Consider the following 143,498-nt stretch of genomic DNA (forward strand, 5'->3'; position numbering starts at 1 on the left):
TATACTTGCAACTTAATTAAGAACTAATAAAACTTCTCTTGTCCCTTTGGGTTATTATTTCTTATACATACAGTATGTATTTAATTGATTACATTCAACGACACAATAAATTATAGAATATTTAAGGGCTCAAACAAGCTAAAATAACCTGTGGTTCCCATAGGGTTCTTTCTGCAAAGACATCATGACTTCCTGCTTCTGCGTGTGTTGCTCTTGGTGTCAGATGGCCCGTGAACTGAAACAACGCAAGAAGAACCCCACTGTCATCCAGACGGCCCCAACTAGGACAAAGTAACAGTGGTGCTTTATAGCGTTGGTTCTCAAAGTGCCGCACTATGAGCTTGTAGATCTGCTATTTTTTGAAAAATCTCGAAAATGTGTGCAAATCTTCTTTTTTTTAAAGGCAAACATTTTGAACTCATATCTTTGCTTGGTCCCTGGCACAACATGTTTTCAGGTGGGGGTCCACGGCCAAACACATATCAATTTGGGGGTCCTTGGCACGAAAAAGTTTGAGAACCACTGCTTTATGTACAGTACCTGACTAGACTGTATGGGCTATGGGCTACGTGTGGGCCACATGGCTCAGGAACCCTTGGTTCGCAAGGCTTCCTTTACTTACCAACTTACCTGACTGGCAATATTACACCAGTATGACATGCTTGCTTTTTGTGGGTGATGGTGGTAGTGAGGGGGTATGCATTTATAAATGTAATTGAATAATTGAAACCCGCCCGGGAGATGGTTTACATTTAAAGTTTAGGAAATGCATTATAATTATAAGATCTCACTACAAGTGAGACAAGTTTTTTTGAGAAGGGCACAGTAGGGAGGGTTGATTTAAGCAGTCGCACCTGCCCTTTGTGTCAAATGAATGACTCCTGAGCTGGGTGTGACTACTAAACACCAGGATAAATCTACTGTTCTTTGTACCATGTTATTTCTGTGTGATTTTAACTACTCTAAATATAACTGATGCATGGAAGGCAGCGTCACAGAAATAAAGTGAATGGGGAAAATCCTGCTCTTGTCTATTCCCTCTGTGCTACAGTTACCAATACATCTTAATTTCAGCTATTCCATGGGTAGGGCTTTCTGAGACACTACAGTAACATTTCCAAATTGGAAGCTAAATCAAGGTCTTGAACATGCCTCAACACTAATTTATTAAATTAATGGGGTAAATACGGAGGGACTTAAATCCAGGTTTATTTAATTCTCCTTTCGTGTAATAGGCCCCGGGTTCTTTATAACACCAAAAATTAAGAGTAAACAGTTAAGTAAACAAGTTCAATGGTGGAGAGAATGTGGAGAAGTAAATGTAGACCATTCACATGTTTCCTGGAAATGTAATAAAATTGAGTTTTTTGGGAAAGTGCTACACAAACAACTCCAGGAGATATTGGGTTGTGAGGTACCTATGGAAAGTAAGGTTCTATATTTATGTAACTTAGAGGCAGGGAAGATACAGATGGAAGACAGGTATTTGGTGAAGATTTTATTGGCAGCAGGGAAGCTATCACGAGGAAATGGGGACAGATTGATATTCCAACACAATGGGAAGAGCTGATGGAGGAAATTTATGTTATGGAAAAAAATTACACATCGCCTTAGACTCCAGGAAACACAAATGGAAAATAAATGGACAAAACGGATAAACCACAAGAACTCTAACGGAGACTGAGGGTGTGGGAGAGACATCTGATATAAAAAATAAATAATAATAATAATTATGAAGTGTCATTGTAGCAGGAGGATACATATCTGAACAGTTTAGGTTTCAAAATGTTAGTTTTTTTGTTGTTTTTGTGTTTTTCTTATTGGGTAGTATGAAGTCGTGTTTTTTCTTTCTTTCTTTCTTTTTTTGTTTTGTTTTGTATGTATGTGTGTTTAAAAAAAATCTGGTTGGTGGGGTTTCGTGGTGCTTGTGTGATTGGCATTGATGTGTCCTTGTCACCAGGCCAACTTGTTATTGATACCGTAAGATTGATCAAAATAACTGACACGGATGTTTAATAATAATGAACCGTGTTCCACACAATATAAGACATTTCTGCAATATTCAGCAACAGATTGGTCATGAAAAGAGAGGTCATATTAGCAGAAAGCGCAATTCTACTGCTAAGGTCTACTAAGCAATAGGGCCTATTTCAACCACCTTATGAGCCACAACTCTATTGAAGATCCTCAGGGAGGACTACAAAGTCTACTTAAAAGAACTGCCTTTGACGCCCAGCCATCCATGAATTAGGTACGTATGGACAAAAGTGTAATCTTTGTGTTCACTAACCGTGTTATCTATGTCAGTGTTATCTTTAAAACCCTTCTGGAAACACATTTTCCAGTCAAGTATGTATATAAGCTCTTGCTAACCACTTTATTATATGTATCCATTATTTTGTCTCCATGTTACTAATTCATATCTTGGGCTTCATTGCTAATTTTACTTTTACAACTATTTTTCAACGTGCAATACAAATAAAGGTGTTGCCTATATTCATTAGAATCATCATTGTGACATTACTTAACATGCATGATGAATATATTTGCAGTTATACATTTTTACTTAGTTCCTTTGGAAAGGTCATTGACAACACAATGAGTAATCCCACGATGATACCAAAACAGGTCTTCCCTCTTGGCTTTTTTTGATGTCTGAGGAATGAAGTTACAACCTCTTTACGGTCTGTCCTGTTAAAAACTGTTTGCAGAATGGTGAGCCTTTCACCAGTACAATGAAGCTGGGCGTGCCCACCTTGACAAAACACCTGTCAGAGAAACAGAAAGGAGAAGTCATAACTTTGTTGAGTTTAGTTTTGACAGCAGGACATCTGACTTGTATTTACACATCTTACACATCTTTACACAAGTTCAGTCTGGGTTTCCACATGACCAAGGCCAGGGGATTGTCCCCAGCATACCATGTAAGATGACTAAATGACAACATGAAATACCTTTTGTGCTGCAGTGCTCTCAAAAGTGACACCTCAGGGTCAACTTGGTACAACGTCTGCTTCTCAAAGTCTTCAAAGAAAACCTAAGGAGTGGCAAGAAATAAAGCACTTAACTAGGAACCAAAGCCTACTGTTGTTTTTCAAGATAACTTTTGTAAAAATCTACCCGGAAATGACGTCATCTAAAACATTTTCGCCCCGTCCGCTACAATGTTATCAGATTTATAAAAATACATTTATCTCTGATTTCTTTTCCCAGACTGCGTTTTTAGTGAAAACACGCTATATTCAACTGACGATAACTACAGAATGGACGATCGCGGTTACAATGTTTTTTTCCCGGTGGAAAGAAGAGACTCGTATTTTGTTCCCAAATTCTGGATTAAGCCCAAAAGACCTGAACCGCTGGAACCTACCATCTATCTGTTATGCCATGTACAGTAGTTGACCAATTACAGTTTTTATATATATCTCAGTTGAAAGATACAAACCTCTAGGCTTTGCGGGACGTATTTCTGGTCTGTGTCCCAAGGTGGAAGTTCCTCTCCAAACATAACTGCCAGGTGATCATAGAAACTAATAGAAGAGCAGATTATTAGATTAGGTACTTTTGCCTTGATTTCCATAGATCATTGCAATTCAATTTGCCTGGAAAAAAAATCATCACTTCATCCATTGAGCTATTTTGTCAACTCCGCAGTTGCAGTTGCGATTATCTCAAATAATTGCGATTAAGCGATTATGTAATATTTGTGACAGGCCTACATACCAAGAGTTTTCACAGAAGGCTGAGACAAAGTCAGTCTGCTGGTGTTCTGGGTAGAGGAAAAGAACAGGCCAGCGCAGGACGCCCTGCTCATCCAGGGACACCTGTGACCCTGTGGCCTCCTGGGAGCTGAGGCCATCCAGAGTCAGCTTTGCCATGGCCCCTGTGGGGGCCCTGTCCTCATCCTCACCGTCTGAGTCATGCTTTCGCTGCTTGGCAGCCTGGAGGAGCAGCTTGATACCTCGCTTCTACATAAATCAAATAAAGAAAAGTCCCATAATGACACAAAAAAAGTGCTGTGCAAGATTTCATTTCAAGATACATTATATAAAACAGATCTGAGAAAGTACCGGGGTCAAAGTCTGACTCAGCAGCCCTATTATTCGGACTTCGGAGGGGGTTACTTTTCTCAGTGAGGTGTGTAATGCAAAATGTGCTGGCTCCTCTGTCATTTCAACCAGACAGTTTTACATTCCGAGCCAAGAGTGTGTTTGAGATACACACGGAATGGAAGATAACAAAATATGACATGTAATACTGGTTAAAAATGTTAATAAATTCCAACTCATCTGAGCCAACACGTTTCACTATCATTCTGTAAAATCAGAGCACCTCAGAGTTCGTTTGTATACAGTCAATGCCTCAATGGTCAAAACACAGTGGGTGACACCATGTCCGATCAAGGTGGATTCATATCACAGAGTATCATCATAAAGAATAAAATTACCTCAGTGTACTCACACTGAAGAAATTAATCCTGTTCCAATTGGGGCAAAACATTTAATAATAAAATCTCTTAACTCTCTCAGTGCCAAGCCCCGAGTTATCCCGAGTGTTAGGGTTATACCCTCAGTGCCAGAACGAGAAATCCCGAGTTAAAAAAAGTGTTTAGAACCCAAGATATCATTATCTGAAGATTTGCAGCTCCATCCACTATTTGTTTAACCTAAAACTGAAAAAGGCTGTATCTCGCTTCCTAAGCACTTTTTTTTTACTTTGAAAAAAAAAAAGAAAAAAGTTGGCACAGTTCGCAATATTTTTTTTATTTCATTGGCACTGAAAGAGTTAAAGGAGTAGTTCACCCCAAAAATTACTTATTTTCTATCGATAACACACACCATGAAGCCTGCATTCATGGATTTATTTTTGTCCCATTCCTACGTCAATAATTTGATGACCGGCGGAGGCAGTCATCATGGAGGTCGGTAGGAGATACAAATGACCTGCATTTGTGTCTCTTACCAAAGAGACCACCGCTCATCAAATTATTGACTTAAGAATGTGACAAACAAAAAAAATCTGTGAATTCAAGGCTTCAGGGGGTGTGTAATTGCGAACGCGGAAGGAGGCGCGGCGAAGCCGCGCCTCCGACCAAGTGGAGCTTACTATGTAACTCTGCCTGGGTTGTGTCTCTGTATCTCTGTGTGCATGTCTCTGTCTGTGTCTCTGTGTGCAGTGTGGCTCAAATCCTCAGCCCTGTGTGCAGCCAAGTAAATGTCCAATATAGACGTACCATACATCAAATGAAAGGTCTTTGAAAACTGAACACACCTGTCAAGGTTGCGTTTAAGCCCGCCCCTTCCCCCGGAAGCCACGCCCCGGAGAAGGCTCCTAAAAACTCCCCATTGAAACCCCATGTTAAATGAAAAGTGCCCGATTCGCTCCGAAACTTTTTCTACCCCCCCTAAGTGGGGGTCTACGAACAAATACTTCGGGCTCGGATTTTGGCTCCGCCCCCCGGAAGTGGGTGAAACAGGCACTTCAAACACTTTGTTGAATTGTTCAAAAACATTCAAAGTTTTTTTTTGGTGAATTTCTATTTTTCGAAGATGCTCCTTTTAACGCAGAATTTTTTTCTATTTTTTATATATTTTTTTATTGGTTATTTTTTTTTAGATGATTTATTTTCATTATTATTTTTTTTTTTTTGCGTTCGCTTCCCGCGTTCGCGCGTCTTACTTGTTGATAGAAAAGGAGGACTTTTTTGGGGTGAACCACTCCTTTAAATTAGCAAAGCAGACTCCACCGATCAACAGAAGAAAATTAAAAGGATATTTATAATATGACTTGAATTTATTTTATTAACATTGGTTAATAACAAAGGTTCTCACCTTTATAACACTCAGCAGAGCCTCTGAGTAAATCTGATCCTTCTTTCCCATCGCTTTGGCCTTCCTGGCATCTCTCTCTTTAGTTCTCTGGAAAACAAAGTTGGCTTAATTGATTTAAATACCTCATTAGATTTACAAGCTGGATTCTCCGTTGTGGTCTTTATAGTACCACCGAAAAGAAGCACATAACTTGTGATAAGCTGCGACCAGCTCTTCGTTTGCACTTGAACGTTTTGGACGTTTCGGCCGACTGGCTCATACTAGCAAGTACGCAGCAAAAAAAACAAAAAAACTAGTGACCATCTTGTGATGGGATCACATGACACCAATTAGAGATCTACAGTGTCACAACATGTCGCGATGTAACGCGTTATGAGCTATTTTTGTGCAACACCGTTTCCGTTGTACGGCAAACTATAAAATAGTCCTTTGTATTCGATTATAAGAAATCTATAAAAAAAACATGTCAATTGAATGATTATATTTAAATCAGTCGATACAGAGTGCCGTGTAATAAAAAACTAATCTAGTTACTAGTCTGTAACTCTCTGAGTTATGGCAGTCCTTGAAATGTAAAATTGTGAGAACCACTGATCTGGGATAAACACAAATAAAAAAATATACATAAAACAGTGGTGCAACATCAACTGAAGCATTCAAAATACAAAAGAATTGATTACTGTAAATGACATATGATCATGTGATAAATGATGGTGGTATGGGAGAATGGCACAGACTGGCATACGCACCGATACCAGCATTTTAGGCAGCATCGGCAGCTTTTCGGATACTGGTATCGGTATCGGAACAATTCTACTGTATGATATTTATTTTTATTTCGTTTTTTCAATAAAAACACTCAGTAGAACATATTCATATATCGTATTTCTCATATCTCTTATCACGGTCAAGTAGGTTAACAATCACAGAATATTCAGACTTTAGCATTAACTCTTTCACTGCCACACTTATTGTCTCCGCCAGGCCGAAAGGCATGGCGAGAGAGTATGTTTTCGCCCCTGTCCGTCCGTCCGTGTGTCCGTGTGTGTGTCCGTCCGTCCGTGTGTCCTGTCTGTCCGTTAGCACCAAATCTCCGGCACCGTTGGCCCGGTCGCTGCGAAACTGTGCACACACACACTCCCTGGATGCCAATTCAGAACCTCTGCCTCAAATTTTTCACATGGGCCTGTTATAGCGCCACCAGGAGGCCGATTTGTGCAAAACCCATTTTTTCCCATTACTCCTACAGTTTTTAACCAAACCTCATGCAAATCGGTACACAGTATCTCTATAGTCATGTGATCAACCCTGATCTGTCCGATTTCCCATATTTCATCCTCATTGGCTAAGGTTACCATCCAAAGTTTGCAGGATTGGTCCGTTTTGAACAAACTGCCTCAAATCATGAACGCAGCTTGCCATTTGCATAAAATTGCACACACACATTCCCACTAGGCCGAGGAAGAAATGGCACTTAAAACTTTTCGCATCAGCCTCATGGTGGCGCTATAACAGGCCGATTTGCATTTTTAACTATAACTGCACCGATCTGCGTGAAACTTTGCACGCCTACTCCCTAGAGGCCAAGGAAAAACATCTGCGCTGCATTTTTCACATCTGCTTTTTACAGCGCCACCAGGAGGCCGACTTATGTCAAATACATTTTTGGATATTAATCCTTCAGATTTTATCCAAACATCACACAAATCGGTACACAGTATCTCTATAGTCATGTGATCAAGACGCATCTGTCCGATATTTCATATTCCATCCTGATTGACTAAGGTTGACTTCCAAAGTTTGCAGGATTGGTCCGTTTTGAACAAAATGTATGAAATCATGAACGCGGCGTGCAATTTCCGTGAAAATTTGCACGCACATTCCCACTAGGCCGAGGAAGAAATGCCACCCTTTTCACATTGGCCTATTATAGCGCCACCAGGAGGCCACAATAACTTACCTGACCTGGCGGAGACCTGTGCTCCGAGGAGCACTTTTTCTAGTTTCAGACTGTGTCGTCCCAGTGCCAAGAAAAAAGTGCATTTTTCCTCCGTTTGTTTTTTAACATTGAAGTGAATGGAGCAGCAATTTTTTGGATAGCGTTATCTCCTAGTTCCTTTGAGATAAACAAAACAAAAAAAAGACCCAAAAAATCTAAAAAATCTAAAAATAAATAAATATATATATATATATATATATTTTCGTCATTTCCGTCCGTGGCCAACACTGGCCATGATAGCCATAGGACGGGAATTCCCGTTTTTGGCAGTTAAAGAGTTAATAATGAGAAGGTTATACACAGCAATAGGGAATATACATATCATTCATGCGGTTTGTTCATTTCTCACGAAAAACTATGTTACAAGATTCCAACAACTCTACTGTAAACCTATGAGGTGACAACAAAGCTGATTCTGATGCATTGTTGGCGGCAATACCTTCTGTTTGTCCGCTGCCGTCCTTATCTCCCGCAGAGTCTTGTCAGTGGGATGGGCCTCCAGTCCAGCGTCACACCACTGGATGGCTTCTGAAAAGCTCTGTAGCGCCATGGAACACTGGGCACCTGTGGAACCAGAATACCGTTAGCCTCATAGCATAATTGCCTAACTCACTTGTTGGGTCTAATTGATATTTTTGCCTAGCACTACTCTCCTAACACTGCTGCATCATTGTGCCTTGTTGCCTATGTCCTAAGCCAATCAGAATGCTTGTTACATTCCAAAAGGACTTAGGCAGAAATGAATTTTGAATGTAATAAGCATTCTGATAGGCTGAGAACATTGGCAATAAGGCAGGATGACTCAGCAGTGTTAGAAGAGTAGAGAATAAATTAAAAAAAAATGTCTCTCCTGAAAACCTTAAAAATATGAGTTAGGCAATTATGCTATGAGGCCAACGATATGCTCAATACCTATAGGAGCGCTTCACCCATTTTCAACCTCATCTTCATATAATTGGTCCTCACTAATGCTCATTATAACATTTCTGTCTACTGGGTATGTATGTGTCTCAGAGGGGGGCTGTTACGTGGAGTTTGTGGACAGTTCAGAAACCTGCCTACCAATGAAGCAGCCTTTCTCTTCCTGGAAAGTTAGCGTGCTGAAATAGAAAGCCATTGTTCTTCCTTCAATTAAAAATCTTGAAATTACCCAAACTGCACACCGATTATGTCACTGGTCAGTAACGGCCTTAGCTATGTTCCACCCGTTTAAATTGAAACGGGGCCCCACCCTCAGGGGGGCCCCCCGACTGACCGTCAGCCCTCCTCTGAGACACAGAGCAGAAATAGTATCATCTTATAAAGAGCATTAGTCAGAACCAATAAAGATAGGCAGAAAATGGGTGAATTGGTCCTTTAATAATGAGACGTTTTACAATTAATAACCAAGAACTACGTTTTCTTGTGATACAGGTAAGAATGGATAACGAGCACTTCCTGATTAAATATTCCACTCTGTGAGCCGAGCTGGCCTTATACTTTCACAAACCTCTGATTAACGCTTTGAGGTGGTCTGGTTTGATCTTCTTTGCAGAGGTTGCATCATTCAGCGCAGAGCGCATATTACCTGTAGGACAAAATATGAACAGCAAATAGGGATGTTATAGGGGTAAGATAGATCATCCCAAATAATACATAAATGTATTAATCGCTGAGGGCAGCTGTGGGGGGTTAGTGCTAGTTAGTGCTAGGGGCTGTCACGTGTCACATGTGTTTGGCCATGGAACATTGGAACATATGAAGCCTTTTAGGCTTCGAATCAAAAAGTGCACATGGCAGATATGACAAATAACTTAATTATACAAAGAAATGATTGACATATTAAATAAGAAATAGCAGAAATAGCAGATCTACAAGCTTACAACGCGTCACCAAGTGACGCGTTGTAAGCTTGTAGATCTGCTATTCTGCTATATCTGCTTTTTTTCATATATTTGAAAAGGTGTGAACATTTTTCAACATGGAAACGATTATGACGATTATGCAAAAACAATTGCGATTATCTCAAATAATTGCGATAAGACGATTATGTAATAATTGTGACAGGCCTAGTTTAGTGCCCACTATGACACATATTTGTCCCGTTCACATTTTTATATCTCTGATGTAGAGTGATGATGCACATGATGCCTTGCAGCTTCATACGAACGGGTGCAAGTAGGATAAATGCCCTACCTATACGAAAGTGTGCTGCAGCCCTGTTGGTGAGAAGGACGGTGTTGATGTCTTGGTCGGCGCACTTCTTCTTCAAACCTGCTGTGTAGGACACTATTGCCTTTTTGTAGTTCTTCTCTTTGAAATAATCATTCCCTTCATCTTTGAGACACACTGCATGCTCTGAGGAAATGTAAAGCAAATGAACGTTGGAACAAATAATACAGTTTCACATCAGGGGTCATCACCATGCTGGCTTGTGGACATTTTTGTTAAAATTATATTTTTGTCACAGACATACAAATGAGCGGATAATAATATTACCAGAAACAAATGGACCTGTAGGGTCCATTACTGGCATTCATGTAAAAACAAAATCTAACATTTGCCACGGACAAGGACAAGTCTTTGGACACATTTGTCCTTGTACGGACATATTGATAACCACTGTTTCACATGTAAAATGTAGGACTTATAGTAACTCACTTACAAAAGCCTTCAAATGTGTTTCCAGTATGTCCTTGCATGCAGCTACGTAGGTTCACAGTACAAATGTTAAAAGTTTAAATGCTTTGGGAGAGCCATAGTACCTTCTGGGGATTTATTATCATCATCATGGATAAGAGACTGAATACAAGCCAAGTCGGGGTGTGTTGTAGCGTCAATCTCTTCAGGGGCATTTTTCATGAACATGGGCACTTTATCAAACTCCTGGAAAATAAAAAGTGCAGTTAAAGCGCCTTTAACATTCAACTTGACAAGCAATAGGCGGCAGTATTATGTTGAGTTGTTGATTCAGTGGTGTAAAGTAAATTTACTCAAATACTGTGCTTATTTTTTTTCAATTTCCTAAGTGATCCTGGGCGCTACACCTGCCCTACACCAGCGCTACACCAGTCCCCTTCAGCCTAGGGAGGCCAGGGCCGAGCTCATGCTTCCTTCAATGCATGAGAGCCAACTGACCTTCTTGTCACCTGACAGGGGGGAGTTTCCCTGGTAGGACGTAGCGCGTGGAAGGAACACGTTATTCCAACCAGTTCCCTTCCCCTCCATCAGGCGCCCCGGCTGTCATGGGGGAGGCGGTATAGCGACCAGGATTACTACATGTTTTTGTGAGGGTATTAACTACCCTAGGAGACACGGGGAGAACATGCAAACTCCACACAGAGTAGGCCCTTTCACCAACCCCACCTAGGGTATGGGCGCTGATGACGCTGAGGAGAAGACACGCCCCCAGCGCCCACAGCGTCCCCGGCGGGAATCGAACCCAGGACCTTCTAGCTGTGAGGCGACAGCGCTACCGACTGCGCCACCGTGCCCCCTCAAATACTGTGCTTAAGTACAATTTTGAGGTACTTTAAGTTAACTGAAGCATTTCCAATTTTCAGTAATTTTACTTTCACTCCAGTACATCTCAGAGGCAATTTTGTTTCGATTAATTGAGTACAAAGGACCCCAATGGAAACAAGCCATAGTGCTTTCTTGGGTTTAAAATCCTCTTAACAGACCTTGTATTGAACTGTACCTCCCTGTGCTTGTCTTTGCAAACTGTTAATAAAGTATTCAATCAATTCAATCAAAATATTGTACTTTTAGTTACTAGTTACTTTGTAGATTTTTATCATTTTTACAAAAACATACATTACCCACTTCAGCCCCTACAGTATATATATACATTTCGGCCATCTTGTAGATCTGCTATTTTCAAAATATTTTTTATACATTTACTTTATTAATGAGACATATCTGCATAATGAGTACTTTCTACTTTTGGTACTTTAAGTACATTACGATTACTTTCACTCTAATCACTCATTTTGAATTCCAGACTTTTACTGTAGTACGTCTACATTAATACTTACATTACATACATATCCATATCATACAAATACATCAGTAGGCCTACTCACATGTTTCCCTTGAGTAAAAGTATCAACACTGCATTTGCAGTGTTGATACTTTTATTCAAATAAAACATGTGAGTACTTCTTCCACCACTGTTTAAAACGTTACCTCTTCCCAATTGCTCTCGCTGAAGGCATTCTCGTATTTTTCCTTCTTGAATCTCTCCATGAATCCATCCATGTCATCGTCACTGTCCTGCTGCTGTGATGCCATTTTAGACCAAATCTACCTTGTCTGTATGATCAAACTATTGTCTTTCAGTTCTGTCAGATAGCCTAAGACTGTGTGAAGCCGCTCAGCAACAATAATATACCACTGTAATGTAGCTTAATGTGTTAATCCTGTGATCTGTCTTGTTTACATCAGAGTCATGGTTCAACATCAGGGCTGAGTTAATATTGCATGTGAAATGAATCAGACTGTGCTGCGTGTAAATGCAGCCGTGTGGAAACCGAGTGCGGATACAATAGTTCCCCCTCAGCCTGGCTGCCTGGGATCTATCTAGCAGAACCATTTGGGATCTAGTCGCTTTGCAGGTGTTCTGAGTGATCCGGTCTGGATCTAGCAGTGGTGGAAGAAGTATTCAGATATTTTTACTTAAGTAAAAGTATCAATACAACATTGTTAAAGTACTCTGTTTCAGGTAATAAAAAATAATAAAAAAAATCAAAATTCACTTGAGTAAAAGTGCAAAAGTATTGGTATCAAAATGTACTTAAAGTACCAAAAGTAAAAGTACTCATCGTGCAGAACGTCCCATTTCACAAGTTTTCAAATGTATAAAATGTATACAAATATTTTCACAATGCGCATTGTGACGCTTTGCGACGCGTTCTGAGTTTGTATAGCTGCTATTTGCAAAAGATTTGCACATTTTTAAGTACTTTTTCCACCACTGCAAACTATCATATACAATTTTAGCTATACTGTCACACCCAGCCCAGGGACGCCAGGGTTAATCATAGAGGTATAATATAACGGGGTTATTATTAATGTGTTAATGATGATCAGGTGTGACAACAGCGACTACCCTCATCAGTGGTACAACTGGTAGTTTGTTGAACTACCAGTAGAGGGAGCCAAAGTCTGAAGCTGCAAGCCTGAAGCTCCAATGAGAAAACTGAGATTCACTAAATCCAGGACAACAGCCAAATTATCCAAAATGTTAAAAGAATACAGTTTCACAAAGTAATGAAGAATTATGAAAGCACTGGCACCTCATTTTACTAATTGGGCTATGGAATTAATCATCATCTTAAGCTTTAACTGTGATAATTTTTTCATTGAGAAAAGGAAGGAGGAGAAAAAAAAGGTTCTGTCAAAAGGTTAAAGCACTCTGATATCATTGCTACAGTAACAGGGGTCTCGCCATCTCTTTAGTCAACAGAAACTACATTTTCAGGTCAGGATATCAATTTTATCTAGTTAGGAGATCACTGCACAATGATCATCACTTATCAGCTTCAGTTAGTTTTGTCAACTAATTTTGTTTTGTTTGTTCTAAGAGCTGGAGAGGTGGGGAGACCCGTTACTTAACAGTAAGTTAAGTAACCCGTTATTTATCTTTTCTATCACAAGTAGAATGAAATGTTTTAAAAGTTAATTCTCTGAATACAATACAACCACCAGGCTTGTCAAAATAGCACAAACACCAGCTTTTCTACCAGCACTTTGACTTGATGTTATTTGTACAATTATTCTTTCCACTTTCGTACTGACAAGATGTTTTGTGATGTCTCTAGCTCTTTAGTTGATCATAGGGCTGGGCAGTATGAAATAACATTTCTATCACGTATATATCATAGTATATACATTTTTCTTAAAATTTCAATATAAATGCCACTGAAGAGGTGAAACACTGGGGGAGCGTGTCTATGTTCCCCAGGTTCTATGTTCCCCGCTTACCTAAACCTAAACCTAACCCTAATAGTACATGAGCCAGAGCCCCAAAATTGAGCAATGATTATCGAAAGAGTGGGCAAAACCATACCTATATTAAATTGTTTATAGGGTCAATATAAGTAAATAAATATGATAACCTTTACACAGGAGCAGCTTTTTCATATTTATCACACATTTTGTTATTTTCCCCATACGTATGACAGGTGAAAAAAATGACAACATTTAAAAAATAGTTATCATAATGAAACTTCCCCAGTTGATTACCTACATGAAGACAATGATTTATCTTATTACAAGTTTTCTGAAATTGTATATTTAAATATGCAAATTAGGCATTTAGTCCATGAGCCAGAGCCCCAAAATTGAGCCAGATATTGAATATTCCCTCGTTAAAAACCTTTGACTCCAACATCTTAACAAAATGAAATAAGAATGTTGACTCTGGCTTTGTCCAATTCAGGCATATTTTCCTAATGCCTAATTTGCATATTTAAATATACATTTCAGAAAACTTGTAATACGATAAATCATTGTCTTCATGTAAGTAATCAACTGGGGAAGTTTCATTATGATAACTATTTTTTTAATTTTGAATTTTTCTCACCTGTCATGTACGTATGGGGAAAATAACAAAATGTGTGATACAAATGAAAAAGCTGCTCCTGTGGAAAGGTTATCATATATTTATTTACTTATATTGACCCTATAAACAATTTAATATAGGTATGGTTTTGCCCACTCTTTCGATAATGAAATCTTGTCTGGCTCATGGACTATAACCTTAGTGGGGGGACATAGAACCCGGGAACATAGGGATGACCCCAGCACGGGTATGGCAACTGCCCTTAAATGTATTACTAGAACACATTTCACATACTATGGCAGAGATATGTTAAGAACATTTATTGTGCAAAACTGCAACCACAGAAAATACAAAACCTTTTCTCAAGTAACTTCCATCGCTGAAAAACAGTTGAACATGAAATGAAATAAATTAATAAAGCTGCATAAAGTGAGAAACTGATTTAAAGGGATAGTTCACCCAAACAATTACTTATATTCTATCAATTACACACCTCATGAAGCCTTGAATTCACGGAGATTTTTTTGTTTTTGTCGCATTCCTAAGCCAATAATTTGATGACCGGCGGAAAGATGCTAATGTCTCAGGAGGGTTTGCTATGGACTGTTTAACCACATTAACCCTGGTGTCCCTATTTTTAGCTATATGATTCAAAATAGCCTATGTAAAAGCTCACAAAGTTTCTAGATCGACTATTTTCAAATAGCTTAAAGTGATGGTTCACCCAAAAGAAAAACATTTTTTCTATCTTTTAGTCACCCCATGGAGACTTGAATTCATGGATATTTTTTGTCGCATTCCTAAGTCAATAATTTAATGACCAGTGGACTGGTAGGCAGCGGTTCCGGTAGGAGACTCAGAGTTAACACTTTTTGAGTCTCCTACCGGAGCCGCCGCTGGTCATCAAATTATTGGCTTGCGACAAAAACAAAAACATATCCATGAATTCAAGTCTCCATGGGGTGTGTAATCGATAGAAAAAAAGGCATTTTGGGGGTGAACTATCCTTTTAAGTACAGCAGAAAAAGCACAGTACGGTCAAAACCCATACCATACGGCTAAGTCATACCGGCTAAGTCATACCATCTCCCTTCTATACTTTTTACCGCACACCCCAGTTGATCATGACCTCACGCAGGTACAACCAGTTGGACACCAGTGTGACCAGCAAATTCCTCTTTTATGGAACTCTAGTCCAATGTACATGTGGTCCAACCACTTCCAAAAATGATCAATGAGGGTTTTTTCCGGGACACAAGCCTGTTCAGACAGATCTTGAAACTTTGTGCAGTTCTTGTGCTTGAGCTTTACCAACGTGTAAAAAAACTGGTCAACGAGAGGGACAGGTGGGGTGCCCTGAGTGCCCTCAGTGTCGAGTGATGGAACCAAATAATTAAATGTGCTCATGAAAACATTGCAGTCTACCCCGGTGTAAAATTTACATCTTGCATCGTCGTTAGCCACGGTGTTTGAAGAAAGGCGCGTAGAGTTAAGTGCTGCCTCTGTCGAGTCGCTTTGCCGTAGTAGTGACTGGTCCCTCTCTTTTTGCGTAACGTAACATCCCCATTCATCTATCAGTACTGGTTGCCTAGTACTGGTTGAAGCATTGGTTGTGGTTTCCACTGGGGCAGACGCGCTCTCGTTGTCATCGACCTGTCGCTGGTTTGAGGTTTCTGGGGACAGACCAAGAATGATATTAGCAGCGGGCGCGGTTACTGTCTCTGGTGACAGGTATGAGGGATACATTTTGATATCCAGAGTTAGATCCTTGTAGTGGCACATAAGGCACATAGCAAACTGTCATTGAAATGTCAATACCTTTGAGGGATGTAGTAGAGGTTTTCACTTTCTTCTGTGGACGATTCATGTTGGGAAACATTTTATTACATTCCCGTTTTGCATAATTATTAAACCTAAAAAAAAACATCAAGAAAGAGAGTGAGTTACAATACTAGCGCTAGAGTGGCTTGATATTTCATACATTGCATGTATAGTATTCCATATATACAGCCATAGAACACACATTAATAATCGAGAAACATGTTTTTATATGTCTAATTAATTAACCTCATACCAATAAAAATAAAGCTTTGAATTGTGAAGTGCGGCCGCGCGTTTTATGCTATATTGATTAATTGAATACATAGGACCACAATGGAAACAAGTCCCCAGGAGTTTTTTGTGTTATCCTTTTAGCCTTAATGTTTGACTGTACCTTGTGCTGTTTACATTTCTGACAAATAAAGTATTCAATCAATAGCAGCACTGAACACATGTAAACTTCCTTCAACGAGTGCAGTATGCAACACACAAACTGAAAGGTGCTTTTACGGGTGGTGCAGAGTAATTCACACACCTGTCAATTTGTGTGCCCTGAGGTGTGTGCCCTTTTTCTCCTGGGGTGCAAACAACACAAAACAGTTCAGAAAAATGCATTGAGTGTTCTATGGCTGTAGATGGAATATCGGCCATTGTAGGACTAATACAATACCATGCTCTATCTATGCATTTTCTTTTTTTCTTGTTATAAAGAAAATTACGACAGCAAAAGAGCATACACACCTCCTCAGCCTTTGACTTGATTTGACACTGTATATGGTCGACATCACAGGGGTTTTTGTACAGTTGGTGGGCACGTAATCGGGATGGTTGCGATCCCTCGATGGGCGACCTAGGTTAAAATAAATGACCAGGGTGACTGATTGCTCACTCACTCACTCACTGTCTTCGTTTCACAATACACACACAAGCTAGCATTGTCAGTGTGTGAGTGGAGCCGGTGACAGGAAGAGTGGGCACCTCGTTGTAAAATTGGCTACTTGGTCCAAAATGTAAAAAAAATACAATATTTAGAAAACGGTTTTCAGTAATGTGAAGTGTGTCGCAGCAATGCCATTGTGAGCTTGTAGATCGGCTATTTTCAAAAGGCCGAAATGTAAATAGATGTATATACAAACTACAAAGTAACTAAAGTTTTCAAATAAGTGTATGGAGTAAAAAGAACAATATTTGTCTCTGAGATGTAGTGGAGTAGAAGTGAAAGTACTGAAAATTGGAAACACTCCGGACCAGTACTACAGTAAAAAAAAAGAGAGAGAAGAAAACCTCAAAATTGTACAGTACAGTACAGTACTTGAGTAAATGTACTTAGTTACTTCCCACCAATGGTGAAAGCTGTGTTGTTTAACCCGGCCACGCCCCCGTATGTCATGGACCTGTCCTGTCCTTTTTCCTCATCATAGCGAACATTTAAACATACTTTTATTTGTAGTTACCTGTTATGAAATGGGCACATACATACATTTTTTAAATAATATACAGTGGTGGAAAAAGTACTCAAATTCTTTACTTAAGTAAAAGTACCAATACTGCAATATAGAAATACTCTGTTACAAGTAAAAGTCCAGAATTAAAAATGTACTTGAGTAAGAGTACAAAAGTATTGGCATATGTACTTAAAGTACCAAAAGTAAAAGTACATTTTTTTTTTTAAATAGCCGATCTACAAGCTCACAACGCGTTGTAGGCTTGCAGATCTGCTATTTTCAAATAGCCTATGTATAAAACAGGGCTAAAGTGGTTAATGTATCTTTCGTAATATCATAATTTATATCTGAAAAGTAACTATAGTAACTAAAGTTTTCAAGTAATTGTAGTGGAGTAAAAGTACAATGTTTGCCTCCGAGATGTAGTGGAGTAGAAGTAAAAGTATTGGAAATTGGAAATACTCAAGTAAAGTACAAATACCTCAAAATTGTACATAAGTAAATATACTTAGTTACTTTCCACCACTGAGTAATATATATATTTTTTAATTATCATTATTTATTTATAGATGTACATGTACCCATTATGAAGTGAGCCGAACACATGTAGACGTGCTTTGTCTGTGGGTTGGGTTCCCATGGCTTCTTGGTGACTGGGTCTGTTCTAGAACAGGCACGCGCCCACAGCTTTCTCCTCTCGGGCTGCTTTTCGTGGAGCGGGAACTGATAGAAGTGATGTTTGATGGTCCCATCTTCATTCCTCATCAGATGGTGGTTCTTGCAGGTCCCTGCACTACAATACTTAACCATAGTTCTGCACTATAGGACAGAAATATGCATCTATTTTAGAGAAAGACGTCTGGCACTGGCGTTGTTGTTTGCACCCGTGAGAAAATGGCGTAGGCTTGCTTGCTTACTTGCCTACGCTGGTGTTGCCAGACTTTGTGAGAGAAATAAGCAAACGGGTCTATCAAAAGAAGCAACTACGGCACTAGGCCGTTATTATTCGAACACTTTAAACCTGTGTACTGTGTAGTGTCACTAGTGTGTACATTGAAAATTAGCCAATCTACAGGCTGCCAACGTGTAGCGATGCGACGCGTTGTGAGCATATAGATCCGCTATTTTCAAAAAATCTTGACATAAAATGTGGATTTAGAAGATTAAAAAAAAGAAAAAAGTCGATTCTAACGAATACATATATGCATGTGTGTGTCCATGAGATGAAAATATTTGAGAAGCACAGGTTAAAATACACTTACACTTTAAAAACGTAACTACCAATATTTACAAGCAACCTCACAGAAAAATAAGCCCAAAGTCGCTTATAATAAGCGGACATGGCAACACTAGGCTACGCCCCTAAATACCCGTACGTGCTGCATCTCAAAAGCCCGCGCCGGTGCGTCGGCGCAGCGAATAATCAATCTACAAGCTCACACAAGGCGTCTCAATGCGACGCGTTGTGAGCTTGTAGATCGACAACCAAATCAGGCAACGCTAGTCTGAAGGATTCAATGATTATTATGAAAGGATAGGAGAGAAACGTCACGTAACATGGCCTTGCGATTCCAACTGACAGTTTAGTCATTGGTTCATGCGTCAACAAAGGTTCATGGAAAAGTAAATCAATTAGACAGACATTTTGATAAGTTTAGTTGGTTAGTATAACTTACAGTACACCAGCACAGTATATTATACCTTGGCCTTTATCTCTTATGCACAAATACATTACCACGCTCAAATAATGTTAAATGACTTACATTTACTGTATGTGAGGATGTATCAATGTATTAACCACACTGGTCAAATTGAGCTTAAAAATGTATCAGAGATGCAGCCAAGAAGGAACAAGAAATAGAACGCTGGTTCTGAACGTTGAGTCTGGGGACCACCCACCAGGGGGTCCAAATGGTTAATTTGGTTCCATTTGTACACTCAGAGTGTACTAACATTCTCACCTAGTATAACACAATAACCATGATATTCCTACTCTGGTCCCATCAAAATATATAGTCATGTTAAAAAAAAAAAAGGGAAAAAAAAGTGAAATGTCAGTTGGAATACAACATATTGAGCATGGTGAAATGTCATTTTATGACATGATTTTTTTTTTCTTCTAACCTTCCAGTCTATCCTCAATGTCTCAATACAACTTTACCTACATCATGGCTTCGGTCATTTTTCAGTTCCCACCACCACTCACTAAATAATTAAACCCACATCATGGCACAAACACACAGCACAAAAAGAAGGCATTTATTCACTTATATCCCCAGTTTTATTTATATAGTTTCCACTCTACCTAGAAGGTCTAGCAGTCCATCTATGCTAAGAAACATTGTTTCACCAGTCTGCTGACATCTCACCTCAAACCTGGGCATTTCCTCCAGGGCGCTCTGCCCCACCACAATCACATACGGGTATCCCAGCCGGTTCGCATCATTCAGCCTCTTACCAATTGATATCTGGGTACGGTCGTCAAAAACCACCTCACCCCTCAAACTAGGCAGAGTTCCTCCCAAAGTGTGCACCAGATCTTCTGCTAAACTCGCTGCCTGATCCGCCTTACTGCCCTTCTTGGGGGGAATAACACAAACCTGGTAAGGGGCTAAAAGTCCTGGCCAGCGGAGTTCCTCTTCTGTTGACATCACCTCGATGGCTGCAGCGAGAATACGGGTAACTCCAAGACCAAAGCAGCCCATTTCAGTGATGGCAGGCTTGTTTTGGGAACTGTTAAAGTAGGCATTGAATACCTGAGAGTATTTTGTGCCCAAGTAAAAGGTGTGGCCCACCTCTATACCCTTGGACTCCACCAAGGTGCCAGTCTGGCACTGTGGGCAATCAGTCCTGCCTGGTGACAAGGTTTCTACATTGGCAGAAAAGGAGCAGGTCCCACAGACTAACAGTCTGTCCTCGCCGATGTCTGCGGGCAACTGGAACTCATGGGAAAGTTTACCCCCAATGTTCCCTGTATCTGCCTGCACCTGGACACAACGTAGCCCCAGACGTGAAAAGAGCCGGGTGTAGGCCTGGCACACTGACTCGTAGGTCTGGTAGGCAGCTTCTTCACTGACGTCAAATGAATACATGTCCTTCATGTAAAACTCTCTCCCTCGAAGCAGACCAAACCTCGGCTTTAGCTCATCTCTGAATTTGCGGGTGATCTGCATAAAAAACAAGTTCAATCATTAACCTAATACAATAGAATGCCAGAGTGATAATGTTGTCCAACGTATGTCTAATTTTAATTTACTGTTGTTTATCCTTATGGATGTTTTATATCTTGGCATTGTAAAGCACTTTGTAACATTGTATTCAAAAGGTTTTTGAGCAGCGAATCCTCAATACCCATTATGTTGCAAATTAAAATTATTTTCTTATACATTCAGTGATAGCTGAAGGTAAAACATCCTATCCAGCTGCAGCTCCCCAAAATAAAAAAAACAAATAATAGTGGTACCATAGAGTAATTTCATTTAAAAACTAGATATGTAGAATTCGTGGAGGTGCAAATAATCACAGATTTATCTGTGAGTAAATATTTAATCCTTTCTCTTAATTTCCCCCATCCCAGATGAAAACGCCTCAGGATACCTGGTAGAGAAGCAGTGGGAGCTGCCTGTAAGAAAGAGTGCTCTGGTGAGCTATCAGCGTGGTCACTGCCTCCTCATGTGTGGGGCCAAGGCAGTAGTCAGCCCCATGGCGATCTTTCAGACGGATCAGCTCCTTCCCCATCAGGTCCCAGCGTTCACTGGTCTTCCACAACGCGGCCGAACACAGGCTGGGCATGTCTAGCTTCTGGCCACCGATGCCTTGCATCTCCTGGTCGATAAGCCTCACCTGTTGTTTGAAGACATTGTTATAAAAGTATTTCAGAATCAAACTATGTTGATTTAGTGGCACACTCTCTTGGACACTGAAATTTTGCAGAGTCACTGAAATACTGCAATCTTTTAAGGGGGGGGGTGTCCAAGTACACAAATGTATACAGAGTTTAACCATTTAAACCCCAGCATCCGTATTGTGGGGAAAGCTTTCACTGAAAAAAGCAAATAGACAAGCTCACAACACGACGCCGCATTGTGAGCTTGTCGATCGGCTATTTTCAGAGACAGCTTTCCCCACAATAACAGAAAACTGAAAAGATACTAGTATTGATCCCTGAAGGACTCCGGCTACCCATATGGGGTGGTTAACAGCTTTACACATACAGCCACTTAGTGCTGCACGATTAATCGAAAAAAGATCGTGATCTCGATTCAGACACCTATGCGATCTCGATTTTAAATTATGACGATTTTTTTTTTGTCAAAAAAAAAAAAGAAAAAGTTTTTTTTTTGCTTAATATTTTTATATTTACAAGAGAATTGTGTGAGAATCGTGTGAGAATCGTGAGCTCAATTCTTATGGAGGAAAATCGTGATTCTCATTTGAGCAAGAATCGTGCAGCCCTAACAGCCATACATACCAATTTCTCCATGGAGCGGACAGTGGCCGGGAGGTAATAGTAGCACCCTGGGCTGGAGGGGTGGATGAGACCAGCCTGCTGCATCAGCCTCTGGCTCTTACAGGTCATTTCTGTTGAAGAACGGCTGTCCTGCACCATATCCTTCAGGTTTGAGGGCTGGTAGAGCCGGGACACCAGGAGTGTGGGAGTATTTGGTTTGGACTGAGCGAGGGTAGGACTTGTGGCATCATGTCCAGAACAGCTTGAATGAGTCCTACATGCAGTGGACAGGATTCTGGGCAGGCACCGTGGGATTTTTTGCCAAACATGATTTATTAGGACCTCCATGGTAGATTCAGATGATTCCTATAAAGACAGGAATAAGAGTCTGTTTCCATTTGCAAAATGCAGTGCACCGTCTGATCAACTTTGTGTATCCCTAAGGACCTGAGCTGAGGTTGTTGTGCCGAACGGGAATTAGATCGGACCAGGGCATGTCCAGACCGAAAATCAACAAATCTTTATATCTGTCTGTGTCCCTTTTATGCCAATATGGAGATCATCAATATGATGTCTTAGTACTGACGTCATAGACTGTCCTCCAAGTACTATGGATAATGCCTTTTATGCCATATGGTGATACGGTATGTCATCAATATATCATATGATGCCATAGAAGTATTGACGTCATGGACTGGCCTCCAGGTAGTAAGGATAATGCCTTTTATGCCATATGGTCATCAATATATCATATGATGTCATAGAAGTACTGACGTCATAGACTGGGAACTGCACAAAACATGGCCTATTTTCAAATGGCCGAAAATGTATATGGGCTCAAGTGGTTAATGTATGTTTTGCAATAATAATCTAAATCTACAAAGTAACTAGTAACTCAAGTTTTCAAATAATTATATAGTGGAGTAAAAGTACAATATTTGCCTTTGAGATTATGGAGTAGAAGTAAAAGTATATACTTTTTAAATAAAGTATATAAAAAAGAAATACTCCAGTAGAGTAAAGAAAATACCTCAAAATTGTACTTAAGAACAGTACTTGAGAGTAAATGTACTTACTTTACACCACTGGAAATGGTGCCCACTAAACTAAGCTTAATGCCGACCAGCCGAGGGGCATGTGTTCACAACGACATGGACCTAGTTAGCAAAACGAGTGTTGTTGTTGACTCCAAGGTCACCATCGTTCAGTCAAATCTATTAAAACAAAACAGTGCGACTTCATAATGAATGTTACTGACCCCGCTTGGAACCTCACCCTCAGCTAGCATGTCACACGACGGTCATCTGTCACGACCGTCATGGATGAACTTCAACCTGGTGTTTGTACTCTCCCTTTTTGGCCCGTAGTACGTACATCTACATAAACGTTCAGATTTCAAATATAAAGTGCTTACCCCATGGCCACGGATGTTACAATTATGTACGGATCCGCAGTAGTACCCTTATCTTCCGTATTGTTCAATAAAAAGCATTTTAATCCGATCGGTGGTCATTTTCTCAACTAAGCGACCATATCGGTTGTGAGGTGTATGGCACACTGATACATTATAACTCCTATGAGAAAATGGCCACCAGTCAGATTAAAATGCTTTTTCTTGAATAATACGGAAGATACAGGTACTTCTGAGGATCCGTACATAATTGTAACATCCATAGCCATAGGGTAAGCACTTTATATTTGAACTCTGAACATTTATGTAGATGTACGGGCCAAAAAGGGAGAAAGTACAAACACCAGGTTGAAGTTCATCCATGACGGTCGTGACAGACGACCGTCGTGTGATCAACTCGTCTCCTATGTCGATAATGCTCGATCCTCACCACGCGCCACGTTAGTTCGAGTCATAGAAAATAAGCAAAACTCACCTTTTTAGCCTACCCCAAAAAAAGATGTTCAATTCATTGTAGTAGTATAGATGAAAGTATCAATAAAGTGTATATTCATAGCCACTGTGTTGCTGTCTGCAGTAACACTGCTCTGCCATGTTGACATTCTCCTTCGTTACTCACATTCTCACAACACAGCTCTCTACTGAGTGCTACACTGCCATCTATAGGCCCGGAGTTTCCCTTTTCACTGGATTAATTTTGTTGCATGAAGGAATGCCAAAATATTTCCTTCTGCTGCTGAATGGGAAACGATACAGAACTGGCATTCGTATCTCAAAGCAGTAACATTTGCAGTAGTGCAAAGTAAGTAAGTCAAATTGAGGTCTTTTTTTTTTTTACTTGAGTATTTCCAATTTTCAGTACTTCTACTACTACTCCACTACATCTCAGAGGCAAATATTGTACTTTTACTCCACTACAATTATTTGAAAACTTTAGTTACTAGTTACTTTATAGAATTGTATTATTACAAAACATACATGAACCACTTCAGCCCTATATACATTTTGGCCATTTGAAAATAGCAGATCTAATACGAGCTCACAATGCGTTGCGATGCGAGGCATTGTGAGCTTATAGATCTGCTGTTTTCAAAAGATTTTTATACATTTGAAAACTTGTGAAATGGGACATTCTGCTTAATGAGTAGGCTACTTTCTACTTTTGGTACTTTAAGTATTTTGATAGCAATACTTTTGTACTTTTACTCAAGTACATTTTGAATTCAGGACCTTTACTTGTAACAGAGTATTTCTACATTACAGTATTGATACTTTTACTTGCGTAAATGGGATTTGTCCAACCTAGTGTCTATGACACTGTTCCTACCAACAGGGAGCGCTGTCGCTCCAACCATGTGGTGTGTTGCTATGGTGATCAACCATGACAATAATACTCTAATGTCACATAAACAACTACAACTACAGACAGTGTTTTCTGCACCACAGCAAGACCATAATAATGTCTCTCACTTCATCAAAACTGAAGAAACCCACCTTGAAGGTTATGCCGTAAGTTTACTTATAGCTCCTATTACCTTCAAAGAACACATACTAAACTGTGGGTTTGCTATAGTTCTTATGCACGTTTCTTGTATTATTCTCACACTCAGTGGTGGAAAAAGTGCTCAAAAGTATCAATATTGCAATGTAAAAATACTCTGTTTCAAGTAAAAGTCCAGAATTCAAAATTTACTTGAGTAAAAGTACAAACGTATTAGCATTAAAATGTGCTTAAAGTACCAAAAGTAGAAAGTACTCATTATGCAGAATGTCCCATTTCACAAGCTTTTAAATGTATACAATTATTTTGAAAGTAGCAGATCTACAAGCTCACAATGCATCGCATCGCGATGCGTTGTGAGCTTGTAGATCTGCTATTTTCAAATGGCCGAAATGTATATAGGGCTGAAGTGGGTAATGTATGTCTTGTAATAATAATCAAAATCTATATAGCAACAAGTAACTAAAGTTGTCAAATAATTGTAGTGGAGTAAAAAGTACAATATTTGCCTCTGAGATGTAGTGGTGGAGTAGAAGTAAAAGTATTGAAAATGAAAATACTCCAGTAAAGTAAAAGTACCTCAAAATTGTACTTAAGTTCAGTACATGAGTAAATGTACTTAGCTACTTTACACCACTGCTCACACTGTGCAGGTCTTCCCGGACAATGAATGGTTCAGTATCTGGGATGCGCCGAGGCAACCGCAGTACAACCCACAAGAGCTTCAGTTTGGCTGTGGACAGCAAAGTTATGGAAAAAACACAAACACCCAGACAAAAAATCCAGGTAATGTTTTTATTATAAAAAAAAGAGTATTAGTATTAGTAGTAGTAGTAGTAGTAGTAGTAGCAGCAGTAGTAGGCTAGTACTATATTAGCTCTGGTCCATAGTGTTAAGGAGAACTCCTTCTAATGCTATGGACCAGAGCTAGTACTATATGTGCTCCTAGTGGTGGTATATGTCCGACATTAACACACTATTGACACATCATATGGTATTATTGGCAGTTTAAAGCAGCTCAATGATCTTGCAGGTCTTTGATGAATATGGCAAAGACGTCACTCCTCAGTCCCTCTACCATCCAGAGCCGGGGGTCCCGCAGGCCAAACTCAGCAGGGTCTTTGTCAACGACACTTCTGCTGGCACTGCATCAGATTTTCTCTATCAGACCATAACCAATGCAAGCTTCTCTGGGCCTACCAGGTTAGCCACATAAACCCTCTATTCTCAATAAAACGTACTTAGACCATTTTGTGTGTGTGTGTGTGTGTGTGTGTGTGTGTGTGTGTGTGTGTGTGTGTGTGTGTGTGTGTGTGTGTGTGTGTGTGTGTGTTTTGACATAAACAAATCAATTAAGCTACTTATCCATAGGGATGATATTTGTGATGAATTATGTGGTTTTTCCTGTGTTTCTCTAAAGGTGCCAATATAAAAGTGAGGTGCTTGATATAATAGAAACATTATGTTTCATATAATCTTTATGTTAAATAGGCGGTATCGTGCCACATACACTCATCATCCATCATCCTTTCTCAGCCTTGAATTGAGCATCAAAACATTATTTTATGACATTCCTACTTTATTATTGTATTCAGTAGAGATGGCAACAGTCTTGTGGAGCCATATGACAATGGGACAATGGTCGTTACCGTACCCCACTGAGCTACCGTACCATTTTTTTTAAAGCAAAAATATGTATACATAATTTGACCAGCATCTTAATATTTCAGTTTAACCACATGAACCCTCGCATCCCAAAAATAGGCAAACAATTTTGGCAAAAATAGCCAATCTATAAGCTATTTTCTGCAAATAGATTAGGTATAAAAGTATATACGGTTAAGTGGTTTGCAATGTTTTACAGGTCCATTTTTGGTAGCAGTATAGTGTCCAGATCGAGCCTATCTACGATGGAGTCAATGACCGAGGAGATTGAAGACCCATCATATAAAAGAGACACATCCAGAAGCCTCACAGGTTCATGTACTTCCTGTTTTGTTTATGATGTTGCCTTCTGTTTCGCTTTCCCACCTGATCATGATCAAGTACTTAATTTTTAACAGACTCATACATTTATAACGCACGTATACTGTACCGTATTATAGCATATATCTGCAAGATTATAACAATACTCTATGAGCAACTGAAAGACTACAGAATCTTGCCAATAACATTCAGTAGGGTTTAACTACATGTATAACATTTTGTTGGATGAATGGTTGAATGGAAGCTGCTGGCTAGTTTACCAATGACAAATACAGTGTAGTTTCTACAAAGTAGAAATTAACTGACAGTCACTGTGGTTACTTAAGATTCATTGCTAACTGTTTTTGACAGACGTACAGGTGAGAAGAGAGGAAGTGAAGGAGCATTTGAGAGAAGACATGCTGGATGTGGTGGTTGATTGCTACATCTCAGAGACGGACACCATTTCTCACCTGGACATGTCTGACGTCATCGTGTCAGAGGATGCTGATGATGCAGAGGCGATAAAGTGTGTACAAATCTGTTTTCTGAACTATAGTTAGAACTGCAGGGGCTAAAACAGGGTTCTTAAAGATGGAAGTTCAACTCAAGTTAAGTTATGTGTGTGAATCATATTTTACAGGGGTGCCTGTATCTGTTTTTAGTTTTTATACCAGCTAATGATATTGGAATAGACCTCTTTCTGATGAAGTTATGTAACATAATTGTAATTGTTTGTTGTTAACTGTCTTAAGAGAGAGAAGCAAACTCTATGTTGAGCTTTGCAAGAACAGGATAGGCAACGATACATACGTGGAACGATCAATGCAGACATTCAACGGGTTCCCTAAAAGCAAAGAGGTCCAGACTGACAACGTTTCTAAGGTGGATGCAGGTTTGTCCAGATAATTCTCCTCTCTGTACACTTTTTCTCATGCCTGAAATTCATATTTTCAGGGGTAAACAACAGACAAAGATAAGGCTGGGCATATGGGTTTAAAGATCTCAGTGCAATCACGGATGAGGACAGTTGAATGTTTTAGGATCCCAACATAAACAGATTATCTTTAGGAAAACCCACAGTGGTTAAAAAATTTACTCAAACACATCTTTACCCTCTCAGACTTAAATGAACTGTGAGGGTTTTATTGTATAACAGTACAACTCTGTACAACCCAAGAATGTACAGTACATCTAGAATTCTGGGCCTGTGAGTCTTAATGAATGTTCTACAATTAGCATTGCACTAATTTAAGCCCATGCAGGTTGTCCACATACTTTATCAGCAGTTCTGTGTTAAAGAGTTAAAATGGTTTTACTGTATTTTGGGTCATCAAGAAACCATGAGCCTGAGCAATTCTGTTCCATGTAAACCATAGTTTGGCAGTCATGTGTTTCTTATTGTAATTTTGATGTCACACTATGTCCACAGCCACCAGCGCTACTGTTTGGGACATGTATGACACTTTCTGTGGGGCTGAGCAGGGTGAAGCAGGCCTGGCCCCTGACCTGGACAAGGCTGCTCCACAGGCCATCATGGATGCCAGCAGAGGCCCAGAGAAGACCATGTCAGTTGTCAGCACTACCAGTTTAGGTAATAGTACGGTCTAACAAAGCTTACAAGTTGTCTTGTGTAACGATTCCGCATCATTAACATATGCAGTCTTGTTAAAAGGTCATTCAATGCATTGACATAATTAAACATTTATAGTGGTGATTTCTGCGTTGGGGCTGACTAAAAGTCGAATTAATTGCATGGGGAAAAAAACGTGTAAGAGCCTTAATGCTTCTGTTTGTGTTCTCCAGCCAGGGTATAACACTTTACACTGGAAAACAATACCTCTAACATTGAAACATGAAATGTTTTATTTACAATCGTCATCATCTGTTTTTACGTCTGGAGACTCCCGTCCAGAACAGGCTTCAGACACACCTCACAGTTCAAATCAGTCTTTTTTCACCTTTTAGTATGGATAGGTTTGCATTGATGAACATACTGTATCTCTCCAGCCACTGGTTCTAGCTCCCGGACAGAGATGGAGACTTTTGTGGCACATGCGGCCGATGAGTCAAACCCAGAACTGATATTGCAGTCAGAGAATTTCCGGCAGAGCTTGTTAGTAATGGAGAGGACCATCCTAGAAAATATTTTCCAGCCCAAGCTGGCTGCCTACAGACAGCTACCCATACTGGAAGGTACAGTAAACTAACGCATCGCCACATACAATGTAATTTTTTTCCCATCCCAATATTTCTTCTTATGAATGTTGGAAATCCCAAAATGTCTGACTCTTTCATTTAACTAATGTTGATATTGGCTATATTATTGATTATTGTTAGACCCTGACAGTGTGGTGAAGGCCAAGGGAGCAGGGCAGAGAGAGGAGGATGGGGAGAGAACTCTGACTCCAGCCCTGGAGCGTCTCTGGGCCTTCAGCTGTGAACTCACCGTGGGACGAAATGTGAGCAGTATGGCATGGAACAAGAAAAACCCGGTAATCACCTCGCCTGTTACCCAGAGGACTAGGGGAGTTGTCCTTCCTTACAAACATCCTTGAGACATCCCCGATGTGCAAACATAACACTTCTCAATGTGTTGTGTGTCGAGAGCTCACGCTGGATTCCGTGGTTGTCTACCATGACAGCAGTAAGCTAACGTCTCTCTATGTGTTTGTGCTTACTGTCTCAGGATCTCCTGGCAGTGGGCTATGGTCAGTTTGACTTCAAAGAACAGAAATCAGGCCTAGTCTGCTGTTGGTCTCTTAAAAATCCCACGGTAGGTTATGGGCCTTTTTTTCTGTTACCAATCTTTTTCCATCTTATGCTTCAGTGATGTGATGACATGATAATTCTTTATCAGCAGATAGGGTACTTTAGTAGGTTACTGATTAGAAAGGAACCATCACACCACAACCAAGAGCCAGTCAATTGTGCTGTGGTTCATGGTGACCCTAGAACAGCATAAATACCTGCCAAAGATTCCATCTACAGTATGGCCAGTATGCCTCCCTCCACTGGATGTTATTGATTAATTAGAGACAAACAAAAAAATGGCCCATTGGAGAGTTTATATTGTGTCTGTGTTGCAGTGGCCTGAGCGTATCTTTCACTGTGAGAGTGGTGTGACTGCTCTGGACTTCTCAGCTAGTAATGCCAGCCAGCTAGCTGTGGGCATGCATGATGGCAGCATAGCTTCCTACAATGTCCAGAGCCAAGAAAAGACACCTATCATGGACAGCAGGTGAGGTTGTTGATTCTGTATATTGAAAATTGTAACATAGTGTTGAAAAGAATACTATTGACAGTAGTATCACTTATTGACAGCAGGTGGGGCTATAGTTTCATTTATCGTCAGCAGGTAGGGAACGTAGCTTCACATTCATCAGGCAAGACTAACTAAAGTGCCAAATCAATGTGTCTGATTGCTAAACCTCTACTCTGGCTGTAAACCCAATTGCCCTTCTGGGACATTAATAAAACTTGAACCTTGAACCTTGAACCTTGAACCTTGAAAACAATGTCACCCCCAGCTTTGCTAATTTTGTATCATTCATTTGATTTCCCTCCACTTAAATGTATTGACTGAATGTTTGATACTGTACAAGCCCTGACATTAGCAGTATACTGAATATACTGCTGTATGTCAGCACAGAACTAAAACAGCTTTCCACTTTGATGTATGATATGTAATGCATATTGAGAAAAGCAGATTTCCCCATTTACAAGTCAAGCACTTCAAAATACTTTATACAGTATATAACATCTACAGTATATGGCCAAGCACGTTCTGGGTTGTGTCTTTGACATACTGAAAACAGGATGCTTATTGTGGAAGGGGAAAAAGGAAAATGTATTATGCCGGAAATAAGTGACTTACTGGCCAGCAAACACATTTAATGACCCTGTGGGAAATGCTTTGTTTTTCCACCTCATGCCACAGATTTGTTGTTTCAGGTTAATTAGGTGGAATCAAAAAGGAATTACGCACGTCCAGCAAAAAAATAATCATATTTCCATCCAAAATGCACTAGCTTTTCCGGTGGTGATGAACTGTTTGCTGTTCTTCACTGACTGCCATTCAGGTTTCCCTTTTCAGGGGATATAGTGCAGCAATATGCAGAAATTATTACATACCCAAGGCATTTGCTTAAAATCATGACGACAAAACACCCCAAAAACTGAAATGGGGAATTATGAATCCTCTCCTTCTCTTCTTCTATTGTTTTGCATATTACATGTACTGTAGTCTATTAACAACATTTAAAGAGGAAAATAATGAAAAATAAATTAAAATAATAACAAAACACTATTTCAACATCGACATGACTAAATATCTACTCTTTTGGTCCGTCTGCATGTAGTGAGTGTGCTGATAAGCACACCAGTCCAGTTTGGCAGGTCAAGTGGATTGAACAAGAGACGGGCTTATCAGGGGATGACAAGGGAGAAGCTCTCATCTCTGTGTCCGCAGATGGCAGGATCAGCACATGGTTCATGCACAAAGGCCTCACCTGCATAGGTATTGTATAAAAATAAAACAGAGGCTTAGCAACATCACCAGAGAGTTGAGTTGGGTCATAATAGTGGATTTCAGAAAAAGCGTACATGGTAGCACGGCAGTGATTCGGTTGTAGGCACGAGTGCAGAAGATACTGTATATCACAGCCATGCTCAAATACAGTATAACGTTGTACACTGAGGGCCCTATCTTGCGTTACCCCCTTATGCCTAAATGTTTTTGGCATTTTTTACTATTTTGAAAAACATTTAAAAATAGTGAAAATAGCTGATCTACACCGACGATGTGGTCTTGTAGATCGGCTATTTGAACTTTAAAATGTTTTTCAAAATAATAAAAAACTAGAAAATGTGCTCCTCGGAGCACAAGTCTCTGCCAGCAGACCCGTGCTATTTTAATCAAATGAAATCATTTGTACTGGAAGGTACTGTTCCAATCAAGACTGATTGATCCTGTCTTACCTCACTTCAAAAGACATAAAAGGCTTTTTGAAGTGACACACCGATTTTATTTCGTCATGCGTCCCTCTAGCCAATCAAAAGCATTGGTGTCAACATATTGTCACGTGTCACGTGGAGCTTGACCAATGTTAGCTTGGCTAGGGGGGGGGGGGACACAGCGGGACGAAGCGAAAACATACTCTCCGCCTCCGGCGGAGACAAAAATGCCAAGAAAGTTTAGGCGTAAGGGGTAAGGCAGCGCACAAGAGAGAGTGTACAATCCTGAGTGATGATTTAACTGTGAGGGTGTAAACATTTTACAAATGGATAAATTAACAATATTTAAGATTTTGTTGATGATTTTGTCCTGTTTTCAAATCCACCATATACTGTAGTTCCTTGAGGATTCCACCAACCAGAATGCAACATAATATAAGCAACATATCATAAGATAACATAAGCAACATGTCAGTCCTGATTGAGTGCCAATGCCTCTTGTCCAAAGTTATTCAACCAGAACTCACCATGTACTGTATATCAGGGCCCCCAAATAATTGAGATTAGATATAAGATTTTAATGAAAATATAAGATTAATAATATTAATCTTATATTATCGTTAACGATTAATCCAAAAACATCTTGGTATTTGTTCTTTAAAACCTCGAAAAGTTAGTTTTCACTGTAATACCGATAACTTAAAGAATACTATGTTAGTTTCAATGATCAAGCCGCAACACAATCGATTGATTGATCGTTCAAATAACGCAAACGATTTCCAAATTGTGAAGTGGGCCCTGATGCAGAAAAGGTTGGTGTTGCGCACCAATTGCGCAATAATGTAGTAATATAGGGCTATTATTGCTCAATAATGTACAAATGCACAGTGTACGGTTAAAATTAAATTTGCAAGCATGAAATGTAGTTTAGTAGATGTCCCATGGCATGCATTATTATTATTGCATAGTGTGGAGGCAAATGCACGACTGGTGTGGTAGAAGAAGGTGAACGGACAGAACAGGAAGTCCACCCACTAGGTGATTTTTTATAAAGGATGTACTGTATCTCCTCTAACAGTTACAGTGACTTGTTTGCTTGTTTGTCTGCTATAGACCTGATGAAGCTGAAGAGAACACCTGATGATAAGAAGCAGCCCAAAGACAAGGAGAAAAATGCATTGATTTCAAGACTCACCCCAGGCCTCTGTTTTGACTTCCATCCAGCGGTAAATTTGCTACTGAAAAATAAATAAATATATATACATACACATCTACCGCCCACCACTTAGTTACACACAATGTGTATATGGATATTTTCCTTTCATGGATACAGAGAGTCCTCAGAAATAGTTTACATTAATGATATGCAGTATATGCCACAACATAAAGACAGTCGATTGAAGGAGCCAATTGTGTGTTTCCTGACCTGCATAAATCCTCATCATTTTGCTGTACAAGCATCACACCAGTTGCTCTGTTCCTCCAGGAATCCAACATCTACCTGGCTGGTACAGAGGACGGCCAGATCCATAAGTGTTCATGTTCCTACCATGAGCAGGTTCTGGAGACGTACAGAGGACACAAGGTACAATATAATCCATTGCTGTCCTCACAGTAGAGTATATAGCCCCCAGTAACAGCCAGTCTCACTGATTATATCATATTGACTGTATACTGATGTGCTTGATGATCAGATCCTTCTATCTTGCATGGAACATTTTGTATTTTTTTAATCTACCTTTGTATTACAGTATCTTGGCTGCCAGAACAATTACCCCCTGCGGGATCAATAAAGTGCAGGCTAATTGAATCCGATAGACCAACTGCACTGTATACATGTAGGTCGATGAGTTTTAGGAACAATCTGTAAAACACAAAACACTAGCTTGTAATACCATCCCAATCCCTCCAGCCTCCACTGTACGTGCGTGTGCGTGTACGTGCTTGCAAGAGCCACTTGCTTTATCCAAGACCACTCCATCCTGACCTAATGTTAAATGACCCCTCTGCCTTTTACCTTACCATCCGAAACACTTCATTAACAAGTATGGAGTACTTTACAAAACAATTGCGCAATAGGACATTGCAGGACACACATTCAGACAGCAGACTATGCTAGACAGCAGACATACAACTTAATTGACTGAGTACTGAATCAAAATGTAAAAATGCAATTTGTGACTTTCACTGCAATCACTTCGCTGTCATTTTGATTAATAATAGAGCCTTTAATAAGAATCCACTTCCAATAAATGTGGTATAACTGATTATATAACAGTCCTTGCCTTTCCCTTATTACTGGCAGTTTTAGCCGGCTTCTGTAGAGATTTATCACCAGTAATTGTCAGTGCAGTGGGTTTTGCATGCTGACTAATGGGTGTAATTTGTTTTAAGATTGCATGCTCCCTTATGGAAGTTTTTTTATTTTTTATTAGTTCATTCCAATTCCAATGTGATGTTATCATGCGAGTTTGCAAACAGAAAAAAAAGAAAGAAAGATTTATACAACTATCGATAAACATTTTCTTGAAGGCAGTCAAAAGAACAAAATGGGCGCCTAAATGTTCAATAGTAATTTGCGTCTTACTCACCCCAAGGGACCTCTATATCGGATCACATGGTCTCCGTTCTGCCCGGATATCTTCCTGAGCTGCTCCTCTGATTGGACCATCCAGCTGTGGAGGCAGGACCTGCTCACACCCGTGTTAGTGTTCACCTCCGCCCAGAGGGCTGTCTATGACGTCATGTGGTCCCCAAAATGGGCCACAGTGTTTGGTGCCGTCAATGAGGGAGGCATAGAGATCTGGGACCTGGGATCCAGCATGTGAGACTCTTTTTTGCTCTGTTTGACTTTGTGTCTCTCTCATACTCAACTTCACACTGTTATACTACTCTCTCTCATTTAACCACTTGGCCACAAACCCTATAGGCCGATTTTGCAGGATTTTCACCCTGTTCAGGTTAAAAATGAAAGCAAGGTCTTGCATAAGACTTACCTTATAGTACATCAAGTAATGCAGCTGCGGATAATAAAATGAATAATTGGACACATGTGTTAGATTTAGGTGTATCATGTCTGTTGACAGCACTGTTGCCTACTGGCTATGCTTTCATATTGGCAGCACACCCATGGCTCTGGGAACACCTAAATCAAACACACCCATAATTATTATTATTATCATTTTTTCAATCTGCTGTCTATGGTTTCATGCCCCTTTAACCACTTAACCACAGAATGTTCTAAATCATTCTATAATAATAATAATATAATAATAATAATAACACCTATAATAACATACCCAAAATTGGGACACCATGGTTAAAGAGTTCAACAACTTAATCATAGCATCCTTATTCTGGGGGGAACATTTGCCCCCAGATAGCAGATGCGTCACGTTGTGAGCTCGTAGAAGGGCTACTTTTGAAGATTTGGTAGAGGGAAAAATAGTGCACCAAGTTTAGAGACAACTCAGGTCCAGTTTACTAAGTATAGAGGGTTAAGTGTTTAAAACATCCAGGCTACAGCCCCATGTGACCACCATGTATTCTGCTCGTCTCCTCCAGCCTGGACCCAACCATTGTGTGCTTGGCTGGCCCTGGGGTGACGTTGACCTCACTACTGTTTGCAACCCAGACAGACTGCATCCTGGTAGGAGACAGCAACGGACAGGTTGGCGTCTACAAGCTCAAGGACCTCACGGTGGGAGAAGGCAACCAGGTAAAACGAATGAAAGACGTGCCCCTCACATTCCGGGAGTGCATGTCAATCAGATCAGGGTATCAGGGTAGAAGACAAGGTTAAGCAATTAAAAATAGAATTTGTTTTCAAGATAGTCAAAAAGGGCTCTGCCCTCAATGCCCTCAATACCCTCATACCTGACTAACTACCTCACCAGAGTGAGTGACACCCACAGCCACAACACTAGAGGGAGCGACAACAACGATCTGGTACCACCCACCTATAGAACAAACACGGGTAAATTATCTTTCTACTGCACTGCAACTAAAGTGTGGAATGCCCTGACACCATCCCTTAAAGAAATGTGGATCACTGGCTTCCTTCAAAACAGGCCTGAAAATCCACCTTTCAGGAGGCCAAAAGGTTTGAAAGTAGCAAAAATAGCAGACGCGCTGTGAGCTTGTTAGAGCGCCTATATTTGCTCTTTTCTTTTTCTTTTTTAAGGCATTTCCCAATAGGGGGCCACAGCCAGCGGCTATGGCTGTACGCAGGTCTCTTGGCATGGAAACCTTTGGGAAAGCCTACGTTAGGTTCATGCATAAGATGTAAACAGAATTGTCAATCAAGTCCATGGATGCACATAAAAATGTTACACTGATAACAGGGTGGGGTCTAGTCGAGCTTATTGAATGGAGTCCCATCACCACATTGCAATCTTTCCCTTTATTGACATCACACTATATTGTTCTGTGTTAATGCACTTTACCAGTCATATAGCCTTTTATGCTGGCAATTTAAACCATTACTTCCTCAGTGAGTAAGTCTGTCATTGGACGTGTGGCTGTCATTGTCAACAGTGATGAAAAGGCTCTCTTTTGCTTTCGTCTTTCAGGTGGATACTTTGGAAAACATCATTGGCTCCACCCTAGCCAGCCAACTTTAAAACACGCACACATGCATAGTCACAGGAACGCCCACGCACGCACGCACGCACATCGTGTGTCCTTGTAATACTTAGCCCCTAGGGAAATGGCCGACTGAGTGTCTCCATGTTAAGTGTCTCCTGATCAACAAAACCATTACCGAAGATTTTATCTGAAGACGTCATGTTCACCTGGTTTTATTTTATACTGAATATGAATTTAATTTTTTAACATGTGCTCCCTGCAGCAAAATATTGTACATTTATAATATGATTTCCTCAAAGTATTGTAGAGAGAACGTACAATCTAAAAAGCATAATGCCAAGTTGTGGGCTTGAGAAGATTACCAACACATACTGTAGACCCAGATGAGGCTGGCAAGTGATGTATGGACCTGTGCATCAGTATGCATTATGGCCAAGTTGTAGTGGAGTGGTATTAAAGAAAATGTTTTTTTTAAATTACTATGCTGTATGTTACACTGGTCAGTTTTTGTACTTGCACTTCCAATTTTAGAGTCGCTGAAGGTTATTTGTTTCTGTGGTCATAAGGGTCTGAACTGATTTAAGGATTCTAGTCTAGTCTGAAAAGCCTGTAAAAAACAGTATGGACAATTTGAATGGGTATGAAAAGCGTAGGACTGCTATGAATAGGTGAAATATATTTTTGCTGGAAGGGAAATTCAACTTGTGAGTCAACTTGTTTCAGTCCTGATATTTAAATGCAAATACAAAGTCAGTCTTAGATCTAAGGGATAAAAAGGCCCTTAAGAAGCAGTTTATGTGATAAATACTTTCAGCTAAGAAAACGAAGTAATACAACGCAAATAAATATGCTGTACAATGCATTATTAGGCTTGGCAGAGGCAGAGAGTTTTCAGTGGAGATTTGTTCAACAGGGGCTCAATAACACCCACTGCCTCCTAACAGAATGTTCAGTTTGTAGTCAGACAAAGATATTTAAAGGAACCAATATAGGCAATCAAACATTGTCAGATAAATTATGTAAAGCTATGCTGTCCTAAAGCTTTTGGTGTCAAAGGTCCCATTCAATGTTGTATTAAGCAAACAAAATAGCTCATCGGTACATAGTATCTCATTGTATGTCATTACAATGAGATACTATGTATGTCATTAAACAAAACGGGTCTTTCAGATTTTTCATAATCCATCCTGATTGGCTAAAATTGGCTTCCAAAGTTTGCAGGAGTACTCCGTTTTGAACGAAATGCCTCAAATCATGAACACAGCGTGCAATTTCCGTGAATTTTTTCACGCACGATCTCACTAGGCCGAGGAAGAAATGCCTATAACAGGCCGATTTGTGTTTTTACATATAACTGCTTTGCACCGATCTGTGTAAAACTTTGTATGCGCGCTCTAGAGGCCAAGGAAAAACCTTTGACCTGCATTTTTAACATCTGCCTTTTATAGCGCCACCAGGAGGCCGACTTATGTAAAAAAAATAATTTAATATTAAGCGTTCAGATTGTATCCAAATTTCACGCAAATAGGTACACTAATAGATCTCTATAGTCATTTGATCAAGACGGATCATTTTGATTTTTCATATTCCATTCTGATTGGCTAAGATTGACATCTGAAGTTCGTAGGAGTGGCCCGTTTTGAACAAAATGCAGCAAATCATGAACGCAGCGTCCGATTGCGGTGAAACTTTGCACGCACATTCGCACTACGTTGAGGAACAAATGTCACCCTTTTAACATTGCCCTATTATAGCGCCACCAGGAGGCTGATTTTTGCAACACTTTTCTTTTTTATATTACTCCTACGAATTTTGTCCCAACATCATGCAAATCTGTACACATTATCTCTATAGTCAAGTGATTAAGATGGTTCCGTCAGATTTTTCATATTTCATTCTGATTGGCGAATTCCGAACATTGCTGGCCCACAATAACCTACCTGACCTGGTGGAGACCTGTGCTCCGAGGAGCACTTTTTCTAGTTTAAATATATTTTTTCGGCTTAACAATACATTTTGATTCAGGAAGTACAAATGCATTAATTGGATACTTAAAAGTATCAGGTCTTTCACTGTCATGCCATATTTAGCTAGAAGGCTGAGGAATAGGCTTACCAGAAGTAGCTCAAGAGTAAAATGTGACCCTGGAAATGAAGAGGGTCCACTCTAAGATATATTTACACTATCAATAGAGACACAGCGCCTGACAATTACTTTCTATTTAAAGAACCAGATTAGACGTACTGTATCAATAATGACTGCACTTGTTACCCTGAGTAACAGAGGGAGAGGATAGGTTATGCTCCATCCTTAACCATTTAATCCCAAAACATTTCTCCATTTTGAAAATAGCCTCCCCCACCCCCACTAGAAACCAGTGATAATATCATAGTCACTATTTTCTACATATTATCACAGCATGAACCAGCGAAGCATGTCCTAATAAACACAATATTTTCCATAGCCTGTAAAAGTGGGGCCTCCACCCATAATGGATGCACTGACATGTCACAGTGAATATCACATCAACACCATCATCACCTTAATGACCTGCGAGATGGATTGAAAACATTGACCGTTTCCCTCCAATACATGGCACAAACTGCTGTTATGGGGCTATGATGGCCAGGCTGTCAACCTATTGTAAACAGATGAATCATCTGGTTGGCTGTAGAGGGAATCACCACACATGACATAATTATCCATGCATTACATGAAAGGTCAGTGTAATCATGCTGTTAAACCGTGTACTCATGGGGAGGACGAGGAGACTACCCTTCGCTTCACCTGACGTATAATGTGATTGTCCGCTGAGGTTGTAAAAGCCTGATGGCATAGTCACTCTAAAAAAAATGAGATAGCATAGCAGTGATGGCCGGAAACATAAAATGATTTGCCTGTAAGTGCAGGCTGTTTTTCTGTGTCTGTGTGTGTGTGTGTGTGTGTGTGTGTGTGTGTGTGTGTGTGTGTGTGTGTGTGTGTGTGTGTGTGTGTGTGTGTGTGTGTGTGTGTGTGTGTGTGTGTGTGTAGGGGGGGGTGGCACGGATGGGCCAAGTGCTATTGAGGAGGAGGTATTGTGTGTGGAAAGAGTCTCGGACGCTGATGAGCAGAGAAGTGGAGGGTATATATTGCAGTACATGCAGGCAGTGGATCAAAGACCAGGCAACACCTGAAGACAGAACAGTAAGCAAGCAACTGAGAAGAATATCTACAGAACAAGAACAGACGGAGACGGAGTTGAACAGCTGTCTTGTTCTGGTCGGACCAGCGAGCGCGCCAAAAACCAACAAAAAGACTTGACAGTCTGACAGATATCCACATACAATCTTAGCCAGGGAACTCCAGCATGCGTTCATTAGTGGTGCTGCCCCTGGTGTTGTGTGTGGTGCTGGGTGTGAACCAGGTTACAGCAGATCAGGTCACAGCAGTCAAGTTGTGTGGACGAGAGTTCCTGAGGGCGGTGGTCTATACCTGTGGAGGCTCCCGCTGGAGAAGAGTGCTCAGTGAAACAGACATGGATGGTGAGTCAACTATTTAGTCAGATAGACAATATATACTGTATATCGTACATGAACTCTTTGACTTGGAATACAGGCGGCACTAGTTAAATATTTGAGCAAAATAATTAATGCTCATCTTTTGAACATAATAGAGCTAAATAATAATATTTGATTTGTGGATGCCTTACATTTCATAGAATGCAATAAAATCCATCTTTAATATTTAGTCATGCATCATGTGTTATATTATAGGATGTACATATACCAAGTTCTTCTTTTAACCTTTCGTTTAAGCTAACAACACTGCAAAATTGTAAAGGGGTACATTTTTACACTCAGTAAAAAATATACAGTTAATATAGTTTAAGATTTTCTAATGCTTTCATGTATTTAAAACACTTAGGACTTGTGTAACATACAAAAAAAACATGTTTTTTTATATATATATATGTATATATATATATATATATATATTTGTTTTGCTCAGAATGGCCTGATGCCGGTGACATGTTTGTGAGTCAATGATCTGTGGTTTGTCAGCGCTGTGACTCTGTACCTTCTCAGTCTCACAGCACTGCTAAAGGCAGAGGACATTTAATGAAGGAGCATTGACTGGTAACGTAGTAGAAATGAGACCACTGTCTGCACTGGGTGTTCAGACAGGCAGCTGCTCGGGTGCAGGGACATTGCACTCTAGTTAAGAGCAAAATTAAGGCCATAAGACAGTGGTTCCCAACCTTGTTTGGATCAGGGCCCATTTGAAAATCTCAAAGGACTACTTTAAGTTCCTATTTATCTGTATCACAATGAAAAAAAAATCTGTATTTTAAAGAAAACAAATACAATTTCTTTGACATTAATGTTTTAGTATTAATGTTATTTTCTCATAAAAAACATTATTTTTTTTGCCAATTATTTCAGGGCCCACTTGTAATATCCTCGGCCCACATGTTGGGAATCACTGCCACAAGGAACCCCCACACACTGCATCAGATCATTAGCTATGAATTATGACAGAGAGCAGTCTGTTCTCCCTGCATATACACGCACTAATAGCATACCACACAAACTCAGTTAGTCGATCAGCCATGCCGATTAGAAACAGTTAGCAGACAGTGCAGAAGACAAATAGCCGTCAGCTGACTGTTCCGTCATTTGGAGTTTCCTTATTTAATGGAAAGATGGGCCTCTGGCTCGATTAGACATGACAGACATACTGTACAGATAACACGGACGCAAATTCACGACATCAATAGTGAAGACAATTTTGGGTCATGCATAATTTTGCACGTTATGTTTTGATAACTAGCCGTTTCCAAAAACATTTATTACATCCAATTCCACTAATAAATCTTTTCTCTTTTGACTCAGTAAATGGAAAAGCTGGACATTTGCTGTAGGAAATGTGTGTAATAATGAGTTTTCCTGAGGTATACTCATGATGTGTTGTCTGGTTGTCAGGTGTAACTACAGGAGAGCAGAGCAGCCTAGAGAGTCCAAGCAGCGGCTTGGGGTCCGAGTTGGCCAGACGAGACATGAATAACGTGCTGACCACCCTGTGCTGCCAGGTGGGCTGTCGGAAGAGTGACCTCGCCTTCCTCTGCTGAGACCCGCTCTCCGTCCCTCTTATCCTCTTATAATTTAACTCTGAGAGTGTACAAATGTAACCAAATGGACCCGTAAGGGGTCGCTCCATTTGACAATTACCATAATGAAAATGAAAATGAAAATCTTGTTTTGTTTTTTCCTCCCGTCTTAGCATACTATAATCACAATTCCAATTCTGAATGTCAATGCTGGTACAAATGTAAAAAGTAAAGTCTTTGTGTTCAACCCCACCACTGCTAATTTATTTGAATACCTTTAACAGAGTTTTTATCTCGACTTGAGTGAGCACAGTTCTGGAGTTTTGCAGCAGTAGGGGTGTGTGCATTCTGTGCAACCTCCCTTAAGTGTCTATAGTTATAAATGTGTCTAGGCAGGTTTAGAACCACAGCTATAGTATATTCAGAGCATCATCATCAAGGGATGAATGTGAAACTCAGGAGTGCTACTTCAACGCTATCTCCATACTATTTTCAGCAAACACAAACACCAATAAATGTTCTGGCCAGAGAGGCCAGTTTTGAAAGAACTCTCCAGTAGCCATAGTCAAATAGCTGAAAATGTTTCCATTTCTTTTTTTGATCTATTCCTAAGAAATCTGAATTACATTGTATTATTTTTGCAAGTTTAGTTTAATAAACGGTCTTGCATATAGCCTGTGTGACATCTTTGTACTCAAATTTACATTACGTGCAATGCACATTTACATACATTTCACATAATGCATAACATGTAATAATTTCAACAATCCTGGGGCACATTTGGATTATTCCTACATATAAATTAGTGAAAACAACTCCATACACCGGTCCAGTTATAACTTTTATTGGTTTTGGAAAGAAGCAAACTAAGTTTCTCAATTCATCTTAGCATTGTTACTGTACAAACAGCTTGCACGTGTTTTGAGATTTAACGGGTACAGAACCAAAAGCTTTTTCTGGCGTATAGCACACACACAAACACACTCCCTGCTCTTGTCAACATTAACACAGGTCACTCAGACAGGCGGTGCAACATGTCATTACAGTCCAGTCGTAGAGGCCCTCCCTTTACACTTACAGCATGGGACAGCCAGTTAGCAATACACACCTGCTCTACCACAGGCAGGAATTGCTTTAACCCATTAAGGCCTCAGGCCATCTACGAATGCCTTGTAATCAGTAGTTCTCAAACTTTTTAATTCATTATAATTAATAGTAATACATTAATTTTGGAATAAACATTTTTCTAGATTTTTCAAAAAATGTTTAGCCAACGCTAAAATCGGAAATGACAAAGACGCCTCCCTGGTTTTAATGGGTTAACTACTTGAGCCCTATAGTATACTTCCTTGCATGATGGTGCTGTGCGGCAAAAATAGCATATCTACAAGCACACAACGTGTCGCATGGTGGCGTGTTGTGAACTTGTAGATTGGCTTAAAACATTTTCTTCTTGGGAAACTTTTGGAAATCTTTTTAAATGGTCATTTACGAATCCCCAAAATAGGGATATGCCAGGTTCAAAGTGGTTGCAAATGCAAAATGTGTTGTCCTTAAAGCAAATCTCCAGAACTCCACACCTAATGAAGACTATACTAGAATTTGACCAATTTGAGAGAGACAACTTTTGTGCTGCCAGTATACCAATGGAGTTCCCCTTTACCACATAAGGGCAGCTTACAGTGCACAGTTGTACAGTAGCTGTAATGTGAGATAGATGCATGGCGGAGGACCTGTACGACAGGAGTATAAGACATGATGAACCAAGAATCAGCTAAAATAGTCCAATCTCTTTCAGAGCGGCCATGTTGAACTCATTAACAGCACACAACAACATCCAGTCAACTAGTTGAGTGGAAAATGTGCTGGGTGTGGTGGGCTAAATGGCAGCACTGTTCACCAATGCCTCACCTTGATATCTGCATCGACTAGAGCCTGACCGATATAGTTTGGCCGATATATATATAGGTAATTATTTAACATTTCAGTATTGGCAACTATGCATCCAATGTTGTCCCAGTTTTTTTTAAACCACTTTCAACCTAGCGTCCCTATTTTGTATGTGTCATTATCAGGCATATTAACGCTTCGAGACACATTGTCAGGTTGTAGATCAGCTTTCTTTTGAACATTTTAATAGGGCTTAAGTGGTTAAATAAAATGACTTTTGTTTTACAAAATATCGGTGGAAACATTGGTAAACAGTGGTTCAGGACTCTCTAAATCGGGATCGGCATCGGACCCCAAAGAATGGGGCACCGGCCGGGCTCTAGTGTGGACAGAGATGTGCAGAATGCTGTCTGAGGGTAGGTCTACACAGGAAACACAGTTAATCTAATTAAAAGGAGAACATTTGATTTCAGCTCCACGTGCCCTAGATGTGATCTTTTCATTGCAGGCTAAAAAAAAGAGAAGAAAAAAAAAAGAGAAAAGAAATGTAGTCCATTTCAACTATGCTTGAAAATCAGGGCCAATGTTAGAAAGTAGTGTAGCTTTATATATATATAGAAATGCTGATATGAGGCCAATTTCTCTCTTTATCTCTAAAATGCATTCCGTTAAATGTCAACTGAGAAGACCATGCTTTTTTTTTTTGTTGTTATTTGGTTCCTGTGTAAATCTAGCCTGAGACACGAATAGCAGCTCTGAGAGGACTGCAGATGGTTACATGTAGCAGACATACAATGCTGACACATGGATGAGACCTACAGTACAGTACGTACAGTACAGAGACTATAGGCTGACCTTCACACACATACATTTTGTTCATGTTGAATATCAGAGCTTTCAGGAAGTTTAAACATCAGCACAGTGTTCTTCACATGAAAACAGATTATCTTTTTCATTTTTTTTTAGTTTTGTCCGTTTTAAAAATATTCACCTTATTCTCTTTTATAGAGGACTGTCTGGGTTTACACACATAAAATACAAAAACAAAAACAAAACATTTTGGTCATCTTAACTTCCCCTCCAGAAACATACATGTCATCTCACAGAGACCATTTATCATTATGCAAAATAAAGCCATGGATTCAAGGGGTGGGGCTTGCTCATGCTGTCAATGCAGACTAATAGGTATATATCATCAACACACTGATGCAGTGGTTCTCAAAAGTGGGGTCCAGGGACCGTCGCCCTTCCTTGAGGGGGTTCTAAATGGACCCTTACAGGTCTGTAACTCTGACAGTGTACAAATGGTTCCATGTGGACACTCTGAGAGTTGTGGGCGTCCTCGAGAAAAAAGAAGAAAAAAAGGTCCGAGAACCACTGCACTGAAGTGAATGGAAACAGGGCATCAAATGGTCAGAAGCTGACTGATGACATAATGGTCTAGGTTGAAGTTACAAGGTTAGGTCCAATTTTGCAGACGTGAACAACTTGGTGGGCTAATATATGGGACCAGCGCTAGCTGATGCTAGCTCAGTATGTGTGTGCGCTGGGTTTTCTTTCTGTTCTAATGCTATGATGTTTGAATAAAAACCGTTTAGCTGGTACCAGTAAAACAAAATAATCCTGGTCCCAGTGGTACCATTGTCACTACTTCCACACTGCTGTCAATGAGACTTGATTGTTTTTTTCACCATTGTCATAGACACTATTTAAATGAATCCTTGCCCATGGTATAACTAGCTCTACATAACACTGCTTTCACAAAGCATGACACATCATCCAGGAAGATATTTGTCTTTTTCGTTAACCCCACCCCCCCACCCACACCCATACCCATATATAGCTCAAATCTTCTGTTGCACTTGAGTTAAAAAATTATATCTGAAATAAATTCAAAAATTATACCTTATTATACTGTACACGGGTTACCCAACTACACAGATAACAAAAAGAATTCAAATATTTATACCTTTCAGGATTTCTGAACTGTGATACCATTCAAATTCTATTCATATACAGGATCACATACTTTTTACAACAAATCATTGTCATCAATAAATAAAAATAGAATGCTGTCATGTACTCTGAAGTCTACCACTGCTGTCCTGGGGACAACAGAAAGGCTATTTGACAACACAAGGAAAACACCAAACGCCCTTTAAGATATATTTTTTATATATACTGTGTGTGTGTGTGTGTGTGTGTGTGTGTGTGTGTGTGTGTGTGTGTGTGTGTGTGTGTGTGTGTGTGTGTGTGTGTGTGTGTGTGTGTGTGTGTGTGTGTGTGTGTGTGCATGTGCATGTGCATGTGCATATGTGTGTGTGTGCACGCATATATATATATATATATATATATATATATATATATATATATATATATATATATATATATATATATATATATATATATATATATATATATATATATATATATATATATATATATATATATATATATATATGCGCGCATATATTTTAATTTAAAATGACACTTTATACAGTTTTTTTCTTTAGGGAAAACACTTCTCTTATATTGCAACCAGAAACTGACTTATCATTGCAGCTGCCTAACTGCTAAAAACCATTCACTGACATTTCAGAGAAATAAAATCAGAAGGAATTGTTTGTTCAGTGCATTCACAGTAAAAAAGAAAAGGAAAAAGAAAAATGTCATATGCAATCTTCAAATCAAAGCCATCTGACCCTGTACTACAGGTGGGCGATACAGGATGGAAAACCTTACGTTAAAACACCAACTCCCACCATCCGATCAGTGTTGCACTGACCTTAAGAACTGCCATCTTCAAGTGACACACTGTGGAAAGCTGACACCATTAACATGCTGGCAACACAGTCACTCCGGGGGCAGCACCAGGGACAGACAACTGGACAGATATCCAGGGCTGTGAGACAGCCCAGACATTTACCACTTGTTTTTCCACCTTTGTAATAAAAGGCCCGTAACACACAATAAGTTTTGTCCTGGGCATAGCAGCAGTTCTAGCTTCATCTCTGAGTTACTCGTGTGTCTAGTGGTTGATGTACGCACGCACACGTGCATGTGTGTGTACTGTATGTGTGTGCAACTAGATGGTTAGAGCCATTGATAGATAGTTTGGCCAGCTATGCTCACTCCCCCAATCATGCGCAGCCGTTTCTAACTGCCATCCGTTTGTATGGAATGATAGGCCATTATGGCATCTATCGCCGTAACCATTAAGCTCCATTTCAAATATAGCAAACATAGCCAAACTACAGGCTCACAACGTTGCATCGCTTGTAGATCTATTTTCGCAATTTTTCGCCCGGTTGAAAGTGGTTAAAGTTACCAAAGAATTGTCAAGAACAGTCTGGCCAAGCTTTCTGCCCATGGCTCTGGTCAGGCAGCTATAGTGAAACACTAGAACACCGCACACCGATGTGGAGGGGGGATTACACCTAAATGGTACTCGAAAACAACAGATTTTCAAGCTAACAATGCGTCGTTAGCTTGAATATCAGTTATTTTCAACGTGCGACACCGTCACGTGACAGAGTATCATTTAGGCTTCAGAGACAGAGGCACAGGCACCCAGAGGGGGAAGGGTGGTGGGGGGGGGCTCAGGCATCTAACTGCAGCAATACAGATCTTTATGAAATGAATACATTGTACAAATACAGTAATTACATGACCTAAAACAGTTCCACGACGCTATATGCTGTTATATGTGTACAATACTGCTGGGTAGCCTGCGTGACCCGTCTCTGGGTTTAAGAAAAGGTGCCCTCAGCGTTGGTCTGTCCTCTGTCCATCGAGATGGTCTTCAGTGTTAGATAGTTTGTTCAGCAGTGCCGTTTGTCAGTAGTGTAGGTTAGTTGTCTGCCAAATACTTTCCTGAAAATCATAAATAACGTGTTATGTCGGGTTCCGCATGGCTCGTCAAAAGGTTTGTATTTAAAGACGTTGTCAGCGTAGAACTCTCAACAACATTATTCTTTCAGACACAAATATGGGTGTTTGGGGGCTTGGCCGAGCCTGCCATTAGTCTTGGAGGTGCAAACAACACGGGTATCGGCATTCAGTTTGAGAGACAAATCGTATACAGGAGTATTTTTCTCAAACACGGAGTGCGACATACATTTTTGGGCCGCGGACCAATTTTTATGGGTCACTTTTGGACGTCAACCTAATTACTTTTCGCACTTAACCTGCCTTATCCATTATATTCTTATTGATTATATTCATTATATTTTAATAATGGATTGGACACATACATTAAATGTTATAATCAACCCTTTATTTGATAAGAATTTATTTGTTTTAGTGTCCCATTTTATTTTTCCTTTAGTATTTAATCTGTTCCTACTGTTTTGGTTGGTTTCCAACATTACTGCGTTGTGTGGACATATACTTGCGTTACAAGGTAAAACAAAATAAAAAAATTGAGTGTACAAATGTAAACACATTTGGTTACATTTGTACACTCTGAGTTAAATGAACACTCAGGATTTGACGGTGTAAAATCATGGTGTCAAATGAGTGAACTGACCTGCGGCAAACCTCTTCTTGACGAGAGAGAATCGATATCCTGGGCCGGCCAGCTCAATGTCACAGCCTGACAGAATGCTGCCCTCGCTGGTAAACTGCACCACCAGAGGAGACGGTTTACTGGGGCCGTCGTTGAGCTGGAAGCGCGCTAACAACGATCCCACACCTGATGACCAAACACATTGTACACTTAGGAAATGAGGAGTCGTTTATTGTCATAGTACAGGGGTCTTCAACAGGGGGTCTGGGACCCCTAGGGGGTCCTCAGAGTTACTACAGGGGGGCCGCCAAATCTTTGTGTGATATATGTTTTTTTTTTTTGTTCATTAACCACTTGAACCCTAGCATCCCTTTTCTGAGGAGAACTTTGGCCAAAAATAGCAGAACTACAAGCTCACAGCGCCTCGCACGTTGTGAGCTTGTAGATCGACAATTTTTTGGCAAAGAGGTGAAGGTGTAGAGGGGGAAAAAAAGCAGACCAAGTAAAAAAAAAAAAAATTATCTGAAACACAATTTTATACAATATAGAGGGGGTCCCTGCTTCATCTCTCTCTCAGCTAAGGTGTCCTTGGCCTGAAAAACGTTGAACTCCACAGAGTAATGCAGTGCATCAGCAAGTTCTTAATAACCAGACTTCTAAAATGTTTTCTACTTTGAAAGAAAAAGAACGAGATGATAAACAATGAGCTCTAATGAGGTGAGCTGTCCCCCTCGCTATTTCACAATTATGCAGAGATAAGAGTGGAGTGCTGTGTTTTATGAAAATTAAGAGAAGTGTATGGACGCGCGCGCGAGAGCACACACACACACACACACACACGTAATTATTCCCAATGTGAGAAATGTACAGTAATGTACAATGAAGTAAGTGGATTATACAAGCCATTGTACAGTACAACCATTATTGTACATTATTGCATCAGATCCCTCTAGCAGAGGATAGAAGTGGAGAATATCTGGTAGTTGGAAAATGTTTACTTTTGTTTAAAATATTATAATATACTGTGGTTACACTTGTCATTGCAGCAAGTACTGTACATGTTCATAAAACCTTACTTATATGTATACCGGCAAGGTAATCTGTAATAGAACCTTTTCCTTGTCATTGTGAACCGCGTTCATGTGCGCACAAGTGTACAAAAATGTGAAATTCATAAATCTGAGGTTGGCTTTTTAAAAGGTTCTTTTGTCATGCATATTTTAGTACATTGTGGGAAATTATCATTAGATTATGTTTAAACATGAATATATATTTTTTTACTGATAGCCCTGAACTTGGAGCAAACTGACTCGGCTGTTAATGCATTAATGCACTGTTAATGCATTGATAATTATACACTTGAAAATGCACTTCAAATTAATTAGATTAAATGTGAGAGCCACTGTCAGATGTAGGACTATAAATTAATCTCCAACTCTAACAGCATGGCTCGTACACACTCAAATTCTCCCCAAGTGGATGTCATTATAGTCTTGAGGGAAAATTCAATCTCTTAGAGTAAAGGAATGCTCTTTAAGCCAGTCCCTGCCTCCTACACAGACCAGAAGCTCAGCCAACGTGGGGTGGGGGGAGTGTGGTATGAAGTGTACCACAGAGATCAGAGATATCTCCATATTTCAACTTCTTATGTTTTTTTCCCTGTAAATTAATGCCCTATTTCATCGTACAACTGTGTGAGCATGTAGATCTGCCATCTCTGCTAGTTTTAAAAAGGTTTGAATTATTATTGCAACATACTCTGCCATGCCGTTCTCCACCAATGTCATGTGACCAGGTGAGTTCACCCAAATGAGGGTACTCACTGTCACCATCACAGTGCGTCTGTATTTTAAGTTTTATGATATATTTAGGAAATGCTGAAAACATAACTAGGATGAACTAGTACTGTATAAGGCTCAACAATATGTTTACAGCTCAGATCACCACATACCTCCATTGTCTGATTTATGTGAGATGTCAGGGATCTTCCAAAGGATTCTTTGCTGCTCTCCATTCCTGTCAAGATCATATAAATACAGTGTGAAGGGTACAATCAAAACTTCTTAAAAGGACCATACCATTGTCACCAAATGTCATTGTCCACTGTCATCAGCCACTTAGTTTACATAAACCTCGAGACCATTTCCCCCCAAAATTGCATAATCTTTTAGATAACGTGTTTGTTTATGTTTTTCCCATATTCAGTAAACGTTACAGAATGTACAGTGAATTGTTGTCAACATTAGCTAAAACTCACTGTATCGTTATCGTTAAAAGCTCTCTTCAAGTCAAAATTTGAGTTTTAAATGCTTGTGAAGAACAAAGTCATCGCGGACTCGCATGTGAGACAAGCACGAACGTGACAGTTTCAGGGGCGTGCGCCTGCTTGTCACGCCTCCTGTCAGATTAACCGCTCGCCTCTCATTGAAAATGAATTACAAGGCATGTCAAGCCCGTGTAAAATCCCTGTTATGCATTATGATGCAACCTTTTTCCACACAGCTGTCGGTAGTAATGGTGTTAAATGCCTACCATGCAGCAGGAGGCAGTACAGCCTGCAGTTTGGCCACGCCTCCATCCACAGGGATGAGGAACTGGACATTGTTGAGGGCCATGGGTGTTGTCATGGCCTCTCCATTGTATTTATAGTCTATCCTCAGGTCTGTGCTGGTGGGCTCACACCTCCAGCTCACCGCCAGATTAAGAGGAGTTGATTGAAGACCCTGTGCCGATACCTGGACAAAACATGTATGCACGAGCATGTGTCACACACACACACACACACACACACACACACACACACACACACACACACACAGGTGACCTTCATGGATTTGCCTGTGACTGATGTTTACAGTGCTTCTTGCTAGACTGGCATCAACTCATTTAGCGGTTTTCTGATGTGGTTTAGAGAGAATCAGCGGATACAGATATGGTCTGTGCTCACAAAAATAATTCCCCTCAGAAACCAATGGCGTCATAGTGGTAGGGACTACCCATAAAGCTGTGAAATCATATGAATATGGGATTTATAACATTGCGGTGCCCAACCAGATACAGATATTAGTAGGCGAACTCTAGACCAGATCAGACTTTCCACCATGCAAGTTTACTCCCTGCTGAGAGAAGTCACTTGCAGGTGTAAAATTGCTAGACCAATGCTAATGTACATATAGAAAAAGTTCAGGCTGAGGGTTTTAATTAGGGACACAAAAAAAACATATTTTGTTCCAAAAACATTCTGGCCATAGCATAGCTGGCTACATTCTATCCTTTTTTCTCAGTGATACCGAATATATCAAAGCTTACCTGATACTTGAGCATGTCTACATTGTAGTAAGTTGCCTGAGGCTTCTGTTCTGCCACCTTCTTTAGATGAGTTATCAGGTTTGGCATGTTCACCCAAAAGTCCTTGGCATTGGCCTTGGGTTGTGTAGTGGTGTCGCTGGAGAGAGAACACACAATATGGGACTGTTAAAAAAGTGGACAGATCACATCATCACTGTCTGGCAGAAGCCTTGTATCTCACTATTTCTATTTCTTTTTATGTTTTGTCATAAATTGATGCTCTATTTTATCACATTTCACCGTATGACAGTGTTATGCAAATGTAGTGAAAATAGGCCATTTATGTGGCACATCGCGACGTGTTAGTTTGTAGATTATTGAACGTGGTTAAGTCTGTCTGTGGGTTTTATAAATATTGAACCAAAATATTAACTAGAGCTTGTGACTATTGGATCCACAGGAACACCGGTTATTTTATATTTTTTCATTTCCTGAAAATATACCGCTTTTGGACAGGTTTCCACCCGACACTGATAATATGGTCTTGATGATTCATCTACTACTGTATACTGATAGATGTTTTTAGTACAACAGCATAACAGAGTATAAGAACCAGCCCCAGAAAGACATCAGTCTTGTCAAAATAATATTCCAAGGTGATCTTTTCACTGCTGTCAGATTTCACCAAATCAACATGTCATTTCTTTTTTTACACATTTGAGTGAAAACATCAAAGCTGGGTTTTCACTCCATAGAAACATTATGTGAAAATCATACCAGACTCATAACTTCTGTCAAAGTTAGCCTGACAACTCATGATGACTTACTAGCCATGTGTTCCATATGTGATGTTCTACTGGAGGTTATAATCTGGCATTTGTTCTGGAAAATTCCATCTATAAATCATGTAATCGGTGCATTCATTTGACTCTTGTGCCTGATTTTTACTTGGTTGCTTGACACCAGCACGCAACTCAGTCTAAATCTTGCACTACTCTGGATATTTACATCATAACACATACTATGATATCCAGATGACAACAAATTCAGATAACATTTGGGGAATATTTACTTCACGAACTATTAGAGATGGAACAAAGCTATAGTGATGTGAAAAACATGAACATAAAACATTATAAAACATGGGAGGAAGTAACGCACTTAGGAACACAAACGTCTCTCTGATTTAACTGGGTTAAGTGACTAAGGCCTGATTTATATTTATTTGCGCGCCAGTGTCATGTAACAAAAATACAACGTGAGGCGTTGCATTGTGAGATTGTAAAAGTGCTATTTTCGGCACAGCACTGGCCGCGCAACCAAGAATAAATCAGGCATAATCGTGGCTGCTGCATTGTCAGGGTGAAAGAAGGTAGCATATGCATTTCATTGTTTTGCTCGTTTTCTTTTCTTGAGAGCAGTGTTGATTTCGTCGACTAAAACTATGACGAAAAATGTTCGTCGACTACCTTTTTTCACTGACGAAGACCAAATTAAAAACTAGATAAAAACTAAGCTATGATGACTAAAACTAAGACTAAATATATTGACAATTTCGTCAACAAATAAAAACTAGACTAAAATGTTAGGGAGGGACGAGTGGAGAAGAGATCTACTAGAACTAAAAGACAAGTCATTTTATGTTTGGTTGCGCTCGCGTGTTTCGCTTGTAGATCAACTATTTTCAGCATGCAACCAAGTGTAAAATCAGGCATTACGACGCCAAAATACATTTTAGTCGACTAAATCAACTGCAGATTTAGTCGACTAAAATCTTATGATATTTAGTCGACTAAAACTAGACAAAAACTATAACATTTTAGATGGCTAAAATATGACTAAAACTAAATGGAATTTTACTCAAAAGACTATGACTAAATTTTTGTCAAAATCAACACTGCTTGAGAGAGACAGAGAGAGAGACAGAGAGACAGAGAGACAGAGAGAGAGAGAGACAGAGAGAGTGTGTGGTGGTGAGGTTACGGTGGTGTGTTTACCAGCAGAGGAGCTGGGGGTTAGGTAGCACATGCTCCAGCCGGCTGTAGTTGGTTATGCTGAAGGTTAGCACGGCAGGGGACGGGTTATTGGCAAAGTGCCGCGTGATGCCCGCTGGAAACGACAGCACCATCTCGCCTATGATCTTCACCACACACCTTCAGAACAAGAGGAGGTCGCAGGTTAGAACACGCCAAAGGGAGGGCGGGAGAGAGAGAGGGGTGGGCGGGGGGGGGGAACATAGATAGACGTACAGGCAGGAAAGGAGAGACACACAGAGACCAAACACTGTGCAAGCATATCCATAGTTTACTTATAAGTATGCCTGCAGAACGGTTTCGCCATGTAATGTCTGTGTTCGCTTTATTTGTCATTGGCTGTGGAAAAAGTTAATCTAAATATATCATTCCCATTCCCAAACATACTGTAATAAAGGAGTGGTGTGCTATCTAGCCCAGAATCATGCCTTATGTGCATTCCGTGCTCCATGAATTGTGATTTTGTACTATGGCTAATGCCTTAATTATACTTGGTTGACGATTTACAAGCTCACAACGAGCTTGTAGAGCTGCTTTTTTGAGCTCGACATGATGCACAACTAAGTGTAACGCCTGATTTATATTTATTTGCAAGTCTTGGACCAAAAATGGCCAATCTACAAACTCACAATGCATCACGCATTGTGAGCTTGTTCATCTGCTATTTTCAATGCACAACCATGTATAACTCAGGCTTAAACCGGGCATTGTCCCTGCTACATTGTGGGGGGGTGTGTGTGTGAATGGATCTTGCATGTTGACTTACTTGTTGGGATCGGCTCCTTTAAAGAAGGCGTTGACCGTCTCTGTGAATGCAGCCGCCACAGGGAGGGTGTCCTGGGCCCCCATGGTGAGAGGACTGGGTCCTCTGGAGCAACCTGGAGAAAGCGCATACGTGCACACCCGCACACACACACACACACACACACACACATAGATATGCAAAGATTCACACAGAAAAATACACAATGTTGAGCTTCGCCAAGTGGAGCGCTGACAGTGAAGAGACAGACTGTTCAACCAAAGCCCATAAACGCTAACAAACAACACTGCTGATGTACTGCTATTTTGTCCTTTTTCCTCCTCATTTGTGGAAATCAACACAAAGCTAACAAACACTGCCCTATATGTTCACTTCAACAACCACTCCAGTACCAGCCCTAGGGCATTATTGTGTTATCCTGACCTTTTTGTTTTGTTTTGATGTTAGTGTGCTGTTTAATTCTCAGCAGAGCTATATGCATTTAAAGTTAAATTGTCAAATGAATCAAATCAAGTGTCATCTTCCTAACCATCTGGCATATGGATGTCAATGAGAAACAAAACATGGTATGCAGGGGTGCCTGGTGGCTCAGCCAGTTCAAATCCGACTCCTGACATGTCTCTCCATGTCTCCCTTCTCTCTGACCTCGGTTTCCTGTATCTCTACACTCTACTATGTAATAGACAAACATTGCCAAAAAGTAATCTTTAAAAAAAACAAACATGGTATGCAAACAAATCAGTGTCAACTTGATTACAACTTGAACTGAACAAACTTTGTGTGATTAAATGGGATGAAAATAATCACAGTCAACAACCAATTTTGATTTCGCTCCTTGACTGTGGAGTTGCAAAACTCGATCTCTAACTCAAAGTAGCTGCTGTGACTCTATGAAACTGTACAGTTAACACAGAGTTTTATTAGGATACAGAAACAAGGAGGATTAAAAAAGAGACAGAAAGCAAGAGAGCATGAGAGAGAGAGAGAGAGAGAGAGAGAGAGAGAGAGAGATGCATGCTTGTTCCAGGCATGCTATCAAAGCCAAGTTATTCTAACAAGATCAGAGAAACCAAATGATGAAAGATCAAAAAGCCAAAAATAAAAAAGGCCCGAAACTAAACAACAGGACTGAAAAGTGAAGACAGATTAGTAAAGTACGTCAAGAACGATGATCTCTCAAGGAACGCTTTTCATCGCAGATGAAATGAGAGCGGATAAATCCGGGAGATGGTGGGAGAGGGGGAACACAGAGAACGGAGAGAAATTTACGACGAAAGGGGTCAACATTGCGGCTGTCACCATATGAAGTGGGCTCAGCCAGGAGTTAGAGCAGAGTGGGCAGGGGTGATTGAGGGAAGCAGAGGGAAGGAGAGAGGGAGACACAAAGGGAGAGAGAGAGAGAGAGAGAAAGGGGGGGGAAATTGGGGAAGTAGAGGTAAAGCTTGCACAGATGAGGCTCGCGTGTGCGCGCACGCTACAGTTTAGCCCTGGTGCCGAGAAAACTTACCTTCGAAGGTTAAATAAAACTTGCCTCTGTCAAACCATACCAGGGATGGCTGGTCATTCTCTGTGTGAGGGGTGAGTGGGGTTGGGGGTCAAAGGAGGCGGGAGAGGGACGAGAGGAGAGGAGTGGAGAGTAGAGTGGGTGAGGAGGAGGAGGGGTTGAGAAGGGGGAGGAGAGAAGGAGAGTAGCGTGAGTCTCGCATGGCAGGTGTATCACACACACGTCACAGTGAGGTGAAGAGTTATGTGTGGTGGTGGTGGTGGGGTGGACGGGTGAGCAAGGGGGGGCAACAGCAAGCTAAAACACTGCCAGGACAGAGCAGAACATGGGATAAGTGTGTGTTTGTGTGGGTGGGTGGGTGTGTGCGTGCGTGTTTTGGCCGGGCAGGACTAGGGTGAAGGCAGGGGGCGGGCGTGAGCCACAGGTTGGTGGTACGGTACGATCACGATGGCCAGACCAGCCACAGATAGGCAGGGCTGGAGCACGTTTCCTTCCTCAATGTATCCAAGTACTGCTGGCCGATGATTTGATGCTCACTGCTCATGACAACCCATCATGGCGATGTTATGAAGAGAGCACGGTCAGAGTGAGATGATGCTTATGGCCAAACTCGGTCTCTATCCGTAGCGCTGGATGTTGGTAGATTGATCGTCCCTGCAACGTACCTTACTCATCCAAACCCTGGTCCAAATGACTCGGACCTCACTGTCATACGCTCCCATTTCCCAACCCACCACTTTGTGTTATGAAACAGACTGAGCCAAGCTGTCGTGCCAAACAACACCCTGCAGGGGGCAGTCATGACAGTGTGGGTCTGTGGAATAAAGAAGGACTACAGGGCTAGCATGACTAGAACAAGCATTCCTATGATGTACTGTAGCTATAGTTTACGCTTGCCAGTATTGCACACAATTAAGATGAACTCAACGAAAAGTGAGTGGATGCAAAAGACTGTAACAAAGCGGCTGCAGCCAATTGGAGCCAAAGATGTTGAGTGAAAGCAATTCATTCAATGTTCTTATGTATCATCCGGCATTATGGTACGCACACTCACACTCTCACACACACACACACACACACACACACACACACACACACACACACACACACACACACACACACACACACACACACACACACACACACACACACACACACACACACACACACACACACACACACACACACACACACACACACACACACACACACACAGTAGATAGACTACAATTGTAAACCAGGAAAGGGCTGTTCTAGTTATGCTATTTCTGTGGGGTAGGGGGTTCCATTGGTGAAGCTGTGTCGATGAACGATAGAAACAAGGGACAATAATGAGTGAGCGGACCAAAACATAGTGGGTGATGGTGAGAGGAAAACAGAGACTCATGAGGCGAACAAAGAGGCAGGTGTTCAGTGGGGTGGGTGGGAGCTGGAGAGGGTGTTTGTCCCTGGATGGAGTGGAGATGAGTTAACTCGTGTGAGAGGTGGTTGTCAGGGGTTGAGTGAGGCGTAAACTAAAGGTCGGGGGTTAGGGAGGGTTAGAGGAGAGACTTGGCAGAACTTGAGGGTGCACGGCTTTACTCAAGAGGAGAGCGAGAACGCGACATGAATACCAAAAAGCTTGAGTCGCTCAACAGCCTGGTTCGCCTGGCAGACATCAAAGGTCTCTCTAAGGAGGGGCCTGGTGATCTGACAAAATGCATTTGTGAGTGAGTGAATGAAAGATAGAAAGGAGGAGCGAGAGAAGGAGTTTGTCTGTGAGAGCGGGAGAGTGTGGATCTCAAGGGCCCACAGATGAAGCGCTCTTCAGAAATGCTCCAAGTGTGCAAACGTACACACACGCACACACACGCACACACACACACACACAGAAACATGCACAAACACAAACTCATGAGGTGCAGGTTCAGAATAAACGTATCTAGAAGTCACTTCACGATGCGTTCTGTACACACAAAATGACTATCAACAAGAGATTGCCATGGTAACGTGGGAGAGTCTTGCCACAGATGCACAGTCAGTAAAACACAAAGAGAAAGTCTTATGTGGGAAGATAAATAAAGCGCTGAATGACAATTTAGCTTTTCTACAAAAAAGTTACGTATCAAAAGCAGCTTTTCATTTTGCCACGTAATTGTTTGAGCATTTTTCCACTGTATGAGTAACTAGGGAGAGAGCGAAAGAGACCGAGAGAAGTAGAGATAAGGGTGAAAGAAAATCTCTCATCTATGATAATAATGATGTTGGATGGCATGATTTAGCAAAAGGAAAATAATAAATAAAACTAGCTTGCTACCCATCAGTGCCGCTTCATGTTGAACGAAGAAACATGAACATGTGATATCGTCCCTGCATCTTTCAACAACACCTAAATCTATGAATTATGCAGTTACAGCTTTGTACAACAATGACCTTTTGTGGCTTGCAAATTAAAGATGATTATGACTCAACCTTTCATTATGGGTATATGTAATGTTAAACTATGTTAAAACACTAATAAAGATTTTGTTGCTCCATGTATCAACTTTTTATGTTTGTAAAGTAATGCCCTTTGTAAAGTAATGCCCTATTTCATCATCCAAGAGTGTTGCACAAAAGTAGTGAATATAGCAGATCTACAAGCTCACAACGCGCCGTGATGCGGCTATTTGTAGATCGGCTATTTTCACTATTAATAATAATAATAGTAATAATAATAAAGGAATGGTTTTGGACATACACGGTTTAAATCCGACAGTGACGACTGAACAACTCACTGTATCAATACTTTTGACTGTTCATCGGCCCCAACAGCAATCACAAAAAAAAAAACTCAAGTCATCTTTTACCCATTTACTGTATGCCTTATGTCTGAGTTATACTCATGGTTGTGCATCATGTCACGTGCAGAAAATTGACAATCTCCAAGCTCACATTCTGGGACGCGTCTTGAGCTTGTAGCTTGGCAATTTTTGGTGCGTGACACAGGCATGCAACTTAAGTATAAATCAGTCTTTGCATCCTGGGTGATGGGCTTCGGACAGGTTCAAAAGTCACACAGGAACGGAACACTCCACCCCAAATACACCCCACCCTCTGATGGGGTTGTTACTATACCTGCAAACGAATCAAAGTGTCTCTCAAACGTGGGCAGTTTGTCTACATAAGCATCATCTTCTGACAAGCCACAGGACAAAACGAAAAGACAAACAAGGGGGCAACACAAAGATGGCAGACCAAACAAAAAGAAAACAGAAACAAAAAAAAGTTAATTAAAGAATACAACAAAAAAATACAACAAAAAGGGAATTACAAATAAAAGTGCTGAAAACTTCATAGTGAAGAACCGATAGGGGGAGCTGGTAATTAAACCACAGCAATTAAAAATGGTGTGCTTTGAAGTAGCGTATGGCATTGTGTGACTAACAAAGGCACAGTGAATTAATCATGTGTGATTCTAGGGCAATGATAGTGACGTTGTGACACTTGAGTTTAGTGAATGCACTACACAGAAGTGATGAGTACAATGTTCCTGCCTGGTTTCACTACAGTGCTGTATATTTCACCCTGTTGTCACTTCCTGCCCCATCTTGAAAAAACAACCCTTCAACCAGGGACGGTCTTTAGTTTATGCAGCTACCTGCAGTCTGTATTTATGTCATCTATCATGACTGAGTTATGCTAGTCGATTGAGATATTGCAGTAGACTCACAACACCATACTAAACTGTCTAAAGATGGATCATTATGGCTCTGTGTGCCTCTGACCTTTATTTATCCAGGAAGATTTGCTGAACACAAGCTCAAATTCCTACTGCACACTCAAGTTACAAATATAGTTAAACATTCACACCTAGGGGCTGCCCAGTGTGTGTGTGTGTGTGTGTGTGTGTGTGGGGGTGTGTGTGTGTGTGTGTGTGTGTGTGTGTGTGTGTGTGTGTGTGTGTGTGTGTGTGTGTGTATAGAGGCAGGTGGTCAGTGACTATACCGACATGTAAGCATTAATAATATATCAAGGACAGTTAGGCCTAATTACTTCTTTTTGCAAATGGAGACGTCATTCTTGATTGACCTAATTCAAGTGAAAGTCATAAGTAGTGTTTTTGTAGTATTGACATATTTAATCAAGCAAATTGTTTTAACACATAGTGTAGACACAGTCTTAAACACATAACTAAAGGCATATGGGAGTGAGATGTCATGCGTAGAACTATAATAGATTCTAAGTAGGGATGCACCGATATGGAAATTCTTGGCCGATACCAATGTTTGAAATAACAATTTAGCCCATAGCCGATACTGCTACCGATATCTGTTTATTTAGTTTTTGGTGTCATTATTTCCCCCTTTTGTGCCAGGGAAACTAATAAATTATAAGAAATAGCTGTTCAGAATCTGCAGAAACACAACATAATTGCCTTGATGCAAGTAACATTAACGAGTGTCAACGAGCGTTTATTTAAAAAAAAGTGTTTACTGTGATTATAGTAAGTTTACATTTCATATCACAAACACCATCGTATTTTTACATAGTAGAGTAAAAACTCCTGTAACTTTAACCAGCAAAAAAGAAAAATCACCCCCCAAAAATATTATTTGAAATTATTTTTTTGCAGATACCGATATAACGGCTAATATCGTCTGATACCGATATGTGGCCGATATATCGGTGCATCCCTAATTCTAAGTATATAAGTTTAATACACACACACACACACACAGTGTGTGCACGCATGTCGCACACACAGCAATATTCAGCTACTGTTGCAACAACAATCAACTGGAAATATACTGAATGAGGCTACGCCTGCACTTGGAAATGTTGCACACATACCTGACACGGACACGCAGAGCTCTTTACCGACGGGGGTGGTGGCCGCACTCAGGGAGTTGGTTGAAGAGATGGAAGAAGTGCTCTCCGCCCTTGCTAGGGGGGCGATGGGAGGGGGACTGGCTGAGTGGACCGGGGGGCTGAACGGACGATTCTGGACGGACAGAAGGAGGAGAGGGGTAGGAGATTCAGAGGTCCACTTCGAGGCCTTTGCTTGTAATCATCATACAATGTGTCTTGCGCTGCATTTCATCATTACGCTCATGAGACAGAAAAGAAACGACAGCACTTACGAGGTCCCCTGCGGAGGGCTTCCCAGGGGGGAGCTTGGGCCGTGATGGAGGACGGGGCGGAGGTGGAGGTGGGGTGGGGTTGACAGCTGATGGAGTGGTGGGTCGCACCGGAGAGGAGGAACCTGCAGAGGAGAACAGAACATTAGCATGGACAGCTTTCCCAGGTGAAAGACACATTCTACAATCTCACATTCTCTAAGTTTGTCATATTATGCTGCAATGCATAGTCCCAGCTCGCCATACAATGTCTCTCCTCATTTTTTGCCATTCATTAATACCTGATACCAGGTAATAACAGGTGCTTTTTTAGTAGCCATTGCATCCAAGTTCCAAGCAGTGTGAGGCTCTGAAAGTAACCAAATGTGCCCTTTATTAGCATTAGCCTCCTTGCTGCCATCTTTTCCTTTCTGTATATAATCCATTATTTGTAATTGTTTATTATTTTGGCCATGTTCACCCTGACGTTGAGCTTCACTATTCTTGTAAATATAAATGTCACTGTGTGTAGCAATAAATGGAACATTTTCTTGCATTCTCAGTCTTTTGTGTTATGCTCTTTTAGACCCATAGAAAAGGGTGTTCTATTGAATGAATCAATGTTGAGCAACTGCATGGCCTATTTCTTGCCTTAATGTTACCAGAAACAGTTTTTGATGGGCTGTATAGGTCAAAATGTAGATTGTGTAGCAATAAATGGAACATTTTCTTGCATTCATTGTCTTTTGTGTTATGCTCTTTTAGACCCATAGAAAAGGGTGTTGTATTGAATGAATCAATGTTGAGCAACTGCATGGCCTATCTCTAGAGGTTAAAATGGAGATTGTGTCAAGACAGCGTTAGTTTAAAATTTGTTTTTAGATGAACGGTAGTTTTCATGCCTCGTGCCCCCCCCCCCCCCACCACCTTCGGGGGGCCGTGCTATTGGCGAGGGAGGATCCAGTCCAGTGAAAAACCAAAGTAAACTGAGTAAAACAGAGTAGAGAGGCATGGTGAGCCCGGGACTATGTATGGAAAAGCAGCATTGACAGTCTTGTTGACATAAAATTAAAAAGGAAAAAATAGGCTTGCAAGGCAGCTATGGTAATAGAAAATGTTGGTGAAAAAAAGAACTAAACTAAGTAACTAACATAACTTCAATCAAATTTTTAAGTCTGACAAACAACAAAATTAAACATTGATCTATATTTACCACCAGTAACATAATTTAACAAAATAAGGAGATTATATTTAATCACAAAAAAAGGCACAATGGTTGCACATGATTTTAAGATTGCATGTGTTTAAGTTTGAAAAATTATGGAGATGATAAGTTATAATTATTGAAGCCATTCTCAAGTGTTATGCCTCACAGACTGTTCAGTCATTGTTCTTCTAATTGGCTTGTATTCCTGTGAGAGCTTATTTAAATAACTGAGCATTAACCAAACTTAGCCCTCGCTGTTTATCTAAGAATACGACTTTCCCATAGCTGAACTAGGCATTCCGAGCAAGAACGCCCACTCTTATCCCAGCTCTGATGTGCTGTGTCAGCAGTGAGTGTAGCTCCTCTTCCCTTTGTGTGTTGTCATGAGGTGACCTTTAGGAGAGCCAGTTTAGTCAAACATAATGAAAAATATCTTGTCCATGCTCTTGCCCTATTGTAGAGGGCCTTCACCACCTCCAGCGTAAAGCTGAAATAATCGGGAGAACTAAAAGTAGATTCTATTAAATACATTCAAGACCGAATATTTGCTTCATACTTCATGAACATTGTTTGGGGATTTTCTGTGTTTTTCTAAGTTGTACATGGCACAGGGACGGGCAACCGTCACAGAGGTTCATCCTTTGCCTTTGTCTTATCCAGCATTTTAAAGTTTAACTTTACGTCTAAACACTTCAGAAGGATGTATAGTATGTGTGTGGCTTGTGTTCTTTCTATACATCCTTAATATCATCCCCTGCTTCTAACCACATTTGAATGGATACTATAGATGTTGCTATTCATCCGTCTAATATAAAAACCAAGAAAGTGTCCCGGTGCATTCACAGTTCTGTGTCTGAAGAGCTCCAGATCCAGACAAAGCCAAATAAAATGTCATCACTCTCCACTTAACATGGAAATTATTCTCTAATAGAGTGATTCAGCAGGTTTCTATGGCACAGACTCAGACAGCTACAATACAATAATAGCCTTATTTCTACAGCTCTCGCTGCTCTCCTTCTCTGGGAGACAATTGCTCTCTGGGAATTTGGATGAAGACTCCAGTTTCTAATGCAGAATAAAAATTTCTGCTGAGAGAGAATTGGTTACTCTTACAAGAGCCTCACAATTGCCAGACCTGATTCTTTATCTAAATGTGCCCCCAATGCCCTCCTCAGTTAATTTCTTTTTTCAGAAGTTGTTTTGTTCATGTAGTCGTCTACAAAAAAATTGAATGCAGTCTAGACTATCATTAGAGAACAGACAGCAATTTGAGATGGCGCTTGCCCTTGCCACGATGTTCAAAAAGATCGTGCTTTAGAAACTACTGATGAGTTTGAACCTCTTGGTGGGGGTGTGTGAAATGAGAGAGACTCACCACTACCAGTGGCTCCGGCTCCGGAGGTGGGGCCTGGTGAGGACACCACTGCCCGGTACGTAGGGGGAGGGGGTGGGGGTGGCGTGCTGCGGCTCGCCTGGCTAGCGTCTTTGGGCGAGCTGACCGTTTCACTGGGCTCCTCTTTCGGCGGGGAGGCCTCTGGAATCCTGGGTGGCTCCTCCTGCGCTAGGACAAGGGGCGCTGGAACCGGGCGAGTCGCAATCTCCTCGACGGGGGAAATGGCGGCAGGGGGTGGTGTGGGTGCTTTGGGAGAGGGCTCCGGGGCGATACTGGAGGCCGAGTCGAGAGGAGAGACGGAGACTGGAGGAGGGGATGTGGGAGGAGGCAGAGCAGGAGGCTCCTCTGGTCCAGGAGGTGCAGATGCAGGCAATGGAGGTACGGGGTCTTGAGGTGGGGGGGAGACAGAGGGGACAGGAGACGCTGCAGACTCTGGCTCCTCTGGCTCCTCTGATGACGTCGGGGAGGTCGGGGAGGTCGGCGCGGGGGGCACAGGCTCCTCTTTTGGGGGTGGAGAGGTAGGGAGAGGAGGCGCGGGGTCCTCTGGGGGTGGCGGCAATGTGGGTAAGGGTGGAGCCGGCTCTTCGGGGGGAGGCAGGGAGGTCGGCAAGGGAGGCGCGGGCTCTTCTGGAGGAGGCGGGGATGAGGGGAGTGGAGGTGTAGTGTCTTTTGATACGGGCGGTCTATCAGGGGTTTCTTCACTGAAGCAGACCCACTGGTCACCCGTGTCTTCTATAGCAGCCGAGTCATCTTCTGGGCCGAAGATGTTGTCCACATCAGCTATCGACGGCTTCTTCTCAGAACCTTCTGCCTCTGCTGAGATGGAGTCAATGACTAATCAAAAGCTATATTTGCACCCACTCGCAGCTCATTGGTATTAAATTCCCAACAGAAAAACTTTAATACAACTACAACTTCTCTAATGCAACATTTAGATGTGACTAGAGTACTGGACTGCTCAAACATCAGTGTGACTGGAGGCTACCTACAGTAGTTCTTCTTCTTCGCTTAAAGTTTTATCCCACGATTTTAGAAACCCATTTTTTCACCCAGTGCCAATTGACTATGTAATCCTGGGCGCTACTCTCCCTCTGCCAGCCTAGGGAGAGCCCAGAACTGAGCTCATGCCTCCTTCAATGCATGAGGAGCTAGCAAGCCGCTTCTTATCACCTGACAGGGGGGAGTTTCCCCGGTTGGACGTAACGCGTGGAAGGAAGACGTTATTCCAACCAGTTCCTTTTCCCCTCCATCAGGCGCCCCGGCTGACCAGGGGGAGGCAGTATAGAGACCAGCATTCTTCTTCTTGTACGATGTCATGAATGTACACATCTTAAATATAAAGGATTCGACTAGACATGTGCACTATAATATGCACATACATTACTGTACTGTATGTAGATACCGTAGAATAAAAGAGCGATAACACATGAGTTAGAGAGAGAAACAACAGACAAAAGGTACAGTCCTCGGGCGATGGTATGATGCAGCAAAGGGAGGCATGGTGACCCGGGTCTCTTACCGGTGCCGTCTGCAGAGGGAGGGCCGGCCGCAGGGGGGGAGGTCGGGACATTCTTAGGTGGAAGCGGAGGCGGTGCTGCAATGACATCATCAGTATGGCCATAAGCATAGCCGGTCAGTCTAAAGAGGCATTCCTTAATAAAGAGGCGTTGAAGGTTTTCGTGCCAAGTTAGTACCAGTGGTTGTCAAACTGTGGGTTTGAGGACCCAAAAGTGGGCTAACGGAGAGGTTTCACGTGCTCTACCAACTGTTTATTAGAATGGTGGCATTAACCCATTAAAACCTGAGGCCGATTCTACAATGACTTCTAAATCCTAACAGTTTTCTGAAACAAAATTATATGTATTCGTCCGCGGACCCCCCATCTCAAAATATTTTGTTCCAGGGACCCCCAGAAGCAAAGATTTAAGTAAAAAGGAATCGCTTAAACAAATCTTATTAGTCGCCAAAAATTTACATTAAGGTGAATTAAATATTGTTATCACATTCCCAGCCTAATATTTGCCCTGGGTGAGGGGAGTGATAAAAGCACACAGAGGGTGATAATTGATATCAGACTGATCCGGCAGCAGCTGACCAATCAGCACACTGCATGCTGAACCGTCACCTCACTGTGGAATTAACTCCGCATGAGTTAATGGCTGCCATGTGTGCCGTGTTGATCAAGTCTTATTTTCCCAGTCGTCTTTGTGAATAAATAAGGCTCGTGTGTATGTGATAAACAAATTATCGCCTGACATTCATTGTTGCCCTCGGTAACAGCAGCATCAGTTCTCCTGGGTAATAGCCTACTACTGTATATGCATGCAATTATCCTGTTAGTTTGTTCTTAGTAGATTAGTCTACACACTGTAACAGGACTAGGGCTGTCACGATTATGAAACTAAACGTGACGATTCATTGTCAAACACATAATTGCGAATAACGATTTAATTGCGTTTTTGACGTTGAACACTGGAACATGTGAATACAAATTATATTTCTGTTTGGCTTTTAGAATTTGAAGTTGCACAGGGCAGATATGACAAATAACCTAGATCCTGACGATTATGCAAAAACAATTGCGATTATCTCATATAATTGCGATTAGGCGATTAAGTAATAATTGTGACAAGCCTAACTAATAGCACACACAACCATTTTGCGACCCAACAGTAAAACTGGCAAATTTGGGTTCGCATAAAAACAGTTTGAAAACCACTGGTCTAACGTCAAACCGTATCACATCAAGTCGAGGGAGGGAGAATATCCATCCAACCAACCAGCCAACCATGCCACGTGATACAGCACATTCAACACCATGCCACATGTCAGGCCCAGGTAGAGGAGGTGGTGATGAAGGAGGGATGGTTGCCTGAATATTGAACCTCTCAAAAGTGAATGAGCTAAAGTACATCCAACAGTGAATAATCTGTCTGCATAATGGCTTATGAAATGAAGGAGGTTAGTTGAGTGAAAGACAGGAGTGAGCACCGCAGTCTTTCACAGACACCCCCCACCCCACCCCCAACCCCCAACTCAGTTCTCTGTTCCACTTGTTAGTGGGTTGATGATGATGATGATGATGATGGGGATTCATGATGAGGTGACTTTGATGGGTCCGTGCAGTCATTCCGGGGAAACGCAACACAACTAGCAGGTATATAAAACCAAACTTACTTCCTGTGGGGAAGGGTCTTGTCAAAGAGGATTCTGGTGGGGGCAGAGGGGCCCCCCAGACATCTGACTCAGAGAGAACCACTAAGGTTCAGAGAGGGACAGAATACACAGGGGCATGTCAGTGGCATCGTCTGTGTAAGACATGGTTAACACATTGAGTGCCAAACACGCGAATCTACGGTTTTGCAAATACACCCGTCGAGTGGGAAAGCATCTGTCATTTTAGATTTGAACCATTATCTTATACTTTGGCTATTAAAAAACAGCAGATATACTCTACAAGCGCAGGTACGTCCCAGAAGCAAAGATTTGAGTAAAATATTTTCGCTTTAAAAATATATATATATTCAAAGAGTTGCACAAATTTTCACGATATTTAAAAAATAGCAGATCTACAATCTCATAGCGCGGCACTCAGTTATACACAGCTTGTATATCTGCTATTTTAATGAATAGCCAAAGTATAACAATGGTTAAAGTGGTTACACAGATGCGTTCCCGGGTTAAGAAGGGCAGGTGTAGAGGAGAATGTTGTTGGTGATCTCTTGAAACATGTACAACGTCTTGCCCCCGCCTCGATTACATCACCAGATATCTCAACTTGAAAGCACCTCAGGCTAAATATTATTCAAATCGATTAGCTAAAGACCTTTGTAGCACATGTTTCTGACAGTTACGATTCGCCTAATCATGTCAATATTGAACACTACTGTGTTGTTCACTACTGTGTTCAATATTGAGACGGAAATTAGATGTCTGCAATATTATAAAGGAGATTCCATATGCTGACTATACCCCATACATGATCTATCAGAATCATTATTTATTTATATAATCATTTTTATCAGTGGCTAATAATAGCATCAAAGCCGTTTCTTCTTTTCTCTGAACGTTGATATTAAAAAGGGAATCTCTGCTATGTTGGCGTCAGGTACAGCACACATCAACTGAGAGCACACATCAACTGACAGTTATTGCATAAGAGGTACAAGCACTCCCCCAGTCTACACAGATTTACACCGTGAAATCTGGTAGGACTGAACATGACGGTGAGAGTGGGCGAGGGGAGAATCTGCATGTACACAAACACCATCGTGCACTAATGAGACCTCGTGAAAATCTGCCTCTTGTATTGACCTCAGTAAAGAGGCTGACCTCACAAGTGCATTGCTGTCAAAGCCTCAAGGAAGAACAGTAATGTTAGTGAAGGAAGGGGGAGTAAATAGATGAGGAGCGAGCGAGAGAGAGACGTTGTGACAGCCGAGCTGGCAGCTTTAGAGAGACTCTTGGTGGCACAGCATTAAAGCAGCCAGTTTCATTACATTGCTCACACATCCTGAAGCAAAACAACATGGGGACTTCAGACTGGAAAGCTTAAACGTGACAGACACTAGTGTAATTCTACCGTCAAATGCATAGAGAGAGAAAAAACAAAGAGGTGGATACAAGGAAAGACAGACTTACACAAATGTTTATATTCATTGACAAGCTTACACACACAAATGTACTGCAAGCTCTGGTTCTCTTTATCGCTCGCTCACCATCTCTCTTTCTCTCTCTCGCGCACTCACAAACACGTGCACAAATACACACAGTACTGGTGTATATAAAATATAAGTGATGATACCTTCAATTTTCTGTTCTCCAAAGGCTGATTCCAGAGAAGGCCCAAATAAGGCTGTGGTGTCCTCAGGGATCGGTGCTTGCTGACTACTGGAACAAAAATGTAAAATGATGTACTGTAGAGAACCATTGCATTTTATTTTCTGTTCAATATCAATAAGGTGTCAATACTACCGGGGCAATACGTGACATTTAGCACTGGTCCTTACTGCACTGATGCTACAATCCTTAAAGTAATACTAGGTAACGTTTTCAACAAAACTAAAGTTAAATTGTATATCTTTTGTCAGTGGCAAAAGTTTCACAACACCCACTCCATGAATTTCACCCCCGGAAGCCTTTTATTTATATATTTTCTATTGAACGTGGACTGGGGGGACTTTCCCGGGAAAATGACGTTCCTGGCCAACGTCATGACGTCGTGGCCGACGTCCCCAGGAACTACCGCAACGGTTTCCTGTTTGGCCAGGAACTACCGCGGTAATAGCAAAAAGGAACCTCACGCTGATGTTAAGAGAATGTAGGATTGGAAGATCGAAAAAGAACAGAAAAAGAAAGCACAGCTCATGGTAACTAATGCTCCACTGGCTAAGAGAAACGATCCGTAGATAGTATAAAACAATTAAAAGATCGCTTTTTGAAACGCTTCCGGCTTCCGGTGAAAACAAATGGAATTCTGGGTAATCGAGGATTACGGAAATTGTATGCAGTGACGGTAGTGACCAGCAGAGGTTGCTAAAAATCGTTATTTGGGATTCTGCATTGTACAACTTTAATTACAAACAGTTCTTCTTTCCTAGTTGGGTGCTTTGAGCTAAATTTGAATGTTTTATGATAGTCGACTCGAGTTGTGGACCACCACCAACCACTATTGAGAAATGACAACAATTTCATGAATGTGCAATCTTCTCACAGGAGCCAGACAAAGTTGAATAGTTGCAGTGGCTATTGAATTACTTATTCACAGGGTATCACTTACACCACATGAACCCTAGCGTCCTTATTCTGGGGGGGGGGGGATCTACAAGCTCACAACGCGTCGCAACGCAACCGACACTGTGTATTAAAAACTGCAATGCGTTCACACCGTCTCAGTGGGCTCATTAACCACATGACCCCCTAGCATCTCTATTCTGGGCATGTCATAGGTTTATATGCAAACATTCTGAGAGATATGGTGTAGACTAGGAAAAAATGTAAGGGGCCACATACAGACCCCTGGGGGACCCCAGTCACTGAAGTATAGGGTTTTAGCAGTTAACCTATTAACAAATTGACCGCCGGGCCCGTAGTTCTACGGGCCGTTAAATCCAACGCTTAAGCGCCGATCCCGTAGCCTACGGGCTGTGGTGCTTTTTCCTTTTTTTCGATTTTTTTTTTTTTTCAATTTTCCGGTACGGCACATTTCATTGTAACACCACCGGAAACAGAATTATTTGGGATCCGGTTTTGACGATCACGCCGGCTCCCATTCTAAAGTCTACACTGAAACGCCATTTTCTTCGATTGTAGTTTTTCTCCTCGCTGATCACTGTTTAACATAAACCGTTCTAACTCAACAATGGATGCCCCGTTTGACACGTGGTTTGGACTGGTAGACACAGGGAGATGTCCGCGATGTTTACAAACAGTGCACAGATCAATCTTAAGGATTTTAACGACGTCTATGGCGACGTGAAAAAAACAAAAAACTACAATAAAACGTTGGCACTGGTGAGTACATTATGAGATTAACCTCTGGCGGTCAATGTGTTAAAAGCATCCATCTCATTTTAGAATTTAGCATAGGCTATTCAAAAATAGCAGATATACAAGCTCACAGCACATCACTTCGTGCCACGCTGCGAGCTTGTACATCTGCTTTTCTTGAACATTTAAAAAAAATCTTGTGTGAGAACTACTGATTTAGAAGGCATTTGTAGACGTGGCCTCAGGTCTTAATGGGTTAAATGACTAATAATTGCTAACGGTCATGCACACATTGAAAGGGATCTCCTACTGCAGGAATGTACCCAACTAACATGGATTATGTCAATTATTTCCTGCATTCTGCACTAAATGAGCTTAGTATATCTGACTGCATTAACAATGACTTGATGACCTTGTGACCTTGATGCAGGGCATGGGTGCTGCTCATACCTGGGTGGTATTATTATTATTATTATTATTATTATTATTCATCAGTGACCTTGATGTGGGGCATATGGGTGCTCATACCTGGGTGGTTTGAGCACTGGGGCTGGTGTAGAGGCCACAGGGGGCACAACGGGTGCAGTGCGTCTTGGTCTAGCGATCTCTTCCCCTGGAAACAACAATAATATATATTATATTAATATACTGTATATTATTTAGAACAGTGGTTCCCAAACTTTTTAGCTCAACACCCATAAATTTGACGTTTGCCCAGGACCCAAAACTGGTAAAAAAAATAGCAGATCTACAAGCTCAACGTGTCACTTCCCGTCGTGAGCTTGTAGATCAGCTATTTACAACACTTCTTAAACTTTTATTTTTATTTATTTATGAAAATTAGATTTTTTTTCATTTTATATATGAAATACTGTTGTTGGAATTGTTTTTAATTAATGACAAGTTGGGATTTTTTGGCTGAAACCTTTTTAATCTTTTGAAATAATATGTACACTTTTAAATGTAGGAAATGAAAAAAAATGGGGATATTCATTTGCAACCCATAAAAATTGGTCCGCGACCCAAAGATGGGTCCCAACCCACTGTTTAAGAAACAGTGATTTAAAACATGCCTTTTTTTATACTTGCAACATTTCGCCTTAAATACTTACTGGAGCTATTCCTTTTCACCAAACCCTGCAATGAGAAAGCATATGGAAATGTATAACAGTAGCATGTGCAAGGAATGATGCAGTCTGTTCAGCGGTGAAGGTCAGGAGATGAGCTTTAGCCTCGGGATGACTTAATCAAATGAGACCAGCCTAACTTCCTGCTTAGCAACCAGCTCTACAGGCGTAAGGGATCGCTAAAGCCTGATTTAGACTTTGTTGCACGCCAGTGTTGCGCAGCGAAAATAGACAATCTACAACCTCACAGTGCATTACAGCGTGATGCAGCATGAGCTTGTAGGTCTGCCGATTTTAGCGCGCAACACCGATGCAAAACAAAGTATAAATCAAACGTAACACACAGATACCCACACCCAGACCAACAATAACAGTGATTTGTTACAATTCAGCATCCTCGTTCTATTGAGTATGTGTAATAGGTGACTGTGCTGTAGCTAGAAGCATTGTGCGTGTCCCAGGAAGACATTTTAGACAGCGGCCATCAACACAAACACTCTTGTGTTGAACTGAGACAGAGGAGGAGGGTGGGTAAATGAGGGAGTTAAGAGAATGTGTGGGAAAGGTGAAAGAGAGAGGAAGTGTGTCGTTAGGGAGCAGCATTACACTTGTTCTCCTGTGACCTTAATTATCCAATGTATGAGAGTTTGTGAGCGCACGTTCAAACAAGACAACATGCGCATCGAGAGGAAGGTGATGAATGAAAGGGCAAGGAGGGGTAAAGAGAGAGGTGGCAGAGGACAGGCATCCTCTGAATTTATCGTCACTGAAATAAACCGACCGTTCACATAGCAGCCATTTTGCTCTTACTTCATCCTCTGGGAGAGTGAACCCCCACCCACCGAGTATGAAGTCGGAGCATAATGTTTGCTTTGTGAATATGGTAATTTAAAACTGAAATTGAAACGTTTTCCCCCAAAAAAATGTTTTGATGAGTGATTGAATTATAAAGATAGTTTATTATTCAGTTATCAATTTCCAAGTCTAAATCTTTTGATATCAATGACAGCACAGCTCATTAGCAGTTACTGTAGCCACTCAGAGTACCCACTGTATCCTCTCTCATTGCCTCCTTTGACACCACAAACGACAGAGGGGATAGGGACAAAAAGCGTGTTACTTATCTACCCTGGCCCCCACAGGACACAGAGGAGAAATGTCACTTACCGGGCTACGTCTCTGTGACCAGCAAAAAGGAAGAGAGAAGAGACCCCTGGTCAGAGAGTGACAAATCAGTAAAAGAGACATCACATGATACGAATCTGGAGGCTCAAAAAACGACGAACAAGGAGTCATTCATGGATTCATTTTCTCAAGGTGAGACATTATTTGGCGATGCAACACGACCACTTTTAATGACACCGGCTGTACTTTCCTTATTGGGCCTTGCAGAGCTTTCACATGTATGGATAATAATATGCATTTAGCCTATAGAGCACCGAAGTCTGACGTAATTTACGCATCCTACCTGGGTCACGTTCCCCGTTCCCCCCCCATTCTGAATTCCAATAAACGTGTTTAATATTGCGGTATATAAGAACTGTGTTCCAAAAATAAACAAATGATCCCGGAGGTTCGACTCATATGGATATGAAGCATCAACTGACGGCCAGTGGTGGACAGTAACGGAGTAAATGTACTTGAGCACTGTACTTAAGTACAGATTCTGAGGATCTGTACTTTACTTGAGTATTAGATTTTTGTTATACTTATTACTCTTACTTGAGTACATTTCCAAGACAAATATTTTACTTTTACTGGAGTACATTTCTAGGATGCTGCAAAGTACCGAGTACTTTTAAGCCCACTCCACACCAATGTTTCGCCATGCAACTCCTTGCAACATGCAACTATTGCAACTACTTGCAACATGCAACTATTTGCAACTACTTGCAACATGCAACTATTTGCAACTACTTGCAACCATTATCCCCAATGGCAGTTGCAAGGAGTTGCATTGTTTGGTTGACCTTAAAACGGTTTTGTTGCAAGGAGTTGCATTGTTTGGTTGACCTTAAAACGGTTTTGTTGCAAGGAGTTGCGACTAGTTGCATGGTGCGGTTTGGCCTTTAGGTTGGCTGTTTTTTTTTTTCTTCCCTAAAATGCAATTGGCCACACTTCTGCTCTCACACTAGCCGTGTTTCTGGCTTCCCCCTCCGCTCTCCTCTTTGTTACAGCTTGTATGGGTGTATAGGAGTAAAATTATTTAGTTCTGGTTCCTCAGTTTTTACTATGTTTTATAGGTGTTTCTGCAAGCTTTGTATAACGTAGTGGTTCTACAATCTAGCACATCAGTGCATGCAGTGATGTGCTATTACTTTTACTTTAATTATTTATCAAAGCACTTGTACTTTTGAATACTTAAGTATATTTAAAAGCAATGACTTTTTTACTCTAACTTGAGTAATATTTTGACTGAGCTACTTTTACTTGTAGTGGAGTAAATTTAACCAGGAGTATCTGTACTCTTACTCAAGTACAGGGGTCGAGTACTTTGTCCACCTCTGCTGACGGCGAGAAAAGCAGAAAACGGTAACGTAACCGCCGCCGAATTAATTGCATTTTTGCCAGAAACAGACTATCAAATATGAGTGACGGACTATCGGAAACGATACAGAGCCACCTCCCTGACAATAGCGCCGGGACAATTTGTTTATTTTTGGACCAAAATTCTTATATGAGACGATTCTAAGATGACCCAATGTTATTCTCCATAGAGAAATGACCCAGGGGATGAGCGAGTGACGTCAGGACTTCAGTACTCTATACTGTGACATTTCAGCAGCCTCATATCATGGCATTAGCTTAGTACACCACGTATATGCTTTCAGGTTGATAAATCTCGTTGAACAGAAGGCAGCAAAAAAGAGGAGCTGAGGATGACTCATTCACAAACACATGCGTGTGAATGTGTATGTGAGCTTATGCACAGCGCATACAGTAGGGTGTTAGGTTAGATATGTCTGTGTGTGATGAGTGGAGAAATAACAGCCATTTGCAGTCTCCATTTTTTTTAACCACATAAACTCTGGCATCCGTATTCTGGGGGGGAACATTCAGAGAAAATAGCAGATCTACAAGCTCATGACGGGGTGAGCTTTTAGATCGGCTATTTTCGGCAAAGACATTTGGTATTGAGGGAAAAATAAGTGGACCTAGTAAAGAGCCCTGGGGAACCCCAGTCAACTAAATATATACAGGGTTTAAGTGGTTAAAGAAATTGGCCAAATGCTGCATGCACATGACTGCACATCATTCACAGTATCAAAACCCTTTCATCTCCTGCACATAATCTGCATGATGCATCATAATCTTTTTAATATACCTTATCCTTTCATTTTGTCTCATCTTGATAGTCACATCTGCTTTTCTATCATTCAGAGCAAAATTCCCATTCATTTCCTCCTCCGTCCACCCACTGACACTGTTGCTGCTTTTAATTTCTGCAGGGAATCTCTCCATCAACCTACTTCCCGTTGCCATTGCGTCATTGCTCTGTTCCTCTCTCCAGGCATCCCTCATTCTGTGTGTTGGTTCCAGCCATGCAGTGAGCCATGAATGACCATAGTGATGTAACAGGGGGGCTGGCCGCATTAGTGAGAGGATTAATCTGATTGGACACGCTAGGCCGGAGAAGACGATGTGCTCTTGTGTGTCAGTGCCAATCACAATGTGCCTGCCGTATGTACTGAGGAAGAAGGATAGGAAGTGGCGTTGCCGTGGCCTTTTGGTCTGTGTCAGGGACTCGCTGTACCAGCACGCTGCTCATCTACAAACTGTCTGGACACATGCTGTATATCCTACTGAAATATTCTATGGATTAATGCAACCATTCAGATAACATTTTCAACTTCCAAAAGAAAATATAAAAAACCAAAGAATAACATTTTTTTCAAATCCATCCGTTTTCTTTCACTCTAAAACTTGGTTTTCTCATATTGATTATGTCAAATGGTAGAGTCAATATAGACTCTAGAGCAGTGGTTCCTTGAGGGGATTCCAGGGTTGAAAGGTTGAAAAAACACTGCTCTAGAGAATTCCCCAGATTCACAACATATAAAAAAGTGCTTGGTAGCAGAGGAAGTTGACCTTTCCCTGGTCTCCTGTACTACTGTGGTGGTAATACGTAGTAATGGGGCTGAAGCACTGGAATCTCAAGACTCCAGCGCTAATTAAAACCAGATTTATCAGGCCTTACTCAGTGGAAACAACTTGAACTGCATAGACTATAGAACATACACTATGCACACACATTTACACCTCACTCACTTACACATTCCTACTGATAAATACACAAAGAGAAACACAGAAGGGGTATGCCATGGTCACAAAAGGGCAATTAGATTAGCACATGCACTCTACAATGATACCCATGATACAAGCACTGAAAATGCACATTATAATTCCAGTCCATCCATGTATGTTCAGCAAGCGCTGAAGGTGTGTTCCCACCTTGATTTCACACAACACAATACTTTTAGCATTTAGAAGCATGCATAAAAAAAACAAGTAAGTATGCAGATGGAGAAGGTGTTAGAAGCCAAAGAAAGGGACAAATGCAATAGCATGCAAAGCAAATGCTTACCGGACTTCTCTACAGAGGTTAGCATCGTTAGGGAGAGCGAGAGAAAGAAGGGACATGAGAAAAACAGACACAGGAAAAGAGAGATGGGTAGAGGAGTCAGAAACACAGAGGGGAGATGATATTATTACTGCAGGCAATTCAAAGCAAGGCACGTGTATATGAATCATACAGTAGGATTATCTCAGGCTTAGCACTGAACTTTGGTTTAGCATTGAACACTTCGAAAAACAAATGACACTGCATTCATTCATCCATTCAACCAAACATTGTACTAAACTTTTTACTCATTCATAAGTTACAGAGCATTCACGTTTATATTATGCTATTATAGACAGTAGATAACAACCTGGTTAAGATTATATTCGGGATAAGCTATTAATCCGTTTCTTCGTGTCCCATGCAACAATATGTTTCTGTATACATAATGACTGAATGCATGAGGAACATTCTCATTCTCATATTAAATATTACCATGGAAACTGAGTTTATGCAGACTGCGACATGAGACAAGCTGTATACACCCTGTGTCCTAGATACGTTAGTAGGTGTGTAATTCAGTTCTCTAAAACATTTGGATTGCCAAAAATGAAGACTCTGGCAGTGAGTCTTAAAAACCTTTTAGAACAAGGACACACACACAAGCAGTAGAACAGTTTTTCTTTGACCCCTGTACTTCGTCCCTTTAAACCATTTTATGGTCAATCCGTTCCCATGGTTACATAGAGAAGTGTACAGTTGCCAGGGCCAAGGGAAGGCTGTGTGATTCATGTATAATTCATAGGTGAGGGAAAGACTGGACTTCCAGAACTCAGTCCAAACTAGGGTGCTAGATATCTCAATAAAGAGGCCAAGAAGCAGGGAATGGTACTGGCATTTAGACAGATTGCAAACATCCACAATAATGGGAAGTCCCACAGACTAGGTTTGAATACAGATTGGTTTCCAAGCTATGTTAAGTCATTTCACATTGTATAACTACTTCTGTACTTACATCATATATACATGTAAGTCCTAAGTACAGGAGTTCTGAACAGGGTAATCATAATTATAACTTGAGAGAAAACTGCTCTCAATCCTGTTCTACATTACTGTAGAACTCTAACACATCTATCAAAGACATTCAGAGGAATTGAGTTGATTGAGCATAGCTAATATGTAGCAGGATAATCTGTAGGGAAAAGTGTAACAACTAAGCAAAGGAGAACATGCATGGAATCCCAGTGAACTGAACAATCCTATGAGTTGGACACACACCGACCGATGCCAGATTTTAGTCAGATGCTGATCCTGATTTTGGAAAGTATTTGATAGATAAAAAATATATATGAAAAGAACATTTAACTTTAATTTGACAATGAACAAGCAAACACTTAAATATAAAATACACACAAACTGAACTATGTTTTTTTTTTACCACTTAAGCCATATTAAAACATTTGCAAACATTTTCAAAAAGAGCCGATCTACATGGCTCACGAGTGAGGGTGTAGATCAGCTATTTTTGAAAATGTTGGAAAACTATACCGGCTGCAAAATTGCAGATACCGTAAAAAAAAAGTCAAATAATGGCTGATATATCAGCCAAATCAATTTATATCGGTTTGGCCAATATATCAGCCAACATATCTGGCTCGAGTCTAAGACAAACGCACACGTTCATACGTACAGTAGAGTTCATGGCATTAAAAGCACTACACCTGCTCAGCGTTGCACATTAGCAGGGTGAGCAACAGACGTCTTTGAGGTTGGATGAATTATTGAGTCCTGAGGCTCATATGACCGCAGACTGGCTCTCTCTTTGTAGAGCAGACCAACACGCGCGTTCACCGTGCCCACTTTCCTATCTGAATTATTCAGCGTAGGACTGACACTCAACCTAGCTGTGCTCACTGGAAAGTTGGGAGGCCTAATGGGTAGCAGGTGGAGGCCGGGGGAAGCCAGAACCTGCACTCAAGTACCTGAACTGACCAGCACATCCCAGCTAATTAGCCTCTTTTTGAAGGAGACCCGCTTGCTTGTTTGGATCCAAATTCCTCCTTCCTTCTTGAGCAATAGAACCCATCAGCCGAACTGTATTCGAAATGGAACAGCCCATTGCTGGATGTTGTAATGCTCATTCATACTTGGTCACACAATCGTTTTTGCTGCGTAAAACGCTTACTGTATTTGAATAAGTGAAAGGGTTGTTTGACGTAATTATTTAACCCTTATTGTGCATTGTACGAAGTGGAACCGCATTGATGTCAAAGTGGATGTCAGCGCATGCCTTTCCAATTATGACAGGCCATCAACAGTTAAGACGAAGGAGACATATAATCAGCTAATTTGCCCTCGTTAAATGGATATGGGTTCTTATTTCAGTCTGGGATCGAAACCCAGACATTTAATCTCACTGTGACACCCTGGCTCATTAAAATCAAGCTATAATTCTTATCATGGCGGGACTTGTCAGAAGCAGGCCTGTGAATCAACAGTCACAACAGCGGGCACAGTACTAGTAATGCATCAGAAAGAAAAAACGAATTCTTCAAAAAGAATGAGGAATGAAGTTGCACACTCCTGGAGCTGTGTGAACAGAATACAGATACACAAACACACACAAACACGCATACTGTAGATCAGTGGTTCTCAAACTTTTTCATGTCAAGGACCCCCAAATTGATACGTATTTGGCCGTGGACCCCCATCTGAAAATATGTTGTGCCCCCCCTTACAAGATTTGTGTTAGAATGTTTAAAGAATATTCCAAATATTCTTTTTTTTTGTGGAAAATAGCAGATCTACAAGCTCACAACGCGTCGCTTTGCGAAACGTTGTGAGCTTGTAGATCGGCTATTTTCAAATGCATAGATCACGTCCGTACAAACACCAAGAGCGAGTCACGCAGTGACGTCACAGCTACTCACCATAGGAGCCGGGGAAAGAGCTATGTTGCCTATGGACACTTTCAGTTCTTCTACTGAAGGCGCTATCACAGTAGTACTGTCTTTCGGCATGGGTCTGATCTTGATTTTGAACTTTTTACGATGATCCTCCTCTCCTTCCGACTCGTCAGAGGAGAAGAAATGTGCCTTGGCTTTGGGCGCAGGTGGAAACCAAGAGTTAAGGATGGTAGTGGTTCCTGAGTTCCCGAACTGTCGACTATTGTTTTGGTGTACGTTACCTTGAAACACTGTAGCTTGAAGCAAAATACAAGACGTTTGGGGTATTTTATCAAAATGCAACTGGAATCAAAACTAGGAAACACATCTGCATATGTTAATCAACTGAAGGTTATACATGAACCCAATTAAAACATATGTAGTGCAGATCACGTTCTTGGTACTATAGCCATTTTAACTCTGACCACAAATGTAATTGTGTGCCTAGCCGTCGTCATAGTCTGCGTGTCTGTCTAACTCAGCTCAATATTAGTCTGCGGTCAGTCTATTAGAAGGTAATTACAGATAGATGAACATCCTTTTGAGTCAGACGACAAACAGCAAAGCCTCAGTTCAGTTCAATACTAGCTGATGGTCTGGGTATAACTGTATCGATTAGAGTGATATTTCCAGGCTTCACGAGGAGGCTACAGGGCTTTTCTCTGTCTGGTGACTCAGTAGTGTGACTCATGGGTTTCATCATGGTTTCTATTTAAATGTAGGTACTGTACCGGTAACCATTTAATAATTTATTTATGTGTAGGCAGTTATTACAGTATTACCTATGTATTGAGTGATATTACCATTATAAGTACAGTACAAAGTGATCTTTATAAGAGTAGGCTAAACCCCATACTGTAGTTGAGGCATCTGTACACAACTGTACACATCTATAAACCGAGTATGGCAAGGATATCTCCTCCTTCCTCCTCCTCCTCAGGTCTGTTGCTGTAGCCCTCGTCATCCAGATCAGGAGCGTTCTGAAAACACACACAGGACAATAAAAACCTGTATAAAATGGTTTGCCTACGTAGGATTATCTCATCAATATGACACATTAGTTAATGATGATAGCTGGATATAATTCCTTTTTTTCCTTTAACAGGTCCGTTCATGAAAGTCCTTACGGTCTTGTTTCCAATGAGGGCCTGTGAGCAATTAGGTGTCAAGAGTCTTGCTCAGGGACAAATTTCATTTCATCGACACATTTGCTGGCCTGGCCTGGAATCGTACCTGGGGCAACCAGGGCCTCTGGCTCCCTAGGCGGGCTCACTAACCACTCAGCTATGGCCGCCCCTAAGCAAGGCCTGGCCTATCAAGCCAAGCACGGGTTGAGGAGTTGTACAGTCTTATTGCTGCTGGTAGAAAATATCTCCTACTGTATAGCGCTCCTTGTTGCAACTTGGGCGTAACAGTCTGTTGCTAAAGGAGCTTTTCTGCCCTGCCACAGTGTCATGTAAGGGGATGAGAGGGATTGATGCTTTGTAATGTATTCTAATGCTAGCAAAAAAGTGAAAGTTGTGAAATGTACGAGTACCGTAACTCCAATAACCAATTTTGTACTGTCCTTTAGCCCCAGGAGTTTTGGAAATACTACTGACATACTGTAAAACAGCTTACAAACGGGAATCCTGTTACGGGATAATAGACATTTGCTCAAAAAGTTCAAAGACTTTGTCAATCACGGGTGGCGCTGTGAAGGCAGGAATCAGTCAGGTCTTTTAATCACTTGAACTCTAGCATCCTTATTCTGGGTAGAAAATACTGCAAGAATAGCAGATCTACAAGCTCACGATGCGTCGTGAGCTTGTAAATTGGCTATTTTCAGCAAACATTATTTGGTGTACACTGTACAGGGACAAAAGGAGGAGGCCTTTTTTTTCTTTTCTCTTTTTAATTTCGCACACAGAGCCAGGAGATAATCCAAAGATTTACTGCTCCATTCACTTCCTGGTTAAAGCATTTGGGAAATATTGTATCTCGGCTCCTGTGTTTTACCATGTATTTTTGGCGAGACATGCTATTTTCAACGGCGTATGACAAGCGAACAGGAGGTTGCGATGACATTTTAAATCACCAGGGCTGATTTGTTTATTTTTGAAACACAGTTCTTACATGGTGCGATCTAAGATTTCCCTATGGAATTTTCAATAGAAAAAATTACTCAGGGGGATAGCGGCCTCTAGTGGCAGTAATGTCAGACTTTCGTTATTTACTTATCTGGTATAACTCCTTTGATCCATCCACATTATTATAAATACTGTTTACCTTGTACTTTACGTCCACAAATTGCTCACTAGCATATTGATTTGGCCATGACGTGGATAAAGACTACGGGCAGTAACAGAGGTGAAGGTTAGAATGAAAGTAGCTACTAGTCATTAAAGTCTCGATCAATACAAATGTAAACAAATGGGCCGCATAAAAATAGCTTTACAAATTGCAACATAAATACCTGCTGACTAACCAACTGACAGAAAACGTATAGGGCTTTAGCTAAATTAAAATAAAATCCTATACGTTTACTTACAAATCTGTCCCAGTCAATCTCTCCATAGAAGCCGTTGGGAGCCCCATTGGCCTTCCTCTGGGGCTGATGAAAAGAGGACAAGAAAAAGAAACTCACACCAAGCAATGGAAGTACAGAAACACTACCAAACCATGCACTACTCTATTACCACCAGATGGATCTATATTCTATGCTAGCTATTAAGGAGCTCGAGTGCAAAGCATTGTTTCTGGTTCTGTCTTTTATGGCTCAGTTTGGTCTGACACACTTATCAGTGCCTTTAAACTGTCAGGAGCTGGACTGCAGTAGGTTATGAGCTCCTCGGGACAGCTCTCCTGATGATTGTTAAGGTCCAGTCTACGGACCCAAGATGAGTGAATTTGTAGGTTATACAACCTAGTAGGGGGCCGTAAACTGGCAAAATCTGTGCAAGCTTTTAAATCACCTCTTAATGTGTTTTTCTTTCTTTTTTACAAACAATATTTTGGTACCAAAATATTTGGTAGCTTTGGTAACAATTTGGAATTAACCAATCTTACTTTTAGTACATTAAACTGATTCTTCTGCTACACTAAACACAGTGTACCACTGTTTGGAAATGTGCTATAAAGATATTTATATATATTTATAATGTATTTATACGCATGCTGGGAAAAATGTAAGAATGGATGTGGATTACAATAATACTAAAATGTAGGGCAAATTGAGAAATAAAACTAAAACAAGGATCAAGGCAGTATCAAGTTCAAATATATTTTGTATTTTAATTATACATAATTATGCACTCTACTCTAAGTGCTACATGACTAGAGGATTCTAGGGATTATTCTACTCTACAGTAGGATTTGAATAACCCTTGGTACCGATTCAACTTCTTCGGGTTCCTGCCAAGCAAGAAGGACCAGAACACAGAAAATTACAATGATATAATCAGAAAAGTATAGAATTATATGTTTTATCAATCCATGAATTGTTGTTGCTAAAATAGTTCACATACACTGATGACTACATGGCCTTCTGTGTAGCGTTCGTGTCTTATTGTTCAGACTGTATCAAGTCATAACAGTAGAAGATCAAGCTTGTACAGTACAATACAATCAGGTGTTTTCTTTGACCGACTGACAATCCATAAGATTTCATCAGCTACTGATTATTAAAAGTTGTCTCATACTTACACCCCCCTCTCTGTCTGGGGACCCCCTAAAAGGAAGAGAAATCGAGAGACAGCAGAGAAGAGGGCGAGAAGAGACAGACAGAGAAAAAAAAAGAAAATTGTGCAGATTTTGAACAACTTGCCAAATTGTAGAGTAGAAAAATATTTATCCATACAGCCATCTGTGTACAAACTCTCACAAACCCACAACATATTAACTAATAAGATCTTAATCCAAATCACACAAAGGTTTATTTTGTTTTTCATGGGGCAACTTGGGCCACGTTATTGGGACTCTACTCAATAACAGCGGTCCAAATCCTTTTCCAAGTGTGTACACAGTATGGGCTTCTTGTGTATCCAGCATCTGTTCATTCTCACAGACACCAATCTGGTGAGGCTAGTGAAGTTAAAGTAAAGAAAAACATTGTTATTCAGTCTGTGTTGTAGCAGTTTACAGCGGACAGGAGGAGGACTTACGTGGAGTCATTGTCCTTCTCTTTCTTCCGTATCCCGAAGGCCTTCCTGGTACGTTTTTTCAATCCTAAAACAGAAGGGAGAGTGGAGATTAAGTATATGAGGTAGAGATATATCCATATCATATCAGTACATTTACAGTTTAGAACGACTATAGGCAACAAGCAGCCACAGATATGTGTATGTGTGTGCACACACACACACACACACACACACACACACACACACACACACACACACACACACACACACACACACACACACACACACACACACACACACACACACACACACACACACACACACACACACACACACACACACACACACACACACACGAGTGGGTGGGAGCTCGGCTTCAAATGGACAGCATCAGAGGGCCAGCTCCACAGTAGCAACCAGTGGACTAAAGGTGAGGTTTTCATGCATTATTGAGCAACAGACCGTAGTCTGAAGCCAAACGCTTTTTCAGGGCTAAAACTGTGCTCATGGTCATGGGCCATGGCAGATTGATCCAGGGCCTTAAAAGTGTCAGAGCTTGTTTATTATTGGCAGATCCATCAGCACTCTATAAAAATCCATGCATCAAAGAACAGAAATAATGCGTGCAGCCTTGAGGCACAGGGAAACAACCACATTTTTTGCTGACAAGTACAATCGATTCTTGTCCGTCATGTTGCATGGAAGGTTGTCGGTTCAAAACCTATGGCTGACAAGAATACTCTGGACATAATGAGTGGATTATCACCTCATGTCAACGCCTCTGTGGCCAAGACAATGAACTGTTTGCTTCAAATGTAGGCATCCAATTATTAATCTATTCCTACTGTAGCTCTTCTGCATCAAATAAAACGGAGTACTGCTCAGCATCGATAGATTGCATCCTGCTATGAAAACATGTACATCTATTGAAAGTTAACTTCATTGCCTCTGCAGCACAGCATTCCTGTTGATGAAAGTGGCTCATAAAAGAGTCAAGTTAAATTACTTGAAACAGAATAATGAGGTGGTGACGAGAAGAGACCATTAACCACATGAACCCTAACTTCCCCATTCTGGGCATGTCATTATAGACAAAGATTTAGCGAAAATATGCAAACTATCTGTGAAAATAGCATAGATTGTAGCTATTTTCAGCACATAGTTTTGGTGTAGATGGAAAAACAGGGGACCAACTTAAGTACAGACCCATGGGGAATCCTGGTCAAATAAGTACTTTAAGTGGTAAATTCTATAAAATATACTACTTCGGTGAAAACCTCATGCACACAGGTTAGAACGAAGGAGCATAATAATAGCTAATGCTGATCATTGGCTTCAAAGCTAAACCAAATCAATGCCAAAAACAGAGTCTATGCTCTTTGCACCTGCTGTATAAACAGATGTTTGTTTATAAAAACTCTACGACCATGTCCTTAGTACTGAATCTGTCACATTTCTCAGAGTACTCCTTTCATGGCGAATTCATTTGAGTAACCACAATTGTCTTAACATAACACTACAATAAAACATATGGGTCCCAACACAGTTTTCCTTCTCTCTCATTCTTTCTGGTCTGTCCTTGGATGCTAGCTCTCATCACGTCATCTCTCTGCATCATCTGCCTGTTCGCCATCACACAGAGACAACACAGGCATCTGATACTGACACTCATGCACGTGTGCACACGCGCGCGCACACACACACACACACACACACACAGTATCTATATCCCTTCTCTTGAGCCTGATGCTCAAATTCAACACCAATGGCTCCACTCATGAATAAGAAAGAAATGTGTGTGCGTGTGCGTGCGTGTGCGTGTGTGTGTGTGTGTGTGTGTGTGTGTGTGTGTGTGTGTGTGTGTGTGTGTGTGTGTGTGTGTGTGCAAGCACGCATGTGAGTTGGAACATAGTAAATTAGTCAGCTGCTCTATGGCAGTAAATTAGTCAGCTGCTCTATGGCATGTTTGTTTTTGCATTTCATAATATCTATACAGCCAAATATATGCATATTCATATATGGGGTTCCACACCTAGTGCAACACACAGCAACGATGTCTGTTGCGACTACAAGGTGCACTTGTGAACCGGATCAGAACCGCATCTGGAGGACTTTGGCCTAAAGCCTATATCCATACAGCCAAACTATACAAGACTTCCTTAACCACTTAAACCCTCTAGACTTAGTAAATTGGACCCGAGTTGGCTCTGTACTTTTTTTGCTTTTCTTCCACACCAAAGCACTGCACCAAAAATAGATGATCTACAAGCTGTAAGCTGACAATGTGTCGCAATGATAATGCATGATAGTTCAGTTACACACAAAATGTTGTACATGTTGTAATGTGCTTGGGGTGGGAAGTTAGTAAGTGCTCTTTTTCTTGGCCACAGATACTTTCTCTCCTCTAGCTCCAGTGTCAGCGTGACAGGAGCCCGAATGGAGAATTGATCCAGAGAGGCCAGCTCGCAGCGGTGACTAGCCTCACCCAGAGACTCCCATTGACCTAGCTAAAGTATACTGTAGTTATCACCCCCTGCATCCTATGAATGGTCGCCATCATAGCCCATACAAAGCCCTTACTACAGTGTAGAGGCACAAGCATACCTTTCACAAGCAGACACTCACACCATACCCTTAAGTCTTGTACAAATTACGGATGCACTAATTCTGGTCCGATACCAGTGTTTAATATAACAATTTGGCAGTTGGCCAATATTGATACACTCAATCAAACACATTTTATAAAATAACATTTAATATTGCTTTCTTTCACATGACTTCACATTTTTGTGAAAAATAACCGTTTCAAAAACTACCTTAATTAAAAACATCGGTGAATGTCATCTTATTTGCCGATAGAGAGTTACAGTAGACCATCATTCAGCCCAGGGCACTATTGAGGATGAATGAATCATACTGTGTAAAACCTACAAGTGGATGGACATGTAGAAGATGGAAGATGTGGACAAAATCCACTCAAAACTAACCAAATGATTGATTTGAAAGCCACTCAAAACTCAGAAATAGAAATGGATGCCATGTGATGGATGAAATGCACTCAAAACTCATCTGTTGTGCTCTTTTATGAAATGTAGTGATGTAGCTACCTTAAAAAACAGCTGAACTACTTGAGTTACATTATTCAGAAAGTAGAGAGAAGTTTTGTTTCTTTGTACCATGAAAAGGTCTTTAATACTTTTACTTTTGATACTTGTACTTTTGATACTTCAATACATCTTTAATACATATTTACTGGACTGTCACTGGAAGAAGGAAGCCCAGGAGTGAATGAGATCATAATATAGGAATTGACAGGTGCTATAGAATAGTTATAACAACTAGTGGTAGAGATATAGACCTCCCTGTAGACTAGACCTCAAGTGGTCCGCGAAGCATTCGGACCCCCGGTTGGGGTTCACTGCGTTAACACATTTACCGCCGGGCCCGTAGTTCTACGGGCCGTTAAATCCAACGGTTAAGCGCCAATCCCGTAGCCTACGGGCTGTGGTGCTTTTTCCTTTTTTTCGAATTTTTTTTTTTTTTTAATTTTCTAGGGGGACCATTTTCAGTGTAACACCACCCGATCGGACCGGAAGTGCGATCACGTTTTTTGTTTCCCGTCTGTATCCATTCTAAGTCGTACACAAAAAGCCCTGTAAAACCTAAACAGGACATGTAGTTTTTCATCCTCGCATTTCCCATGTTAACATAAACGATCAGAACTCAAACATGGCGGCTCCGTTTGACACGCGGTCTCGACGAGTAGACACCAGGACATGTGCCCGTTGTTTACAAACAGTGGATCGGGCAATCTAAAGGATTTTAACGGGGCCTATGGCGACCTGAAAAAAACAAAAAACAACAATAAAACCTTGGCACTGGTGAGTACATTATGAGATTAGCCCTTGGCGGTGGATGTGTTAAACACACACACACGATCCTCCTTCGTTGTCATAGAGACAGAAAAGTTATTGTCCCGGCCGGCTAGTGTCCTCTCTCAACGTGAAAATACTTGAAATAATTTACTTTCTGACACGGGAGGACCATGACAACAGACCCAGTGGCCGTGCATGCATGCGCACGTGGCCGCGCATGCGAAGCAACGGCAAAAACTGCCGCCGTAGAGTTAGACAGTTTCAAAAAAAGGCTAATAAACAGCCTGAATTTGGGAAAAGTGAAAAACAGGCTTCCTCACAGTGTGCATATGCTAATGGTCAATGGCCGTGTGCAAGTGCAGAGCAATTGCTTAAGCCGATGAGTACAGCCAAGCAAGTCAGACAAAGAGAGTGTGACTGACTGACATTCCTAGAATTATATAGGAAGATATAGGAAGATCACTGTGCAGCAGGGTTTCAGTAAAATGTCTGTCCTAACAGAGAAGTCTTAAAACTTTGACAATCAAGAAAAGTGGAGAAGGAATCAGTGTGCACTGAATTTATTTATAGTGAATTTAACTTTTAGATATTGAAGCACAAACATCACCAGTTCCTCCATATATCCATGGTAAAATATCAGTCTTCTCTCTTCTGTGCATAAATAACAGATACCAAACAATATTTTCTCTCTTGTGCAGTCTCTCTCTCTCTGTGTAGCTTTGTTCCTTTACTTTCCTCATTCTATTTCCTCACTTGCAAATGCAGAATTCCTTCCCAGTAGGAGCTGACAGGTTTACAACTGTGTTAATGAGAGACTCCCTCCATGTTCGCTCTCTCTCTGTATGTCTATAAACTATTTTAGCCAATCATTTGTTGACTGCCAAAGAGTATGATCAGCATTTATAGTATTTGTTACAGCAGCAAATAAAGGTGACCCTGCCTTCTGTCTTATGGTATACTGTATGTGCTCTTTTAAACACGTTATGTATGTAATTTTTTAAGGTACTATATTATTGAGGAATCATACTATTCAGCAGAGCGAGAGCCTCTTCAGTACTGCCCCTGGGAATAGAAAGCTGAAAAAAAAATCTCTCTCTCTCTCTCTCTCTCTCTCACACACACACATATGAATTCCCATGCCAGGGCGAAAACAGAGTCCAGGCCAAAATCCAATTCAGTGACATAGAATTGAAAACACATGAAGGCATAAAGCAGGGGTTAATTAGTGGCCGGGAAAATAACAGTGTGCGGTACACACGATTTAATGACTTAATGGCTTCCGTTGAGGGGCCTGCTAGCTAGCGGAAGTGCTAACGTGATTAGCGGTCTGTCTTAAAGACACAGTAAAGTAATTGCATGCGAAGCCACAGAATCTGGTGCCAAACACAGAGAACACCACCCTGCAAACTACAAGAGTCAGGCTGAAATAGTCAGTCGGTGACCACTGTGTAGGGTGACCACCTTCAAACAGGCCCATTGAGGGACAGATGAACCCGTTTCGCGGGACATCGTGGGACACGAGGACCCCCCGTGCATGAGGACCCCCCGAAAATTGTTCGCGGTTCTGGGCGGATTGGGTTTTTTTTTTCTCCAGTTTTTGGTTCCTTTATTTTGGTTTTAGGGTTAGGATTAGGTTAGCGTTATGTTATGTTAAATTCTTATTTTTGCCTGATTTTACCGATTTATTATCAGTCATATATTAGATTTTCGGGACATTGCACTGCTTGTGCGGGACGCGGGACAGAGGGTCCAATTTCGGGACTGTCCCACGAATTTCGGGACGGGTGGTCACCCTACCACTGTGTGTGTACCAAAAGTAGCTCACTTCACAGCAGAGAGATCCATCGGGTCTGACAGCAGATGGCAGTAGGAATGCCACCCTGTGTACCACATAGTGTGTTATTATAGCAGCACCACCCTACGAACTACAGGAAGAGGCCTGAGCTCACACTGCTTTAAATAAGGAAAGCCGCATTGAAACTGAGGAGGCTATTTAGAACATAGTTTCTCTTAACGTTATTCGACCACACTGACTATAAGGACACGTTCTTATTTACAGCAACAGCTGAGGGCATAAGTTGTAGACACACAGACCTGGGAGGGACCCCAGTGTAAACACAATCCTGCATTGCAGGTCTCTACCATGTCTCAATTGGGGTTTTCATGAGTTGGCCTTTCTTGTGCCTTCTCCAGGGATGGTAAAACCCTGATTGTTCTGTACCAATGAGCTATATTATGTCTGGGGGAGGCACAGAAAAGCCCCATCCACTCATTTCAATTAAAGTTGCTCACCCAGTGCATACTCCCCTCCTTCCAGGTTTGGGCCAATATGTTTGATGACATTATGGGCCAATAAGCATGCACATTTGTGTCCTTTATGTGTCTAGGTTACAAACTACCTCCATGCGCAAGCCCCGTGAGTCAAGCCCATTGGTAGAGCCCCTTTTGCTCGTTCATGTTTTGGGCCCAAACGTGTAGTACCACAGTTGACCACTTGTCAACTTTTACTTCAAAAAGACCTTCCATCCTGGGGGCATGTTCTCTGCCCCCCTCACCTCCCCTTCAACTTCCACTTCCAGAGACTATGCTGCCTTACACTCACACCTTTTAAACACTTTGTCTAAGGGTAATATTGTCGCTGTCGGTAAGAAACCTTGTATCTCCATATTTCAAATGTATGTTTTTTCGTGAATGAATGCCCTACTTCGTCATACTACAGTCACCTTTTTTAAGTGACACTGAAAGAGGCCAAGTTTGTCTGTGGGTAAATATTGAACCAATGAAAAGTATTGACAGAGCTTGTGACTAAATAATAGCTATGTTGGATCCATTAGAATACGTTTTCTGAAAAGTAACAGTTTTGATTATACAAGGTTTCCACCCGACAGCAACCTTTAAGTATACGCACTTTCAATCTAGAAATAGAGTTCACTGAGTATTTCTGTGTCGTTTTCCTGTTTCCCAACTCTGTGTTAGTGAACATTGGTTTAGTTTCTGATTCCATCTTAGCGGTCTAGAGACGTCATGAGAAGTTTAAAAGACAACCGAAATGGAATGAGAAAAGTAATAGTGATGTAATTACAGCTAAACCAAGTTCTGTTTGGACACATCAGCAAAAAGTCCTAATAAAAACAGAGAGGTTATGCATTCCTAATATTCAGTGGTACTCAGGACATTCATAAATGAATAGGAACAGAACATTTTCAAAGACCACTGACAAACTTTGAAACTATAAGCTTTGAATGCTGCGCCTCTGTCCCAGCAGGGGACCTAGTGTGTGTGTGTGTGTGTGTGTGTGTGTGTGTGTGTGTGTGTGTGTGTGTGTGTGTGTGTGTGTGTGTGTGTGTGTGTGTGTGTGTGTGTGTGTGTGTGTATGTGCGTGCATGCATTTATTTTATGTCCGTTTGTCTGAGCATATTTCATGTGCATTAGCTTTGTCATTAGGGTGCTTTCTGACCCAAATACTAACAAGGTCTAACTGGGTAAGATGCAACACGCACATAAAACCAGAGGAACACCGTTTTGCTGTCCATGACTGGGTCTTTCAGTGTTTGGGAAGCAGAGGTAGCTTTTACAAGCTGTTCCAAAGTGGGGGGAAACTGAAGAGGCACTTTATCGTTCAACCGCAGACACTACTTTAGTCTTGTGCTGCCAGCCACGGCCGACCAGAGCCGGCCTGGCCACTCCACACAGTGAATGGAGGTCCTGTGTCGCTGTGCATGATAAGCAGAGAGGGGAAGGGAATACAGCGCTGTGCTTGAGAAGCACATGTATCAGACATACAATACACAATATCGTGACATCTTTGGTCCATCCCCAGATGAGCCATACGGTGGTGTGAGAAGAATGATCAAATCCTTGCTTTCTGTGTAGATTTTGAATCTGGTTGTGACCAAGCAGAATAGATGCACTGGTGTGACAGATAGGCTAATGGAATTATAGGAAAATAAGACAGACAGGTTAGGTGACAGGTAGAAAGAATGACAAGACATACACTCTGTCACGCAGTGAGGCAGATCAGTAATCTATAATGATGCGCACCTGTGGACCAGGGTGAGGAGAAAAAAATATTTATATAAGAACCATGACTCATAGCTGATGCAACATCAATTGTTGCCCTATGATTCAAGAGGGAATCAAAATCAGTGGAGCTTCCCATCATCTCTACAGCCTGGGAGGATGTCTGAAAAGAATTCATTGTGGATGTCTCTATTCCTTAATATCAGGCTGCCCCAACAAGTCTCTAAAGACTCTCCAGCTGGTCCAGACTGCTGCTGTGCATGTACTGACAAGAAAATAGATAATTATTTCTCTGCACGGGCTCCCCATAAAATCCAGAATATAATTTAAAATACTTCTCCCCACCTATTAAGCCCTTAAAGCTCTAATCTGGAACTTATTTTAATGAATAAAACATTATTTCAACCAATCAAGCTAGTTATATGTTAATAACAATGCACGTCTGCAAGTTGGAGGTGGTCTCCCTCTTCAGTTGAGAAATACAGCTACTGGTTGACTAATAGTACTGCCTGAAGCTCATAAGTGCAACATATCCCCTTAGGCCGGCCGAGGATTCCCTCTTGAAACCAGTGTGTGAGTGTGGGTGTTGCCAGACAACTTGTTGTAGGCCTCCTACTCTCCCTTGGAGACCAGTCCTCAGCTATTCCAGCCACGTCTTCCTATCACAACACATCACCACAGCGCCCGCAGAAGAGAGAAAGGCCAAAAGCAGATCCCCCCACCACCCTCCCCACCCTCCCACCCCTTTCTTAACATCAATATCTGACAGTGCCCAGAAATGTCATTCACAGTCGCTCGGCTGAATTCCATTACCACAGAGAAGAGAGACATAACGTTCCCCCTTTGCCTAACCATGCATGTTACAGTAAGACAGAGCTACCTGGCACATTTACTTAGCCTAGAACTAATGTCCAACAATCAGTTCAGCTAGAGCAGCAGCCATTTCACAGAGGGTGGAGAAAGGAGAGGCATCAGTCGTATTTGGGTGTCCTGCACCGACCTAACACTCACTGTGCACCGAGTAGACACTTAACCCTGCATCTCCAGTGTGCTCCAAATGAGACTGGTTTGAGTCATTCCTTTCCTCATAGTAATGTCTCTTGCTGCAATATTGAAAATAAATGAATGTAAGTAATGTAATTAATTCAATGATCACACCTACAATATTTAATAGAAGATTCTATAATGATAAATGAGCAAACTTTCATTATACTGTATATAATGTATCAATTTGATTCAGATTCCTGTAAAGTAACATTTTGTTTGCCATGCTACTTCAGCAGCACCGGCTGATGGGAACAAAAGAGACAAAGAGAACAAAGGAACATTGTGAGACAGTAAAACTATCAATCCCCATCATGCTTCCATCCATACTATATTGCACTTCCATACTAACCATAACTACATGTTAGGTACTACATGGGCATAAACTACAGCATGACAAAACAACAGGGTTGCAGCAGACAAAAGTGGGAAGGTGGACTGTATCAATCCAAGTCTCATCAGTAAAAGATGGCAAATACATTTGTATAAGTATACTGTATGTATACACATATTTAGCATATGTGTCCCTGTTCTGTTTGCTGCTTCAGCCTGAGACATCTAGACCTCAGTGAGGTCAGGGGGTAGGGGGGCGTTCAAAGCTTTAGTCTGACTAAAGTCACAGTTGAGTAACATATTGATTGTCTACATCGTCTCCTGTTCTTTTCTCTGTTAAGAGTCATTAGCAATAGCTTACAGGGCCACTGCTAAACAGGTGAAACAAAATAATGGACATGATGCCGGGCTGATGATAGCACTGCAAGTTTTTATGACGTTTCTTCTTGTGGTATAAAACGAGACGGGGTCAGCCTTGCCCAAATATGTTGTGAGGCCACCTGAGATGATGAATTCACAAAATATGAAAATATAAAATATGCACAATATCTGAGAATACAGTATTAGAAAATGTTAGGGAATTTCTATACTATGTGCCGGTGATATGCAAGATTCATATTATACATTGTATGTATATGAGTAAATACTCAAGTATGTATTTGAGTAAATAAAATACTCAAACACTTAAGTTAAAACTGGTCAGACAGATTACAGACGAGTAGATTGCTTCATCACTGTCTGCTTGAACTGCTATATTAAGAATGATGAAACATGATGACAGATATGATACTGTATCTGTATGGGTCACACTGGCCAATAAAAAGAATACCCCTGGATTGCTTGGATCATGACAACTCCCCATAATATAGGCATTTACGCCTGACAAGATTATCCTTTTTATGTTTTCTTCAAAACACACTACTCCTAAACATTTTGTCCAAAACTCACAAATTCTCTCTGGAGTCATATGATCAAGATGTATCAGTCAGAATTTTCATATTCCATTCCGATTGGCTTCAAAATGTGTGTGAGGGGCCTGTGTTGCAAAGAAAATGCCACAAATTATAAACGCAGCATCCGATCTGCCTCACATTTTAATCACACATTGAGGGGCGCACAAACAGCAAACAACACAAGAGCCAAAAATTTCACTTCCACCCATAGATGCCACAAATGCTACACATGTCACTGGTTGTTGAGCACAAAATGCTCTCATGTGTCATGTGACAATGACCGTCAAAGAGGGTTTTCATACTCCATACATGTTTGCCTGTTATTAGATTCAGAAAATTGTGGGCTTCTTACAAAAAATGCCATATATCATGAACACAACATCCAATCATCCCCAAATTAGAATCACATGTTGAGGGGCCTCTATAGAGCACAGCACACATCCAGTGCAGAAGGGCAGTTTGTCTGTCGTACAAACTCTCCCGCAGCTTCCTCATATCTCAAGAGCTGCACTCCACAACTGACACAGCCCTAGGTAGGCAACCCGGCCTGGCGGAGATCTGCACTCAGAGGAGCAAACCTTTCTATTTGGGAAATGTGTTTCATAACCACAGTGTGAATTCATCAGCATGACAGGTAGCTGTACTGTTATTTTCCAAACCATTATTCCCCCATGAGTAACCATGCATAATATCTATCAGCAAAATTATTGTGAGTTGTAAGCAGCGAGCCAGCAGTCAAGGATAAACTATAATGGAAGCATCTATAACACTGCAGGCCCATGAAAACTAAAAAAAATAAAAAAATAAAATAATGAAAAGGAATGGAAGATATTAAAAGATAAACAACAAAACAAAAAAAAACATACTAAATCTTTATAGCTCTTAGCATTGTTCCCTGGCTATTTTTGGCACGGTACACTGCAGTCCTGGATTCGTTTTCTGTGTATAGACCCAATCTGATTCTGATTCCTTCATAGAGGGAGAACCTGGAGCAATGGACGCAATGGAAGATGAATGTGGGGTGTTTCACACGCTCTCCATGAACTCTCACTTTTATCTGACAGCTACATCTGCCTCTCTGTACGTCTTTTAACAACACTTCCATTCAAGCTGCCAGGGCACAAATCTGTCCACTACTCAAACTGAGAAACAGTGCCATTGTCCTTTGAGTTTTTTTTATAAAGCTCAATATAGAGGGGTAGTCATAAGTTTTTATTTTCTCGACACCTTCACTTTTGAACCACATGAACAATAGCGTCCTTATTCTGGGAGCAAACATTCGGTGAAAATAGCCAATCATCAAACTACAAAGTCACAACATGGGACTCCAGTCAATGAAATATATAGGGTTTAAGTGGTTAAAATGTTATTTATCCATTAAAGTTAATAGAACACTCCTTGTCCTGCATGAAAATATGCTACATAAACAAAATCTTTCTCATCAAGAAGAAACTGTGTTCACTAAGCATCAGATGGGCGTTGCGAAGGAGCTATATGGAATGCTAATTATTGACCTAAAAAATGCAACAGCTAATAACCTTTGTACATTGACAAAGTTAACTGTGGATATTGAATATTGTCACAGTTGGCTTTGCCAGAGGAGTGACAAGGACTCCAGCCAAGTGTTACACTGAGTGTTTGGGATATACAGCCCAGTGTAACTGACTACAGGTGCGGTGGTCTCAAAAACAAAGGAAAACTGGCAGAAAAAGACTCGCAGGATGATCCTTAGACCGAGACTGATGAAAAAACTGAAGAAAATAAATGTTAATTTTATCATGCTCATAAAGTGCTCTGTGCTCAAAGTGAAAGGTGCAAAAAAGCAGCAAATTTTTCGGTCATAGGACCTTCGTCAGTGCTGCATGAATGAATCACAGACAGACATGTTGCTCTTATAGGGCTCTAGATCAGCTCAAGTGCAGAGGATCAGGGTCATCAAGGCAACTAATCAAAGACATCACCGGCATGGCAATAGTGGGGCGTGGAGTCCGTGGACATAATATTACAAATCAAAACGACATAAGGTTATAACAGCATTACACATGGAATCATAATGTACAGACCATGTCAAATATAAACATGTTACTCAGGACATTTACATTCTTTTTAATCTTAAATAACCCATTAAATCACAACATATTCAATAAAGGGTTCCTATAGCACTGGGGGGAGAGGTCTTCATTCATACCACCCAGGTTAACAGAATGTAAATAGAAAATCCATCTGGATTCAGTTTTGGGAATTTGGTGTCTAAATCGCCACCTTCTGGATTTCTTAACTTGTTCTATTACCAAAAAATTACATATCTACTGTTGCGTGACCAGCTTTCATAAAGTGTCTGGCAATATAATGTCCTTGCGTCTACTGGCACTCATGTGTTCTACAATGTGTGCGCCCTGATTGGATTTCTGGTTGTTCGATTTAGTCAAAGCAGAGTCAAGCCACTTTCTAGGGTAACCTGAACCTCAACAAAATTTCTGTCTCTCCCTCTCATTCTCAAAATCTGATTGAGGATTCCTGGCATATGTAGGCGACAAATGATGAACTGTATTGTGTATGTAAAGTTGTTTTATTTTCCATTGATGCAGTTGAATACTGTAGCTCTGTTAGTACCAAAGGTATGGTTAGGGGGTTTGAAACAAACTCATAAATGAATTGATTTGATATTCAAACCATGAACACAGTATTTTCTATTATGACAGAACATGTTTTTGACAGAATCTTGACTGTTCTGTCGTGCAGCCCCTCCCTGAAGTCATTACTATTCATTACATTTTTCTAAAATCTTAAAAGACATCTGAGTCCAACCCATAAACAGGAAAAGGAAGTGGATAAAACCATCTTCTCTAGCCCCTGTGGATCCTGAGGATAAAGTTCCACTTGATTGCAAATGGTAACTTTGTAGATTATTTTGTTAAAGGTAATTTCAACACACATCTTAGATTAATTTGTATTTTGCTACATTAAGAAGTTAAACAGGGTCACCTGTCTACTATAGCTAGAACTCTGTTGAGAGTTGAAGATAGGATGCCATATGTCTCCTACCCTGCATGCCTACGGTACATACAGTATACATGCATGCAGTAGCTCCTTGTGACACATTCCTGGTTAGATTCTTGAGGACGTGGAAAGAATCACTTTACAAAGGGACCAAATGAGGTTATAACTTAGGTTTAGTAGTACGGGTGAATTTGCGATGAAACGGTAAATACGTTTTACGACAGCCATATTGTGTCATGTTAGTGTACAGTCAATCTTTACGACGTTATGATACACAGAATCATGTCAGAGCACAGTAGCATAATTCCTCTACTGAGTAGTATGTGGTGTGTCCTTCAAATCTCAATGTATTATACACTCGTATAATACATTGGCATTGAGTACACGACTCAATGCCAAATCCACATTGTCAGTGCCATTGCACCAAAGCAACCAATCACTTAAATGGCTTTCATCCCACCCCCTAGCCTCACGCTGGCGAGAGACTGTGTGAATCATAACATAAGACTTCACCAATGGTCCATAAATACCCCTGCATGCGTTTTATTGTCATAAGGGCAGAAAGACAAATCACGTCATATATCCAGGATAATTTTTATGTTATTTCAGATAAATTTGAAAGTATCTTGGGAAGCGTCAGAGGAACAACCACTGCAATTAGCTAATATAGTAAGCTTATTACAGCATGGCATTGAGACTGCTTTTGTCAGCAGTCCACTGATTTACACAGAGATGCTATCTAATATTATTTACATGGGTTTTTCTTGCTCGCTACAACACAGTAGAGAAACACAGTGCTCAACATCTGAAAACATGCAGCAGATGGGAAGCTTGAGTGATACTTGCCCTTGTCCTCTCTCTCTCTCTCTCTCTCTATCTCTCTCACTTCCTCAGGCTGCGTTTGAATGGCTTCACGTGTGTGTGCACAAACATTCACGTGATGGTAGGGAAGGCTGTCAACCTGACGTCCCGATTTTGGGCATGTCTTTATAGACACATTTTTTCAAAAACATTCAAAAATGTCTCTATCAAGCTTTTCAAAAATAGAGCTTGTAGATGCTTAAGTGATTAAAAATGGAGTTGCCATGGAAGGTGGTGTGTGTGTGTGTGTGTGTGTGTGTGTGTGTGTGTGTGTGTGTGTGTGTGTGTGTGTGTTAGCCATAGGCTAATTTATAACTTGGATGCACCTTCCCTCAAGCTTTATTAGTCGGATATGCCCATAAATCACAGTGTTATGTCCCTATAGGTCAGCATGGCTGAAATGCACTGCTAGTTTGGGAACATATACAGTAGTTGGTTTATTTTTGTACATAGCTGCGTAGGCAAGAGTCAGGGAATGCCGTTTGAAAATTCACTCACTCAGGAGCAGTAGATCAGAGCTGCATTTATTTACCTATGACAGCAAGTAGCAGTTAGTGCCTATTTGCTACTATTAAATAGAGCGCACAGCATGTGATGTTTTTCTGTCAGTTGTTGTTTATTAGAACACAGTTACTGTAATGCTGCCTAAAACCAGGTCACTAACCAGGAAAGACTGAGCAGCAGAATCTGAAGACTGCAGTGCAGAGAGATCCATAGATACAGAGAGAGAGAGATAGAGGGAGGGAGAGAGGGAGAGAGAGAGAGAGAGAGAAGGATGCTACAAGCTCTTCCACCATTTTTCTCATACAACGTCCTCTCTCTCACGGCAGCCAATCAGATATCTCACAGCAGCCATCTGATTGGCTTAAGAGAGAGCGAGAAGAAGTGAGTGTGCACGTGCGCATGGAAAGCAAGAGATTTGAGACAGATGAAAAGAGAAAGAAAATGGAAGGCACAGGCTGTCTGTAAGATTATTATGTCTACGAAGAATGTGTTTTTCCCGAGTGCACAGCACTAACTGCTTGGTGTTCCCTGTGTGAGTGTGTTTGTGTTGTCCTACTCAGAACCGAGCACGCTCATAGAGAGCTGATAGGTATCTGTGCCTCAAAGACAGCCAGGTCACGTTCTCACTCTCAGCCCCTGGGGAGCACAGGAAATTAGTGTTTGTGAAAAACAATTAAGAAAATGAGGACAGGGGGTGGGCGGGGAGAAGAATGTCATCTGTGCCAAAGCTCGCCAGCCTGAAGAGATGCTAAAACGTGACAGGGTGACGAGTCAGCAAGGAAGGGTTTCTTCTTTACAAACATAATACAACGTCTCTCTTTCTCCCCCCCCCCCCCTAATTTGCTTTCTCATTTGTCCCTTCTCATTTGCTACTAACCACTCTCATCACTGACATTGACTGGATTGTAAAAAGCTGGCCTAAATTCCTGTGGATCTCATCTTCCTCGCTCCCTCCCGTAAATCAACTTTGAGTTCATTCTGGCTCGGGGCAGACCCCCAGCCCGCTCCACCCTGCCCATGCCCCTCCTCCTCCTACTCTCACTCACACCCAGATTATAGGTTTGGTCAGTTTTGGCTGGCAGTGGAATGCACTGGGTGTCCTTGGTCCATTAAGACCAGGACTTTGGCTTATATATTAAAGTCCCCGTTTGGGGCTCCTCCCAGTGTCACATTCTTCAAATAAAAGTACACTGTCCACAGGACCGCAAGTCGGCCTGCTGTTGGGTTCTGGCAGGAAGCGAGTCTCTGGAACCACTTTGAGGAAACACACCATCAGTTCATCACTCTAATGCTTTTTAAAACCCTGTAAATTAAGTAATACCACATGCAGTATACTGTGCGTGTGCGTGTGTGTGCGTGTGGTATACTGTATACCGTATACTGTAATAACTGTATACACACACATATATATATATATATATATATATATATATATATATATATATATATATATATATATATATATATATATACACACACATATATATATATATATACACACACACACTATAAACATAATCACATGCATATACATTTATTCAAATCTATCTAGAGGCTTGAATTTTGTTTGCATATTTCTTACATATTTAAGGTTATAACATTTGAAAGGGTTAAAAAATACACAGAGTGTATTAAAGAACTAAGTTGTGAGGGAAGATAAAGGTGTTCATCACAGGACATTCCTGCACAACAAATAGTGCTACAAAAAGCAGCCCTTAAGCACTAGCACAGACACAAGCCAAGAATCCTATCATTGGACTAGACAGAATAAAAGGCTGAGACAGCCTGAGGCCTTTGTTGGCTAACTTCCACTTTACTCCCTTCTCCCACTCTGGCACACACACACACACACACAATTGGAAACCCATCAAAAATGATGTCTATCACTATGATGTGACTTCTTTTTTTATCAAAAGGTATCATACTGTGGCAAACCAAACCACACGTTTTTTGGTTCCCTAATGGGTATTGCTATTTTCACTGAGAAAGCAATTTCTGTGCAGTGAATTAGAGCTCGAATTCATTATCATAATTATCATACTCTAATGTGGATTCTAGGCAACAAATAAAATAAGTAAAGAACCCCTGTTTCGAACATTAACATTATGTTAATATGAATGCTTAGTGTAATTAAACCAACTCCACTATAAAGCCATGACGGCATTGCACATAAAACCCATTTGCAGAGAGTTGAGTGATGTGCTAGCTCTACATGACTTGCCACAGGGGTTAGAAAAGTAAACGTTCTGTGTTGCTGAGAGAAAAATGGCCAACAGCATGGGTGGAGGAGAAGAACTTGTCAAACATCCTGTATTTGCCATGTACAGTACTTGCCTCCAAGGTAAGTCAACCCTGAACAGCCTGAAAAGCTCAAACATTCTGCTGCCATAAAACTAAAAACTCCGTAAGGAGTTATCTCGTTTGAGAGTGGTTCGGGGGACAATAGCATATCTGCTGATGATACAAACATATTTTTTCCTCATTGCCAACTGTAAATATTATTGCTACACTCAAGTGAAAGTCATGTAGGCATACAGTACATCTTTGTGGCAATTCAGATATACGTATATATACTTTAAAAAAATTATGCCAAACATTATGAAACAAAACAAAAAAAACTGTAGATGAACTTGAAAACAAAATGAATTACTGTACAATTTAGGAAGTTGAGTGGGAGCAGGTGGGACACACTTTAGTGTATATCATGTATTTGCGACACAGTGAGGGTCAAACACAGTTCACGCGCTTCCTTCCCTCCCTGCCTCTCATAGCTCATATCTTCAGCCTTTCTCCACTGTGCAGTAGCAGCAGTATACCATCCAAAGCAGTAGTGTACAAATAATCTTGGCTACTGAATCATCATCTGGATCCAAGCTGCTTCTCCTGCCAGTGCTGCAGAGACTAGCATTCTGATAGAGCTGTCAATCGCTGTCTCTTTCAGTGCCTCACTCTCAACTCTCTCTCTCACTCTCTCTCTGTCTCTCTCTCTCCCACACCGTTTTATATTTCACATGAACACCCTTAGTCGGCCTGAATTTGATGAGACTGTGGTAATATTGGCCAAACATAAGAGTACACTACTGTACTTGCCAGCCTTTGTTAAGGCAGCTACACACTGTACGACTTTTAAAGTCGTCAGGGAGTCATCAGATCGTTATGCACTTCACACCACACTACACAAGTCTCTTTCTGTCATAATATCGTTGTGGTTTTCACACTATACGATTGATCGCAGACAAGGGATTACACCATCTTACCCATCTATATCTTTGTTTGCATTCATATCAAACTGCATTGGCACTGGTCAAAAGGCTTGTGCGATGCAGTATATAAATAAAGGTTTACTCGCGAGGGCAAACAGAACACCCATGAACCATGCATGGCCATCTACAATGTCATTCTTCCCAATGATGTAGCCAACACTCTCCCCTTCAATTTCCCTCTCCAGTGTCATACAGTGGACATTCAGATGACAGGTACGTTTTGTGCTTTCGAGCTTCAGTTTCAGTTTTGCTGACATGCAGAGTCTCAGTCTGTCTCTCTCTCCGTCTCTCTCTCACTCCCTGTCTCTCTCTCTCTTTCTCTCAGTGCTGATATGGTGAAAATCAATGGCTCCTCTATTCTGTGCAAGGTCTGATGTCTGCTAATGAAATCCTATCTGCCATGAGTCATCCATCAGATAGTCTAGCTAGCTGCTAGGACAACGAGAAGCAGAGGACCCTCTCCAGAATCAGGACACTATTACAACTAATACTCCTATTCATTCATACGCACACACAGACACAGCGATACATACAGTATGAAAACATACAATAAAAAAATGCATGCACACAAAGCAGAAACAGATACATCTGTGTCTTTGGATTCACATGCTTAGTCATACAGCGATGTTGTGCATCAAAAATAGCCGAAGTAGAAGCTCACAACGTGCTCACAACGTGTGAGCTTGTAGATCGGCTATTTTAGCGCGTGTATAAATTAACCATTAGTCACACACCCAAATGGAATTGGTGATTCACACCATTGTCAATATTTCACTTTCCAAAACGACAGCAGGAATACACTGGCACTAGTACCCACAATGCCCCTCTCAAACAAACACAAACAAGTGGAATAACCTCACTGCACACAGGTGACTCAGGCAAAGCACAAAATAGAGCTTCTGTATAGTGGCTTGAAGTTTGTCGAGCAAGCTGATGTACTGTACAACCTCTTGTAGCCTGTAAATCTGATATTTTCGAAAAGGTTTGAAACATTTTAGTTTCAGTCCTTTTACTATGGTACTTCAAGTATATTTTGGTGTCAATATTTTAGTAACATTTCGATTGCAGAACTTTTACTTGTAACTACTTTTACTTTTACGTACAAAGTCCAAAATCGGACTACTTCTTCAGCATCTCTACTGTATAGCCCCACTAAAGCAGCAAACTCAGACATTGATAGAGCCAAATAAAATTAATCACAGTTATTCGTCTGAAAGCATAATGAAAAAAACAATAACTATCGATGTGAAAACATAATGAAAAACCAATAAGTCACTCCAAGTCTCCATGCAATTATTCACTCATGTTGGCAACAACACCCTTATGCCACTCCCTTACCGTCACTCACTAATTACTATGAAAGTTATATAAAAGAGGTTGTACACAGAACTATACTACATGCACTTTAATTATTGACACTGTGTTGAAAGACCTTTTCAATAGACAAAGAATACCATCACAAAAGTTATTTAAAGATGATTATTTAAAGATTATTTTTAAGGGTTTGGAGTTTTATTAGGTAGTGTGCAATGGATGGAGAGTAATGGGAATAAAACTGCAGCAACAGTACTGTAGTTTCCACTTCACAGAGCCTAGCCTATTGAATACACTTTGTACCATCTAGTTGGCATTGGCATAGGTGAATTGAGATAATACTGTACATTCACAGGTGCAGGAAGACTAGATGTGTGACCGTGCAACTTTTCTACACTTTATGCGCATCTACACAAAAATACATAACCGATAATAAACTTTATAACACCTGTCATTTCGTGTCTTAAGCTTAGACTTGGAAGGTCCCTGCCTGAAGACTGATCCACTTTCAAGGAGTTGGGTTTCAACAAAAATCTAATTTAACACCCAAATTCTAAAATAAACGCGTATCACAGTTGACAAGAATATTGCTAATGAATCTTTTTCACACAGGGACATTATAACCGTAAGCATACACACTCTGCAGCTTCTACATCAAGAATATGTGTCAAAAGCTAGCCATAGACACTTGAAACCATGCTGTGAGAAATTCCCTTTCTAATCGCCTACCTCATCCCGCAAACCCCTCCCCTTTTTCCTTCCTTTCCTCAATCCATCCATCCATCCATCCATCCACCACTCTCTCCCCAGTCAATCTCTCCTTCCATCATGACATGCGTGGTGAGTATCAATCTAAAAGCTGCTAATCTCCTCCTGTAGCTGTGTCTCTGCGTCACTGCATCATGGGCTGACTGAAATAGACAGCTGTTTATACAGGCCTGGCTCATGGATCCAAGAGTCTGGGCCCCAGACACAGCCACAGATACGAAGAGGAAGACAGAGTCGTATGCAAAGGCCAATGTGATGTTAGCTTCCAACTAGCTTAATTAGAGTTAGGTTATAAGTCCATACTGTACTGTACTGTATGTGTTCATTTAAAGGCATAGTATGTAACATTTCCCTGTGTTTACATAACACCATACATTGTATCCATAATTTCCCTCTATAACAGCAGACATCAGCCACTGGAGTAGTGTGGTGGTGTTTACCTGCAGAAACACATTGACCTCTGGCTGTATTTTGGTGTTTTCACTGTTTGTTTTGGTGGCCCAGTCTCCGTCTACCAAAACAAACAGTGGAAACACCAAAATACAGCTAGAGGCCAGTATGTTTCTGAACGTAACAACACCTCACTACTCCAGTGGCTGATAACTGCTGGTATAGAGCGTGCCAAAAATCCTGAAGGGGGCGTCAACAAGTGTCTTTTGGTAGCAGCGGACATCTTTGAGGGGTATAAACCAGGTTGACTTAACATTGCCCAAAACAAACATGTCTGCGCTACTATGCCGCTACTATACTATTTTCTAACAAACGGACTGGTATGACATGCGAGTGAGATGAGATGCTTTGAGAATGCTCTCAGGAATTAAGAAACTCTTAAGTCCTATTTATAACAATTTAATAAAAATGTGTTTCATGTCCAATAAACATAGAGGAGGCTGACGCCAAGTATTAACAATCAGCCTGGGAGCTGAATACATTACCAAGAGAGGCCATTAATAATATATGACCAAAATAAATCCAACTTCCCTGAGGGTATCCCCACCACCCATCCTTCCATCCCATCGACAGAACAGGAAGAAAGGAAAGGAGCAGAGGAGAGGAAAGAGAAGGACAACATGAAATAAGAGACGCTCAGGGGAGACACACGAGAGAGAGAGAGAGAGAGAGCGAGAGAGCGAGAGAGATTATTCTAGATAAGAGTAAGGAGAGGAGGGTTCTCAGATAAAAAGGGTTCGTGTGAGGTGCTGGCTTGTGGCACAGAACAAAAGGAGCGACACGGGTAGCAGTACTGGCATCACTGGGGATCTAATGGGCTTGGAATGAAAAACCATCATCAGCCATCATTCTGTATGCGAGTGTGTGTGTATGCGAGTGTGTGTGTGTGTGTGTGTGTGTGTGTGTGTGTGTGTGTGTGTGTGTGTGTGTGTGTGTGTGTGTGTGTGTGTGTGTGTGTGTGTGTGTGTGTGTGTGTGTGTGTGTGTGTGTATACTGTGTACTTGCCTGCGTGCCTGTGTGTGTAACTGTGACCATAGGGGTTCCATGTATCAACATGTGGGAGCTATATGATTTCACAAAAGGTATGGTTGAGCAGACACTCAGGCTTTAAAGTATTGCCTCAGTAAATAAACTGGTCTTATTTATCCACATACTGTATAGTTGACAAATCCTGAGTACAAGATCTCCAATAAAAAATACAATACCCAAAGGACATTTAAACAGTAATTGCTGAGGCGGGGTGAGGTGCAATCATTTATTAGGGTATTCAAACTACTGCTTTCAGTCATAAACCCACTTTTATAAAGTAACACCTTCTTGCTTGTTGCATAAATAGGTGCAGTACAGCCAACTACCACCACAGTACATAAGAATGTGTTCTTGGCCAGGTTGCCAAGTTAAATAAGGGTTAAATACAGTAACCCCAAAAAAGCCCGCTTACGAGCCAATAAGATGCCAAATGGCCCAGTGAGGAGGACATGCAAGCATGTGACGCAACAAAAGGCACATGGTGATTACATGGCTGAATCCCATTCAGGCTATTTAATTCCCCTCAGGCCTCGCCCCTCCCATAAAAAAACGGATGTTGATTTTCTCTCGTCAGTATCGGTCCAATCCATAAATTATGCAGGTCAAGTTCACTACAAGTGCACCCTCGGAGTGAGTGATCATCATATCTGTTCAAGCACAGATATCACTCCTAATGCAATGGAATGTTGCCGTTTTGACAGGCAGGAAGTGGTTTGTAAATAATCAAATTCCCAATTTATGCTCTATTGTACCCGGAAATAGCTGATCTACAATCTTACAATACGTTGCATACGCAACACAGTGTGATATTGTAGGTTGGCTATTTTCGGTGTGGCAATCCATCGTATGACAAAGTATAAATCGGGCATACGGCTGCTGTGTCAGTTCAGTTTGTTGTGGCAACCCCTACTCCCTCACACAAAGTAAACCTCTTAATGAAGAAGGTTAAAACGTCATTGAGTGTTCATTTGATCCGAGGGCTGAGTGTTTATATGAAAAGCAAATGGGATGCAGCCACTGTCTACATCCTCTAACAACCCCCCCACCGCCTCACTGTCTCTCTCTCTCTCTGTACACCCCTCTCCCTCTGAGGCATAGACGCTATCATAGTCTGTCCCGACTAGTTCTCATGCTATCTCTGCCAATCCGTCTCCCTAAATTTCCTTCTCTCCCTATCTCTCTACTACAGTATGAATATCAGACACTCCCCGTTGTGATGTGTTTGCTTGTGTTTCCCCCTTTTTCTAGTCAGAGACTCCCGTCAGCTATATTTCTCAGTTTATATCTTTGCTACTCTGTCACCCTCTCTTTCACGTAGCCCAGTCTATTTTATCTTGATTCTGTGTGTGTGAGTGTTTGTGTGTTTGTGTGTTTGTGTGTTTGTGTGTGTTTGTGTGTGTGTGTGTGTGTGTGTCTGGGAGGTCCTTCGATAGAGAAAGACATTTCAGAAAGGATCTAGTGTGTGACCTGAACACAGATACAGACAGAGACAGAAAACAGAAAACATATATTACAACAAACTGTTGACAAACCATGAGAAATCTGAGAAAGCACACACGTGGATTATATCTACTCATTCGACTGCCTCTCATAATATGGTAGAGGTCATTAATAGAAGTCTTTGCGCTGCCTCCTAGCTGATAAATGAGCAAATCTCACTGGCTGTTCAAATGATGCACCAATGACAGGGTCTTCAGTCCCCTATAAAATAAAATGACAGAGGCATAGAGAGAGAGGGAGAGAGAGGTGAAGATACAATGTGCTGTTGTTAATTCAGTGGCACGCGCGTGTGTGTGTCTATGCATCCTTAACCATTGAATAAATCAGAAGATGGAATGCTCTTTTGATCTCCGGGTAGGTTTGTGTTACAGGTCCATACCAATGTCAGTATGTCTGTCATTGTTGACATTGTTTTAGATTTTTACATGTGATTTAATATTCCCCAAAGTCATTAAAACATAACTGAATTCATTGAGTCAATGTTGGCTAAACATTGTTGCACAGTTGATAAGTCATGGACATTGTAACGTCTTTCGTAAATCAATCTGCTGTCTGGGAACCTTTCAACCTTCGGCTAGACTTTTCAAATCAATCCATGCTTTAAAATGCATTGAAAACGATAAGACAACTTTGACAATAACTAACCAACCACAAAGTGACCTTTAGTGTGTTGAGTTACCTATCTCAAGCAAGTTGCACATCTCTGTGAGTTGACTTTGATACCACACTGACATGAACAGAATAAAGTCTCTTCCGCAAAAAATCTAAGAAACGATGCATGCTTTGGAAAGTGGCCGGCAGTAATGTCAAGAATACCGTAAATCGTAGTCAATGGGTTTAACATGCCAGACCACCAGAATGGGGAGCACACAGAAATAACCAGACATAGCCTACAGTTTTTCCTTGCCGTGTCAGGTCTAGTTTGTTTACTGTAGCTGTGTGGACATCGTTGCAATATGCAATGAAATACCCTGACGAAAGTAGACTGTAGTTTCACACAATGCATGTGAACAGAATATTGCCTTATTCCACAAAGACCACACTCAACACGAATAAGGAAGCAGGCCTGATTCTCACATCAGGTTTCTAAAATGAAGAGGAGGTTTCATCACTCCGTAAAGGAACCTCATCTTCTCCCAGCAGCTACCACTGGATTACACAAACATGCCTGTTTATCTCTGTCTGTATCTCAGAGGCGTGCCATTACATAAGCGTGTGTGGCTGCTGCGTGTGTATGTACAATGCGCACACAAAGAACAAATTGGAAATGGAAAGGGCTGTCATGCATGAATGTTAACGTGCCATGTGTACAACCATGTGTGTGTGCTACGCAAGGAAAAGGCTCTGAGAATGATGAACTATCATGAATAGAGGGAACAGAGGTGTGAGACATAGAAGAACTGGACGATTCATTCGCACTGAATTTCCCTCCATGTCGCTGCATGTTTTTGTTGTGGGAAAGTTCATTTGGGTCTCTGTCAAAAAATCGTTGTCAAGTACAGCCACAAAGGACCCATTCTATTCAACTCTGGTTTCTGCAACAATGAGCTCTTCCTATGAGGTCTGACTATTTTCTTCAGAGTATCCCACACACACACAGGTCTGCATTCACAACATGCACATTAACCTTAGTGTTCCTATTCTGTGGGCAAACGTTTGGCCAAGATAGCAGATCTACAAGCTCGCGACACATTGTGTGCTTGTAGAAAGGCTATTTTCGGCAAAGAGATTTGTCGTGGAGGGAAAAAAAATGTGGGCCTAGTCCAAACCCTGTTCCCAGTCTCTCTCTACCGTGTACTATCAATAAAGGCAGAAAAGCCCCAAAAATATCTTTAAAAAAAATGACATGCAATCATGAGGTGTGAGCACGCACACGCTCACACATCCGTGTCTCAGAGATGAGCAGCAGGTGACTCAGACAGGTCACCTTGCCAAAATAACTTCTGATGTCATCAGCAGCTTTGTCTGTGAAACACTCACACTAGATTCATGGGTTATTTTACTTACACAGGTATTACACCGTCACCTATACAAGTTACATTGTTTCTCTAATTTTCCACTTCACCCATTAAAACCGGAAACGCACCTGTAATTTTAGATTTCTTTGGCTATTCAAAATTAGTAGATATACAAGTGCCGTGCTATGAGCTTGTATATCTGCTATTTTTGAAAAATCATGAAAATGTGTGCAAATCTTTGAATATATATATATTTTTAAGCGAACATTTGTAACTCAAATCTTTGCTTCTGGAGGTCCGTGGAACAAAATATCTTTTTATAATTTATTCAAAGATTTGCAAAAATGTTCATGATTTAAAAAAAATAGCAGATCTACAAGCTCATAGCGCGGCACGAGTGCCGCGCTATGAGCTTGTATATCTGCTATTTTTGAATAGCCAAAGTATAAAATAATGGTTATAGCTCAAATCTAAAATGACACAGATGAGTTCCTGGATTGAATGGGTTAAATATAATTTAACAGCTTGAAATTGAATTAAGCAAACAAGCTGCAATAATATTGTGTATACAGTATATGCACATTTCAAAAACTAAAGTAATACATGAGACACATTTTTAAGACCTAACTGGTATGGCCAGTAGTTACTTCAATGTTGAAAAAAGACAGTAAGGCACTGTCACTATAATCTGATTATTCCATTATTATGTGATTCTATAGAGGTGGCTGGGTCGAAGGTCGCCACATGATACGAATGATCGTGTTTTCATGAGAAAAAGAGAGTTTTTCATTTTGGTTTATGGCTGGAGAATAATCTCTGTGCTAAAAGCAGGCAGCTTACGGTAACAATGGTAAAAATACGAATAATTATTATTTACAACAGAGGCTTCTGCTGTAAATAATTATTCGTATTTTTAGTTAGTATTTTTATTCGTAAGCAGGTTTGATGTTTTCATGCATTGATTCCAGTGGCAACATTGAATGTAAGGATGTTCCATCTGTCCAATCCGTCAATCACTTTAGTCCCAAACAACATGCAATAGTCCATATTCACACGGCAGCCATTTTGGAATTTAACATTGCGTTGCTGTGGCAACTGGGGTGGCAACTGGGGTGGCATTTCATTGACTTAATGGCAATATGGCCGCCGTGTGAATATGGTCTATGGAGATGGATTGCCATGGTATTTATTGTGGAGCTGACCTGACCATCGTTTGCTCGCCAGACGACCATCCCTACTACTATGGTGACCCCATTGCCTTTCCTCTAGCACTGGGCCAAAATGTTCATTTGTACATTATCTCAAAAGGTGGACTGCCATGAAACTTGCTGAGTTCATTCTTGATCTCCAGAGGAACAATCCTACTGATTTTGGTGTCCCTGTGCGTTCATCTGCTCCTGAAACAGTACTTGGTTAAAAGCACCAATATTCCCCAATAACATGACACTTTGGTTATACTGTAGTTAAAGGTTTACTTTATTGTCTCCCTCGGAAGAACATTTCACTCATAATACACTCATAACTATTCCTTTGTGTTCCCTCTGCTTCTTGATGACTGAGTGACAACAGCAGCAACAGCTTGGTCAACTCTCCATTCCTCCAGAGCCAAATCCTCCAATCAGTATGGTCTAATGACCTCTGCCCTAAAAGATGGCGAAGAGTAATTTTCTACCTTGCATGCAATTTACAACGCCTTTGTGAGAATCGACCAGCTATAGTCCGCCTGGTTGCCATAGCGTTGCTAAGGCGTGACGTACAATTTTGGACCATAAGGGAGGGGGGGGGGGGCAGGAAGTCAAATTGGCTGCAGGGCAGGCTTTAAGGGCTCCACAGGAAACACATATCATTAAATCACTATTCCAAGCAGCCCTGCTGTCACACAACTCCATAGCATTGCTGTACTTGAACTCAAAAGTTCACATGGCCTTGGATGTGAACCTGGGGCCCACAAAACTCCTTTAACATAAATATAAAAATAAAATAAAAAGTCAAATAGCAGCCGTGTCTGCAGCTCTACAATATTCCTGTTGACTAATCTGCTATTGTTTTAGAATACAAGTACCTTGTGGCGTGCCATTTCTCAACTTGGACTGTACTCTTATTCATTAAGAGGATGTGGGTCGGGCCATGACATATTTGGTGGTGAGGCACATTTTCTGCCAAGAAACAAAGGGTTGAGCAAATCACTGACTGCTTGAAAATGACTTTGTTGTACCTGACATACAAGAAAGTTTTAGTACAATAGCATTGTTGTTGAACACTATAACTTTGTTTGACCATGTTATTTTAGTTTCCTGTCCACTTCCGCTTTCTCAACAGAAGAAACTGAAATGGTGCTCTCAGTTTCGGAGTACAGGAATGTCACTGCCTGTGATGTTATCAGCTGTATTGTATGTAGCAACAGTATGACAACAACCCAACTTGAACCATGCGATTGCACAGGAGCAGTGAAATCCAGTCCACCATAGATGCTTTCTGACCACTGCTCGACATTCCTGTGTCCAGGGTTTATGTAGGGTTGATCCTGACGAGTTTTACAGTAAGTACGTACAGGGCCTCTCTAAAAGTATTCAGCAGGCTGATAGGTACAGTATAGGAATGGGACATTACAACTGAAGCATCAAGCGTGAGTGACTTGTGAATGTTGGATGCAGACAATGCCACTATACCGACCGACTACACTGTTAAATCCAGAGTGTTAATTTAACCCCATAATGGTCCATTTTGACACCATAGGAGATTACTATGTAGGGAGCCCTGTGACGTCAAACTCTCATGGGAACAGACATCCCAGGACCTGTCTGTGTGGTTACCTGGAGGCTAGCTGACTAAAGCTCCAGTGACAGTACAGTAGCTCCACACAAACACAGGGCCCACAGTCACCACAGAAAGGCACAGGGAGAAACTGCTACTAAAAAAAACACTTTAAGAAAAGATACAATGGCTCCAACCAAGGGACATACGGTACAGTTATTGTATCTCGATAGACAGCGGTTGATTTTTAAAATGGGAGCAAAGGGAGCTGGCACAAACACTCACATGTTAATGCACTTGCTCATTCAATTGTTAAATAGCAATGAATTACTCAATGGACAGATCAGTTGTCTTCCATCTTTCATAGCTCTGTCACCCAGAAGCAGCCACGCTGGACATGGGACGGGGCTATAAAAAGCAGCGCTCACCAGGATTAGGGTCCAATTTTAACACCTGACAGTAATCCAGTACTCACACAGTCCACGCTAAGCCTATGCTAGTCATTCTAGTGGAAGAGAGGCTATTTACAGATCGTCGTGTTTCCCCGTAACTGTTACCTAACACCTGGCCTGTGACACATGCAGCCCATGCAGGACAGCACACAGGAGAGGAGAGGAGTCAATACATTTCAGAGGGATCAACAACAAAAACTGGTTAGGACAGTGAGTTCCCGGGTTAAATTACCATCCAGCCGGACCATTTCCTTCATGTCACTCCCCTGCCACCCCCCCTAAAAAGCCATAACAAAAACAAACAGACTGGGCAATATATCAATATTATCGACATTGTGATATGAGACTAGACATTGTCTGATATTTTGGACTGTAATCGCGACATCGCAAAACATTCAAAAACATGTTCAAAAACATGTTCAAAAACATTTTTGAACATTTTGGGTAACAGAAAGAAAGTAAATAGAATATTATTGTCACAATGCGATATTATCGTTACAATATCGATATTGAGGCTTTTTAGTCAAAAACATTATGATATTTGATTTTGTCTATATGGCCCAACCCTAGTTGATAGTGAAGAGCTGGGGTGTCTATCTGCTCATTCATAATCATATCAGCAGCTCACCATCATTCAGAATCTATCATGGACTCATCATTCCTGAATGGTCCTCTGAAGTGCTGGGTGAGTCTGTGGTATCAGTCTGTACCGTGCTCCTGACTGTCAAAGCCATGGAACAATCTCACATGCACGGACCACCCATGTTCTCTCCCTTGTGATCAGACCTGTGTCACCAACAGGTTATTCTATGGTATCTTAACCGGCACATAACCCATTAAAACTGGGAAAGCATCAGTGTCATTTTCAATTTTAGCGTTGGCTATTCAAAAATAGCAGATATACAAGCTCAAAGCACGTCACTTAATGCCGCAAGCTGGAACATCTGCTATTTTAGAAAAATCTTGAAAGTGTTTAAATTTGTTTTACTTAAGTTACAACTGTACACAGTACAATCCTGAGTGTTAATTTAACTGAGTGTAGATTCACATTCTCAAGAGTTAAATAAACACATTTTCAAGAGTCAAGATACAACAAGAGGGTTAGGGTTTATTTGTCATTTTGACAAGTACAAGCAGCGAAATGTTGGTGTGGCATGCGCCACAGACTGTGCTAACAATAACTATATATAACAATAACAGCAGTTTAAGCAATACAGCAACATGGATTTTGTAATTTATTTGAATTAAAATGTTTTTTTGATTTAAAAGGCGTTTTTAAAATCGGCCTCAGGTCTGAATGGGTTAAACACTTACGTTGACTGGGGTCCCCCAGGGGTCTATACTTGGTCCCCTCCTTTTTTCCCCTCTACACCAAATCTCTTAGCAGGGAATAGCTGATCTACAACCTTGCGTTGCAGGGCATTGTGTGCTTGTAGATCTATTATTTTTGTCAAACGTTCCATATTATGACATGCCCACAATAGGGGCGTTCGGGTTCATGTGGTTATGGAATAAATGTAAAAGTATGCAGTGTGACCTTTATCACATCACAAAACATTTGCTAGACGTTAACCTCAAAAAACATAAGTAGATCAAACCAATACATCAACAAACTAATCAGTCATTACTGTGACAACAGACATTGTATGAGCGAGGAGGCCAGACGTAAACTGGCACAGATTGTGTTATCAGTGTCGTAGCTGTGACTCTATCACAGCCCATATACAATATTTACCTAACAGCATTGTCTTGACTTGCATGTACTCTGTACCTGCTCAGTCAGCATGTCAATATTCAAACTCTGAAGCCTGTGTGACTGTGTTCTGTAACAATGGAGGAGACACAAAGGGCACTTGACAGTTCATCAAGTCATCTCTGGTATGACAAACCTAAATGGCATTTTTGTCATGTTGACAGAAATGAGGGATCACCACTACGACCTATGATTCTCAACCGTTTTGATTTCAAGGACCCCCAGTTTGATATGCAAAAAAGAACTAAGTGGGGGCCAGCAACTCACTTTTGAATGCTCCAAGTTTTGTATTTGCGACAAACAGCAGATACGACGTTTCGACCCTTTCTGTCTTTTTCAAGTATAAACAAGAAAACAGGAAATGACATATTTTAATAAAAAGAAAATGATATGCACGAACCCCCATTTGCTAAGATTTTATCCCTGGGGCCACAAATCTACACTGTACAATCTTCAGTGTGTTCAGTGTACAAAATGGTTGTACAATTTGTACATTCTCTGGGTTGCAGACCCATAAGCGTCGATTTGGTTCCTAATTATCAGTCATTTAGCTGGGGATCCCCCTGTAACCCCCTCAACGACCCCTGGGGGTCCCCCGGAACCCTGTTGAGAACCTGTGCACGACACTATTGTTGTCCACAGATGCCATTGCAGTTTATCAGTTCACATTTTCATGCCATTGTCATCAAACATGCTGTTAATCTAGTATAAGTACAGTATGTCAGCTGTTTAGATACTACATTCCATTTATTCCAATCCTGTGCTCTGGTGTGTTTGTGTGAGATCCAGCATGGGGCATTAAACATGATGCGACGGATAAAAAGGGGCCTGGTGCTTCCTGACATAAATAATGAATGAGCCTATGTTTACAATAGATCTTTATGGTAACAACACGGTCTATCCAGACAATAAGACTTAAAGGAGTAGTTCACCCCAAAAATGACTTATTTTCTATCAATTACACAACCCATGAAGCCTTGAATTCAGGGAGATTTTGTAATTTTTGTCGCATTCCTAAGCCAATATATTTTTGCCAATAATTTGATGACCGGCGAGTGTCCTACTGACACATGACCCGGTCATGGCTTAGGAATGCGACAAAAACAAATGAAGCCATGAATTCAAGGCTTCATGGGGTAGTGATGTAATCGATAAAAATAAGTCATTTTTTGGGTGAACTACTCCTTTTAAGTCATTGATGACACTCGTTCAGTCTGGTTTCACCATAGACACCGTAATGCACGGAATGTATGTCCGATGAAGCAAAACGACAAGTCTTCCTCAAAAACCTACCGTTAATAATTCCATAGAGAGAATAATTCCATAGAGAGATCACACTGTCTGTCTAAACTATTGGACAATGCAAATTATTCTAAAATGACCACTCTGGCTATAGATACCAGCCCACCACTAAACGTCTGGCTAGATTTAACGTAAGGAGATACCAGGAGACAATTTTTCCCAAGATTTGTATTCAGTGTAAAGTGGGTTAAGAGCCAAAGGGAATGAGCTGCTAGAAGGACCATTCCTGTCTAGAAACAGACAGAAAAGGACACACACACACACACACACACACACACACACACACACACACACACACACACACACACACACACACACACACACACACACACACACACACACACACACACACACACACACACACACACACACACACACACACACACACACACACACACACACACACACACACACACACACACACGTGGAGTTCATTTACCAAACACAGTGGGATAAATAGGCCTGAATGATAACATTACTCATGCAACAGCAACTCATTATACTTTCACAGCCTAGATCATCTAGCTCACAGCGAACACCCACATGAAATAAACATGAACGCTATGACATACTATCATTCTATGTAATGTGCTGTACAGGTTAGTCTGAGGGAGGAACACAATTTTCCATAAAATATGTCCTTTATGTTACGCTTCCCAAACATGGATTTGTCACACTGGGTCAAATTCTAACAGAAAGCAACACAGCCCATTGTTATTTGGCAGTGTCTACTTAAACAATGCCTGATTAACACAGTGGCAGACCCAAAGCAATAAGGCTCTTAGGGTCAAACACACGGCAACTGTTTAAAGTAACATTATGAAACGATGGAGAGGACAAGATGGCAGATTACACAGATACACGGGTGAATGGAGGGAGTCTTTCATTTGCCAGCTGCAGAGATATGGAGTCATCCCTCCAAGATCTGGCCTGCCGTCATGATGTCATCAATTAAAGGGACATCAAGCATCCATAAATTCCTTTTTTGTGCTTGTTCTCAACCCAGCAGTGGCAAGTCACTCATAGATCGATATACACACGTCACAAACATGAACGTTATTGCTGGCGAAAACGGCCTTGTAGCGCAAACAGATATAATGCAGTGCGCGCGTGTGTGTGTGTGTGTGTGTGTGTGTGTGTGTATCCACGAACACCACACAAAGACAATTTATACAAGCGAGCCAGCTGGGCACATAAGCCGTTCTGCACAATAAATCCAAATAATCCTTTACGACGGGAAGAGGGCAGAGGGGCGGGGAGAGGGGAAAAAAAACACCACAACACAGACACATAGGGCACACACACACACGCACACACACGGTTCGGCACACACACGGTTCGATTAGCTTGGCCATTGTGCTTCAATGCTACAGACACTCTGCCCGTGCCCTTCCCTCAGAATGACATGCAAGTCACCGGAATGTGTGCACTCAAAATAGCAGGGCAGCTTATGACATTTGAAGCTGGCAGACACACGCACGCGCGCGCACACACACACACACACTCACAGATACACTTGCCAGGACACGAGACACCATAGATGGAGAACAGTGTAAAGGAGGATTACCTTGAATTAAAGAAACAAACAAAGGAGAATGATAATAAATTAAAATGCTGTCTTACCTTCCATCATGGTTGCAGATTTGCATTCCTCTATCTCCACGGAGCCTGGGAGGAAAGTAGGTGGTGGGGTGGGAGGAGGTGGGGGTAGAGAGAACAGAAGCCCCCGTTTACCACACAGATACCTCTCAGATACAGTGGAATAGATCACAGCAGAGCAGCCATGTGTGTGTGTGTGTGTGTGTGTGTGTGTGTGTGTGTGCGTGCGTGCGTGCGTGCGTGTGTGTGTGTGTGCGTGTGTGTGCGTGTGTGTGTGTGTATGTGCGTGTGTGTGGCTAACGCCCCGGCTAACAGCGAGCCTTCGACACCCTTAGACGTCGCCTGTCAACTAGCCCAGAGAGAGAGAGAGAGAGAGAGAGAGGGAGAGAGAGAGAGGAGGAGGAGGAGGGGGCCTGGCCGAGCTGGCTGCCGATCAGAGCTGTGGCTTAAGCCATGGATGATGCTGCTACTGCTGCAGCTCTACCCTACACTATCAGCCGAGGATGCTGAGAGGAGGGGAAAAAGGCTATTTGGAGAGAGAAAAAAATAGATGGGGGGGGTGGTAGAGAGGGTGGGAGGCGGGGAGACAGAGAGAGAGAGAGAGAGATAGAGAGACAGAGAGAGGGAGGAGGGGGGCAAAGAGGGAGGGACCAGCTTGCTGAGGTCACAGCTGGGCTTAGCCAATCCCTGAGGCTCTGTGTTGAGTCACATGGCTTATAGCCTGCATCTCCTGACACTACAGCCCGAGAGAGAGAGAGAGCTAGATTAGTAGCCTCTCTCTCTCTCTCTACACATTACAATCGTGCACCTACAGTACTGTATGGTATGCACACAATATTACCACTCAAAAAAGCATACAGGCATGTTCACATAACTTAACAGAGGTACACTTTAACTCACAGTATGCTTGCAGAGAACATAATGCAGATAATATAGCAAAAACATAGAAACACACACACACACACACATGCAACCAACCCCCTTCTACCCTACCTTCTGTCAAAGCAGCGTGCCAACCATGTCAAGCAATGGATGACGTTAATGGTTTGCCCATAGACAGAACACTGAGCAGGTGTGAATGATGGCACGACCCATGTTGTGTGAAGAAACACACCAACATTATACACACAAACAGTACAAAAATATTCTGTACACAGTAACACACAGCCCTGCACAAAACTATTCCTTATTTTGCGTAGAATGAATATTTCCTTACAGGCAGTGGTGGACATGCAGTAACTAAGTACATTTCCTTGATTACTCTACTCAAGTACAATCTAGCAGTATACTATAGTAGCTTGTTTCACTGGCTGCTTCCCGCCATCACTGTATATCAGGCTTCTCTCTCTCTCTCTCTCTCTTCACAGGGATAACGATTGATCAGCGTGACGTCATGGCAACGCAGACCACAGCTGCAGCCAACGAGCAGGAGGGGCAAATAACAGCCTGCCTCCAGAGATGGGAAGTAGGTGTACGTGTGTGTGTGTGTGTGTGTGTGTGTGTGTGTGTGTGTGTGTGTGTGTGTGTGTGTGTGTGTGTGTGTGTGTGTGTGTGTGTGTGTGTGTGTGTGTGTGTGTGTGTGTGTGACTGCATGTGTGTGACTGCGTGTGTGTGGGTGCGTGCGTGCGTGCGTGCGTGCGTGCGTGCGTGCGTACTTCTTACGCATGGACTGGAGCTAGAGGCCCAGGAATGACCACTAATGGAGCTAAAACAAAGGGCATGAGAAACAAAGAGAGAGACAGACAGACAGACAGACAGACAGACAGACAGACAGACAGACAGAGCTCTAAAAGGCTGACTAAAGGAGACTGACAATTAGTTCACACAAGATCTACCTAACTAAATAAACAAACTGATACATTCATGAACAATAACAATTTAGGAATCAACCAATAACGAATGATGCAATATTAAACTGTATATAGCAACCATACACAATGACATCATCAGAAATGATTTATTCTGAAATCTGAAATATTTGTTCTTAATCATGGACATTTTAACCAAAATTAGAAAGATTATAATGCTGTATGTTGTTGAAAGTTGTCTGTTTTTTGTGTGTTATTTCAAATCAAAATTATATCTTTCCATAATAGTTGACACTAGGTGTGTTCAGATGGTGAACATTTCATTTGGGATCAATTCCCTTCAATAACTGACATTAATGTTCAGACACAAAAGCTCCATATAAGTTTTTATCGATGAAAACACATAATTGATAATCATATTAATAGAAATAGTCAATTGGGGGGGGGGGGGTGAAATGTTTCTTTAAAAATTAAAAGAAAAAAGCAGATCTACAAGCTCACGAGTCATAGTTGCTATTTTTGCCGTTTTTGTCCAACACTGATGTACAATGAAGTATAAAATAGGGCTTAAGTGGTTAATCATACAAATCGATTTTGAAATGTTTAAGATATCAATTTATTTAAACATAAAGAATTGAACAAATTATTATAAAACATCTTTCTCGACTAATCAATGAAACAAAAAAGTAATCGAATTATAAATAATAATTACACTAAAATAATGGAATTATCGCTCAGAAAATCGATAGTGTGTGTGTCAGTCCTGCTTCAAACAGAGTCAGTCATGTGCCTCCGTGTACCCATAGTGCATTCTACCAAGTCATGCTGGGAGTCCATGTGAGACCGTCTCCCTCAATGACTCCCTTCCTCGCTCTCATGTCTCATGGATCCTCAATTCCTCTTTTTTCCCTATCATCGTGGCCACACTCACACTGTGTGTCTCATTCTGTCACAGCCTTGCTCCCTGCTTCCACCCCCCTCCTTCTGTCTTTAGACACCCAACATATGCTCCCTGTGAGGATCCCCCGTCCCGCCTACTCACAGCTTTATCCCCCATCGCCTACCCACAGCCTTATCCCCCATCGCCTCTCCCTCCTCCCGTCTCGCTCTCCTCTCATCCCCTTTTGCCTCTGGTCTCCAACTGCCCCTTACTTGACCTTGACCCTCCTCTCTTCTCTCTCCTCCTGCTCATTCCCTTCTCATCCTCCCCAACTCCCAGTTTCTTTACTCTTTTTGGTCCCAGATCATCCATCCTTCCTTCCTTACTGCCTCCTAGTCACTGCTCCTCATCATCGGTGTTCCCTCCTGCCCACCCCCCCCAACATCTTCCTCTAACTCCCTCCCTCCTTCTCATCTCTCTTGTCTTCCATCACCTGGGAAAGCTTAGTTTTTTCCTGTACTGCCCTCCGGTGGTCATGTGGTGTCAGGAATACATTTGCCAAACCTAACCACCCGAGGGGCAAGAAGGCAGGTGTACTCTGATCAACAAGCTAGACCAGTGGTTCTCAAACTTTTTAATTTCATGGACCCCCATAACTCTGAGAGGGTACAAATGGTCCATTTGCACTCTCTCAGATTTACAGACCTGTAAGGTTCCTTTTAGAACCCCCTCAAGGAACCGTGAGGGTCCCTGGACCCCACTTTGAGAACCACTGAGCTAGAAAATCCTGAAGAGTAGCCACAAATTTCCTAGGGAGCTTAATGGGGAACGGACTCTTTTTCCGGTGTTTCACCCAAGTGGGAGTGGTTTTGAGGTTAGGTTTATGCATAGTTTCTGTGAGGTTAAGGTTAGGGTTAAGGTTAGGTTCAGGTATAGTTTCTGTGAGGTTAAGGTTAGGGTTAAGGTTAGGTTCAGGCATAGTTTCTGTGAGGTGAAGGTTAGGGTTAAGGTTAGGTTCAGGCACTGCCTCCCCCATGACAGTCGGGGCGCCTGATGGAGGGGAAAGGAACTGGTTGGAATAACGTGTTCCTTCCACGCACTACGTCCAACCAGGGAAACTCCCCCCTGTCAGGTGACAAGAAGGTCAGTTGGCTCTCATGCATTGAAGGAGGCATGAGCTCGGCCCTGGCCTCCCTAGGCTGGTGAGGGGAGTGTAGCGCCCAGGATCACTTAGAAAATTGGCACCGGGTGAAAAATAAGGGTTACAAAATCGTGGGATAAAAATTATAAGAAAAATAAATAAATAAAAGTTAGGTTCAGGCATAATTTCTGTGAGGTTAAGGTTAGGGTTAAGCTTAGGTTCAGGCATAGTTTCTGTGAGGTTAAGGTTGGGGTTAAGGTTAGGTTTAGGCATAGTTTCTGTGAGGTTAAGTTATATAACCACACCCACTTAAAAGAGGGAGTCCGTACTGGGGAAAAGGGGGTGTGTGATTTAATTTGAATAAGCTGTGTGGAGAGATATCTTGTAGGGTAAATAAATAGGCAGACTAATATGACCCTTTCTGATTTCTGTCAGGTTGTGTTCCCACATTATTATTGACTGACACGGAGCACTCAAATGAATTGAATGACTGTCAACAGGAAGAGATGCACATAATTCACGCAAGGCCTCATGGGACACTGGAAGTATACAGCAACCTTCCTGCATTCGACTATGAGCGAGGAGCGTCTGTCACAGCTTGCTGTCCTTTTCGGAGATGTGACCTATATTAATACATGCGTCCAGAAAGAGTATTTTTTTTACGTTCACGTTGTATTTCGTGTCGTCTCTGTAGTTGACATGACTACATCACTGTGGTGTCCACATGAAAAATAAAGTATACAAAATAAAAAACTAAATGTATTTATGGGCTTGGTACAGTATGGATTAGTAAAAGATCTGCCGATTTGATTTAGCCGTAAGAATTATGCCAAATGTTGCTGTTTGTAATGTATCAGTCATATCTCTCCATGAGGGAGTCAGGCGTCTTTGAGATTGACAGCTGTCACAGGTCAAGGTCAAAGCCGCACCCTTGCCCTGTTCAAAACCCCCCTCAAACCCCACCTCTTCAGACTCGCATTCCCCACCTAATTCCAATCACCCCTTTTGCCTTTTAATTTGATGTTTTTGTCTGTTTGGTTTTAGCCTTTCAACTAGTTCTCTTAATAAAGTTGTTTTTATTTGTTGTTTTGTAAAGCGACTTACCCAGAAAAGCACTATATAAATTGGATGTATTATTATTATTATTATTATTATTAAGATGGATGTTTCCTTGCTAATTCCTATCAAATGATTGCATTTGCTGTAACTTTAAGCTCAATTCATACCAACAGACCAACATACCTGCAAGTTATCATCGTGCCGTATTGTGATTCGCGACGCTGTGATCTTTACCTCATTGAGAAATTATATTCTGAATCCGCGATCAGTGTTGCCTGCTTCATTGTTGTACCCAATGCTTGATGTTATATAATGGGCTGAAAACATGATCTGGTAAATGCAATATTTCTCATTTTTATGTTTTACCCACAGTGTGTGTTTGTGTGAGAGCTGACCTAGATACGAAGCTGGATATGGACCTAGATACGCAAGCGTGAGAATTTAATATGAAACCTCCGTAATGCAAAATAATATAACGTTAGCTTAAAGACATAAGACGGTGCCCTCTCCATTTGCTTTAAAAATAAAGTACAAATAATATTACATAAAAAGTCTACAGAGGAGGTCATATTTCGCCACTGCTGGACACTGGAGAGGCAGATAATGTATGGACAGAAGAACTGAGGAAGGGTAGGGACTGGGAGTGACAGATAGAGATAGAGAGACGGAACAGACGCTTGGGGAAATTAAACATACAGCATTTTTTGACATATAGCATTTGACTGCGTTACAGGAGTTCATGGTTTCTTTTTTTATTCCCTTCTCTGTCCGTTTCTCACTCTCTTCCTTTCTCGTTTGCTAACTCTGTCTCTGTCATTCTCTTACTTTTTCTTCTCTCCATTTCAGTACATCCTCCTTTGAGGAAAGGATATACTGTACCCCACTGCACAGCTGCACACACACACACACACACACACACACACACACACACACACGGGTCTATGCAAAACAAAACAAACAAACTTGAAGCTGATGAATTATGAACAGACACATGGATACATGGAATAGCAACATACACAACTACTGTATGCAACCAGCCCATGGAGTCACACCTGCAAACACTATTGGCCCTTAATAGAGGTCCTGCAGAGCTAGCAGAATCCTAGCTATAGAGCTCCACTAATATAACCTCAATGAGATACTGAAGGACACACAGCCAAATCCAATCACACAAAACTCAGGATAGGCACAGACATCCATACACCCACATGACACACAAGTAGACAAAAGCTGTTGCTCCTACCTGCAACAATACGAAACCAGCCGGTACACAGCTCCTCAGCCATTTACAGCTGTCTCCATGGACCCCCCCCCCCCAACCCCCAGCCTGACGGAGGGATGAACAGAGAGAGGGATGGCTGGATGGATGGATGGATGGATGGATGGAAGTGACAGGCAGAGTCTGTTGGGCGAGAAGAGAGGCCTGGATCAGTAGGAGTAACACCGCGCTGTGCCTGATGCTAAGGGGACAGACCCTTTTTGCATGTACCCAATGCACAGACAGACACACCCAGGCAGAGGCACATGATGTGACGGTGCAGAATAGTAATGTGGCACAGTAGTACAGGTGGAGTCTATGGTGAGAGAGTGAAGGTGACCGGGCTTACGTTCACTTCACTGCAGTACAACACACAAGTCACACACAACTGAAAATGGAAGAATCGAAGATCAGAGCATTTACATTTTTCTATTCAGAAACATTGGATAAAGACAGAGAGCGAAACAGTAAATGATATCACAGAACTCAAAGTTAACCTAGATAAAATTGTATGAAGAATCATGTCCCTGTGAAAGGAGAACAAGACAATGGCATGTGCTGTTGGCACCATCTGCTGTCTAATTTAATGCAGTGTTCTCTCTGGGCACATGATGACCCATCCTTTTTTTTTGCTACTCTTCCTCTCACTCCCCCCACCTACCCTTTTACCCCTACTTCTTTCTACTCTGTGACAGAATCATGTATAGCGATGATCAAGAATTATGAACTGTTTTGAAGGCTACTGTTAAGGCCTACAATGTATTGTGCATAAAACAATCCCACAGCAAAGTAATAACTGGAAAATAGGACAAGAACAAGCTATTTAAATACTGTACATTTACTCTCATTTTCAAAAGGGAAGATCCATTTATCTGCTTCACTGCCCAAAATATATATACATTTATTTATTTTATTTAAGCTAAACTCACTTATGCTTACTGCATTATTTAGTTAAGTGCGAGACAAATCCAACTGTCAGCTACACAGACTTAAGAGAGGACTGGCAGGTACAAATGCATTATTCCATTTACCACGAGAGCAGTGAGGCCCTTAACCACTTAAACCCTATATATATAATTACATAGTTGACTGGAGTCCCCAGGGCTCTATACTAGGTGCGCTCCTGTTTTTGCTGCACACTAACATCTTGTACACTAATATCTTGATAAAAATAGCCGACAACGCGTTTGTTGCTTATGGAATAGCTTATGAAACTGCTATTTTCACCAAATGTCAATATATCTTAAATTGACATTCCCAAGCAACTGTAAAGCCACAGCTTGTTTGGCCCTTGTATCTCTAAAGGCACACAGTTATATGACAATTATACAGACAGTCAGTGTTCACGGCATTTATAAGGCTGTAATTATTATTCCCAAGAACCGACTACGGGTACGCGATACAGTTATTTCTGCATGTAAAATACCACTGACACAATTGTGTCAAGTAGGCATGTTCATTTCAAATGGAGCAGACAAGGATTTAAATCACCGTTCTCTACATGCCAAATTACCTCTACCATTACAGTAGTTCCTATCTCTCTCTATATACTGTACTCCTGTCTCAACCGTTCTCTATGCTAGCCTGATTCGTTGGTGAAAATAGCCTACTGTATATAAGCACAGAACACATCGCAATGCGTTGTGTGCTTGTAGATCGGCTATTTTCGGTGTGTGACACGTTTGTGCATTGTAAGTCTGACAGAGCATAAATTACACATATCCCTCCCTCTGGCCTACTTTCGGCCCACCATTCATTTGCTCAAATCTATCACCTGCAGGGGGCAGTCTCGCTCTGGGCTCTCTCGTCTTGAGCTCCCTGCACCTCCTCACAGGTTAACCAACCGATGAAGCCAAAACATACTATATAGTATACACTATGCTGTCAATAACACACACACACACACACACACACACACACACACACACACACACACACACACACACACACACACACACACACACACACACACACACACACACACACACACACACACACACACACACACACACACACACACACACACACACACACACACACACACACACACACACACACAGGATAGGCAGACAGAAGACATACGACACACATACGGACACATTAACAGAAAAGCCTAAATGGATCATTAATCTGCTCTTGTGCAAACGCTGTGAAGTACAAAAGTAGCATTTGGCAGAAGTCTTTTTTTTCCATTATAATTTGTCAAGTGGGAGTGTTTATGGAATATGAAGCAGTCACTTCAGGGCCCTCAAGTGCTTTGAACTGATCAAAGTGTCCCAGCAATAACATTTCCATAGTTCATTGTCAAAGACACTATGGGACATGACAGTACTACTATGTGTCAAGACAGAGGATACAAAAACAAGATTGGGAGACTTTATTATTACTAGAGGTTCGGGCCGCCACAGCTACAGTTCGGTACACCTACGTCACACCGCTGATCCGCTCGATATGTCTGAGTCACAGTGTCAGGGGCTTTGTCAGAGTACCCGGAGATCTCTGTATCCGTCTGTCTACCTGTGTCCCTTTTAATGCCCATATACAGAGATCCCTGATGTAAATTAGTATGCCATACCCTGTATATATGCCCATAATTGAGCATATTGTTTGGATTGGCGGTTCTGGATAACTGGATATCCATATTATATGGACAATATCGGTCGGATCGGCGGTTCTGGACAACCGCATTTCCAAACAACTCGGCGGCGGGCACTACACTCCCTCGAGTCCTTGCCGATGTGTGCACCAAGTTTGAAGTCGGTCGGTCCCATATATGCACATGATGACCATATATGGGCATAGCAGTCGGATCTGTGGCTCTGGACAATCGGATCTCCATATATGACTATATATGGGCATATCGGGTTTGTTTATGGTTATGTCTGAGTCAAAGTGACGTAGCCGTGGTCCTGCCTATATATGGCCGTATCAGGTTTGTTTATGATTATGCAACCATGGTCGGCCGGCTGGCCAGCCCTCCCAGTAGCCAATTTTAGCCAGTAGCCCAGTAGCCTCTATTTTGGCCCTGTCATTATAGGCGAACGTTTTAAAAAACGTTCCCATTTTTTATTGCAACGTGCTGTGAGCTTGTAGATCAGCTTTTTTATTAATCGTCATACGATGAAGTACATAGGGTTTAAGTGGTTAATCCACTCTGAAGATACTGACCAGGATATCATAAATGTAAAAGCCCCGATAGTGGCCCCTAGAGGCTTTACTGCTCCTTACACCCAACCAGGCAAAAGTGTTTTGAATTGACTACTATTGCCATTCACAGACTCCAAAACTCTCACTAGAGGGCTAAAAGTAAAGAGGGGGGGGGGGGGGGGGGTACATGTTTAAGTTATTATCAGAGACAGAGTGTGGGGGGCGGGCTATATATTGTACATTCACTGAAGGAAGTGCTCTGGGGTCACCAAATCAGTAGGATTCATCCTTGCTTTTCCTTTAGTTCTGTATCTGACCAACATTGAATGTCATGGACAAAGAGACAACTGCATAGGCCTTTCTCTGACTGGGGACGAATGGTGTAGTTAAGATCACCCTGGATTCACCTCTTTTGAAGAAAAAAAAACAGTATTGAAAATAACATTTCTAGGAAAATCTGGAACTAAAAGTTCTAGTTCCCTGTGGCTTTTCAACCTTAGTTTAGGACAGGGAGCTGGAAAGATGAGGCAGCACTCAGGTGCAAACTTCACCCAGGAAAGAGAAGCCAAAATACACATGGCCTTGTACTGCTATAAACCAGGCCAGCATGCAGGGAGAGGAGCAGTCTTTCCCTTATCTACATGAGCATTACTTTTCTGGGCATGCTATAATAGGCAAACATTCAGCAAAAATAACCGATCTACAGTACAAGCTCACAAAATCGTCTGGATCGAGCTTATAGATCATAGATCTATTTTCAATGAAGAGAACTGGTGTAGAGGAGGGAAAAAGGAGAGGGCCAAGTACAGACCCCTGGGGCACCCGGGTCAATGAATGAAGTATATAGGGTTTAAGTGGTTATGCCTCATTTATGCTGTTGCACAGCAGTGTTGCTGAAAATAAAAGATTTTCAGGCAAACGTCATAATATTATCTCCATTGTTACCTTTACCCCTCAACAAACTGTAAATACCATACAAGACACAAACAAATAGATCCATGCAATACGTGCTTTTTTAGCACGTAAACCAGAGGTTCCCAAAGTTGGGGTCGCGACCCCACTTGTGGTAAAAAGAAAAAGAATAACCCCCCCCCCTTTTTTTCAATTTTAAATTCAACAGAATGGATGAAATACAATCTAAAAATGATTACAAATAGTACATTTTACCATTTTAATACATTACAAATGCGCACAGAGCGTGCAAGTTTATGTGCATAAATGACCTCCAGGTTTAGGTGGGGTCGCGAGTCAATTTCCGCATTATTTTGGGGTCGCGGGCTGAAAAATTTGGGAACCCATGACGTAAACGAACACAAATAAAGCTGATTCAGACAATAAAGAACATCACCAAACCCAGTACTGTTTTTTTTTTGTACAAATGTCAACTTCCTGCTGATTTTGCTATTTGAAGATCCGGATCCGCGGATCCAGTCCGGGTTTTCTTCTTAATAAAAATAGCAAAATCAACAGGAAGTTAAAATAAAAAATACTTTGAGAGCTATTTCACCGTACAATGTACAGTAAGTCAATGAGGAGCATATTTTGAATTATCAATTTCTAATCAATGGAGCAATCATTTTTGATTTCTTGTCCACCTTTGGAGTTACACCATGGCAAGGTAACTACACAACCCAAACCTCTACCAAAGTGGTCTTGCCCTTTAACCATTTAAGACCTACATACTTCGTCGTGTGGCAAATAATACAAGCGTTGTGAGCATGTAGATCTGCTATTTGTGCTTTTTTTTTTATTATTTAGAATTTTTAAAACATTGTAAAACAAAAGTGCATATACTGTAATGGCGTATCCAAAACAGAGACGCCTGGTTTAAAGTGGTTAATGTGCTGTAATCATCCCTAAACTGGGACTTCCCTTGGTGTATGTTCCACCAGTCACGTCTCATGTCCTGCAGCCGCACGCCGTTTCCTGCACCCTTCTGTATTGATATCCTTCCAATCTCTTATCCCATCCTATCTGTCCCCAACCACACCTGCTCTGATGAGGGATGATGATTAGTCAGCACCCTTAAGTGTATAATTTATATACATACAGTACACTTATACACCCATAGACACACACATACGTATATAAATATACAAACTGCAGTAGTTAGTGAATTTAAGCCATAACAACATTCCTTTCAACAGCAGGGAAAGGCCTGCTGGGTAATAAGGCAGGATGCCGCGCAAAGTGCCTACGTGCTGCCCAGCCACTCATGAATCTGCTGGCGTTACTGTTCTGACAATATCCTCCGTCTGTCATCAGCCAAGTCACTGCACTGCTCTGGGAACCACACACACACCCACCCCAAGGATGAGGGCTTTCAGTGAAATTAGCTGTAGCACATACACTGATAGCACTGATTACTTGATGTGATATCGCTGACTAACTGCCCACCTATTGGTGGACTTGGCTTGTTTAGTCTGTTACAGTCTAATCTTTTACCCATGGCATCATGTTCTTAGAAGTGAGGCAGGGCAGTTGTCGGCTACAACGGGGAACTGCCCAGACACATTGGGATTGCAACATTTTATTTTGTGTGCCATCACATTAGTCAGTAAACAAGTGAAACCTAGTGTCCCTATTCTGGGACATAATAAGCGAATATACTGTAGCTGATCTACATGCTCACAACACATCGCAATTATATGCAGCGTATTGTGCGCTTTTAGATGGGCCGAGGGGAAAAATGGAGGGGACCATGTACAGTGCCAGTGAGAGCCAGGGGCCAGAAACAGGGCAGGTCTTGTAAAGAAAATAAAAATAAATGATTCACCAAGAGAAATGCCACAGTAGTGAACAGAGGCCAATAATGCAATAATGGCATAAATTAAAGAATAGGGCAGCCTTGTGGTGTGTGTGTAGTTGACCTTAAACATCAATGTCAATCTATGTCATTGTCTACAACGTCATCTTGGACACATGATGCAGGGATGTCAAGTGAAATGGCTTGAGACAAGTTTTCAAATGCAGTCTCTTCCTACCACAATGAATAGTTCAGAAGTTATGTACAACAATCAAGAATTGATTTTCTTGACCACCAATGGCCATCTCAGATACTGAATTAGAGATATAAGATGAAGTTTAATGGCCTTGTGTTCTCTTGGTTATGAGGCATTGCAGACAGAACAGCTAAAGAACAGCGAAAATACTGTTCACACTGTATGGACAGTCTCAATAGTTGTGCAATCGCTTTGCTGCTCATGTCATTTCAAAGTCCACTACATGCAAAAATAAAATAAAAACAACAATGTAAGAGCTCAGTTGGTTACCAACTCTAATCATGCAGCCACCGCACCAGCAGTCAAGGGACTGCGTCACTGCATGTGCCAGCCACACCAGACAAGACGCAATTCTGTCTGCCAATAAATTAAGGTCTTGAGTTGTAACGGTCTCGTATGACTAAATGCCCCGTTTCACAATTGGCCTGTTCCGCAATCCTGAGGCCCATCCAGACAGAGCCAGGTCCAGGCTCCACTCCAGCCCTCCTTCCCTAACCAAGCTCCAGTCCTCTCCCCCCAGCCTCAGGACAGTGCATGGAAAAGATGAGTTCATACCTACTCCAGCACTGGTCTGCTCTGGTCTGTGGTCTCCTACCCTAATGGTCTTGATGTCAACACTGCCCAATGTGTGCGTCTTACTCACACCAATTACCATTTCCACACAGAGCCCAAATAAACACAGCCCAACTTGCTATGCTATCAGCTCGCATCTATAAACATTTCTAGAGCAGCCTAATTAGACCGCTCCCAAGAGCGGTGGGCTTGGCTTGGAGAGCTAGGCTGAAATGACAGAATCAAGTCAAATGAAGCATTTACAAAAAGGAGATTTTTGTTTGTTTCTTTTTCGTCATGGGATAGATATACTTCCCAGAAACCTCTCTGGGAAACAGAACATGCAGCTGCTGGACAATATCAATATGTGCTAATGTCAAATGGAGACTCACAGGCAAGCCCCATGCCTGTGTTAATCCAGAGTTTTACTTAGTTGCGTCATGCGTCAGTGTTGAAAATAGACGATCTACAGATTCCCAATGCTTGTAGATCTGCTATTTTCAGCGCTGATGCCAGTGCGCAACTAAGTATAAATCAGGCTTAACTGAAAAATGTCCCCACCCACACACGTGTAAAAGTGACCAAAACATGTGTAAACGCAAAATAAAGAATAAATAAATATTACACCCATACTAAGTATCCTCTAAAATGTAGTTACTATGGGCAGTGTTTGGATGACCTTTGCAACTGATTTTTTCTTTATTATTATTTTTGTAATTCGAATATTCGATTATTCTGACCCATCCCTAACACACTTCAGTTCACTTAGTGGCCTGCTCTAGTTTGGCTGGGCACCCACGAGGATGTTGCTAATATAGGGTTATGCATATGCTGCGATGGAGCCGTCAAGTCCTCCCAGTGACGCACCAGTGACGCATAACACATCCTAAAATAGGAGTGCAATACATTTTAAGCTGCATTTGTCTTGCACTGGACAGCCTTGGAGAGAGAATGGCCAGAGAGTGATAGGTAATGAGAACAAGCGTGAATTTGAAGTAGCTGTGTTCACGTACGTGCATGAGTCCATGCGTTCATTCACACAAATGTTGGACAGAGCGAGCTTTAGAGCTTCTAATCACAGCTGAAAACAAGGCGTTTAGTGTACGTGTTATAGCTAAGCTAGCAGGCAGCAGTCTGATTAACCACATTAACCCTGGCGTCCCTATTTTGGGCATGTCATTAAATGCGTTTTTTTTTTTTTAATGTCTAAAGAATTAGATCTACAAGCTGACGTGTCCTATGTCACGATGTGTTGTAACTTTGTGAGCATGTATATCTGCTATTTCATTTCACAACTTTCTAAACTTGTTAAATGTGTAGAAAATGAATAATTGATGTTGTCACAAACTCAAAATATCGATTATTTATTTTATATTTAATTTTGCCCTCATCACCCACCCATCCCTAAAGATTTCTGCATAAAATGTATTTCTCCTACTGAGAATCAAACCTAGGATCATTGCTGTACCAAACCATTGAAAGCACAAGCACCAACAAATAATTTCCAGGCTAAGCGTTTTTAGATGGGCAGCTCTAACTGTTCACGCAAAGCATTGTGGGTATGGCCCTGTGAACCCATCAATCATGAGTACTACCATGGTATTAGTATTACCCATATGCTCTTACCAGCTGGACCAGTGAATACACCTGGTAAATGTGAAGTGATTTCAGACTTTTATCTTCTGACGAATGCAACTTTTATCCTTTTCCCTCCCCAGTGTGTGCTATGCTCTGTCAAGCGGAGTATTGGAAAATATTTTAATTGCGCTTTTTTGGGGTGGGGGGGACTGTACTAATAGGTGACACCACACACACACACACACACACACACACTCCAGAGTGTCAAATAAGCATAATGTTCTCCTATTTCCCTCAGAGAAATCCTCAGCTCACCCACACACTGCCGGTGAACAGCTCACCCATATCCCTCTAACAGATACACTTCCGGAAAGATTCTCAGCTCTGCCTTATATGAGCACAGGGCAACTCGGCGGTGTCTGTATGACGCTCAAGCAGTGCGCCCACGATTTCATCACAGAACATCCCAAGCCTGACATTCAGTGAGCTTGCAAATAGACACTTCAAAGACATAATCAAAAGGACAACATCTGACAGTAGCTTACTCACGAATCTTTACTAAAGCTCAGTGTCGCTCGCTACAGAACCAGATGACTCATTCACCCGACATTGTATAATTATTGTGTGACTATTGAATCTATTTGTGGCTAGCTGACTTACAGGTAACTTGATAATCTCCCTCCCGCCAAAAGAACCCCCGGCTTCCCCCATGAGTAATCCATGGTGAGTCCCTCAGAGAACACTTTTAGCTTGACACCAAAGTGACTAACACTTTCTTATTTACACCAACCAGCTAACCAGTTGAACAACAGCCTACTGTACATCCAAACACTCTGGGAGCTTGCTCAAGGGTACTCACAAAATCTAGCCTTGCATCACAATATCGATATATCAGCCCCGCCACCTTCCCTCACACACATTTTCCCACCTACTTGGGTCACAATCTTATTTTACAAGTATCATTTCCTTATATACTGCTACCCTCTGTGTACACAATTCAACGTGCAATAGCTACAGTAGGCCTACCCATGTTGCCAAATCAGTCTAAAAACATTTATATTGCATACAGAATATAGTTTGTCTTATATCATTGCCTTTATATTTCTGAGAACAAATTCTTAATACTCTCGTTATTCAATGTAACCTTACCAAGACAAATTCATCAGGCTGTATGTGCAAACAAAAACAATTATTGATTCTGCTTCTGAAACAAACAAATCATTTTCTCATCTATTTCCATTTATCTAAAGTTTACCGAGTGGTGTAGGCATGCAAGCGCGATAAGAAGAGCCACCTCCTGTGAGCATGTGACTCACAAATGTTGCCCCTGTTCTTCCAAGTTGCTACCGGTAAAAGAAAGCTTCTCAATAGGAGACAACCTTGGCTTTGAGCTGCTGTCCTACCGACATCAGCAAGTCTCAACAGGCCTAGGCCCACTGAAAACTATTTAGGCTAAATACCTCCCTCCCCAACCAGACACTGGCAAAACAAGAGTTGTGTATGTACACATTTTCCAAGAAATGTGTGAAGTGCTTTGGTATTAAACTTCAGCCAATTAAAGAGTCCCCCCCACACTGTCTCCTGGGGACTGTAGCATCACTGGGTAAAAGGACCGCCCAGGACCTACTGGCTGTTAATGCTGAAAGTTAAGGTTTTCACAGCTCTGCATAGGAAAAGTCAAGGAAATTTCCCAGGCTCCATTTCCCAGGCAAACCACACCCAAATCTGAAACCTCACTCCTCACTCACTCTGTGGACCAGATTTCCCACATATCTCTAACCTCACGTTGAACTCACTGGGGCCACATAGTGCTGCAGGCCTCTGGGATGTTATCACAACACATCATCTCCAAAATTAAACCCATTTCCTGTGCTCTTGGCTATAAGCACAGTGCCGGTGAATATCCATGTCATCCACAATATTGATGCAAAGATATGAACACATCCAGTGTTCTTTTTCAGTGATCAAATTGCTAATGGCAGATATTTCAATTCAACGCCCTAACAGCTCCTTACATTATATAATCACACCCTGAGTGTAATTAATGATGTAACTTTCCCAAACAGAAAGTTGTTTTTCTGTTGTGTATGACATCGTGCGTTACATAACCTGATACTGCAGAATCTACAGTATCAGGTGGGGGAGGGGGGTGAGCAGCAGCGTCGTTAGAGGTACTGTAGTATCAATTAACTCTTTTTTTAAATCATGTCTGGGCTGCATTGGAACGGCCCGCGGAATCGCCAGTTTGCAATCCTCCTTCTACGGTGAGCAGTTTAGAATTTATTTTAACGATATTGTGTTAATAACAAACTGACCTTCTTGACCTTGAACCCCCAAATTGCACCCTTTGTCAGATAATGATTTACAAATGCATTAAATTAGGTTTCAGGGCCTTGTATAGTTATTTGATTATGATGGAGCATATTGAGACATTGCGGACATTGAGTGACATACACAATACACAAACTGCCTTTTTACAATACTGTAGTTTAGCAATCGCTCCATGTCTCAACTGAATGAACTGAGTAGCACATTTCATTCTTGTAGCCTCCTCTTGACACATTGCTTGCACAATCTATACAGCTAGATGTGGGCTTGAGGATTCAACTCTTTAGAGGTCAGTATCCTTGAGAAATAGTCCCAAGTGTTAAGGTAATTGCACAATTAATTAAAAGCAGTATTAATAATAATACATAACATTTATATAGCGCTTTATATAAAAAAAAAAAGAAAAAGTGCTCCTCGGAGCACTTTTTCTCCTCGGAGCACAGGCCTCTGCCAGGTCAGGTAGGTTATATAGTAATATTTTAAAAAAAGGAACAACCGAGAAAATGCTTCTGAACAGTGTTGCCAGATTTTGCGAGAGAAATAAGAAACCAGGTCTAAAACAAGCCCAAAATAAGCGACTATAGGCCACATGAGCACTTTAAACCTATATACAAATACACTGGATATTTGAAAATAGCCGATCTACAAGCTCACAACGCGACGGCTATTTTCAAAGAAAAATCTTGAAAAAAACATAACATTTTGAAATATTTTCCAAATCCACTCAAATCTTGTGTTTTCAGAAGGGGGCCCGGGGGGGGGTCTGCGGACGCAGCAGACAAATACATATTAATTCGGGGGGGGGGGGGGATCCTTGACATGAAAATGTTTGAGAACCACTGGTTAAACAACATTAGAAAACAAGCCCACATAAGCAACTACACTTTAGAAACGAGAGAGAGAGAGCGAGAGCGAGAGCGAGAGCGAGAGCGAGAGCGAGAGCGAGAGCGAGAGCGAGAGAGAGAGAGAGTGTTAATGTGTCGGTCTCGCGCATATATATCAAGGGAGCCTTGCACGTTTTTGTGAGACGTCGGTTAAAATGAATTGGAATAAAAACAAATGTATGACTATGTATCGGGTCTGGATCGCATCCTGGTGTAACATCTTGCAGTGTGATCCCTTGTCGGCGATCAATCGTATAGTTTGACAAACCACAACAATATATGACAGCCGATTTCAAAAAGACAGTCATGTAGTGTGAAATATATAACGATCAGATGACCCCCGACCACTTTAAAAGTCGTACAATGTGTAATCTTATCACTGCTATGCCTATGACACTCAACTGTTTCTATCCTCCCCCCCTCTGCCACTCAGGTGGAAGAGCGCATCACTGCATGTCTGGCTGACATCTCACAGTGGATGTCTTCTCACCACCTCAAGCTGAACCCAGACAAGACTGAGCTTCTCTTCTTCCCAGCTAAATCCTGCCTCACGCAGGATCTAATTATTTCCATAGACTATTGCGAAAGCCCTGGTGACTACGGTTCCAACAGCCAAGAACCTTGGTGTTGTCCTGAACAGCTCTCATTCAAGGCACACATCACAGCGGTCACTCGATCCTGTAGGTTTACACTCTATAACATTCGAAGGATCACACCCTTCCTCACCCAGGAGTCAGCCTAGCTCCTTATCCAGACATCAGTCATATCAAAACTTGACTATCGTAACTCTCTCCTTACTGGCCTCCCGGCATGTGCACTTAAGCCTCTCCAAATGATCCAGAATGCCACAGCATGCTTGGTCTTCAGACAAAATTTTCACATGTCTCCCCCCTTCTCCATTGGCTCCCAGTTGCTGCCCAAAACAAACAAACTGAATACAAAACACTGATGTTGGCCTACTAAGCAACAAAAGGTATGGCACCGCCATATCTTCAAAGCCTGATCCAACCCTACAACCCCTCCCGCTCTCTCAGATTAGCTAACACAGGGAAGCTGTCAGAACACACACACCATGTCTATGTCTTGTGTATCTATGTTTACTGTGTTTTGGAGTCTTTTATTATTATCTGCTGTAACATAAATTGCCCAGTTTGGGACATAAGAACCTTCGCTAAAACATCCAGAACAACGCTCCACACGTCCCAGACTCTTCTCCCTTCTGGCTCCCAAACTATGGAATGAACTCCCCATTGCAATTAGAACTGCAGACCCACTCCCAATCTTCTGCCGTAATCTGAAGACTCAACTCTTCAGACTCCACCTTATAACTCCACCTTAGACTCGCCGTAGCCTCGGCCTAGCCTCGACGACCTTGCAGGCTTATGCAAAGGCTAAAATGTAACTTAGATAGTATGTTAGGAAGACAGATGCCAGGTCATTGTTGACCTGGCATCTTATAATGTGTAAAGTTTCTATGTACAGATTATTGATTTTGGGGATATTCTACTGTTAGACTGATGATAGGTTCTTGGTTTACTAGATTACTATTTCTATGCATTTGATATATTACCTTGTGTTGTCCTTGCTTACTGTAAATCGCTCTGGATTAAGAGTGTCTGCTAAATGCCGAAATTGTAATTGTGTACCAATCTGCGTGATGTAGTAAAAATGTGTTTCGCAAAAATCGGCCACTCATGGACGGACAGGGTGTAAAACATCTCGGCCATGACTTTTGGCCTGGCGGAGACCATAAAAAACACTTTATTAGGAATAAATGTGTTAAAAAGGTATTCCGGTTCTATATTTCATTTAGATAATTAAAGTTCTAGATGGACAATTGATATCAAAGCCATCAGTCTCCATAACTGAGGTAAAATCACATAACTTCAAAATGGATGTGGAAGAACTCTGTGCAACACATGATTTAGAGATACATCTCAGAAATGAGATCAAATTATACCACTTTGTCAAAGCACTCTTTCTCTCAGCAGCACAAGATATCAGCGTAATGTCTTGCGATTAGACAATTCCAAAATGCACAGAATGTACAAGGTGAGTTCATAGTGCTAAACAGGTTAATAGGCTCCGTGCATGACTGTAGTTCCCTTTTGCAGAAGGTGGCATTCCTGTTTCCAGCAGATTTGAACTGGAAATGGTTCAAATCTGCTGCAGAGTCAATTAGTGAAGCTATGAGATAGACCAGGAAGATTCTGTAATGTTTTCATTCTGGGAGGTGAATGAAACCTTTAGTCACTCATTGTGTGAGTGTTTGCCTTGATTTGGGGGGGAGGGGGGGATAACTGGTGGATCCATGAACCAGGGTTTCCAGAGTATTGATTTAAAGGTTTTGCACTTTTATTTAATATCGGCCAAAACATCAGTAATCTGTGTTATGCATTCCTAATTAAAACAATTTCCAACAGAAACCCTGAAAACACACAATGAGCACTAGAGAGAGAGAGAGAGAGAGAGAGAGATAGAGAGATAGACAGACAGACACACAGTAGGCTACTGTAGGAATAAGCTGTCAATTCCCACATAGATAGGTGCATAATGTATTGAGGGAATTTGAGGCCAAAGAATATAATATCAAAAAAAAAACTTTTGCACAGAGCTCTTGTAAGAGCCATAAAGACGGTGGACACCAACCTACATTTAAATACGACCAAATAAAGTTTAGTGTTGTTTACTCAATCAATGTTGCAACAGCTGAGTACAATATCCATTGCAACAACTTGCCCACGGCCACGCCCTCCTCAGCATTTTGTCAATAACCAGTAATCCAACATGCACTCACTCATTTCCCACTCGACAAAACCATAATATTTTGATATACGATACACTGTTGCTGCGCAACGAGGAACATATATCTTTCTGGAAACTTGATTCGCCTGCACTTTACAAAAGTTTACAGATGTAGTTAGTTCACGCGTGGTGGCCCAACTGCTACTGTACCTTACACACGCTTCTGCTCCTGTCCTCTTCTTTAAGCAAAGCAAACGATGAATCAGATCAAAGCTAACGTAGAGTTGTAGCTGTAAGCTGTTTAGTGTAGCCGACGGTGCTGCCGTCAGATCGATATGCATGCCATGGGTGGCCGGTTTGGTGGCTGCGCCTGCTGTCACGAGCCCGGGGGTGGAGAGTAGGGTAAGGGGTGCTGGCTGGGGCATGTAGCGCAGTGGTGGAAAAAGTACTCAAATTGTTTACTTAAGTAAAAGTATCAAATGCAATGTAGAAGTACTCTGTCACAAGTAAAAGTCCGGTAATATATACTTAAAGTACCAAAAGTAAAAGTAGCCTACTCATTATGCAGAATGTTATCATAATGTCTAAAACATTTTTTTAAATTATTTTGAAAATAGCAGATCTACATTGCAAGCTCACAAGGTGTAGCAATGCCAGGCGTTGTGAGCTTGTAGATCGGCTATTTTCATTTAGCCAAAGTTCAAATGGGGCTGAAGTGGTTTTGTAATAATAATCCAAATCTAGAAATCAACTAACTTAGGTTTACATATAATTGTAGTGGAGTAAAAGTACAATATTTGCCTTTGAGATGTAGTGGAGTAGAAATAAATTGTAAAAGTATTGAAAATTGGAAATAATCCAGTAAAGTAAAAAATACCTCAAAATTGTACTTAAGTACAGTACTTGAGTAAATGCACTTAGTTACTTTACGCCACTGCATGTAGTTTACTCACTGGCAGATCCAGTTCAACAACTCTTGTCAAATGTCAAGGATCTCCTTTGTAAACCAGGGCCAGCAATGGCACCTGCATAACAGTAGGTATTTTCCATTCTTATCTTGGAGAAGAAAGAGAGAAGAAGAAAAAGTGCATGTATTCATGATTTATAAAATACACTAAAATCCATAATTATTTCTATTCTCTCAACTCAAGCAAGGCAATGCATTTCATATAATGATTTGAATGCTCAATGACCTCCAGCCTGACTCTGCGTAAAGGTCAGGCAGTGACGTCAGTGCTGTCATCTCAGCTACTGATGATTTATCATCTCTATGGGACTGGATAACTACTGTAGCGCCCCTGCTGGTTGTACTCAATCCTCATTTCTGCAGAAATCTCGTTTTCACATAATATGGACTAGTATATTTAGGTACACCTGTCCAAATTTGTGTTAATGTACAGTAGGACAGTCCAATGTTATCGCAAATGTCCCAATTACATCAATGCATTAGGCATGCACTCATGGTCAAGACGATGTGCTGCAGTTCAAACCAGGCATCCGAATAGGGAAGAAAAGTTATTTAAGTGACTTTGAATGTGGCATGGTTATTGGTGCCAAATAGGCAGGTATTTCAGAAACTGATCTAATGGGATTTTGTTATTTTCTGTTATTTTTTGGCATATTATTTGACAATTTGTTGATTACTTTTGATGCAGTAATGGTCTTTTTTCATTTCATTTCTTTTCTTTTCTTTCTCTCTCTTTTTTTCAGGTATTAAAAAGGTCTTGAAAGTCCTTAAATTGTCACTTTACTGTCATCTGGGGACCCCCAAAAAAACATGTGGGGACCTCCCTGGGGGTCCTGACCCACAGGTTGGGAACCACTGCAATTGAAGATTGGAAGAATGTTGCCTGGTCCGATGAGTCTTGATTTCTGCTGCAACATTTGGAAGGTATGGGTCAAAATTTGGCATCTACAACATGAAAGAATGGATCCATCCTGCCTTAAAGGAGAGATCCGGACATTTTAAGTGTTATCTTTGATGTGTCGCTAATCACTCACCATCATTGAAAGGGACGTTGAGTTATTTCAGAGAGTCCCATGTCGTCCAGTCTGTCGACCCCCTCCGTTGGCATAATGGGAGCCCGTGTAAGAGTGAAAATCGTCTATTATAACCGATACAAAGTTAGTTTTTTCTCTACTACTGCTCATCGTGGAGTGTCATGATACTCAAACGTGCACTGAATGTCGCGAGCGAGCTATCGTTCGTGCAGAACGACATGATGCTGGTTGCTTATTTCTTCCACAGACGCCAGGTTCTGTGGAAGAAACAAGCAACCAGCGTCATCAAGTTCTGCACAAACGGAAGCTCGCTCGCGACATTCAGTGCACGTTTGAGTATCATGATGGTGAGTGATTAGCGACACATCAAAGATAACACTTAAAATGTCCGGTTTTTAACAGTTCAGGCCACGTTCAAAGTCACTTGAATAACCCTTCTTCCCCTTTCTTTTTTTTGGGGGGCTTTTTTCTGCCTTTATTGATAGAAACAGTAGCCTGAAAGGAAATGGGGAGAGAGAGATAGGGAGTGAAACGTAGCAAAGATCGTCAGGATCGGGAGTCGAACCCGCGACTCTTTCTTCATCTTTCTGATGCTCGGATTGAACTGCAGCAGATCTTGACCATGTGTGCATGCCTAAAAGCATTGCGTTAACATACAGTACAGTTAGATAAGCGTACCTAATAAAGTGGCCGGTGAGTGCATATCTAAAACAATAACCTGAAAATGTTTTGCACCAATAATTATATTTAGCAGTCAATGAAGGTCAAAGTCAAACGAAATAGCGTCATCACTCAGAGCACAAACACCAGAGAGAGCAATACACCACTGACGTCAAAGCCATACCCCTCTGGATTATTCAAGAATGCCCTTGTTTTATTTTTAAACCACTTAATATAAAAATAAATGGAAATTACTGCAGGACTCATGGTTCCCAAGTATAAACTGCCACCAGAAAAGTACTAATGTATTATTTTTTCCCCTTTTTTTATGGGGGGGGGGGGGTATGGGGTTGTGGGCGGTGAGGGGCTGGGTCAATCTGTTCCATTGGCTATTGTCAGCTCAGCTCTGTCTGATTCATTACATCAATTAAATCTACTGTAGTTACATCAAATTGATTCTGTGGCTCGCTGTTCCCCAGGGATGCCATTTACTGTACATGTAGGCTGTTCAGATGGAAAACTACCCTACTGTCGTTGATAGAGAAGCAGTATTCTTAACCTGTTGGGTACCACATTAAGTTACATATAAAACAGACATCAGTTGCAAACATTACAGTGGTGCCACAGCTGCTATCTGTGTTGGAATCTACTGTAAGAGATGACAGGTGACTGGTATAATTTTGTCCCAATGAGAACCAGATGGTGAGACGCCCGTGTGTGTGCATGTGCGTGAGTGTGTCATGATCAGCTGTGAGAGATGTTTCTGGCATGTGACTGTTCATAATGTTAAGCCCGGTATACTTCGTCGCATGACGGCATCGCGCGTGGACAATAGCAGACCTACAGGCTCACAACGCGTGGCGGATGCGAGGCGTTGTGAGCGTGTGGGTCTGCTATTTTCGGCGCGCGACACCGTCGTGCTGCGAAGCATAACTTATAGGCTTTACCCCTGAGAGGAGAGCAGAGGGGATGAATCTTATAGGCTTTACCCCTGAGACGAGAGCAGAGGGGATGAATCTCGGTGATCCACTCTGCCACAGTTGCCATGCCAACCGCTCTGCAGAGGATCCAGCCATCGTGCTGATATAGAACTCTCTTAAAACCCAATTCTCGATGTCCCTGTCTCCCCCTGTCTGGTGCACACTCCGTCTTTCTCTCTCTTTATAGAGATGAAACGCAAATACACACACCAACGCAAGTTAATCGAGTCAAGAGGGGAACATGCAGTATAGCCTACAGTGTTGTTTGGGCAGTGTTTTAAGCAGCGTTTAGGACCTGAATATAGAAAACCTCTCCTGCACCTCTGAATTTAAGGACCGACAAGTGTCGATCAGCCCCCAATAGTAAAATGTTAAATGGACGGTAAAGGATATGACAGTGTTGAGACAACAGGTAAAATAAAAATCGAAGACTGATCATTATGGTGCTGCTTTACTGCAGTACCATAACAGCAGCCGCACACTCAAACACTGCAGGTATCTGAGATTTAATGCAAGCTTTTGGTCGTTTGACCTTCAGGTATTCAGTTCAGTTCAGTTCAGTTCAGTTTTTTTTATTTTCGGATAATGGGCACAACACATAATAACACATTATTATTATTTAATTTTTTTCCTCAGCAGTGTCCAAGAGTCAGAAAAAGGGCTAGGGAGAAGCACTAGGCTTGTCGGGCCCTGCATGCCCTGGAGTCTTACAACTCTCTTTTCTTATTTATTTTTTTACACAAAGCACGCCCCATGGCGTACTTACTTACGTATACATTATTCACACATATATATATACATATACATATATACATGGTACAGTATATGGTATATACATCCCAATATAATACAATAGTATGTTATATAATATAATATAATTCAGTATTACAGTAGTAATAGTATAGTAACAGTATAATAGTATATACTATAATTGCAAATATATATATATACAGTATATATATAGCACAACATATCCTAACATATCCTTTAATATAATATATTATGATATGATATAACAATACAGCAATTACAATATTATAACCATTTCTACTGTCTAATATAATTATATAATGTAATTATATAGCACTACATCATACTTTCAATCAAGCTCTTCTTCCCTTCTGTACCTATCGAAAATAGATCTTTTTAGTGTAACTTTGAATTTATTTATGTTTTCACAATATTTTAACCCATTCCACAGGGTGGCTCCATAAGAAGAGATGCACATTATTTTAAGATCTGTTTTCATCACATGTTTCTTGAAGTTCAATGGTCCCCTGAGGTTATATCCCCGCTCTTTATCCAAAAATTTGCTTCGTACATTTCCCGGTAATTGATTATATCTTGCTTTATACATGACTTGTAGTGTTTTAAAGATGGCCATATCCTTGAACTTCAAAAGATGTGATTGAAGAAACAATATGTGTCAATGTGTGTATGGTCCCGATATCCTGCATTGTTTATTACTCTTAGTGCTCTTTTTTGGAGCATGATTAATGAATTGAAGTTGATTTGTATGTGTTACCCCATACCTCTGAGCAGTAATATAAGGGTAAGATCATTGCACAGTACAGAGTGTGTAATGAGCGGGGATTAAGTTCGTGTCTTGCCTTAGCCTACTTATGATTGCTATGCTCTTTGCCATTTTTTCCCTCACATGTTCTATATGGGGTTTCCAGCAGAGTTTATGGTCTAGAACCACTCCCAAGAATTTATTTTCATATACTCTTTCTATTGTATTATTATCTATTATCAACTGGATATCTGTTTTTATCTGGCGGTTTCCAAACACCATACATTTAGTTTTATTTAGGTTTAGAGATAATTTATTTCTGTCAAACCAGAGTTTGTATTTCCTCATTTCTATTGTTAGGACCGTCATAAGCTGCTGGATGTCCTCTCCAGTACAGAACATGTTAGTATCATCAGCAAATAGTACACACTTCAATACACTTGACACTGAGCACAAATCATTTATGTATACATTAAACAGTTTGGGACCCAAAACCGACCCTTGGGGGACTCCACACATAATTTTCAGGCTTCTAGATTTGCAATCTCCAAGTTGTACAATTTGTTCTCTGTTTTGTACGTAGCTTTCAAGCCAATTTGACACTACCCCTCTGAAACCATACTTTACCATTGTCCTTATAAGGATTGTGTGATCTATTGTGTCAAAGGCTTTTTTTAAGTCTACAAAGACTCCAACCGTGTACATCTTTGAATCTATGTTTTTTATTATTTCTTCAGTTAGTTCAATCAATGCCATTGCGGGAGATCTGTTGACTCTAAAACCGTATTGGCTCTCTGTTAGTAAGTAATTTTTTTCTACAAAGTGATCTAACCTTTCCACAAATAATTTCTCCAGTACCTTTGAGAACTGTGAGAGCAAGGAAATTGGTCTGTAGTTAGTGAAATGTTGTTTATTGCCTGCTATAGACTGCGATAACTTTTGCCTTTTTCATTTTATTTGGGAATACGCCATTTCTGAAAGACAAGTTGCATATGAAGGTAAATGGTTTTACTACGGTGTCCATTTTTTTTCTGACAAGTGACATGCTTAGGTCATTACAGTCAGTGGAAGTCTTATTTTTGCATTTTCCAACAGTTTCCATAACTTCCTGTTCCTCCACAGCTCTCAAAAATATAGAGTTAGGGCTACAGAAACCCCATTCATCGGCAGGCACATTTTCCTCTGGTCTTGCTGTATTTATTTCATTTGCAAGTGTGGGTCCTATATTAACAAAGAAGTGATTGAAGCCATTTGCTATTTCGTTTAGATTGGTTATTGTTTTACCATTGTCAATGAAGGTTTGCGGATAATTTATCGACAGTGATCCTTTTTTTATGATTTTGTACAGAATACTCCATAATCCCTTTATATTATTTTTATGGTTTTCTAATAAGTTATTATAATCTTTTTTACTTGCTTTTATAAAATGAGTTAATTTGTTTTTATATCTTTTATATTTATTTTCATTATCTACAGTTCTATGTCTTATGTATTCCTTATATAATGTATTCTTTTTGTTACAGGCATTTTTTTATTTATGCGTAATCCACGGTTTCTTTGTCTCTATTTTCTTTTCTTTACATCTCTGAGTAGGGCAGTTTTTGTCAAACAGTTCCCCAAATATATTAATGAATATATTAGTATCATCTTCATTATATATGTGTTGTTCCAGTTCTGAGCCAGCAGATCCTGCCTTAGGGCTGCAATGGTCTCTTCTGTTATTAGTCGTTTATATCTAGGTATAGCTGCTAGATCTTTATTTTCATATTCAAAGATGATATCTTGAAATGAGGCCAATCACGAATTGTTTAAAGAGAGGGTCTCTTATTTCTTGCTTATGAGTTCACTGGTGTCTTGACTAGCCTCAGGCCATGTTTTATTTACTTATTGTACAATGACTGTCGTCTCCACCCAGTTATCCCAATTATATAACAGTTATCAACCATGTCAGACAGTTGTGTACAAATAGTAGTATCTGGTTCAGGGTGGAGACCATGTAGACTAGAGTGTTCAACTTATCTGACAACTTATCTGGCAGCTACAGTACAGGGCCTCCTAGCCTCCCGTCACCATATTTCTAACCTCTGTGCTGAGGTTCCCTGGGCCTTGATCTGGGAGTTACGAGTGACCCTGATCACTGTAACTCAGTGGTTTTCAACCCTTTTCATATCAAGGTCCATTATTTATTCGGCATTTGAGCCATGGACCACCATTTGATGAGATTTAGCATCTCAGACCCAAAACTTTTAATATTTTGTTGTCGTTGGATTCAATTTCATCCACAATTCCGTGTTGATATTGGTACCATAGGAGAGATGAGTTTGAAACGCTGAGGAAGGCCGACGTGCCGTAGACGGCTTCTGCTGTTAATAGAAATTAAGAATATATCTGAAGAGAGTGCGAATAATCCTTTCACCATAGGAGAGATGACAGGCAAACGTTGATCAAAATAAAAATTCTTCTTCATTCTCTAATAGTGAAGACTTCTTGTAAATTGAGTAATGCAGATGTTTAGCAATAATAACTCTTGAGAGAGTAAAATGAAACCAAATGGACCCATAAGGGTCAAGGACCACTAGTGGTCCCCGGACCACTGGTTGAGAACCACTGCTGTAACTGAATAACTCTTGTCACTTTGTTAGCCTATGTCGCTCTTGATAAACACCTATAATGCCCCATCCTAACCCCACCTAGTAGTTGCACCAGATAGGGCAGCAGTGGCTCAGGA

The 143,498-nt window shown here is 41.2% G+C and overlaps 6 protein-coding genes across 16 annotated transcripts; 2 read left to right on the top strand and 4 right to left on the bottom strand.

Moving 5' to 3' along the window:
- Positions 1 to 1,485: 1,485 nt before the first annotated feature.
- Positions 1,486 to 12,312, bottom strand: ttc4 (tetratricopeptide repeat domain 4). The gene is made up of 10 exons (XM_080430300.1): positions 11,998 to 12,312; positions 10,575 to 10,695; positions 10,006 to 10,167; positions 9,320 to 9,397; positions 8,270 to 8,394; positions 5,832 to 5,918; positions 3,724 to 3,968; positions 3,446 to 3,530; positions 2,955 to 3,037; positions 1,486 to 2,768 (listed from the first exon to the last, which is right to left on the bottom strand). Exons 1-10 carry the CDS (start codon positions 12,100 to 12,102, stop codon positions 2,669 to 2,671), a joined length of 1,191 nt encoding a protein of 396 aa, XP_080286426.1. The 5' UTR covers positions 12,103 to 12,312; the 3' UTR covers positions 1,486 to 2,668.
- Positions 12,313 to 15,285: 2,973 nt separating this feature from the next.
- LOC308087345 (uncharacterized protein) lies at positions 15,286 to 18,513 on the bottom strand. The gene is made up of 4 exons (XM_080431124.1): positions 18,222 to 18,513; positions 16,937 to 17,045; positions 16,193 to 16,287; positions 15,286 to 16,047 (listed from the first exon to the last, which is right to left on the bottom strand). Exons 1-4 carry the CDS (start codon positions 18,448 to 18,450, stop codon positions 15,497 to 15,499), a joined length of 984 nt encoding a protein of 327 aa, XP_080287250.1. The 5' UTR covers positions 18,451 to 18,513; the 3' UTR covers positions 15,286 to 15,496.
- A 1,171-nt stretch (positions 18,514 to 19,684) lies between these two features.
- Positions 19,685 to 24,116, bottom strand: pars2 (prolyl-tRNA synthetase 2, mitochondrial). Of its 2 annotated transcripts, XM_080430704.1 has the most exons (5): positions 23,977 to 24,106; positions 23,167 to 23,304; positions 22,112 to 22,456; positions 21,238 to 21,483; positions 19,685 to 20,807 (listed from the first exon to the last, which is right to left on the bottom strand). In XM_080430704.1, the coding sequence occupies exons 3-5, from the start codon at positions 22,436 to 22,438 to the stop codon at positions 19,926 to 19,928; spliced, it is 1,455 nt and encodes a 484-aa protein (XP_080286830.1). In that variant the 5' UTR covers positions 22,439 to 22,456; positions 23,167 to 23,304; positions 23,977 to 24,106; the 3' UTR covers positions 19,685 to 19,925. The 2 variants fall into 2 exon arrangements, with proteins under 2 accessions (XP_080286830.1, XP_080286829.1); XM_080430703.1 differs by lacking the exon at positions 23,167 to 23,304 and having other exon boundaries at positions 23,977 to 24,116.
- A 1,907-nt stretch (positions 24,117 to 26,023) lies between these two features.
- dnai4 (dynein axonemal intermediate chain 4) lies at positions 26,024 to 36,545 on the top strand (the record flags this gene model as incomplete). Its single annotated transcript, XM_080430500.1, has 15 exons — positions 26,024 to 26,205; positions 26,867 to 26,979; positions 27,340 to 27,496; positions 27,723 to 27,862; positions 28,400 to 28,561; positions 28,978 to 29,163; positions 29,308 to 29,462; positions 29,657 to 29,743; positions 30,057 to 30,208; positions 31,329 to 31,486; positions 33,037 to 33,149; positions 33,410 to 33,508; positions 34,521 to 34,747; positions 35,488 to 35,641; positions 36,495 to 36,545. 15 exons carry the CDS (start codon positions 26,024 to 26,026, stop codon positions 36,543 to 36,545), a joined length of 2,136 nt encoding a protein of 711 aa, XP_080286626.1.
- A 3,311-nt stretch (positions 36,546 to 39,856) lies between these two features.
- Positions 39,857 to 41,617, top strand: insl5a (insulin-like 5a; the record flags this gene model as incomplete). Its single annotated transcript, XM_080430872.1, has 2 exons — positions 39,857 to 40,031; positions 41,472 to 41,617. The coding sequence occupies 2 exons, from the start codon at positions 39,857 to 39,859 to the stop codon at positions 41,615 to 41,617; spliced, it is 321 nt and encodes a 106-aa protein (XP_080286998.1).
- Positions 41,618 to 47,084: 5,467 nt separating this feature from the next.
- On the bottom strand, positions 47,085 to 121,456 carry sgip1a (SH3GL interacting endocytic adaptor 1a). Of its 10 annotated transcripts, none has more exons than XM_080431848.1 (24): positions 121,366 to 121,454; positions 115,259 to 115,303; positions 82,524 to 82,587; positions 82,066 to 82,090; positions 80,912 to 80,974; positions 79,298 to 79,361; positions 78,367 to 78,548; positions 72,043 to 72,054; positions 70,861 to 70,885; positions 70,277 to 70,361; positions 68,064 to 68,146; positions 64,779 to 64,853; positions 63,242 to 64,075; positions 60,684 to 60,805; positions 60,394 to 60,544; positions 58,678 to 58,737; positions 55,585 to 55,644; positions 54,081 to 54,192; positions 53,279 to 53,434; positions 51,303 to 51,438; positions 50,526 to 50,728; positions 49,945 to 50,009; positions 48,015 to 48,179; positions 47,085 to 47,359 (listed from the first exon to the last, which is right to left on the bottom strand). In XM_080431848.1, exons 1-24 carry the CDS (start codon positions 121,406 to 121,408, stop codon positions 47,337 to 47,339), a joined length of 2,853 nt encoding a protein of 950 aa, XP_080287974.1. In that variant the 5' UTR covers positions 121,409 to 121,454; the 3' UTR covers positions 47,085 to 47,336. The 10 variants fall into 10 exon arrangements, with proteins under 10 accessions (XP_080287974.1, XP_080287975.1, XP_080287972.1 ...); XM_080431849.1 differs by having other exon boundaries at positions 63,242 to 64,072; positions 68,064 to 68,149; XM_080431846.1 differs by having other exon boundaries at positions 68,064 to 68,149.
- Positions 121,457 to 143,498: the final 22,042 nt, after the last annotated feature.

The sequence above is a fragment of the Gymnoscopelus braueri genome (genome assembly GCF_963280865.1).
Source record: "Gymnoscopelus braueri genome assembly, chromosome: 6".
Classification (NCBI taxonomy): domain Eukaryota; kingdom Metazoa; phylum Chordata; class Actinopteri; order Myctophiformes; family Myctophidae; genus Gymnoscopelus; species Gymnoscopelus braueri.

Coding starts and splice junctions, on each gene's coding strand:
- pars2 (XM_080430703.1), bottom strand. CDS start 22,438: ATGGAGGTCCTAATAAATCATGTTTGGCAAAAAATCCCACGGTGCCTG. Junction 21,484..22,111: donor TCCGCTCCATGGAGAAATTG/GTATGTATGGCT, acceptor TTCAAACAACAG/GTGAGGCTTATCGACCAGGA. Junction 20,808..21,237: donor TCCCACTGCTTCTCTACCAG/GTATCCTGAGGC, acceptor TTTTTTATGCAG/ATCACCCGCAAATTCAGAGA.
- sgip1a (XM_080431846.1), bottom strand. CDS start 121,408: ATGGCTGAGGAGCTGTGTACCGGCTGGTTTCGTATTGTTGCAG. Junction 82,588..115,258: donor ATCTGCAACCATGATGGAAG/GTAAGACAGCAT, acceptor CTTCTGTTTTAG/GATTGAAAAAACGTACCAGG. Junction 50,729..51,302: donor TAGACATGCTCAAGTATCAG/GTAAGCTTTGAT, acceptor TGTTTTGTCCAG/GTATCGGCACAGGGTCTTCA.
- LOC308087345 (XM_080431124.1), bottom strand. CDS start 18,450: ATGGTTAAGTATTGTAGTGCAGGGACCTGCAAGAACCACCATCTGATG. Junction 17,046..18,221: donor TTCGGCTCACTTCATAATGG/GTACATGTACAT, acceptor ATTTTAACCTAG/GTCGCCCATCGAGGGATCGC. Junction 16,048..16,192: donor CTCTACTACATCCCTCAAAG/GTATTGACATTT, acceptor GTCTGTCCCCAG/AAACCTCAAACCAGCGACAG.
- ttc4 (XM_080430300.1), bottom strand. CDS start 12,102: ATGGCATCACAGCAGCAGGACAGTGACGATGACATGGATGGATTCATG. Junction 10,168..10,574: donor TGATAATAAATCCCCAGAAG/GTACTATGGCTC, acceptor ACATTTCCTCAG/AGCATGCAGTGTGTCTCAAA. Junction 8,395..9,319: donor CCTCAAAGCGTTAATCAGAG/GTTTGTGAAAGT, acceptor CTGGTTCCACAG/GTGCCCAGTGTTCCATGGCG.